Source organism: Melitaea cinxia, chromosome 16, assembly GCF_905220565.1.
Source record: "Melitaea cinxia chromosome 16, ilMelCinx1.1, whole genome shotgun sequence".
In the NCBI taxonomy this organism is placed as follows: Eukaryota; Metazoa; Arthropoda; class Insecta; order Lepidoptera; family Nymphalidae; genus Melitaea; species Melitaea cinxia.
This window is the reverse complement of record NC_059409.1, coordinates 6,837,993-6,976,717: the sequence shown is the minus strand read 5'-3', so window position 1 is coordinate 6,976,717 and position 138,725 is coordinate 6,837,993. Positions and strand designations below refer to the sequence as shown.

General features: G+C 35.1%; 7 protein-coding genes and 1 long non-coding RNA gene across 8 annotated transcripts; 4 read left to right on the top strand and 4 right to left on the bottom strand.

The window, feature by feature from the left end:
* Positions 1-14,481: 14,481 nt before the first annotated feature.
* On the bottom strand, positions 14,482-27,059 carry LOC123660894 (GATOR complex protein NPRL3). Its single transcript, XM_045595916.1, has 11 exons — positions 26,628-27,059; positions 26,337-26,549; positions 21,382-21,476; positions 20,846-21,065; positions 20,383-20,537; positions 19,788-19,919; positions 19,161-19,325; positions 17,619-17,808; positions 16,221-16,893; positions 14,986-15,179; positions 14,482-14,650 (listed from the first exon to the last, which is right to left on the bottom strand). The coding sequence occupies exons 1-11, from the start codon at positions 26,824-26,826 to the stop codon at positions 14,496-14,498; spliced, it is 2,391 nt and encodes a 796-aa protein (XP_045451872.1). The 5' UTR covers positions 26,827-27,059; the 3' UTR covers positions 14,482-14,495.
* Positions 27,060-37,518: 10,459 nt separating this feature from the next.
* On the top strand, positions 37,519-59,635 carry LOC123660853 (Golgi resident protein GCP60). Its single transcript, XM_045595882.1, has 10 exons — positions 37,519-37,739; positions 38,310-38,523; positions 38,771-38,839; positions 38,947-39,051; positions 40,941-41,222; positions 45,782-45,867; positions 46,174-46,362; positions 48,869-48,976; positions 49,207-49,325; positions 59,449-59,635. The coding sequence occupies exons 1-10, from the start codon at positions 37,595-37,597 to the stop codon at positions 59,563-59,565; spliced, it is 1,434 nt and encodes a 477-aa protein (XP_045451838.1). The 5' UTR covers positions 37,519-37,594; the 3' UTR covers positions 59,566-59,635.
* A 9,119-nt stretch (positions 59,636-68,754) lies between these two features.
* LOC123660850 (ATP-binding cassette sub-family B member 10, mitochondrial) lies at positions 68,755-81,470 on the top strand. Its single transcript, XM_045595879.1, has 10 exons — positions 68,755-69,181; positions 69,497-69,703; positions 72,061-72,263; positions 72,859-72,993; positions 74,370-74,516; positions 74,726-74,957; positions 75,310-75,587; positions 76,378-76,461; positions 77,938-78,087; positions 80,640-81,470. The coding sequence occupies exons 1-10, from the start codon at positions 68,821-68,823 to the stop codon at positions 80,937-80,939; spliced, it is 2,097 nt and encodes a 698-aa protein (XP_045451835.1). The 5' UTR covers positions 68,755-68,820; the 3' UTR covers positions 80,940-81,470.
* Positions 81,471-82,401: 931 nt separating this feature from the next.
* On the top strand, positions 82,402-97,184 carry LOC123660851 (probable 4-coumarate--CoA ligase 1). Its single transcript, XM_045595880.1, has 9 exons — positions 82,402-82,729; positions 85,191-85,401; positions 85,702-85,848; positions 86,734-86,934; positions 87,766-87,874; positions 88,058-88,284; positions 89,251-89,429; positions 91,360-91,515; positions 96,721-97,184. Exons 1-9 carry the CDS (start codon positions 82,466-82,468, stop codon positions 97,003-97,005), a joined length of 1,779 nt encoding a protein of 592 aa, XP_045451836.1. The 5' UTR covers positions 82,402-82,465; the 3' UTR covers positions 97,006-97,184.
* On the bottom strand, positions 95,130-96,171 carry LOC123660854. Its single transcript, XR_006744259.1, has 3 exons — positions 95,918-96,171; positions 95,514-95,595; positions 95,130-95,293 (listed from the first exon to the last, which is right to left on the bottom strand). It is a non-coding gene; the product is annotated as an uncharacterized LOC123660854 (long non-coding RNA).
* A 2,593-nt stretch (positions 97,185-99,777) lies between the features above and the next one.
* Positions 99,778-101,344, bottom strand: LOC123660852 (serine/threonine-protein phosphatase 4 regulatory subunit 2-like). The gene has a single exon (XM_045595881.1). It carries the CDS (start codon positions 101,255-101,257, stop codon positions 99,932-99,934), a length of 1,326 nt encoding a protein of 441 aa, XP_045451837.1. The 5' UTR covers positions 101,258-101,344; the 3' UTR covers positions 99,778-99,931.
* A 1,799-nt stretch (positions 101,345-103,143) lies between these two features.
* LOC123660775 (uncharacterized monothiol glutaredoxin ycf64-like) lies at positions 103,144-106,496 on the top strand. Its single transcript, XM_045595809.1, has 2 exons — positions 103,144-103,533; positions 104,775-106,496. Exons 1-2 carry the CDS (start codon positions 103,278-103,280, stop codon positions 104,957-104,959), a joined length of 441 nt encoding a protein of 146 aa, XP_045451765.1. The 5' UTR covers positions 103,144-103,277; the 3' UTR covers positions 104,960-106,496.
* LOC123660774 (alpha-actinin, sarcomeric) lies at positions 106,485-124,841 on the bottom strand. The gene is made up of 18 exons (XM_045595808.1): positions 124,628-124,841; positions 123,269-123,399; positions 122,794-123,028; positions 122,429-122,514; positions 120,857-120,949; positions 120,664-120,767; positions 120,417-120,543; positions 120,011-120,158; positions 119,478-119,628; positions 117,253-117,438; positions 116,717-116,939; positions 115,708-115,896; positions 115,290-115,417; positions 114,776-114,954; positions 114,369-114,491; positions 110,814-110,920; positions 109,611-109,769; positions 106,485-107,422 (listed from the first exon to the last, which is right to left on the bottom strand). The coding sequence occupies exons 1-17, from the start codon at positions 124,740-124,742 to the stop codon at positions 109,611-109,613; spliced, it is 2,484 nt and encodes an 827-aa protein (XP_045451764.1). The 5' UTR covers positions 124,743-124,841; the 3' UTR covers positions 106,485-107,422.
* Positions 124,842-138,725: the final 13,884 nt, after the last annotated feature.

The window sequence follows — 138,725 nt, the reverse complement described above, 5'->3', positions numbered from 1 at the left end:
TGTTCAAACTTTATATATTTATTTAAAAATTAAGGAAAGTGGAGCTGTTCAAATCTGTACTTGAGCAATTATAAATGCAACTTCAGCAGGGTTTTAACACGTTGAGCAATTTAAAATATTGTATACATCAAAAGATACAGAAGTTTGAAAATATTGATAAAAGAATATTTTTCAACGACTTTTTTGATTTGTAATTAAATAATTTGAGGTGAGCAATTTAAAAGGACAACGTAGTCGAATTGAGCTATTGAAAATGTATCGATTAGTATTTTTTTTTTTTTTTTACAAATATCAATATTTTATTTGTTCAAACTATTTATATTTATTTAAAAATTAAGGGAAGTGGATCTGTTCCAAACTATACTTGAGCAATTATAAATGCAACTTGAGCAGTTTTTTAACACTTTGAGCAATTTAAAATATTATATATAATAAAATAATTGATTTTTAATTATATAATTTGAGGTGAGCAATTTAAAAGGACAACGTAGTTGAATTGAGCAATTCAAAATCTATCAATTAGTATTTTTTTTATTACAAAGGGGGTAGGTACAGTAAGTAGCTGACTTGTCAACAAGTATTTTCTTATGCTCTGTGCCTGTCAATCAGTAGTGTCGAACGTCATGGTACGAAATCGGTAAAGCTACGCACTAAGATCGGTATATTTGAATAAAAAATACCATATAGCGGATATGATTAAAAACGATTATGCTTTAAGACCACAGGACTGAAGTAAAACTTCTTTAGCAATAGGCCTGCACAATAGGCTTGCACTTTGTCTTAGATACACGAAACGGCTATAAGAGAAAGAGAGAAAGAAAATAGGCGCTCAAACCTCTCTTGCTGCTTTTGATTCGCCCAATCACACTTTTCATAACACTATCATCACGCATATAACTGCTTACTCCCCAAGTCAAGCGCGCGTATGGCAGTTTTACTTCAAAAAATACAACATAAAATCAATGTTGTTTATTTATAAAAAAAAAAACGAGTGTGCTTTAGATCACACGACTGATCTATCTATCTATCTTCACTAACTTATATCTCCCTCTCTACTTCCTTCATCACACGACTTCGATCACACTTTTCGTAACGCTCTCGTCAAGCATTCACCAGGTAACTATCCCCAAGTCAAGCGTGCCTAAAAAGTTTTACTTCCAACAATAAACTAACACTAAATTACAACAAAGGGATTTAAATATTTTTTAGGCTGCCTATTTATTATAAAATATTTAAAGGGAACATATTCGTAATATATAATATACTAGAAGCCCGGCTTCGCACGGGTATTTAACAAAAATTTCAAAATTAAAAATCATAATACACATAAACTCAGGTTTGTTTTTTGATTTGCGTCAAGTTACTAAAAAAATAAAATTATTGAAAAACGGCTCGTACACGCCCCAGTAACACCTAAATCGCATAAGGCTAGCCGTGCCGCAGCCGTAGGGTGAGCGGCGACCTCGCAACTTTTTTTTAATACTTGCATTTTTAAACTCGTGATATCTTTCAAATGGAATGTTCGAAATGAATAATTTATATAAAGGTATACAAAGCAAGCAAAACAAAGGGGTAAGACAGGGAGATGTAATATCACCGAAACTGTTTGCCACTGCGCTGGAGGATGTCTTTAATACCTTAGATTAGGGGGAACGAGACATTAACGTCAACGGTAAATTCATCTCTCACCTTCGTTTCGCCGACGATATTGTCATCTTTGCGGAGACGTTGAATGAGTTGGGCCAGATGCTGGCCGGCCTAAACGAGTCCTCCCAGCGTGTCGGTATCTGTATGAACTTGGACAAAACGAAAGTTATGTTTAACAACCAAGTCATACCGAGACCGGCATCGGTCGATGGTACCCTTTTCGAAGTTGTTCAGGATTATATTTACCTAGGCCATACTAGGCCGCAACAACTTCGAGAAGGAGGCCGACAGGAGGATTCGGTTGGGCTGGGCAGCGTTTGGCAGGCTTCGAAGAGTCTTCACTTCGAAGATTCCGCAATGCTTGAAGACAAAAGTCTTCGAGCAATGCGTCCTGCCTGTGTTAACATACGGAGCCGAGACGTGGACACTAACGTAGGGACTGGTCCACAAGTTTAAAGTCACTCAACGTGCAATGGAACGAGCTATGCTTGGGGTTTCTCTCAACAAAGATAAGATTAAAAATGAGACTATCCACGAGAGAACGAAAGTAACCAACATAGAGCACAGAATTAGCAAGTTGAAGTGACAGTGGGCTGGTCATCTGTGTCGCAGGACCGATGGCCGTTGGAGTAGATGGGTCCTGGAGTGGAGACCACGTCTTGGCAAACGCAGTGTGGGACGTCTTTCGACCCGTTGGACCGACAATCTACGTAAGATTGCCTGTGTATGCTGGATGAAGATTGCGGAAAACCGGGATGTCTGGCGCGAGCTTGGGAAGGCCTATCCAGCAGTAGACTGCCATAGACTGAAGTGTGATACAAAGCAGTTTTGAATATAAAGTAAATTATTTTGCTAAGGATTAATACCAAGATACAAATAAAGAGCCTTTTCTAGCTTCGGCATTTCAATAAAAATTTTAAAATTTATTTTCGTTAACACCGCTCACTGCACAAGGTTATCTCAGTATGCCCTGAGCTTGCCCATGCACCGTACAACCGCTTTTCGAGGTAGCTTTAAATATGCTGCAACTATGTGTTGAAATAACTTGCCACCACCACTACGTAATTTAACAACCAAATCAAGTTTTAAAAAACTATATAAAAGAACCTTACTTTTAGGGTAACAAGATATTTAAAATTATAGTGTGATCATTGCAAACGTGATAAATTACATACATTCATTATCAATTTAGCAGAATTCGTTGATTTGGTTACCTGTGTTCAGTACTACTGTGTGTCATTGTATTATATAATTGTATGTGTATGTGTTCATGAATATGTGTATTGTCATGTAGGTCATATTTCGTCTTTAATATGTCACATATTATAATTTATTGTTTTCCTTAGTGTATTTATTATATATTATTATAATTATTAACAATTAATATTTGTTTAATCTCAATTTCGCATTATTTTTTTACTATCCTTTTTACTATTGCCGCCAAAATGGGAAAAAAATGGTGGTCCTGAAAACCAGTGTCAGAGCTTTTAGTCCTGAGAATAGCTGAGGTCCCACCTATTATCTTCTTTTATCGTCTATTTTTTATTTATTTTGTTTTTTTATTACTCACATATTGTATTAGACTTAAGACTTTGATTGTAATGCCTGCCTCGGACGTTATATGTACTTAAATACATATATTGTGTGTGTTAGGATCAATGTGTTTTACAAATAAAGTTATTATTATTATTATTAAAATAAAACGACACTTATGGTGGTCGTAGAACATTATTTTATTCTATTATCAATAGTTTTTGCAGCGCACGCCATGAATTGAATATCTTTGGCATTTTTTTATACCTTGGGTTACATTGTTGGCGTTTTAGTAAGGACCCTAATTTTTTTGAAAATATAATATAGCCTATGTCACCCGTTTTTCAAATCGGTTCAGTAGTTTCGGAGCTTATTCAATGCAAACAAACAAACAATCAAATCTTCCCTCTTTGTAATATTAGTAAATAGATTACGGATATTATCTATATAATATAATTTTTGAAAATCGTCAGCGTTTTAGTTTATACCACCACCCAGTCTGACGGACCCTCAGCTTTAGATTTTTTTTTGTTTTGTAATTCCATTTAATGAAGTTTTTCATTACCTTTTCAGCAAATGACAACTTACTAGGCCCTTGAACTACAGGCTTAAAACATAGAGCAACACGGAGGGGAGTAGCCATTGCGTCTGCTATCGAAAAAAAATTTTCTGTCATTTTTTGCGGGGGGAAATTACACACATGCACACTTTATCTAATTCCCACACAAAAATAATCGTCTGTCACTACGAAACTCACACATACTAAATTAAAATCACTCTTACATTTTGCACACACACATAGATACATTCTGTGTCATTACAGTATAATGACACGCCGCAACTACACTGACAAGTTTCTTACAACCATGGTTGTAACAACTGTTGATATCCATTATCGATAAATTCAAGTACTCGGTTAGGGAAATAAGGTTTTTAAAGTGATACAAAGGTAAGATGTTATTATAAAAATAGGCTCAATTTATTATATACTAGAAATCAAACATCTTCATGTAAAATAAACGATTATAAAGAGTAAAGGTTTGATTGTTTGTTTGTTAGCATTGAATAGGCTCCGAAACTACTGGACTGATTCAAAAAATTATTTCACCTTTGAGAAGCTACATAATCCTTAAGCGACATAGGTTATACTATATTTTCAAAAATATTAGGGATCCTTACTAAAACTCCAATAATGTAACCCAAGGGATAAAAAAATAACCTAAAAAATTCCTTACATTGCGTACGCTGCAAAAACTAATGATAATAGAAATATATAATGTAGTAAGACTTTGTACAACACATTATTATCTACAATAATTGTATTTGCTCGCAAACGAAAACAAAACTGACTTCAATTACATCGACAAGTAATACAATATACGTAATATATACGCGTTATCAAAGGTTACTCAAAAAGTTATTATCAGATCTCGATGAAATTTAAACGCGACCACATGATAAACATCAGCTTTCTATTAAATTAAAAATCATCAAAATCGGTCCACCCAGTCAAAAGTTCTGAAGTAACATACATAAAAAAATACAGTCGAATTGAGAACCTCCCCTTTTTGGAAGTCAGTTAAAAAGTGTCGCGACAGCCTATGTCTAACTATTATAATTATGTCACAATACGTTTGGTGCAACGTTGTTGTGCCAAACAATGCCATTCTACAATAAATGATTTAAAGTTAACATACATTTTGAAGAGTTGATGATGTACACGGTGATATCAACGAATCGGGAGTAGGGAGCGTAACACTAATGGCATCATAAGATGATAGCTTGTCATCTGCTAGATTTAATGATTTGTTGGTGACTCTGAAAGGATGGAAATTGTTCATTTTCAAAGTTGATAAATCTAAGCTTCATTTCACTACTATGACTAAGGTGAACCATATCTTGATTACCTTGTACATGAGACAAAAAAAAACTTACGGGACAAAAACAATGTGGCGTTAGTGTTGGTTTGGTGCCCTCGACTAATCCTTCTATTGTTCGCCAACACTTAAAAGTTAGTGGTATTGATATGATCTGAACGAATTACACTATTTTTTGTGAGCGTCCAGGTTAATCTGTTATTACCATTTTTTTCCATGTATCCCTTAAATTTGGATTTTTAGAAAACCTGCCAAATTTTTATATAAACATTATGGTGGAAGTTCACATTAAGGAATTCTAGTAAAATGTGTTAATACTCGTGAGTACTGTATTATATTTAATTTAATGCAATTTTATTATACTTACAACTATGTTTATTAAAAAAAGCTAACAATAAAATATTTTAAATAAATCAAAATCTCAAAAATGTCTGTCTCCTCTTTTGCCTTTGCCATTTTTATCGATAACCATCTACAAACAAACCGGTAACAACACTATCGCTCGGTGACAGTGACTTCTCGGAAATAGACTCCGATCAGTCGCTCGACTGATCCGCATATTGTATGCGGGCGAGCGGCCTGTGTTGGTAAACAAATCGAGTCAACAAGAACGATAATATTTGTAATTTTTAAGTTTAAAAAAGGTTTAAAAGAAGTATACAAGTAATAATGTGATTAAAAAATACTTACGTATGAAAGGTAACGCCATGTTTTAGTAAATTTGACATGGCAGATCTTTTTTTGCAGTAAAAAACAGAACAATTTGGCATTTTTTGAAGGACGTTGATTCAATCGCGCAACTAGATTTAGTCTAGTGATCAGTGCGGCGGCAACTAGTTTTATTGTTTGCATATGGCCATTTGGCCTTATACCTTGACAGAGGGGAACGCCTGTACATGGCTACTCCCCTCCGTGTTGCTCTTTGGCTTAAAATCTTCTTTTAAAATGAATTTTACATTTTCCCGGTTAAAAGCCAAGGCCACGAAAAAATCCTAAAATTTAATTAGAGAATCTGAATTACTATCACTATTTTGTACAGGGATGACACGCCTAAGTCTGATTCTATGCAAGCATGAAGGTCCATAATAGACACTGAATGCACGCTGGCCGCTTTAAAATCGAGCATGTATAGTATTGTATAGTCTTTATATATATACGTAACGTTTTATCAGATAATTTTTTGATAATATGAGCCATATATTCTTGGATTGGTAACATTCGACAAAAAATATGTGTGATAGAATTTCACTACCGTATGTAAATAAAACTTTTATCCTCTAATGATTGGATTTGAGGTTTGTTCTTAGCTTTTTTTTTACCTGAAATACATTGTTATCATTTCAAACATAAACTTTGTGTAGGTACTTGTATAAATATTCAAATATCTAGCATGAAATAATTTATAATGACTTTTTCCATATCCTCGTCCTGCCCAGGCGCTTAATTTTTAACTTGTTAATATGCCCATTGTCATTCCTAAAGGATACTATATTTCTTAGCATTACTGCACAGAACAAGTTTCGATGATTTTTGCAACTTACACGTGAAATATTTTATTTATTATTTTTTTTTTTTCGGATATAAGGGCACTGTGTTTTACTGATTCTTGTAGGAATTAGGTCGTCTTTTGTTCTTTTAAAAGGACATTGGGCAATCCTATTTATGCTATTTGTCAATTTTAGAGAACATTGGGTACATTAAAATAAAACTTCGTAACATACGTATAATCAAACTTTTATTGAATTTAAAAATTCAGTCTTCACAGAGATCCATCATAGGTAGCTTAAATAATCAACTTTAGAATATTGTTCGGTATCATTTGGCACATAAGACGGCTCTAATATATTGAGTGTTTTTGGTTGAAATTGGTGTTCCAACCATACTTTTTTTAAGGGATCTTGACGACGACGTCACACTGACTACTGACCTTCCTCGTTCACGAGAACGACCTGCAGACGATCCACGTACTGCTCTTCCGCGGTCACTTCCCCCTTTTTCAGTCGAATAGTTAGCTCCTTCAGATTTCGAGGAATCGTTGTCGCTTACCGATTGTCTTTCCTGTGCTGGATTATATGCTGGATCTCCACAGTCGTCATCTGAAGGTATGAAGTCACCTATGTTTGAATCCTCGAGTAAACTTTCAATATCAGTGTCCCTCAATTCTATAACAATAACAAGTATTATTAACTAAATGTACCCGATGGGACTTTTAAAGGACATAATATAATTTTACATCCGTCGTTTCATATCCGTCTTTATCTCCTGTAGTGAGCCATGTAGTGGATGTGGCAACGTCGCAATTTACTGTCACTGGAAGGCTCATGCGTAAAATAAAAAATCAGTGGACATGTTCTAGCTCAGTATAGTTTAGTGTTGATAAACAGACTTATACCAATTAGCTGCTTTATTTTTATGGCGCGCACACTTTGAGTATTTAATGCACATGAATGACACCTAACACAATAAATAAGATTTAGATAAAGATCATCATCATTATCAGCAACCTATCAATGGCGCACTACTGAGCGCAGGTCTCCTCTCAGAATAGGGTTATAGGCTATAGTCTATCACGCTGGCCCAATGCGAATTGACGGACTTCACGTACCTTCGAGAACTTAATGGGGAACTCTCATGGGCGCAAGTTTCCTCACGATGTTTTCCTTCATCGTTGAAGCAAGTGTTATTTAATTACATAAACACACTTAGCTTCGAAAAGTCAGAGGTGGATGCTCGAGATCGAACTGCGACCGCCAATAGGAAGCCACAGTCCAAACCACTAGGCTTTTAATGTTTAGATAAAGAAGGTATATTAAAAAACGAAATAAAACTTCTTCAAAAAGCGAATATTCTCTTTATTAATAGTTTCTTATTATGAATAATAAAAGTAGTCAACCTTTAAGCAAAATCAAATCATACTGTTTTTTGAAGTTTCATACAGTGTTGCTATAATAATAAAATGGCAGCTCCCTACAATTAGGGAAGTAAAACCAGAAAGGAGAACACTGACCTTACGAAATCCTGAAAATCAGTATCCACATCAAGGTGGGTACAGAGAAATATGCTATTATATGCATGGTTTGACCATGCTCTTGGATAAGCAATGCAAATGGTTCTGCGCAAAAAATTTGGTAAAATCATCCTTTTAATAATAAATAAATTTATTTGTAAAAAAAAAACATGCTGGTCAAGTTAAAATTATACAAAAAAAATACATAGTGCATAAATTATAACAGGACAAAGTGAACGCAAACGAAAAACAAATAAAAGACAAAATGAAAAGAGATAGAACATAAACTTATTGATTATAAGTTGACAACACACATATTGATTGGGATTTTTGTACATAGCATGGCAATTTTAAATAAAGTGTGAAGGGGATAGAAAACATAACTGGGGTGAATTATCTTGTCTTCACTAAAATGTTTTAGATGCACTCTCCAATGTTTTATATAAGCTTCTTGACTGACACTACGTAAGGTATTTTGTCTATGTAATCCAAAATGGATGCTCTGCCATTGACAACAATCCAACTAATCAGATGCAAGTAAAATTGTAATAAAGAGGCAATCGAGACTAATAGGCGCGAAATTCGAATATGTCATATAAAAATGACACTGGGCAGAAAACGACCTTTCACTTTTGTAAACTTGGGCAGGACGAGGATATTGTAATAATGAAATAGAATTGAATTATACATACAGAAAACATAATAACATATACCGACATAAAATATTTTTTATTGAATAAAAATCAATTAAAGCTTCCTTAATAACTAATATCACACATACAACAAAAGATAATTTGATTCTTAATCTTTAAACATCCAGTTTGGTTTGCCATTATTTAGACCGCAAAAACCTTTATCTTTAGATTAAATCTCAAAATTAAACATTACATATAAATAGTTACAATTGGCTTATTAATTATGAAATAAAATATAATTTAGTTACATACAATTCTTTTGTACCTAAGGTATATATGAAAAAATTAAAGACTAAGTTTCTAACAAACAATTCGAAAACGAAACATCCGGCAGGATAAAGTTTACATATAAAGTGGGTATATTTGTTTTTTGAGACAAATCAAAACAAAAATGTTGTAGCCAATTAGTTGGCAATTATATTGATTTTTTTAAAGACCATAATGATTCAATTTCAAAACTAGGTAAGTCATAGATCACATTGTACAACTGTTTTATCCAATCTGCTACGGCATACACTTTGTTGTAGAATTATTAAAACGCTAAGAATAAATATCGGCACTTATATTGAGAACTTACAGAGCAGAGATCGTTTGACAAATGGTACACGAATGGCGAATATGGTGAAGATATACAGAAACGGTTTATTAGTACAGGCAAAAAAAATTATGATAATTATATAAAAATTAAACTAAAACTCGAGTTTTAATAGTACGGAATGCCAATGGTAGCAATTTGGTCATTATTACCGTAAAAAACGTTAAATTTTGAATGATCAAAAGTGTAGGTTATTATTATTTAAGCAGTTGCAGTCAAATTGTAATGAGTGAATAGTCAATCACTGTACGATTCACCCTAATCAAAAAAAACTTTCGAAATTTGATTATTTGCTGGTTCAGCCCTCAAGATCTGTTCCGGCTAGTTTACATATATTTTTTTAACATTAACTCTTTTTTTATCACGTCGGGACTAGTCATAATGGACATAATATTCTCTAAATTAATTATTTCGTAATTTATATTTACACTGTTTATGTTACTAATATAAGTTTTCTGAATTATAAAAGAGCGATAAACCAATAAATTGTAAGTAACAATTGTTTCTACTCGTCAATTTGAAAGTTACCAGAGCTCAATCTTTATAAGTAAATATAAATTGTCTTTCACAACAGTTTCTTAAAGGAAAACTTTATAGGTTTTTTATTGTTGCCTATTCAAATTACTTTCGTAATTTATTGAAATATTATTGATTATAAGTACACAAGAAAGTAAAAACTAGAAGATCAAATTAATATCGTTGTAACTGCTCGTATTATTAGTTTACATTTGGTACAAAAAAGTATAAACATTAGTGTTTGTTATATGAATCACACTAAGCATTGAAATTTATTAAATTCTCTTATATTAAACTAGCTTCCCGCCCCGGCTTCGCACGGGTATTTAACAAAAATTTCCAATCCCTTTTTAAAATAATAAATAATAATTATATCCTTTCCTTTTCGTTTCGAAATCGCTTGTTTCGCTGTTCAAATCGAACTAACTCTGGCGGATGACACCGGGCTCTTATATATTCAGAGAGCTAGGCTCTAAGATATTCGAGAAAGTTTGAGAATATTTTCTTTCTCACACCTTCTTGAATGTTCTCGACATTATCGTCCGCCGTAACAATAGGTTCTGCAGCTGTAGCATACGTAGTAAAGGCGCGAAATTTAAAAGCTTAAATTTTAAAATGTTTTCAGAACTAATTTGAATAACTAAAATTATGTCGCTTTAACTCCAAAATATAATTTAGCTACTGCTGTATAAATACATAAAATTTATTAACTTTAGTATAGTAATAAATGTAATTCAAGACTTTATTGAAATAGGAATTTTAAATTTCGCGCCATTACTACACATGCTGCAATTGCTCGCAGCGCCTTTCGAAATGCAACCCAAATATGTTCTGAATGAAGTTCAAATACTCGACAACAGATGGCGCTACTACACTTAATTTCCAAGTTGAAGGGTTGGAAAAGCCCTTATATCATTAAAAACACGCCCTTTAGATTAAAGCGGGAACTTTCTTGTTCGAGGGGGGGGATATAGGGCTATGACACTATGTAAGTCCCTTTATCGTGCCGGGACTCCTTTTTAAGTTTTATCGGCACGCACAATTATCAATTTTATCAACTTAGTTTTATTATATATAATGATAATGATAAATTATCCATAAGCACTTGAAAATATAACTTATGATTTCATGTAGCTGACATAATCATAATAAAATTACCACTAAAAGCAAAGCCGCGATCACCAGCCGGGCATCTGCAGCTCCCGATGTCGCGCTTGGAACCCAACCTGCCACATCTATACCACTGCGTAGCCCCGGTGTCGGCGTTCTCAACAGAGGGTGCTATCCTTGATGCCGACAGGGCACCGGGGCAACCCGGAACCCGGACGGTAGAAGAGGTGGCTGCCCTCCAACGCTTTGACGAGGCGTGGACTCTTGTCGACCGACGACAGGCCAAGGGGAAACCTGGCAAGTCGGCGGGACGCGCTGGTGGTACAGGGTCCTTCCAACCAGGAAGCGAACTTAACCCCAAGAGCAAGAGCAAGAGGCAGCGCCAACGTCAAAGAAAGGCCCAAGCCAAAGAACCCAAACCCATGGGTTCCGTCAAGTTTGCGAAGGGGGCGGCAGGTGGCCATGGCAACCAGGCAACCGGTCGCGCCCAACGCGGCAAGGCGCTGGCGAAGGTCAAGGCGGGGGATGGACTCTCAGTCGCCGAGAGGGGATCCCAAAAAGCTGAGGCTAGCGGACGGAACCCATGTCCCCTATGCTGCAGCTGTGCAGTCGGACCTACTGGTTGCGGTAACAACTGTGACCGGTGAGCTCTTGACTGCACGGTCCGCACAAGGGGTACAGGTCCTTCTACAGGAGCGCCTTCTCAAGGACTCCATAGAAGCGACCGATGACGAGCCGGTGAACCCTGTCTTTCAGGGTAAACCGATCTACGCCGACGGGGCTCTGAAACTGTCGTGTGGAAACCACGACACCGTGGGATACCTCACACGCATAGTCTCGGAGCTCACCTTACCCACGAGTGCTAGACTGACGGTCAACCGACAGCGCGACCTCGTCAAGCTGGTCCGCTGCGGCGTTCTGCTGCCAGGTGAACAACCGGACATCTGGAAGGTGGGACGTGCGTTGCGGTTCCAAAACAAGTGGGCAAGGGTGGACAGCTGGGTCCTCCACAAGGTCGATAACACGTTCCTGATCTTTAGCGCCCCTGAGGATGTGGTGCAGACCCTGGTTGAGCGCGAGCGCCGACTCTGCTATTTGCTGGGGGTCAGTGTACGTGAAATTCCAGGGTCCAAAGGGCAATTTCACCGCGCACCTGCCAACGGAGCGTGAAGACCAACTGGAGGGTACAGACGACAGCGTAGGACAGGTGAAGGGAGAAGGGTCAGGAGCAATTCCGGCCATCCCCGAGCCGCCCCCTACGAGGCAGTCGAGCCCCAAACTCCAGAACGAAGAATCGGTGGTCGTGGAAGAGCCGCTTCGGGAGTCGGAGGAAGGGGCTTGCTTAGCTGGCCTGGATAACCTGGCCATAGGGGGGACAGGGACGGAGGAGGCGGAGGAGATGCTGTCTGAAGATGACTCAACCGACTCACCCGTCCTGTAAAGTCCTCCAAGCTAACCTCCACCATAGCATGACAGCAACGGCTCAGATGCGGAAATGGTTGGAGGTTAACACAACAGCCATTGCACTGATCCAAGAGCCGTGGGTCAGAAATGGCATGGTATGCAGATTCCGGACCGCTGGAGGTAAGCTCATTGCACATACGGGCCCGGAAAACACCAGGGCCTGTATTTACATTACTAAGGATATACGGGCGCAAATTTTGACGAGCTTCTGTTCTAGAGATCTCTGCGCCATAAAGCTGCACAGAACGCAAGACCATAGCCTGCCGGAGATGGTAATCGCATCGGCCTACATGCCAGAAGCTGACGCGCCACCGCTGCACGACATGGCACGGCTGATAACATACTGCGAAGAGGCCGGACTACAATTGATTATAGGCACTGACTCTAACGCACATCAGATCCTTTGGGGAAACAACAAACGAAAGAGGTAAGCTCCTAGTTGAATATCTGATGACGACGAATCTACAGATCGTGAATGTGGGCTCTGAACACACATTCGTGAACAGACGTAGTAGCACAATCATCGACCTAACACTAGCCCTACTGAACTTGCCGCCGCTGCATCTGTTTATCCAACAGGAGGCGAAAGCGGCCGCGGTAAGACAGGAAGCTAAACCTATGGAGAAACGTAAAAGTAACACACACAGTTATACTTGGTGAACTGGCGAACAGGGAACCGCTCATCGAAGCGGTTACCGACAGGATACCCAAACAGTAGGTATTCGATAAAAAATACAGAATACAGTTACATAAAGACCCAGGGGAAGGCCTCAACGCCAAAGAGTTGAGAATCTTCACAGACGGGTCGAAAACATCAACAGGTACAGGTTCTGGGGTTTACTCAGAAGACCTGAATATCAACATGTCATCGCCATTGGGAATCCACAACACCGTCTTTCAGGCGGAATGTATGGGAATCATAATGGCAACAACAGCGATCACTTCTAGAGAGGTACAGGGTTTTCCAATCCGTATTCTTTCCGATAGCAGATCGGTCCTGCAAGCCCTACAGAGCGACATTATGACATCGGGGCTAATATACGAGTGCCATCGAGCTCTGACGAAGGTAAGTGAAACAAACACCATTACCCTTCAATGGATAAAGGGCCACAGTGGATCGCGAGGCAACGACGCGGCCGACCGACTCGCGAGGAATGCACCGGAGATGAGGGTCCACGGACCCGAACCCATTCTGCCTCTGCCTTTCGGATGGCTGCGCAGCCAGCTGCGACACAACACCAAGAATATTGGACAAACCTAACTACCTGCAGGCAGACCAAGGAAGCTCTTCCGACGATCAACCCAGGATTGTCCCGCAAACTTCGCAGTTATGGGAGAGCCCAGCTCCGACTACTGGTCGGGGCTTTTACCGGACATGCCTTGCTTAACAAACACTTACACAATTTAGGTGTTACAGACAGCCCCCTATGCAGAGCGTGCATGGAGGCAGAAGAAACGGCCACAGACATCCTGCTGGAATGCGGTAGTGTGGCGAACTACAGGGCACTACACATCGGGACATCGCGGTCGCTCCGAGGCTTCCTCAAGGAGCTAGGATGGCATGAATAAGGCCCCCAGCCAACCACGCAAAATAGGCGCAATGAGACGTCGAGTTGTGGAGAATAGCCCGTGAAGAAACAACAACAACAATATTGAGACAAAATAAATAATTTACCAGACATTTTAATTTTTTATTTGATAGCTAATGCTTTAACAAACTATTGATTGAATTGTAATAGATACAATCTAATATTGAAAGTAAGACTTATTTATTACTATTTTATATACTTAATGTGTATGAATATATTTCGTTATGAAGAGTGCTTTGTGTCAGTAGAAATAATTCTATTTATCGTGGTTGCCTATAAATTTTTTTTTGTGATTAAATCGCTATCGCGCAATTTGTTTTTAATCATAAAGAATCAAATAAATAATAATAATAATAATAACGAAACTTTTTTAATTGAACTAAATATTTATATTTTTGTGAATTAAACTTTTCCCATTGGACATGACATTAAATATATACGACAGAACTAAATTTATATAAGTTAGTTGTATGGATATAGCATAGCAACAGCAGGATCTTCAGTTTCAAATGTAATGAGTACATCTTTGAATTTGTCCAGAAGTTGCATTAGTTGTGATCGAGAAACATTCTCCATGAACATTATTTCTTCGAGATGTTGTTCACCACGGAAGTAGCCTGAAAATAATTACCTATGTAAAGTATTACTACTAATTGAAATGTTTACCAAATACAATCACAAAAATATTAATGGTAATCTTACATATAATAATTTTGCATTGAATATAAATATTGAGTGTTTAGTAGTTCAGTGATTTTGAGAATGAAATTAAATAAACATTTCAACTATCATTATTAGGGTCAGCTCTTAATATGCCGAGATGTTCTACTGAATATTTACGTCGGAACTTCCTAACATAAACACAAACAGGTTTTGAAATATGTTTTGCAAATATGAAAAAAAAAAAATTACAAATATTTTACAAGAAACTGAATTTTTTTTTTAAACTCACCTTTTTTATGTAACTGAGCAAGTAGTAAAAGATCACTAGGGTCTTCGGAGGCGGGTATGGTCGCCAACACTGCTCTCTCTTCAGCGGTGAATGTGTCAAGTAATGACTCAGTGGAGGGGGGATCACTGGGCATTCGACACGCATCTATGGCATCGCAACCCGCAGGCGCTGTCCACACGGTAGGAGATTGGAAACTGAAATTTTGTATGATCAACATCTTTTTTTTTTATACGACTAGGTCGGCAACTGTTACGGCAGTAAAGAATATAGCCAACCCCTCTCTTTCCATGGGTGTGGATAACACAGTTCTACTTTTTTTTTTACCGATGGCGGAATAACCATCCGACTGCTGGCTTTGAAATACACAGGTCGAATACGGGCAGCAGCGTCTTCGGTACGACAAAGCCAACCCTGCGGTCACCAACCCACCTGCCCAGCGTAGTAACTATAGGCAACACACGTGAGTTTACGCCATTTTTGGCGCGCACTTGTGGAGGCCTATGTCCAGTTGTGGACTGCGATAGGCTGAAGTGATGATGGTGATGAGTGATGATAGTGATGATGATGATGATGATGATGATGATGATGATGATGATGATGATGATGATGATGATGATGATGATGATGAGTGATGATGATGATGAGTAATGTTAGACACATGTATCACCAGTAGCATCGCAAGCGCGTTGCGGACCCTACCACCGACCGCCCTAGGAGCTCTGGCCACCTAACTCACCACAGGAACAACACTACTTGAGAACAGTGTTATTTAGCTGTGATCTTCTGCAAGATTGGGATATTTCCCCAGACGGGCTGCTCCAGATTTCGAGAAGCATATGGTTTCCCCATTCATCATCATTATTATTATAATTTTTCCTCTTTCTCTAATTTGGCAGAGTCTATTCGACTTTTAAGCATATTGAGGATAGTATGTTTTCATCCATTTATACATTGATGATAAAGATGAAAGTAACTCATGTCTATTATCCACATTGCAATTAGTGTATTATGTAATGTAAAACTATGACAGGAAATCTGTATTACAAAATCTATGTATGCATAAATTTATGGAATACATTCCAGAGTTGTTATACCAATTTGTCGGTTTCGAAATTAGGCTTTATATAACAAGAAAAATATTTAATTAGCAGTATTAGCATTGTATAATATAACTAGGATTATTTTTTTCAAATATTGATGTTATTAGCTTATTATACTCTATTTTTTTTATTTACCTCATTTCACTCTGAAGCTTAAGATTTAAGGACACTCCATTCGTTTTCTCCATACCGTTTGTTGCGGCATGACCATTTCTAAGTCTCGGCGATACATCCACATCACTTTCAAATTTGTCTTCATCGCTACTTGTGTCTCTATTAATTACGCTATCTGTTTCTTTTAAAGAAATATCCGAAAGCCTTGAAGGTAAGGTTTTTATCTCAGATTTGTCTTTAGCATCTGATAGTCCATTAACATGGCCATTTTCTGCTCCATTGATACCATTGCCATTTAAATTATTCGATATGCCACTGTCTACAGAGTTTCCTTGAACCTTTTTTTGTATACTTTGAGTCTTATTATAGTCACATCCGTTAACTTTTGGTTTTATTAAACCATCTACTACATCAACACCGTCGTCGAAGGAATGATTTGCTGAATCAACTTCGTGAAAATTGTCATACTTTATATGTTCCGATTCAATAACGATAGGCTTTGTGTGTGAAAAGTCTGTCTGATTGAGGTTATTTTGGGTCGGATAATCTTCATCGGAATCTGGAAACGTGTTACTACTTTCTCTAGGTTCAACTGGTTCAGGAACATTTAGTTGCACTTGGTTCAAGGAAGAAAAGGATACGCTGTTCGATTGGTAATTCGAGTCGTGTTTTTCACAGAAATATTCTTTGCCATCTACGAAAAAAACAAAGGTAATTTTTAATCTACTTTAAAAAAAAGTGGGGGTTCTTAATACGATAGTATTTTTATTTATGTGTGTTACCTCGAAACTTTTAATTGGGTCCGATTCGACTGGTACTGATTTCGATGATTCTTCTTTTAATCGAAAGGTGGTGATTATCATGTGGTCTCATTTAAATTTAATCGAGATCTGACAAGTCTTTTCTCGAATTGTATATCCAATAATGAGCATTTAGTTAACTATTTTTCGTCGACCTACGTTATATTATACCTCATAACATTTTACTGGGTGTACCGAGTTTGATAATTCTTAACTTACTCGTACGTAAGCTGGTGCTTGTCTTGTGGTCCCATTTAAATATGATCGAGTTATGATAAGAAGTTTTTGAGTAATCTTTGATAACGCGTATTTACTTAACTAATTTTAGTTACCTACGTAATACTTGTCAATGTTGATCATCGAAAATTAAAGTCGCTTTATTTCATTTGCGAACAGACACAGCTGCACGTAAGCGTGTAGCTGTGTGTGTGTGTGTGCGTGTGTGTATGTGTGTGTGTGCGTGTGTGTGTGTGTGTGTGCGTGTGCGTGTGTGTGTGTGCGTGTGTGCGTGTGTGTGTGTGTGTGTGCGTGTGCGTGTGTGTGTGTGCGTGTGTGTGCGTGTGTGTGCGTGTGTGTGCGTGTGTGTGCGTGTGTGCGTGTGCGTGCAGTGCGCACTCACCGAGCGCGCCGGGGCGCGGCCAATGCGGGCAGTGCGGCGAGTTGAACTGCACGTAGGTGTGCAGCTGCAGCAGCAGCCGGCGCCGCAGCAGCCACGCCACGAGCCGTGCCGGCCGCCCGCCGCAGCGCGCGCCCCACGCTCCTCGCGACACGTACCACAGCGGCGCGGGCAGCGAGAACTCGCTTAGCATCTGATATGAACACTTGTTTTATTGTTTACCTATTGTTATTAGCTATTTATCAGCTTATTTTCACTAAGATTGACAATATATATATACTCGTATATATTTCTCTGATCAGCAAATAGATATAGACAAGAGTATAAGATTTCAAAAATTACTAAATAAGAGGTAATTTACAAAACTAGGCAAATAGACTACGTTATCAAATCGGCGTACGGGCACACCTGATGGTAAGCCAATACCAAAGTCCTTTGCCTATAGACGCCTGCAACACCAGAACCATCGCAGTCACATTGCTGACCCTTTTTTTACGTGGGGAAAATCCTCATGAATGGCCAGCGGGGGTGCACCGGAGAGGTTATGTCAGACTTTTACTGACCAAAAACCACCACGTGTGAGCGTTATCCGCCTGGGTAGGGCGAGATGACAAAGCCTCCGTGCCCCGGCAAAATGGTAGGGTGGCCTCACTCACAACAAGGCCACCCCTCAGACGTGTGAGGTTGTCCAGCCAGCCTAAGTCCCCCGACTATCAGCCAGCGACCTCCCTATTACGAGGGGGGGAGGAGGTGGGCAAACTGTCTCCTCTTTGCCCCCGTACGTCTGCGCCGGAGTGGGTCAGCGGCATTCTAACATAGCATAAATCCTAACCCATCATGTCCCACTTATTATAGTATAATCTTTACCTTTATATACATATGATACTAGGACAAAATGTTAAAATATATTATTATAAGGAAAATAAGTTGTTCTTGTAGATAATATAATATATAGGTCTGTAAAATAATTTTTATGTACAAAAAAAAACTGCATCTCTTATACGCTAGAATAAGAACCGGTCGGTGGTTTAAGAATAAACAGTACATTGGGTGTCAAAAGCCCGTGAATGTATTGACATTTTGTAAACAAAAGGTGTATATATATATATAGGTTCCAATTCTCAGTCAAAGCATGTTATATATTAAGGAGTTAATTATTAAAAGTTCTTCTGATTATCTTAGCAACTTCAAACATGATGCTTTCTAAGGAATTGGTGATGTCAAAAAGTGCATTTGCCATATTTGGACAGTTTCACATATTCCATGAGTAACACATATGTGGTAATTATGATTGAATAGTGATATCTTTATAACCTTTTGTATTTCTAAACTAGCTGTGCTCTGCCATTTCATTCACGTCAATTTGAGGAAAATACATACTAAACTATTATATAGCCTATTGCAGCAGTCCTCGGTAATTATTTTTCAATTTGAAGCAGTACTTCCTGAGATTAAGGTATAACAAACACACAAAGCCTTTTGCTTTATAATATTGTATTTTTAAATATCAAGAAGTAATTATAATAGTAAGTTCTTTTGACTTACCTGTAATAGGCATAAACCAGGAAACTCCTTGGCAAACTCATCAACAAGAGGCGAGTTTATGTGTATATTAGCTCCAGGGGCGACGACGTAAACATTTCCTTCACAAAGCGGATATATGACCGTAGCTTTAGCCCAGTACACTAAATGTCCTGTTAATTGAAAAGCCTGTAAGAAAACTGACCTTATAAGCCACCATCATTTGTAGTACAGTTTCTCATTTTTACAGACACAGCTACAAAGATAAATTTAAAAAATTTACCACGGCTTGATGTCATGTGTTACGTTATAGGAAATAACTACATTAAATAGGTGTATACAATAAAGCAATTTGTAGACTCCTATCTTAGAATGTTAAAAAGAAATAGTTTTATAATAAATATAAATATAGTAAATTAGAAGTTTGTCAGTAAATCAAGTAAAATTTGTAACAATACAATTCTTTTTTTTTTTTTATTATTATTCTTTATTTAGAAAACCAACAGCTTTACAAACAATGTACCTTACAACTATGTAAATGCTATAATAGTATAGCCAATAACAGGTTTCCCTTAGATTACCAAATAACACTGTAACAATCAAACTAACACTGTATCAATCAAACTGTCACAAAATTCTTGTATATTTTACCTGTGTCAGTGTTAAATCTGCTTCAATGGCTAATGTTTGCAAGCTCTTCAAAGGACTATAGAGTTTAATAAGTCTTAAAAGTGCAGGACTTCCATCTAAGGGAATTGATGCCAATAAGTCATTAGGATTTACCTGTAATTATTAAAAATTAAAAGCATTAAAAAAAATATTGTACAGATCAAATATAATATAATAGTTCTGGATCCCGGGTCCATTTTTGCACTTGACTACTATCAAGCTAATTTTCCGTGAGTAGCTTCATTTTGATCCCTATCCCTATTCCTATCCCACAATCAAGTTTTCGTACAGAAAACTGTTGGACGCCTCATCAAAATCAAGTGCAAAGCAAAAAGGGACCCTGATCCTAAACTATGACCAATATATATATATATTTAGTTATATAAATAAGATGTGTATCAATCATTATCACTTGTTTTTCTCACACTAAAAATAAAGTAAACAGAGTCAAGGCCTGTGAATCTTCTTAAAATATAACTTTTTTATTAATTACAAATCCTATATACAATTTGTCATTAAAATAATCTTAATTGCAATAACTTAGTTTGAAAGTTGAAAATAAATTTTATACACTTACCATAAGTAAAATGCCATGATAGGGTCTTAATTTTTGCACACATTTGTCTATTGTCTCTGGTTCTATTATCAGACCTCTGTTGTGGATTTGATGTGCTTTATGTGGGAGACAGAATGATAGAAGAACCCATTTATTTATGCGAACTTGAACAATACCTGAAAAAAAAATTTATAATTTTTCTTTTTACCACTGTTGTAATGACAGCAATGCTGTAATAAAACCAAATGTTGTCTTGTACCAAAAAAATTACAACAAATATTATGATACTAGAAAGTACTATACAAAGAAATGAGTAAGACATACTGTTGTGAAAGTAAATAGCTAGTGTTCAATCTCCACACATAACAAATACTTGTTTAGACCATACAGATTTTTATCATGTAAGTTAAGACTTGAATATAATTATTATATTCACTAGAAACATATTTACATAAATATCTTACTAACATCATCATTGCCTCACCTGTACTACTTAATTCTTCAAATACAGCTTTCATAGATCTGGCCAGCGAGCTTCTCTGTAGTATAAGATGAAAAGCAGATTTAGGTACAGTACTAGCTGTACTGTTATCTGTGCTATGCGTATGTGAACTGACTGAGTGACGAGAATTCTCTTCTTCGTCCTCATTTTCTCCTGAATTGGCTTCACTGTCTAGAGCTGATACTTCATCGTGGGCTGCCAACTGCAAAATTAATTCATAAAGTGTTTTTATGTTGCATGTCCCTTGTTTGAGACGTGTTTTCCAGCATATAATGCAAATTTTTTCCACCTTATTTACTATTTATTATTAAACTAACAGCAACAAAGCAATGCAACAAAAAAAAATTTAAAGAAACTACAAATTTGATTGAAATAGGTGAATTTAACTATGAAATGATTTTTTAAGAAGTTTATAAAAGCTTGTGTGATGAAATGACAATTTTGTACAAAAACTATTTTGTGTGTATTTAATATAATGTAAATATGTATTAATAAAATATAATATAAATATGTATTACCATAATTTTCATTTCTTCTGTCAAATAAGAACACCTTTTCTCTTCATGCCTTAATGCTTTACCCAGTCTTTTGCTCAAGTCATAGTAACATTTAACTGTAAATAATAATACATTGGAATTAGCAAAGTATTTTCGGAATTTTAGTGTTGTTAAAATTAATTTTTTTTTTAAAGTTATTTAAACAAAAACATTAAGAAAGAAAGTAAAAATATGGTTATATATTATAATTTTTTAACATGTTAATAGCCAGTTTGATTTTTTAGTTTTTCTGTTTGGGCCATGGGGGACACCATGTAGTCAATACACAATTGTTCCATCGGTGCCGTGGGGGACATCACATGACCGCGAACTAGAGTCAACTTTAAAAAAATATGACTTAGAAAAATATGTATGTACGAGGGGCGGCTGAAAAGTTCTGAGCTTAGGGCATTAAGAGTCTAGATAAAAATCTAAATAAAATTTATACATACATCGCAACATTATAGACTCCTACCAAACTGCATGTCCCTTATCATTGCCACCGGAGAACAAAGTAACCTGGTGGGGGCCTGAACTGGAAAGACTCAGGAAAAAGGTGAGGCGACTTTTAAACAGAGCAATGAATACATGCGCCGATCTGGACTGGGACAGGTATAAGAAAGCCAAGTCCAGATACAAGAAACGACTAAGGTACAGAAGCACCGACTCGTGGCGCAAATTCTGCAGCAGCGTGGAAACCTGCGAACAGGCCAATAGGGTAAGGAAGGTCTTAGCAAACCAATCCTGCCAGCTGAAGGGCTCCCTAAGAAAGCCTGACAACACCTTCACGAGCACGCCGGAAGAAGCAGAGTGCATCCTGGTTGAGACACATTTCCCAGGGTGCCACATCATGCAGTCGGTGGACTGGCCCGAGGAGGACGTAGCCCCAACAGAGGAGCATTGGGAATATGCACTCAAGGTAGTAAGCCCATCAAAAGTCAGATGGGCTATCAACAGCTTTGACTCCTTCAAATCCCCAGGGTTGGACGGGGTCTTCCCGGCACTTCTAAAGTGGGGAAGTAACCGACTGATCCAGAGGCTTACCACTGTTTTGGCGGCCTGTTTAGCTCACAGCTACGTGCCGAGGCAGTGGAGGGAGGTAAAGGTAATCTTCATCCCCAAACCGGGAAAAAGTGACTACTCTGAACCCAAATCCCACAGACCTATAAGTCTTACATCTTTTCTACTGAAGACTCTGGAAAGGCTGTGCGAACGGGATCTGAGAGAAAACGCCCTAGCTACAGTACGCCTACATCCAAACCAACACGCGTACAGCCAAGGTAAATCAACAGAGTCAGCTCTACATGCAGTGGTCAGTAAAATAGAAGAGGCCATTGAAAACAAGGCTATGTGTCTTGGCACCTTCATCGACATAGAAGGAGCCTTTGACAAGACTAACTTCAACAGCATCTCGTCGGCCCTAGTTAAGCACGGGGTACACCCGATGATGATCGACTGGATAGGTAACATGCTCAGAAAAAGAGTCATCAAACTTACATCAACTGAGGCACAACATGCACTGGTAGCCAGAGGATGTCCACAAGGAGGGGTGCTTTCCCCACTACTGTGGAACCTAGTGGTAAACGACCTTATAACCAGACTGAACCAGCACAACTACTTCACGATCGGGTACGCTGATGATATCGCCATCCTAATCAGCGGCAGAGTCAGCAGTACCGTGTGCAGTGTCACACAGCAGGCGCTACGAATTGTGGAGAGATGGTGCATAGATAACGAACTCACCGTCAATCCTGGAAAGACGGAACAGGTAATGTTCACTAACAAACGGCAATTGGGGAGCTACAAACCCCCTAGACTGTTCGGTACGGAGCTACAGTTCAGCTCGGAGGTAAAGTATCTAGGAATTATTCTAGATAGCAAACTGAACTGGAGCAAGCATCTCAACAGCAAAATTGACAAGGCTACAATAGCCTTCTGGCAGTGCCGCAGAATGATAGGTAAGAAATGGGGTCTATCCCCAAAAGTCACTCTGTGGCTGTACCAGTCCGTCATCAGGCCAATTATCAGCTACGGTGCTGTGGTTTGGTGGCCGAGAACCAGACTAATCACCGGAGAAGCAAAACTACAACGACTTCAAAGGCTAGCTTGCATGGCGACTACGGGCTGCATGAGGACTACTCCGACAGCCGCCCTGGAAACCCTACTGAACCTGCCGCCGCTGCACCTGTTTATCCAACAGGAGGCGGGAGCGGCTGCGGTAAGACTCAGGAAGCTAAACCTTTGGAGGAACGTAAAGGTAGCACATACAGGAATACTTGGCGAACTGGCAAACAGGGAACCGCTCGTCGAAGCGGTTACCGACAGGATACCCAAACAGTACGTATTCGACAAAAGATACAGAATACAATTACACGAAGACCCAGGTGAAGGCCTCAACCCTAGGGAGTTAAGAATCTTCACAGACGGGTCGAAAACATCAACAGGTACAGGTTCTGGGGTCTACTCAGAAGACCTGAATATCCACATCTCATCGCCATTGGGAATCCACAACACCGTCTTCCAGGCGGAATGTATGGGAATCATAATGGCAGCAACAGCGATCAAGTCTAGAGAGGTACAGGGTTTTCCAATCCGTATACTTTCCGACAGCAGATCGGTCCTGCAAGCCCTACAGAGCGACATTATGACATCAGGGCTAATATACGAGTGCCATCGAGCTCTGACGAAGGTAAGTGAAACGAACACCATTACCCTTCAATGGATAAAGGGACACAGTGGATCGCGAGGCAATGACGCGGCCGACCGACTGGCGAGGAATGGATCGGAGATGAGGGTCCACGGACCCGAACCCATTCTGCCTCTGCCATTCGGATGGCTGCGCAGCCAGCTGCGACACAACACCAAGGTAATGCACCAAGAATATTGGACAAACCTAACTACCTGCAGGCAGACCAAGGAAGCTCTTCCGACGATCAACCCAGGATTGTCCCGCAAACTTCGCGGTTATGGAAGAGCCCAGCTCCGACTACTGGTCGGGGCGCTTACGGGACATGCCTTGCTTAACAAGCACTTACACAATCTAGGTGTTACAGACAGCCCCCTGTGCAGAGCGTGCCTGGAGGCAGAGGAAACGGCCTCACATATCCTGCTGGAATGCGGTGGTGTGGCGAACTACAGGGCACTACACCTTGGGACACCGAGGTTGCTCCAGGAAGTCGTCGGCAACGTGAAGGGTCTGCTAGGCTTCCTCAAGGAGCTTGGCTGGCACGAATAGTGCCCACCAGCCGATCACGCAAAAAAGGCGCATCAAGACGTCGAGTTGCGGAAAATAGCCCGTGTACAACAACAACAACAACAACAACATACATACATCGCCAAATCTTCGTCCCCGTAAGTCTTTTTTTAAATTTTTAAATAAAAAATAAGCGCTAGGTGCCAGATCTGGACTGAACTGGAGGGTGATTTATTCATCATCATCGAATCTGGCTTCATCGAAGCCAGTTTCTCGCAAGGCATGCCTCGCAATGCGCGCCGTGTGAGCCGCGCGCGCGTTGTCTTGCAAAAATAAAATTCCTTTGCTGATTTTACCTCTTCTTTTTTCGACAATGGCTTCGCGAACTTTTTTTAAAAGCCCAGCATAATACTCTGCATTCATTGCAGTTTTTTTTGGAAGGTAATCTATGAGCATAACTCCTTCGCAATCCCAAAAAATGGTAGCCATGAGTTTGGAAGCCGATTTTTCCACCTTGAACTTCTTCGGCGGTCTTTCCCCCTTCTCTATCCACTGCATTGACTCTTGTTTTGATTCTGGGTCATATTGTCGGATCTACGTTTCATATCAATCACAATACGAGTGCAAATTTCTTCCAAATTATCCTTGCACAAGTCTAAAAACTCTTCAGAAGTTTCAACGCTTGCTTGTCAAGTGGCGCGAGCATTTTTGGCACCCAACGCGCACTGACTTTATTCATATGCAAATGATTGTGCATAATATCTCCAACTCGTTCCTTACTTAAGCCAAACTCTTCTGCTATCTGCCACAATTTTATTCGGCGATCGTCCAGTACATTTTTTTTTTACTTTTTCGATGTTTTCATCGGTGACTGCAGTGTACGGCCGACCCAAGCGAGGGTTATCTTCCAGAGTCTCTCTGCCTTGTTGGAATAGGCGTGTCCATCGTTTAACCGTGGCTGACGACGGTCCAGATTCTCCGTAAACACTAAGTTTCTTCAAAAATTTCTTTTGCTGTTTTCCCCTTTTTAACGAGGAATTTGATGACGGCGCGATGCTCAAACTTCGTTAAGTGCAGTGATGACTCAGACATGGTGATGTTTACGGTTCAATTACTCAAAGCGTAATGAAGCTAATGACGTGAAACTTCGCTTATATAGTGGGTAGATGTCGTTCAAATAGTGACCCACCGGATAAGTAAATAGTACGACTGCAAGTACCCTAGGCTCAGAACTTTTCAGCCACCCCTCGTAAAGTGTAAGAAAAAATAAGTAAGATCGTTAAGAATGGGTGTGGTAGTAAATAAAAACTTATCATAATTTTTTTGTGAATAAGGACTTTTAAACTGGCCCCATGGACTAAACAACTGAGGACAACTGATGTCCCCCATGGCGTTCAAGATGTTAAACAAATACATTTTCCTTTTTTAATTATTTATCATTTATGAAATGATGCTTTCTTGATGAATGATGAATCTTTGAATTTGATAGTACATGTTTTTAACTAGTACACATATTATATGACTTGTGTAATAAAGATCATAGGCACTTTGTGGATATGGGTTAAATTTCTACTTTCGAGTCTAAGAGTAATATTTATATATGTATTATATACAACAACATTAAGAATAAACATGTTTGTAACAATAGATAAACAAATATAGTTAACATATTAACCATATTTGTTTATTTGAACAAAGATTAGGGTAATATTTGACACATATAATAGTAAATGACTTTTGATACCAATTGAATGGCTTGCAGATGCCTGGAGTGCAAATACAATATTGATAAGGATCATCGCAGCTGTGTCATCTTTATTTGTTCGGTAGGGAAGTAGTGTAGGATGGCCCACAAATCTCACATCATTCACTTTTAGTTCAAACTTCCTATTACAAAGTTCTGCTTTTACAGCAAATAAAGTTGATAACATTTCATCTGTGAAGCCACTTAGTTGTCCTTTAACAATAATTCAAGTCAGATTAATTTTTATAATAGAAAGATATATATTAGTATAAATAAAGTTATGATTCACACCTTTACAGATATTCGATGTTTGTGATTGTGAGTTTTGCAACAGATCTTCAGTGGAACTAATTGCATATGGATTGTGGCGGCCACATTTCTTCTGCTTATTTTCATTTTTGTTCTCAGTCGTGTAGGGATATCTAAATAACAATCTATCACCTTTGCTGTCAGACTTAACAAAAAATATATTCAATGGATTAACCTCCATGACCAAGATTTACGTCAATGGCGAATGTTAAAAGCGATATTACAAAAGATTAGTAAACAATGCAAATACGAAATTAGAACACATTAATACGCTTGAACATGTTTTCAAAAGTTTTAAATTACTACACATGGTTTGTATATATATTGTTTATTATATTAGAAAAAATCTAAGTTAAAGAATTATTTTTCTCACTTGAAAAAATAAAACACTTTTACAATGACCCTTTGAATACACTCTTTATTTTATTATTTACTCTTTGCTCTTTTCACCAGTATATAAGTGTATAATCTATGGCTCTTTTCTATCAAAGAGTATACAACGTTTATATGGTATTTTTTATGACGTAGGTAGATACCTACTCACGTACAGTAAAAACTTATGATAGGTACAATAGGTAGGTACATAATTTGATGTCAAAATCCATGACTTAAAGGGCGCGTTCCACTGAGTGACCACAACGACCGCAAAGCTCTTTATATCGTTCCACCTGTGGTCGTCGTAAGCGATCGATCGACATCATAGATGACGTCATTTTTCACGACCACATCGCGCCCAATTCACTCACAAAATATAGTTGGGTTAGAGTTAGCTTTCATCAAATGACAATTGCGGGAATTCTAAAAAACAACTGTCAATATCAAATTGTGAATGTTATCTCTCATTTGATTCGGCAAAACCGCAACGATAAATTCAGAAATCCATTTTAAATTAAATTTTACTCCAATCTATGTGAAATACTTACTCACAAACCCCAAAGCTGCATGTTTTCATAATGCCTGCATAGTATATTGCGAACTCATAGCTGACACCTGACATTACCTGATATAACATGAATTATTTATTTATTTATAAAATTCACTTAGAAGTACAACGACCGCGGCATTTTTTACGTTAGTGGAACGGCAATTTCAGTGGTCGTAGTCGATAGTGTTGAGGGCCTTTAGTGGAACGTGCCCATTGCATACATTTACATAAAAAACGATGCGGGCGTTGTAGGCAAATTTTTTATATTCCGTCTGATAACAAAAAACAAATAATAAGTTTTTTAGATTTCATTTGATAAAAAATAGACAAGTCCACAGACTACTTTGTCAGTCAGTCAATCAGTTCAGCCTATTGCAGTCTACTGCTGGATAGGCCTCCTCAAGTTCGCGCGAGACATTCCGGTTTTCCGCGATCCTCTCCAGCCTACACCGGCAATCTTACGTAGATCGTCGGTCCAACGGGCCTGAAGACGTCCCACACTGCGTTTGCTAAGGCGCGGTCTCCACTCCAGGACCCGTCTGCTCCAACGGTCATCAGTCCTGTGATATAGATGACTAGCCCACTGCCACTTAAACTTTCTAAATCTGTGGGCTATGGCCTCTTCTTCTTCTGAAAAAATGTCATGAAAAAATCTTGTGAAAGTGATAGCTCATATATCTCAAAAATATCTTGAAAAGAAATAGGTACATATGTAAGTATTCTAAAAAATGAGCCGCGGCCCACTTCGTTGGGCGTTTATTATTATCTTTGTGATGCAATTATGTTGTGTTTTAATTTCGTCGACGTCTGCTACCTGTTTATATCATAGTACTCTGTGTCTGCTACGTAGGGATCTCCGACCGCGCGAGTAGGCCCCGCGGCATCCTACCATATAGATGAAAAAACAATAAAACGGTCATGCGATGCGTATACATGATGCACAGCGTTCAATTGTCCCCCCGCGCAACAGCGGCTTACGAGTTACGGCAGCGCGCGCTTACAACGATGAATAAAATCGTAATAATATCGTGTATTTATTATTTTAAATTACAGAACCAAATAACATACTTTAAAGAACAAATTTTGTAGCACTTAAATAAATAATATGTTGCTTCAACGCCATCTATTAAAAATCGAGAAAACGTCGTCGATAGACTAAAATAAGACTGTTTTCTAATAGCGATAGATGGCGCTAGTTTATTTACCATTTTGATATTATATTTTAATATTTTTCTCAGTTTATTTACCATTTTGATGTTATATTATATTTCTTCTTCTTCTTCTTCCTCTTCTTCTTCCTCTTCTTCTTCTTCTTCTTCTTCCTCTTCTTCTTCCTCTTCTTCTTCTTCTTCTTCTTCTTCCTCTTCTTCTTCTTCTTCCTCCTCTTCTTCTTCTTCTTCCTGTTCTTCTTCTTCTTCATCTTCTTCTTCGTCTTCTTTTTCGTCTTCTTCTTCTTCTTCTTCCTCTTCTTCTTTCTCCTCTTCTTCTTCTTCTTATTCATCATCATCTTCTTCTTCTCCTCCTTCTTCTCCTTCTTCTCATTCTTCTCCTTCTTGTCCTTCTTCTTCTTCTTCTTCACTAATCATCAGGTGAAATAGTCATCAAACGCAAGCCTATCATTGTATAAAAAAAAGACGAGTTTACTTTTCATCCAACACCGGCGACGAGTCCTGAAAGACGATAGTGGCGAAGAGACCGCCGACGAAGCCTCCCTTAGCAGGCGATGAATGGGAGTGCGTAGGAGACACTACTTAGTGCGCCTCCAGTAAAGCCCCTCTGCCAGTGTCGGGCCGGGATGGGAACCCGGTCCATGTAGACACGGTGTCGTCGGGATTGTTCAGCGGTGAGCTGGACAGTCCCCATGGAGGAGAAGTCTGACCTTTTTGCCGAGACCAGCCTGTCTCTGGAGGGATCTTGTTACCTGCAGATCCGGCATCCTCCAATTAAAGCGGCTGAAGGCTCCCCGCAGTGGTTTAATCGGTATTGCACCCCCAAGTGCTGAAGCCGACATATGGTCTAGGACTGCCTTCCGGGCGTCCTGCATATCACCTGTAAATGGGTTCCTCTGCGATACCAAAAAAAAGATTTTCATGTTGAACTTTTTTTTAATACCTGTCCAGTTGCTATCTAGCTAAAATATATGTAGGAATTAGGTCACACTGGTTACTAATAATGTAAGATAACACGAGATAGTTATTAGTTAACGGGGGAGACTAACTTTATTGAACAAATGTAAATTTGAAAGATGGATCGTGACTGTCTTTATAAATGTGTTATCTTAAAATTGTCATCATAAATGTAAGTATTTGTTTCCGTTTCCTGACACGGGTGGCGCCCTTTCTCTTCCTTTCGTTATGTGTCAAGTGCTGGTTGTGTAGAAATTAAAAATCGTATTCTATCAGAAATCTAACCTGACTTTTATTGAAATCCTGCCGAATTCCAATAAACTTCTTAGCACTTGATGGATTCATCGTGTGGGTGCCGGATCTATCGTGTGGCAGAGGGAGAAACTCAAAACAGTTCCTAGGACTTACGACCTAGGTGTAGGTTTAAGGAGGCCCCCTTTGAAATGCGCATCAACGCTCATCTTTACTGCTCGAGTTGCCTGCCCTGCCTAGTCAAATTATAGATCGTAATATAATATGTAACAATTAATTAGTTTGCACAAATTAATATTATTAAACAAATCTTTTTCTATTTATACTAGCTGTGCCCGCGGCTTCGCCCGCGTTGAAATCAGTGTGTCACAAAGTTTTCCCGGCAACTTTCCAGTGAGACTCTCATCAAAATCGGCTTAGCTGTTCCATTAACCTTTCTCTTGAAGCCCTCTCTCCATTGGTAAAACCACATGAAAATCCGTTCAGTAGGTTTCGAGGAAATCGATTACGTACACTTTTGGGGACTTTGTTTTATAATACACTAACCTATTGCCCGCGACTACGTCCGCGTGGTTATGATGATATGCATTACTATTAAGATGTTTAACGCAATTTTTTTTTATTTCAGTCACTTGAAATGCTTATCCACTAAGTAATTTTTTGAAAGGCACAATTTAGTATAATTTAATAGTTATTTTTATAAAACCTCTCTATACACCACATTTTTGGTTTTATTTTCAAGCTGCAGTATAAATAACCTATCAGGCGAACTTATAGCTGTTGTATATGTTTCATTAACTATCAACCCCAATTAAACCCCCTTAGCGGTGGAATATCGCAAAATCCGTCCTTAGTGGACGTCTCCTAACTATAATCTACCTCCCTGCCAAATTTCATCTTTGTCCATCCTGGATGGATGGACCATCCGCCGGTTTTTGAGTTCTCGTGATGACTGAGTCAGTGATCTTTCTTTTTTATATATGTATATATAGATTACGATGCATTACTTACACCTCCTCACCATCTATAGAGCATACATTTTAAATTTCAAGTCTCTTACAAACTTCCAACCCCCGTTTTATCTCCTTAGGGGTCGAATTTCGTAAAATCCGTTCTTAGCGAATGTCTATCCTTATAAGGAGTATATCTGCCGATTTCAAGTTTGTACGCGTTATAGTTTCGGAGATTTCGTGATGAATGACCTTTCGCTTTTATATACAATACAATACAAATACTCTTTATTGTACACTATCAGAGAAAAATTTTACACCGTAAAAGAAAATATAGACATGTATATATATTATAGATTATTAGTATAGTTTAGTATTACTAATTTTTGAAATACTACATAAGTTTATGGTCTTGATAAGTGGTTATCATAGCCTATGAAAGCTTGCAACATTAAGATTACAAGTGCGTTGCCGGCCACAAGAACACATAACAAACACTACTTGAGGTTAATTTATATCTTTTCTTCATCTACAAATTCTCGAACATAAACTCATCAAACACAGTACCGAGGCCGTTTATACATAAAGCATTCGAACATTTACAAGAATTAGAAATAATAATGCCAGTAAAAAACACCGACTCCATATACAATACAGATACAACAACCGGTCGGGTACAGAACGAATATAAGTTATTTACTTTAGCGGTCTAGGTTGAAGATATAAGGGAAGCATTGAAAGGGTATAAGGCTCTGCCGACTGAAATTAATCATTGGTTCAATAATTCTGTTTTGTAAATTTTCTGTTTGATATTCGTGTTTTTTTTTTTTTGAGAGTACATTATCATAAAAGATGAGGGTGTATAGATAAAGATATGAGTGAGTGATAGCAAATAGATAGAGAAAATATGAAGAGTAGATAGAGAATGAAGTGAGAAAGTGGATACAAGGAATACTATTTCGCGAGTTTTTAAGTAATTAACCCATTAACCGGCAACACCGTAATATTACGAGTACATTCATCAAAATGTAAATAATTTTGTTTTTTACCAAAACAGAAAAAGTCGAATGTCGATTTTCAAAAGTGAAATATCGATTCACAAAATTGATATTTGGTCCGAGGAATCGATTCTTCGATTAATCGATTTCAGATCGCCATGCCTACTTCGAAACTGAATTGAGAAATGTCAATTTGCAAATTTTTAAGTTGTTAGGCTGCATGGATTATAGTCGTTTGCCTCTGCCTATTGGGGATAAATTTTAAAACAACATTGTTAAGTTGTCAAGTTTTGATAACACGGAAAAAGAAAAAGCGCGGGAACTTTGAAGTGAAAAGGCGGTCTTTTTTTTTTCAAAAATATTTTATTTATTTTATAATTTATTCACTGGAGTTTTTTATAAATAAATACTTATAAATTAATCAAGAGATGGGGAGAAGTAAGAAAAGGAAAAAGAAGGAGGAAGGTAACGCTGAGGACGACTCGTTGAGCTCCGACTCCGAGTCCATAAAATCTGTTGAGCTAACAGACGCCGAAAGGTATGCCCCGTTTCGGGTAGCCGATTACGTGCGGCACTACCCTGAGAACGGGGGTAATTTTGACTATATTGTATTCCTGGAGAGTACAGAGGCTGACAAGCCAATCGGAACAAGAGACATGATGACACTCGCTAATAGCATAAAAAAATATAATAAAGGCGTGAAACAACTAAAACGCATTAATAAAAGTAAAGTTGGAGTTATCTTTGATAGACCTGCTTTTGCTAACGCGGTCTTAGGCAACAAAAAATATCTTGATGGGTACAAACTTAAAGCTTCCCTTCCGGCTGCCGCTACAGAGGTCACTGGGGTAATTTCTCATGTGCCTATAGAATTATCCAATAAAGAAATATATTCAGCTCTAACTAGCACGAAAAATATTATATCTATACGTAGATTTATGCGACGTGTAAGAGAAAATGGAGAAATAAAATTAATCCCCACAAAAACAATTTCTATAACCTTTTCCTGTCCCAATTTACCAGATAGTGTGGACCTCAACAGCTGGCGGTTCGAAGTACGGCAGTACATCCCGCCAGTAAAGCAGTGTCTAAAGTGTTTAAGATATGGTCATATTGCAAAATTCTGTAAAAATTCACAAAGATGCAGCATTTGTGGCGAAGGTCACAATTTTAAAGATTGTCAGACTCCTTATACTGCAGCCAGTTGCTGTCACTGCTCTGGCAATCACATTGCCATATCCCCTGCATGCCCTGTTAAAAAAGAAAAAATCCAGCTTAACAGAGATAAATTTCAGAAAAAAAGCTTTGTTGATGTTTTAAACAGCTCTCACTTTCCATCATTAAACAAAACTGATCAGTTCTTATCTCTTTTAAATTCCGAAATAATACTCAAATCTATTACAGAAGCTTTAGTAAAACTTATAACACTAAACAAAAATAATGAAATACCTATCTCTTCCCAAAATATTAAAAATGTCCTGCAAGATACATTAAAAAAGGTTACTAATAAATAATTTGTACTTTATGGATACTTTAAATATTGTGCAATGGAATGCTCAGAGTATTCTACACAATCAACATATTTTTAATTATTTCCTTTTGGACAAAAATATTCACATTGCGTTAATTTGTGAGACTTGGTTAAAGCCTTGTCAAAAATTTAAGATACGTCATTACAATGTAATTCGTCTTGATTCAGGAAACACCCACAATGGCGTAGCCATATTAATACATAGCTCTATTTCTTATTCTAAAATTGATACTTTTTATGATGACTCCATTCAAAATGTTGTTGTTCGTATAAAATACTCTAGCAACAAAGAACTTACTATCATAAGCTTTTACAGTCCAACTAATTGCAATCCTGCTTTTTCTAAATCTAAACTAGACAGGTTAATTAAAAGTTTACCAGAACCAATCTTCCTAGCAGGAGATTTTAATGGCCTAAACTCAGCCTGGGGCTGTTCTACTTCTAATTGTCGAGGCAAAGACATTTTAGAGTCTATCAATAACAATAATTTGGTTATACTTAATGACGGAAGTATGACCACTGTTGGTTCGCACATATGGAGACAGAATGCTCTTGACTTAACCATAGTATCACCTTCATTGGCTCTAGAGTGTGACTGGTCAGTACATGACGATCCCTTAGGCAGCTACCACTTTCCTGTAATCACAAAAATTTTACTTAATAACAATCATTACAATGCCACTCCTATTCCCAATAGTAGCTCACTACCCTGCTTCCCTAACCTGAACAACGTTGATTGGAACATTTATAATTTAAATGTCCAACTATTGCTCACTGAATTTTCTCTTGATACACAAGACCCCCTTCATAACTACACAAAATTTACAGATATTTTACACTCAGCACTGTGGAAATCATCTTCTATTTCTAAGCACTCTTTGGTTAATACAGCTTTATCTTCATGCTCTCCTTCTAACTTAAATAAAAAAAAAAAAAAAACTTCTTCCTTGGTGGAATTTCAATTGCACCAAAGCCGTATTAAATAGCAAAAACGCTTATTTGACTTTTAAATCTGATCCCACTGAGGCTAATTACATTAATTTTAAAAGACTACAAGCCACCAAAAAATATATTATCAGAAATGAGAGAAGAAACAGTTGGATAAAACTCTGTGAACAATTTAACAGATCGACTCCTATATCAGTCATTTGGACGTATATGCGAAAATTTAACAAAAGCTATTCTCCACCTTCCCATAACAACTCTGACTATTCTTGGATCTTTGATTTTCTCAAAAAATATACTCCAGATACTGTAGAGCCAGCCTTTAATCTTAATTCTTTCTGCCATATTCTTCCTAATCAAAATTTTATTATAAAATCTTTTACCATTGTCGAATTAAATTCTGCTATTTCATCCAGAAAAGACTCTACACCTGGCCTTGACTACATTTCATATAAAATGCTTAAACACCTGTCTTCTCAATCTAAACTAATTTTATTAAATATCCTGAATCTTCTTTGGGAGCATAATCTTATTCCTATGGATTGGAAGGTTGATTGTTTAGTACCTATCTTAAAACCCAACAAGGACAAGTTTAACTTTGATTCATATAGACCTATAGCATTGACTTCTTGCATGGGAAAAATATTTGAACAACTTTTAAAACAAAGATTGGAACATTTCATAGAGTCTAATCATATTTTACCTTCTAATCAGTTTGGTTTTAGAAGAGGCAGGTCTTCAAGGGAGAGCATTGCTCACTTACATCTTGATATTTATAATGCTATACAATCAAAGCAAGCTCTCGCTGGAGTTTTCTTCGATGTAGTTGGAGCCTTTAATAATGTTAACCATCATATTCTATCCACGGAATTAGCTGCGATTGGTTTACCTGTAAAAGTTATACAATGGATTTTTAATTTTTTGCACAGTAGGAAGGTATTTGTTAAGTATAATAATAGACTTATTGGTCCAAGGCTTTCTCATAAAGGTACATGTCAAGGTAGCATTTTGAGTCCATTCATTTTCACACTTTATATACATAGATTAAACTTAATTCTAGGCTCTCATATATACAATTTACAGTTTGCTGATGATTTGGTAGTCTATTGTTCTAGTAATAATATAACTACCCTAAATCTTAAGTTAAACGAAGCTTTAGTTAAATTAAATTCTTATTTTAATTATCTTGCATTGGACATTAGCTTTGAAAAGTCTAAAGTCATAGTTTTTAATAAAGTAGGGTCTGAAAGAATTAAAATAAACTATAATAATATATCTCTTCTTATCACAAATGAAGTTAAATTTTTAGGTGTTATATTCATGAATAACTTATCATGGAACAAATATGTAGACCACATAGTTGATAGAGCTCTTAAGGCTCTTAATATTTTAAAGTCTCTTGCAAAAACATATTGGGGTTCTGATCCAAAAATCCTTCTTACCCTATATAAATCTCTTGTACGCAGTCATTTTGAATATGGATTTCTATGTTTTTCTGCTAATGACAAGTTGGTTAACAAATTAAATATTATTCAAAATCACAGCCTGAGACTTATCACTGGCGCCATGAAAACAACCCCAATTAATTCGTTACAGGTCGAGTGCAACATTTCCCCTTTACACCTTAGATTTAAATATTTGAAATACTGTTTTTTGCTAAAACTGTTTTCCATTAGTAATCATCCTCTAATTAAAAAGCTTAATTACTTACATAGTAAATATCCTGTAAATGCTCCATTAACTTCTAATAACCCATTTATTCTCTTCGAATATTCATTCATGTTAAATCTAAATAACCAACACAAAATACACAGTTCTAGCAATTGGATGTGTTACGAAAAGGAGTTTGACTGTCTTATTAATCAAATCGATATTATTATTGACCATAAGCTAAAAGAGCGCCAGGAAGTTTACAACCTCATAGCACAATACTCTGATAAGTTCAAACAACTTTACACAGATGGATCAAAAAATGATATAAATGTTTCCATGGCCTATTATGTACCTCATCTGAAGTTTGGCCAAGGCGTCAGATTGAAAAAGGAGATATCAATATTTACAGCTGAAGCTCTAGCAATTACTGCTGCCCTAGAATTCATTAAAAAACAAACTAATCAATATTGGCTGATCATTACTGACAGTATGAGCGTTCTAAAGGCTTTAGATAATTATCAATTCAGTGCTAATACAAACTTCATCATTTTAGAAATAAGACATCTCCTTTATCAACTATCCAGAAGAAACTACAACATCAAATTATTGTGGACACCTTCACATATAGGAGTAAGGGGAAATGAACATGTGGACTTTCTGGCACGTTCAATTGTTGACAGTGACAGCGGCAGCCCTGTTGATGAGAATGTTGCCGTACCATACACTGATCTATTAGTTGCTATTAAATCAAAAATCCTATCTGATTGGCGTGATCTTTGGCGACAAACCTTGTTAAGAAAAGGATCTTGGTATGCTCAGATAAATCAAGATATTGGAAAAAGTCCTTGGTTTACTAAATCGCATCAACATAGAAGCAGAAAATATTATACAATACTATGCCGCTTGAGATTTGGACATTGCAGATTTAATGCACATTTGAATCGTATGCGTATCATCTCATCGCCCGTTTGCCCACATTGCACCAACAACTCTACACAGTCTTTAGATCACATATTTTTTGAATGCTCCGCTTTTAATCTGGAACGCCTCTTATTTATAGCCAACTTGTTATCAACTTCTGGACCAAAAAATGTCCCGCGCAATACACAAGATTTATTGACTAATTTGGATAACTATACTAGTATATTTGAATTTATTTGCAATACTATCAATGATATTTGAAACAGGATCAGGACCTTCACTCATCGGATGTGAAATTTTATTTTGATATTTCAGGCTTCGGCCTATTACAGACTTGGTTTCGACCTCGCCTATCACTTATAGACAAAGAAGAGTAGACGAAAATATGAAATTTCAGACTTGGTTTCGGCCTTACTCTACCAGTCATCGAATCAGAAGAACAATAAAGTTACTTCAGACTTGGCTCCGGCCTTTTGATATATCAGAACGAAACTTACAAATTCAGACTAGGCTGTATGGATTATAGTCCTTTGCCTTTCCCTATTGGGGATAAACTTTAAAACAACAACAACGAATTGTGCCAATGTAAGCCATAAATCAAGATAGAACAAGAAAAATCGAATTTTGCATGTAATTTAAATTAATAGAATGGCAAACAAAAGTGAGGGCAATCAAAAAGTGAACCCAGTTAAAGTTCCACTAGAAACCGATCAGGGTATTCTAGAAAGCGAAGAACGAAAATGGGGACTGCCATTGAGAGAAGTTTATAAACATGGATTATCTTTTTATAAAGGTAAAATTCATACCATCATTACTTATATTACATCATCTATGATTGATATACATACACAAAAAATCATACTCATTTAAAATATGCTTTTAGGTTGTTATGATATTTTTATAGCTTTTATTGGATTTTTAAGTGTTCTCGTCGTGAGTATATACTTTTGATTGATAATACTCGACCACTTAAAATAATTATTATAATCGATACTATGTTACTTAGACGATGTACACAATGTTTCTTAGTTTTAAATTAAAATGACCCTGACTATAAGTGGTATGGTAACGTAGTAGTACTGTATCAACTACAATAGATCATAATTTTATTGCAGTATTGGTCGTAGAGTTTTAATTAAAAGCAATATAAACAATAAAAACTGAGTCTTAAACAAAATAAACCTGATTTTATTATTTACATAAAAAACATTTTTTATAATACAAAAAAGGTGTATTTTATTTCATTAATAATGAAAAAAATTAATACAACTTGTAACATGATGACTGTTAAGTTGATTTCAATTGATAATGAAAAGGTTGGTAATGTTTTAAGATAAAAATATTTTCTTGTAAATATTTTTAGACAAGGAAGGAAAAGCCATTCACCTAAGTTACGAGGATAGGCTAAAGCTTGTTGCTTACACTCAACAAGCTGCTCATGGACCTTTAGACATAAACTCAGCTCCACCACTCGGAGTTCTTGATGTTATTGGAAGAGATAGGAGATCAGCATGGCAGGCCCTCGGTCAAATGTCTCAGATCCAAGCTATGGCTGGATTTATACACACATTAGATAGGTAATAATGATTACTACAGTTTTACTAAAACTAGTATAATTTTAATTTGCAAAATGAAAATTGATGTGCTTTGAGGCATTCTGAAGAAAGTAATTTTTAATATTTGATTTTTTTGTTTTACTTGAGTAAAATTATCCATTTTGTACACACTAAGCTTAAAATTAATAGAAATATATTATCTTAAAAAAAAGATACACGTGTTAAACAATAAAAGATAATTAAAAATAATAGTAATTATTGTTTTCAGATTGTGTCCTATGTTCAAACCATTTTTAGAAGCTATTCAAAAGGACTTAGAAGATAAAAAACAGCAAGAGTAAGTTACTATAATTAATTTATTTATAATAATTTATAGTAATAATCAGTTAATATACTACATGTGCAGAATTTAAAATATAACTAAACTATTTCGTGATTTTATAGACTAAAAAAAGCAGAAGAAGAAAAAGCACACAAAGAATTGCAAAATAGGATAATGATAGAAAAGCAAAAGCAGGAGAGTTTAAAGTTAACGGAAGAGCAACAAGTGTATGTTTTGCTTATATGTATATATTTTCACCATGTATTATGGGTATCACTATAGATAAGGATATTAAATTATACATATTAAAAAATTATTCCAAGTAAAACATTTTGGAAATACTAAAAGACTTCAAATCTTTATTGTTATTACCCTATGGTTATTTGTTGCATCATTTATAAAAAGCACATCTTGAATTTTATTATTAGATCATGATTCAAGCTGTAACATCCCACTGCTGGTTATTACACCTCTTCCTCCATGTAGGAGAAGGAGAAGGATTGGAGCTTAAGAGCCATTTCACAAAAATCGGTAACAATCCGCGAAATTGTAATATTTTGACGTTGTTAATCTCAGTGTTGGATGCAATAATGTAATTTATATTCTTGAAATATAATAGAGCAACCTTTGTTGTAGTCCATAGTCAGATCAGAATTTTGATTTATATTATGTGTATAAAATTATTAACCTTTTCATCAGCCTCCTCCCTGGTTAAACGGTCGCAATGTATACTTTGAAGTCCTACTTTTCAATAACCTCTACGTTGAAACCATTTAAAAAAAATATCATAATATGTGGAATATAATTTTGTTGCCCACTATCGCAGATTTTTATTCCATTTGTATCTCTATTAAACGATAAAAAAAAATTAAAGTTACGAATATTTTCCAAATAAGTACAATTTTAAAAGCGATATTTTTCTTAGAAAACTAAGAAATTTTAACGAACTATCTTCATCAAAGTAAACTTACATCATTAAGGAATACAAAAAAAAATAATTAAAAGATGTAATCATTTTTAATACATTTTATATTAAATAATAAAAAGATAGTATATATTACCACGCATCAAGCCCAGTAAATCAGTCGAGCGCTAGCGCTCTTAGAGGTAAGGTCCACGCCAAATTCTGCGCAGCGGTCTCTTTCGCTCACACGCGCCAAGCGCCTGTTGTTATAGCGGATAAACCGCATTTGATACTTTCGTAATAAAATATAAATAAAATAAACATATTACGAAAATGACTGTAAAATAATATAATGATAATTTCTATAAACAAATGTATAATTTAATTTTCTTTTTTCACATTATCAATACAAATAGGCATTTCAATCTGTTTGTCTTGTTATTTGTTAATTAATATGTTTGTCGGTGTCGATGTCATAAAATGCTATTTTATTCATATCGTAAATATTAGATTCATTCGTAAACTGAAAAAACTAAATCAATTTAAAAAAATTTGTTTCATAAAATTGATTTTTTATTTTTATTTTAAATTTATTGACTGTTGTTATATAACATACTTGAAATTTTTAACAAATAAATTATGTAAAAAACATTTTATACCATAGTTATAATTTTTATTATACATCAGAAAATGATCAAGATGGTCTTTTGGTTGTCACACTATATTTACTAGCACAAAGATCGCGCGGCTCGTACGACTCGCGCGATGCGACCAAATTTACCTAAACTTGCAGAGCGTAAAATTGTGAAATGGCTCTTAATCCACAACGCTGCTCCACTGCAGGTTGACGGATATATTACCTAATCTATCTCTATCAGGTATTTATGATAACAACTGGTACCTATAGCTTAACATGCTCTGAGGCAAGGTAGAGAGACCCACAAGAACAGACATATAAATGGGAAATAAATGTTTGTACAAATACAACTATCCATCTGAGTGGGAATGAAATCTATAAACCGTCAAACACATTTAATTAAAATTTTAATATTTATTTATTTATACTTTATTGTACACCACAACTACATTTTAAACAATAAACACATTTAAAAAATATTTACAGACTGTGAAGTACAATGGGCGGACTTATGGCTATTTAGCAATTTCTTCCAGACAACCCAATATTAATAAATACGATTTAATTAATTGCAGGCAAAGAATAAAAGATGCATTAAATGCACAAACCTACGAGCAGTTCCTTCAATATGCACAAACACAGTTTCCAGGCAACTATGATCAGCAAGCGATCCTTATCAGACAATTGCAGGATCAACATTATCAACAGTATATACAGCAATTAGCCATGGATCAAAGACTTGCTAATTCAAATCTTAATTACAAGGAAGATTCTGATACTGATGATAAAAATGAAAAAGAGAATAGCACAAAAGAACAAAATGTGAATGATAGTGATGAAGGTTTTACTGATAACAAGTAAGTTTTAACTGTTTGTGGTATAAATAATAAGCCATCCCTAAACTTTAATTATAGAATCAAAGTATGCTGATTAGTATGGCTGAATTATTAAGTACTAAGTTAATTAAAAGATTCATACTACAAAAGCAAAACACATAGCAATTAAGGTAACGTACATGTATATATACTAGCTGTGCACGCGACTACGTCTGCGTGTAATTTAACAAAAAAGTTATTGTTTAGTTCATAAAGTTATAAAATAAATAAATCTCTAAAATAAAAGTAGCCTAAGTTATTCCTTACTATATCAGGTATCTTGTCAGTGAAAGTCTCGTCAAAATCGGTCCAGCCGTTTCAGAGATTAGCCGGAACAAACAGACAAAAATTGAAAAAAATGTTATTTTGGTATATGTGCCATATATATGATTCATACGCATTTCCTATCACTCATCATCATCATCATCATCACTTCAGCCTATCGCAGTCCACTGCTGGACATAGGCCTCCCCAAGTTCGCGCCAGACATCCCGGTCTTCCGCAATCCTCATCCAGCCGACACCGGCAATCTTACGTATATCGTCGGTCCAACGGGCCGGAGGACGTCCCACACTGCGTTTGCCAAGACGCGGTCTCCACTCTAGGACCCGTCTACTCCAACGGCCATCGGTCCTGCGACACAAATGACCAGCCCACTGCCACTTCAACTTGCTAATTCTGTAGGCTACGTCGGTTACTTTCGTTCTCTCGCGGATAGTCTCATTTCTAATCCTATCTTTAAGAGAAACCTCAAGCATAGCCCGTTCCATTGCACGTTGAGCGACCCTAAACTTGTGGACCAGTCCCTTCATCAGTGTCCACGTCTCGGCTGCGTATGTTAACACAGGCGGGACGCATTGTTCGAAGACTTTTGTTTTCAAGCATTGCGGAATCTTCGAAGTGAAAACTCGACGAAGCCTGCCAAACGCCGCCCAGCCCAACCGAATCCTCCTATCGGCCTCCCTCTCGAAGTTGTTGCGGCCCCGTTGGATAGTATGGCCTAGGTAAATATCATTCATCATTACAGCCTATACAGTCCACTGCTGGACATAGGCCTCCACAAGTTTACGCCGAAAATAACGTGAACTCATGTGTTTTGCCCATAGTCACCACGCTGGGCTAGCGGGTTGGTGACCGCAGTACTGGCTTTGTCGCACCGAAGACGGTGCTGCCCGTCTTCGGCCTGTGTATTTCAAAGCCAGCAGTTGGATGGTTATCCCGCCATCGGTCGGCTTCTTAAGTTCCAAGGTGGTTGTGGAACCTTGTTATCCCTTAGTCGCCTCTTACGACACCCACGGGAAGAGAGGGGGTGGCTAAATTCTTTAGTGCCGTAGCCACACAGCACAGTAGGTAAATATAATCCTGAACAACTTCGAGAAGTTGGTCGGTATCGGTATGACTTGGTTGTTAAACATGACTTTCGTCTTATCCAAGTTCATATAGAGACCGACACGTCGGGAGGATTCGTTTAGGCCGGCCAGCATTTGGCCTAACTCATCCAGCGTCTCCGCAAAGATGACAATATCGTCGGTGAAACGAAGGTGAGAGATGAATTCACCGTTGACGTTGATGCCTCGTTCCCCCCAATCTAAGGTCTTAAAAACATCCTCTAGCGCAGTGGTAAACAGTTTCGGTGATATTACATCCCCCTGTCTTACCCCGCGCTGGAGGGAAATAGGTCTTGTTCTTTGGTCATTGACATGATCGGTCATCGTCGCCGCGTCGTACATAGATTTCAGTACATCGATATATCGCCAGTCGATATGACATCTCTGCAGAGAGTCCAGGACAGCCCAGGTCTCGACAGAGTCGAAGGCTTTCTCGTAGTCCACAAATGCCATACACAGCGGTTGATTATATTCTTCCGTCTTTTGAATAATCTGCCGAACAGTATGGATGTGGTCCACGGTGCTGTAGCCATTTCGAAACCCAGCCTGCTCCGGTGGTTGGAATTCGTCGAATCTTCTAGCGAGACGATTCGTAACAACCCTCGAAAACAGCTTATAGACGTGGCTCAGAAGTGAGATCGGTCTGTAATTCTTTAACAGAGACTTATCGCCTCTCTTAAAGAACAGCACCACCACACTCCTGGACCACGCCTCCGGCGTGGTACCTCGGTGGATGACGGCGTTAAATAGTCTTGCCAAGGCTTTCAGGACTGGTCGCCCTGCGGCTTTAAGGAGTTCAGTGGTAACTCCGTCATCCCCCGGGGCCCTGCCGTTCTTAAGCTGCCCGAGCGCTGCACCAATCCATCCTCTTCGAAGTCCGGGATACACTCCGAATAATGGCGCAACAATGGTGCCCGTGGATCTTCGGTGTCCCAAGTCGCAGGCTTGCGTGCGCTCAATGAGTAAGCTGTCCATAAAATTTCTCAACCTCTCCTCGGATCTGAGGGCAAGAGCAGACGGTTCTGCCATCCGCTGTTTTTAGCTTCGCAAGAAGGCTTCTCCCCAATGGTCTTTGGAAAACTTTGGACCCCCTATTCTGCTCAATCAGAGTAGCAATCTCTCTCGTATTTGAGCAGCGGAGGTCTCGGCGTACAAGCTTCCGTATCCTTTTGGAAAGAGCCCTCTGTTCTGGCGAAGCAGCCGGCAACTCGCGCCTCTGCCGCATCAGATCCAAGGCTTCGGGAGAAAGTTTGTTCTGCTTCATTGGTTTTGTTGGTGGAAAGTGCCTGCGACCCAGTGTACACACCGTCTTCACCACGTTGTCGGTTATCTCGTCCACGTCGCTAGTAGTTTCCAGCGAATCGAATCGGTTTTGGAGTTCCAACTGAAACTGCTCGGAGCCACATAGTATTTGGGGCAGCGTAGGTCGGAGAGTAGATTTCATCAAGCGGGTCCGCTCCTTTCGGAGACATATATTCAGAGTGCCCCGTACTAGCCGGTGGTCGCTGTCGGTGTTAAACCTGTTAACCACTGAGACATCTCTGAATATATACCTTTTATCCGCTATGATGAAATCTATCTCGTTCCTCATCACAGTATCGGGGTTTTGCCATGTCCACCTCCTTTGGGGCTTCTTCTCAAAAAATGAGTTCATCAAGAAGAGCCCCTCCGATTCGAGGAAGTTGACAAGCGTCTGCCCCCTGTGATTCCTGTGCCCCTAATCCGTGTGGTCCGATGCTCGATCCGTCGCGGCCTTGTACTCCCACTTTAGCGTTGAAGTCTCCCATAACAACGCTGTAGAAGGTCGAAGTAGTGCCATGTATGGCCCTTGTAATATCTTCATACAAGGCTTCGACTTCATCGTCAGAGTGTGCCGAGGTCGGCGCATATACCTGTATCACTTTCAGGGAGTACCTGTCGGTGAGCTTAAGTACAAGGTACGCTACCCGGGTCGACACACTACTGACTTCCACAACGTTGTTAGTGAGAGTCTTGTGGAACAGAAAACCCACGCCACCTTGGGAAAGCCCATCACCTTCACGGAAGTAGAACAAATGCCCGGAGTCCAGGATCATCGTGTCCTCTCCCTCTCTTCGGACTTCAGACAACCCCAGTATGCTCCACTTAATGTGACTAAGTTCTACCTCAAGTTCGGTGAGGTGATGGTCCAACCGTAGCGTGCGTCCATTATACGTTGCCAGGAATATTTTTCTATGGCAGCCTCCCGTACCCCGGTGATTCTTGACACCCTCTACCCCACCGTTACCACGGCCGCTGCCGTAGCCGGGAATGGTGGGGCTGCCGGGAACTGAGGGCCTTATTTTTAAGTTCGAACTCATGGGGGTTTTTGCCCATAGTCACCACGCTGGGCAGGCGGGTTGGTGACCGCAGGGCTGACTTTGTCGCACCGAAGATGCTGCTGCCCGTCCTCGGTCTGTGCATTTGAGAAGCCAGCAGTTGGATGGTTATCCCGCCATCGGTCGGCTTTTCAAGTTCCAAGATGGTAGCGGAACTGTGTTATCCCTTAGTCGCCTCTTACGACACCCACGGGAAGAGAGGGGGTGGCTAAATTCTTTAGTGCCGTAGCCACACAGCAAACAGCATTTCCTAAAAAGTGGTTATTTTAATATTACAAACAGACACTCCAATTTTATTTATTCGTATATATAGTTTCCTTCATGGATACCCTCCAGCGCGGGGACGCCAGAGGGTTATGTCAGACTCCTATTGACTAAAAAATCACCACGTGTGAGCAGTCGTCCGCCTGGGTAGGGCGAGATGGGGTCGCGCTAGCATTCGCCACCTCGCCCCGGCGGTATTCGTATATATACCTAGTCCAGCCATAAGTTCTGTTACAAATGAAAATGCATTTTTTTTAAATGAACCAATATAATATTAGTAAAATTTATACCTACTTATTTATTAACGTCTCAGCAAAAAATAAAAAATATATTCTATTCGAAATGGCCACCTTTAGCTTTTAAACAGGTCTTCAATTCGTGTAAAATTCGTCATTGTATTTACATTCTTCTCGTGACTGTTGGTTACGCGGTATTGCAGTATTACCGACGATATGTAATAATTTAAACATATAAATTGTTCCAGTACTGATTATTTACATAAGTATACAGATGATTTTTTTTTGATTTTTAGATCATTACAGACATCGGAGAAAAATGATATTGAATATATTGAAGAGACACAACAGGAACCAGAAGAAGATGAAGATACAGAAGACGGTTAGTAGAAATTAAATAAATTTTTATATACCTCTGTTTAATATGTATACTTTTCAAACTGCTCAAGTGAAAATGTGAAATTTCAAGATTAAATGAGCCAGTGTTTGAGTTTCTTCTTCAAATATGGATAACAGCTTTTACTAAAAAAAAATTATATTATAACTTGTTTCTTAACTAATATTAATTCATACCAGCAAAATCATAAGTATTTTCCATTGTATGAGATCTTTTGTTGATATTGATATGAATAATCAATCGAGCAGCCATCAGGTCACAAACGTTAATATAATAATGATATGATTGCAGACGGGCTGCCAGGGGTTGATGAGGCTCGGATGTGGACTCGGGAGGATATCACTCAGTTTAAGGAGTCCGCTCGTGCGGGTGGAGGTGTGCTGACTGTAGGCCACGGGGAAGCCGTCACTATACGCGTGCCTACACACCCACTGGCTCACTGTCTCTACTGGGAGTTTGCTACTGACAACTATGATATTGGTGACTATTTTTTTTGCATAAATGTACTTTTTTTTAAGGGTAACTGCGGAACTTCTTCCTGTACCTTTTTTCCTGCAGAATTTACATTTATGATTAGTGGTAGCTTCACTTTTAATCATAGTTAAAATTTTAATTTATAATATGATGATTCGAAGGTACTTTTGGAGCTTATTTGAATAAAGTTATATTTGATTCTATTTTATGTATCATAAAGTATTTTTTTTTCTGTGTATTAAAAACTCATAATGTATGTTTAAGACCATAAATATCATGTGGGCGATTATTGCGTTAAGTGAACAATGAAACTACGTCGTAAATGCCATAATCTTCATTTTAATGATATTCACAAATTTCTTCTTAATCTTGCGACTGCTACCAGCCTCAGGACGTCGCGCCAAACTTTTACATTCTGTAACGATGACTGTCTCTGACATATACTACAAAAATTGGCATAAGCTGATATTTTCTATAAATATTTACCGAGATATATATTGCTGTGTCCTACTTCAATAAAGACTATAATATAATACCATGAGACAGCTCTGCTGTATTAGTGGGGAAAGGTACATTAAAAATAGGTAAAAAAACTTTTTAAGTTAAACGGTTTTATGTTAAACATACATTGCAATGTTTAAGATAAATGTACTAAAAACCAAAAAATAATAAAATAGATACAGTCGTGGGTATTATAAACATATGCATAGACTAGACTAAAATAAAACCGTGGGGCACGTCAATTGTCTACAATCGTTGATTAAAATGTTTGTTTTGTAATGTTACACTATAATTAGGCAGTTGTTCAACCGACAACGATGGACGTGTGATAAGTAGGGCTAGAATGTGGAAACAAGCTAGCAAGCTCGATTATAAGCGAGTTTTAGGGTTTCATAGTGGTGAGCGAGTAGTACTTTTATCATATGTTTTGTCGATTAAAGACAAACTACGAGCAGTGAAACGATTCCTCGCCAGCCAGCAGTGTGAATGTCCAACGATAAACTAGTTGAAACATCTCTTTTATTTACATGGAGTGTATAACTATTGGAATTTCCATGAGCAAGAAAATAGTAAGTAATTTCCTCACCGTCTGCGGGCCAACTGCCTATTTTAACGACGAATTAAACGATTCTTCTATCGCACATTAAGTCGATAATTTGTAGACAATTGACGTGCCCCACGGTTTTATTTTAGTCTAGTCTATGCATATGTTTATAATACCCACGACTGTATCTATTTTATTATTTTTTGGTTTTTAGTACATTTATCTTAAACATTGCAATGTATGTTTAACATAAAACCGTTTAACTTAAAAAGTTTTTTTACCTATTTTTATTTTCTAGTTTTTAGTTTTTATTTCGCATTCTGTTTAATTCATTTAGTGCTTCATTATTGCAAGGCCCATCTTAAATATTGAGGTTGTATAGTGCACTGTATTCTTCTTGTCAAGCCCTTTTATTTGATACCCATATTGGTGGGATTGATAAAAAATTGTTATCAGACATTTGGTAGCGGCGGCCAGCTTAGATTTCAATTTTGCATAGTAAATTGTATTCTACTTGTTGAGACCTTTCATTTGATACCCATGTTGATGGGATTGATAAAACCTAAGTTATCCGCCATTTTGTAGAGGCCGCCATCTTGGATTTTAATTTTATATAGTACATTGATTATACTGGTTGAGCACTTTCATTTGATACCCATATTGATGGGATCGATAAAACCTACGTTATCCGCCATTTTGTAGCGGCCGCCATCTTGTATTTCAATTTTTTATAGTATATTGTATTCTGCTTGTTGAGCCCTTTCATTTGATACCCATAGTGATGGGATTGATAAAACCTACGTTATCCGCCATTTTGTAGCGGCCGCCATCTTGGATTTCAATTTTTTATAGTATATTGTATTCTGCTTGTTGAGCCCTTTCATTTGATACCCATATTGATGGGATTAATAAAACATAAATTATCCGCCATTTTGTAGCGGCGGCCATCTTGAACTTATAATGATAATGAATAAACATAATTGTATTGTCACCAAAATCCAAAGTGTATACAAAATTTCAGATTAATCGGTTGACAGGAAGAGGGTGAAATTTTAATTACTAAATTTGACCCAAGAATAAATAATAAATAAAAAATAAAACAAACGGGGTGAGCTAAATAAAACCGTTTAAAAACCGTCGGTTTGTGTCTGTTAATGCTCTAAGTGTGTGCTTCCTTTTGTACAATGACTTTTTTGATATTTTTATTTATTCTTTTCAATTTATCTGTTCTTGTCTTGTATGTATTCCTACTATGCCCTTAAAGAGTACATTAAATCGAAAGTTATTTAAAATCCCATATGCAAATCTGAGTTTTTAAGTTGATACCTAATTTTGCTATTAATAATGATAAAATTAGAAACTAAACTATAGTGACTTATTATTTACAAATTACCACTATTTTAACTTAAAGTTATAGACAGACTAGTTACAATAAACGTTTAGTTTGTTAACTTTTTTATTTGTTAGGATTTGGAATATTCTTCGAATGGAGCAAATCAATAACAACTGATATAACTATACATGTAGCTGAGAGTGAGGAAGAGGAAGACGCGGATGATGACACTTACGATGAAGGTAATTTTAATCTCTACTTTTAATTATTATTATTTTTTTCTTATAAAATTTAAATAGGGTTTGAGTAAGAATATGCAATGTTGAATCTCTGTTTAAGTATTTATTTATTTATCTTATTGTGTATTTTGAGATATCACTTTCGTATATTTTTAGGACAAAACATTTTTATGTAATTTTATTATGTTATTTTATAGTCTGAACCAATCAAATTTTATTTATTGCTTACATAGAATACACAATGTATGGCAACACAGATCCAGAAGTTGGTGGTGAGAGGCGTGTTCTTCAAAATCAACGGCCGAGGGTCAACCTCGTAGTGCCAATATATAGGCGAGACTGTCACATGGAGGTAATTTAAATACTATTTATCTGTCTTTTTAAATAACTAGCAGCCCGCCCCGGCTTTGCACGGTTATTTAAGAAAAATATTAAAATTAAAAATTATAACATATATACACACACATAAACCCCTGTATTTGCATCAGGACCCATTGAGACAGTTAAGGAAATGAAATACTTAGGTATCATACTAGACCAACGGCTTCGCTGGTACTCCCACTTGAATTTGCTAATTAATCGAACCAGGAAACTCACATGGGTTTTCAAGTCCTTGCAACAGGTTATGTCCAATAAACTTAAGAATAAAATTGACATAGCCCTGGCACAATCAATACTCACCTACTGCATCCCGATTTAGGGAGGCGCCAACAAAACTTATTTTCTTGACCTGGAGAGAGCGCAGAGATCTCTTATTAAAGTTATATACTCTTAACCTTTAAGATTTCCAACTGAATCCCTTTATAGAATTAGTGGTCTTCTTTCAGTGTTTCAGTGAGTTTCAGAAACTCTACGTTCTTAATCTCGTTTTGCACGTGCCACAAATCTCTAACTTCTGTCAAACCAACCAGTCGAAGAAGAAAGGATATAATAGTTCCTTCATGCAAAATTCGTACAGCCTTTGCTAGAAAACAATATATTGTCCAGTCCACTTACGTGTATAACAGAGTCAACAAAATACTTAACATATACGAGGGTGCGTTTTTAAGTTCGCGGAATGAGAGGGTTGGAGTGGGGTGATTAGGCACATTAGGATCGTAACGTGTTTAGTGACTCATAATTAGTATAAATACGTGATTTCATTGTTATTAGACTCGCAGCCAATGCCCCTCTCGTAGGTAACACACCCACTCACAAGACACACACGCACCGCCTTCGCCGGCGAAGACGAGGTCCCCCGCGTTAGGACGGCTCGGATACGCTTAGGCGCATCGACCGTCCACAACTCGCCGCAGCGCTCCGCATAGCGCCTCCTCCATCTCGACGACGACGTTCTAAGCCGAGGTGCGATCTCGCTAGGAGACACCCTTAGGACGAACGTCACCCCCGTGCCCTCCGAAAAGGGCCCACATCTTCCTTCGCGGCCGGTGTCTTCAGTACCCGGCCCCTCTCACCGGCGACGCTGTAAAGGCCAGTAACAGCAATTCGAAAAAAAAAAAGTTTTTAGACTATTAGTCTTTGAGCTATCGCCAACCAAGCAACATAATCAGGAGTGAAAAGTGAAATATGGAAAAAATCGAATATCGTGCCGTTATAAAGTTCCTTACCAAGGAAGGAAAATCAGTTGCGACCATAATGGATGAGATTTCATCGGTTTACGGTGACTCTTGTCCAGGAAAAACCATGGTGTACAAGTGGCACAGTTTGTTTAAAAAAGGAAGGGAATCCCTTGAAGACGACCCGAGGCCGGGCAGGAGCATCGAGGTGACTACGCGAGAACTTATCCAAAAAGTCGAAAAACTTGTACTCAACGATGCTCGACTAAAGAAGAAACAACTCGCAGAAATTTTTAAAATCCTGCACGATCATCTTGGCATGACTAAGGTCAGCGCAAGATGGGTACCGAGAACGCTCACGCCGCCGCAGAAACAACAACGCGTCTCTACGTGTTCACGTGTATTTTTGGACCTCTGCAATGAAGACAAGGATGGTGTATTGAGTCGAATTGTTACTGCAGACGAAACTTGGGTTCATCATTATGAACCTGAGTCGAAACAAGACTCTATGCATGGCATAAAAAGGGCACAGCACCCCCCAAGAAGTTTAAGGTGTCACAGTCAGCTGGGAAACTCATGGCAACGGTCTTTTGGGACTCTGAAGGAATATTATTGATCGATTATAAAGATAAAGGTGTTTCTATAACCGGAGAATACTACGCTTCAATATAAGAGCGATTAAAAGAAGCCATTAAACAGAAAAGACGGTGAAAATTGACGAAAGGTGTGCTGCTTTTGCACGAAAATGCGCCCGTCCACAAGAGCCGCGTTGCGTTGGCTGCCCTGCTTAAAGTGGGCTTCGATATTTTGAACCAGCCCAGACCTGGCCCCGAGTGATTATTACCTCTTTCCAAAAATGAAAAAATAGCTGCGGGGTAAAAAATTTACCACCGATGATGAAGTTAAGGAGGCAGTTTCAGCGTATTATGAGGACAAAGACAAAACATTTTTTTATGAGGGTATACCCCTAATAGATTAATTGAAAGATCTGAAAAATGTGTCCGTCTTGCAGGTGAATATATTGAGAAGGAAAAATAATTTGGTTTTTTTATTTCAACCTCTTACCCTTCATTCCGCGAACATAAAAACGCTCCTTCCTATATACCCTATGCAAAGTTATAAATGCAAAGAAAGATTAACTAGATGGTTGGAATCTCTCACTTTTGTTGAGGTTGAAAACCTTATTTCTAAAATAAGTTTATAATATATTATGTTTTCTTACCCCTGCTATTGGTCACAACTCATACGACATACAATGACCACCAACTTTACTTAAAAATCATAGACACACACACTCAATCACATTTGTATTTATACACACACACGCATGCACGAATCAATGGTAGCTTCATTTTAAAAAATATTAATCACTTAAAAATTTTAATTTGTAATTTGACGATTCGAATTTTGTGTGCATATTGGGTAGGTCTGAGAATCGAACAACATCTATTTTTCATTCCCCTAAATGTTAGGGATAGTCCACCCCTAATTTTTTATAATGTTTAGATAAATTATTTATTTTTTAGTTTATTATGATTTGGCATTGAAAAATACTATAGGATTAGGTCAGGTGGAACTAAGTACAAACACAGTTTTGAATTACTTATTTAATACAATTTGTAACTTTGCTTTTCAATTAACAATTTCGCAAGCGTTCTTCGCCATTAGTGTCCCCACTACTTATAGTTTCTTAACATGGAGTCAAAAACCTACTCTCACTAATAATTATTAATTATTATTTGATCCATAATATTGATCCAAATTATAAGAATAGTAACAATTTTAATAGATACTAATAATGAAGTATTATATATCCATATTATAACTAATATTAAGATAATTAAACAATATCAACAATTAGGTAGTTTATTTCCGGTAAGAACTATTTATTAGAAAATAAAATATAACTTATATACGTTAAAACATCTAGACAAGATTAGACTTTACAAGCAGTAACAATTTTAATAAATACTAATAATAAAATCTTATACTTAACTTATATATACATATTACAATTAACATTCGAATAATTAAACAGTATCAACAATTAGTTATTTCCGGTAAGAACTATTTAGCAGGAAATCAATTTAGTAAAATATAATTTACATAAGTTTAAACATCTAGACAAGGATAAACCTTACAACTCGGCCATCCTGTTTTAAGCGAGTCCCTTCGCTTATGATCACAACAAGAAAAGAAAAAAATATATATATAAAAACATCATGTCTACAATACAAATATATCGTCTCATAATCATCAAGAAGTTCTAACTTCAGAATGCCATATAATAAGCTTTAACATAGTTATATTGTTATTTAATTACAACATTAAATCAATCTTCACATTTTGTTAATTATTCGACGAGCTTAAATTTATTAATTATTTCAATTACATCATAAGGTCATAATGCTACTCATTAACAATAATAACTAAACATTTCCTTAGGTTGCTGAATATATTTATAATACTTATTTAGCTTATCCCTATCTACTTATTGGATTATATTTATTTTTAGTCATACTTATTTTTACTCATCACCGCTTGTACAATCGTTTGGGGATAAATCAGAATCCAAATCTCTATTGAAATTCATCCAAGGTTGAATTTTATCAATTGCAACAATTGATTCATATTCTCTACCTTTTTTACGAGTTAAAGGAGTGTCTTTGATTACAAATCTGTCGTTTGGGAGCATTTTTACTATGCGGTAGGGGCCTTGATATTTTGTACAGAGTTTTTGTGACTTACCGTCATGTGGCACCTGCCTTTCTACACGAACCAAATCGCCCTCACTGTATTGCTCGGGAGCCTTCCTATGTTTGTTATAACGAATACAATCTTTTACCTGTTGCTCTTTTATTTTCTCTCCTGCATCTTTTCTTACTTCCTCCAGGTCTTCCAATGGAATCCTATCAAGAGTTTCATATATAAGTTCTTTCAACTTACCTTCTGCTCTAGTTGTTATATTAAAACCAAAAAGTAATTCTGACGGACTTTTATTAGTAGTCTTGTGTTTAGTTGTGTTAATGCCAATTTGGATGTCAGAGACCCGTTCGTCCCATAACTTGTCATCTCTACCATGGTTGGAAGTAGCCAAAGCCTCTAAAATCGTCCTGTTAAATCTTTCTACCTGGCCGTTGGCTCTAGGGGTAGCTACAGCATTTTTGATGTGCTTAATGCTATAAGTTTCCACGAAATCTTGGAATACTTTACTTGTGAAGCTTGTACCTCTGTCGGTGATAAGACGAGTCGGTACGCCAAAATAAGATATATATTGTTTCATGACTCTTACAGAGGTAACTGACTTAGTATCCTTTACAGGATTGATACAAACATATTTGGTAAATCCATCTACTATAATCAGTAAATAGCAGTTTCCCTTTTTGCTCTTTACAAATGGTCCTAAATGATCTGCATGTAAAGTGTGAAAAGGTGTACTAACCTTTTCTATGGGGTGTAGTTCACCTTCTCGCTTACCGCCAGGCATCTTGTGATGAGCACACTCCAGACAAGATGAGACGTATTTCTTTACAAATCTACGCATCTTTTTAAACCAGTATTTGTCTTTGATACGTTGTAAAGTCCTCTCAAACCCACAATGACCCACATCGTCGTGGTTCATTTTCAAGATCTGCCAGCGGACACCTCGTGGAACTAGCCATTTTAATTCCTCCCCAACAATACGAAATACTTTGTTATTCTTCAGTTTATAGTTTTTATGAATGTCAATAGCTTCTACAGCAGATTGATCGGATAGGATTTCTTTAATCCTTTTTATTTCGTCATCGGCTGACTGGACAGTAGATATCCAGTCATGGTCAACATTTTGTATTTGTAAAACGTCTAATATGTGTTCAGTACTTAGTGGATTACTCACAGGACTCCGGCTGAGTGCGTCTGCGTGCCTCATCTGAACCCCAGGACGATATTCTATGACGCAGTCGTACTCTTGGAGTTGGACCCACCATCGTGCAATGCGTGGAACAAGGTCTCGTTTAGTGAGAGTTGACCTAAGTGCATTGCAGTCGGTCAATATTTTAAATGATATTCCTATTAGATAAACCCTATAGCGGTTTAGTGAAGCGATCACCGCTAATGTCTCGAGTTCATACGAGTGCATTTTTCGTTCATCAATGGTAGTTTTGCGGCTAAAATAGGATATAGGTTGTAATACCTTATTTTCATTGCGTTGCAACAGAATGCCAGCCAAACCATATTTGCAAGCGTCCGTATGTAGTTCTGTTTCGGCTTGTGGATCATAAAGAGCCAATACTGGTCTGCTAACAAGTAATTCCTTTACTTTTGTAAACGCTTGTTCTTGTTCGTCACCCCAAACCCACACTGTATTTTTCTTAAGTAGGTCTGTTAAAGGCGCAGTGATCACAGCATATCCCTTGATGAACCGTCTGAAAAATCCTGAGAGACCAAGGAATTGACGTACCTCATGCTGATTAGAAGGTCTTGGGTACTTTGAAACCGCTTCAATTTTCTTTCTTCCAGGTTTTATACCATTCGAGCTCACTTCAAATCCAAGAAAATCTATGGACTCTAGAAAAAAATGACACTTACTCAATTTCAAAGTTAGCCCTCCCTTTTTGAGTTGCAGCAACACCTCCTCTACTCGTTTCATACCCTCGTCAAAATCTTTGGATGGTATAAGTATGTCATCCATATACACAATTGCATATTTTACTTTAGCTTCCATTAGAACCTTGTTAATTGTTCGTTGGAAAACAGAGGGGGCGTTAACTAGACCAAAAGGCATACGATTGAATTCGTATTGCCCATCAGGCGTCACAAAGGCAGTCTTGGGACGAGATTCTTCGGCTACCGGGATTTGGTAGTAACCGGAGGCTAAATCCAAGGAAGTAAACAAAGTGTTACCCGCAAGTAAGTCTAGTTGATCTTCAACTCGGGGTAACGGATAGTGATGTTTCTTGGTTTTCCTATTCAGGGCCCTGTAGTCTACACACAGTCGCTTATCACCTGTCTTTTTTTGAACCAGGACTATCGGACTTGCATAGGACGACGAAGATTCCCTGACTATGTTATTATCTAACATTTCTTGAACCATGCCCCTTACCATTGTTCTTTCGGCGTGTGACATCCGGTACGGTCGGTAGACTACTGGATCTTGGTTGTCAAGCTCAATTTTCATTTCGTTGACTGACGTATATCCCAAATCGTGTAACCCACTAGAAAAACAATTTTTGTACCTGGCAAGTAAACTCAGTAGTTCTTTTCGTTGTCCTTCATTTAAGCCAGGATTATAATGCACCAGGTCATCCATTTGGCGGTCATGAACTGTTACACTAAAAGAATTCAAAATTTTACCTACTGAAATAGAATCCCTTTCTAAGGACCGCGTTAAAAGTGTACCTGCAGAAATGATCATAGGTTCTGTAGAAATGTTATAAATCAGAACAGCACCGATACCTTCTTTAATCTCATACTGCCCAGGAAACAAATAATATTCCTTACCTTCAGAACCTCTGATTGAGCCACTCACATATACGTAACAACTGGTCTGCATCTCTGTATAAACTTTTAAAGCTCTTAACCCGTTACTTGGAACTTCAGTATCTCTGGCAGCTAACAATGCGACCTTACGTGGTGCCATCCTTTGGAACTTTATCTCATCTGGAGTTTTAATGATTAAGATGTCAGGCTTTTCTGTGAAAGAATGACCTAACAAAACAGGATATGTAAGTACATGATCCTCTACGACGTATAAATCAATCATCTCCTTTAGACCCTGAACTTCTACAGTGCATACAGCAACTCCTATTGGGTATATTAAGCTACCACCAATGCCCCTGAGAACCGGTAAGTCCGGACGCGTGCCAATCTGGAGGTTTAACGATCTAGCATTAGTTACCCTAACAATAGAACACTGGCTCCCAAGATCGATATGGGATAAGGTATCAAAACCGTTTATTTTAATGTTTAATACATACTTGTTTATACCAGCATCTTCGGTAGACAGTTCGGACACTTGTTTTTGTTTCAGATTAGTATCTGGTAATTGGTTTTTTTCAGGATTGATTAACTGCCTGTTGCTAAAACAATTAGCGGTTGTGTGACCAATACGATCGCAAGTTGTGCATTTTATGAGAGGTTTATCACACCTAAAACTAGGATGCCCTAACTCATTACAGTTAAAACATTTTAATTTAGGATTATGTATACTCATACCTGGTTTGGACGAAGCTGCACGATTCGAGTAGCCACTAAATCTCCGATCCTGATCACGACGCGCAGAGTCATGCATATCTTTACCTGGCCCAGTCTTTACTGTTCTAAAATACTCTAGTACCTGTTCAGGTTCCTTGAATCGAGCTGCCTGAGCACCAACCTTCACAGCGCGATCCTCTACTCCATATAAGAGGCAGTCAACTGCCTGTCTACCTTGAATCTTACATCTGTTTAACAAATTAATCTTTGCATAGTAATAATGCTCTAAAGACTCACCATACTTAACCTTTTTGCCTAGCATTTCAGTTAAAAGTTCAGCATAATCTTCTCTACATGGAAATGATTCAATAAGTTTTCTTTTCCACTCTGTCCATGTATGTAATATCGAAGTTAGACCCTGATACCACGTTTTAGCCACCCCAGATAATTTAGGTAATGCGTAATGAATAATTTCATTATCCTCCCAATTGTAAATTTCTGCACATTCTTCAACTTTGGTTATCCATGTCAAAATAGTTTGGTCTTTAAGCAAAGGGTCGAACTCCGGTATCACATTTGTGTTAAAAGTCATTTTAGGTTTATCTGAGCCCTTAATTTTATCTAAAATAGCAATAAACTTATCCATTAACTTAATATTTGAATCTCGCTTAAATGATTGTTTTCGTTTTGGTGATAGAGATCCCTCCGTTGAATCAGAAGAAGTAGAATAGTGACGTCTTTTCCTTAATTGCCTTGATCGCTTAGAACTAACGTTTCGCTTCCAGTTCCGTTTTGTTTCATCACCATTTTCCTCCATTGAAAGCACATGCGACACATCAGGACGCTGTACATTTCCTTCCACATCTGAAATAAAATATCCTTCCAAATTATGTGCCAGACCTTCACCTCGACTGGTCACATCTCCAGAAAACCTCCTCAACCCTTTACCTCGGGTCACCTTTCCTGTAGGCCCCTTACCTCGGGAACCTTCATCCAGTATATTATGTGCCAATCCTCCACCTCGATTGGTCACATCACCATCATCCCTTAACCCTAAACCTCGGGTTTCATTCCTTTTAGGCCCATTACCTCGGGCATCTTCACCAGTGTCTTCCATCTTAGCTGAAACTTAAAGGTCTAAGCTTACTTTGACGAATTTTTAATAAAAAAACAACGCCAATAAATATCACTTGAGTCTAAATGATAAATATTACATGAACACTGATTTTCTAGGAAGCTACATCACCAGATGGGCCCACCAAATTCTCTTTGACGTAGGTACTAGTCAGAATCACAAATGTCAGTAATACCACAAAGCAAATGATATTTCAAACCTTTTGTAATTGCAATATATTTATGCCTCTTATGCTAATAATGTTGTGTAAATTTTACTATTCAAACTTGATTTTATTATTATTATTATAATAAATTTTTAAAGTATTAGTATCTACTAGACAGAACAGAACACTTCTTTAAAACAAAAAAAAAAAAAAACAAAAAGTCATTAAATTTATTTTGGTTCGCTTGCTTTTAATATATATATATATATTTATTATCTTTTTATACTTTATTGTACACCACAATATATATTACAAACAAAGCATGAAGATAAGATAATTACGGACAGTAAAGTACAATGGGCGGGCTTATGGCTACTTAGCCATTTCTTCCAGACAACCCAGACATAAAAAGGAAACTTATTATCACAATATATGTATGATACTTAATCGATGAAGAAACAATAAAAATAACGCGAGGTACTTACGTAGCTTATTTTCAATTTACTTTTTTTTTTAATTATTAATTTTTTTATGAAACGATGAAAAGAAAAAAAAAATTTACTTGTATATTCAAATAAATTTAACAAATCTACTCGTTGTTTCTTTCGTAGGTCGAATAATTATATATTAACTTGAATGTGATACAGTAAAGAAGAACGCCATTTCGGTACTTACATTTTTGTTTTTTTCTCCAAGCTGTGAGCGTGATAAGAAAGCTTTAAGTTTCTTGGCTATCCCACTTCTGACCTATAGGATTAGGTCAGGTGGAACTAAGTACAAACACAGTTTTGAATTACTTATTTAATACAATTTGTAACTTTGCTTTTCAATTAACAATTTCGCAAGCGTTCTTCGCCATTAGTGTCCCCACTACTTATAGTTTCTTAACATGGAGTCAAAAACCTACTCTCACTAATAATTATTAATTATTATTTGATCCATAATATTGATCCAAATTATAAGAATAGTAACAATTTTAATAGATACTAATAATGAAGTATTATATATCCATATTATAACTAATATTAAGATAATTAAACAATATCAACAATTAGGTAGTTTATTTCCGGTAAGAACTATTTATTAGAAAATAAAATATAACTTATATACGTTAAAACATCTAGACAAGATTAGACTTTACAAGCAGTAACAATTTTAATAAATACTAATAATAAAATCTTATACTTAACTTATATATACATATTACAATTAACATTCGAATAATTAAACAGTATCAACAATTAGTTATTTCCGGTAAGAACTATTTAGCAGGAAATCAATTTAGTAAAATATAATTTACATAAGTTTAAACATCTAGACAAGGATAAACCTTACAATACATACGGCCCTAAATTTTCACCTTTTACCACTAACCCCTATTTTTAAATAGCCTTTAGCGGCAAGACAACGTTTGCCGAGTCAGCTAGTCGTTATATAAATTATAATTTATTGTTTTTAATTTCAGGTATATGCAGGCTCTCATAATTACCCCGGTGAAGGCGTATATTTATTGAAATTCGATAACAGCTATAGTCTATGGCGATCTAAAACACTATACTATAAAGTCTATTACACAAAGTAATTCAATATATTGTACTATTATACGAGTATATACTAGAAAATAAAATAAATGGATTAGTAATTTTAACGAATTTTATATAAATTTGTTTATTTCATTTTATTATTTTCTTAAACTAAATAAAGTGTCGTTCATTAAAGTTTATTAAAGTTTTAGTTTGTTAAAATTATTGAATTTGATGAATTTCTAATCCTTTTAGACATGACAAAGTAATGATGTAGGAGTCTGTAACATTTATGAGAAAGAAGTAATAGTATTATTGGTGCATTAGTTACTTATGCTAGTATTGTTTGATTATTGTAATAAAATTCATGGACCTGGTGTTAGCTAGTAAAAATATGATTATTTAATACCTAAACAAGTATTTATTATGTAGTGGTACCTAAACTAAAGGGTAAGTTATAACTTACGCTTTTAAGTTAAATTCTACTAATTCCAGACGGGTTGATATGTTCACATTAATATAAACTATTGTTTTTAATTGTTTAGGTAAATATTAATAAACTCTTGATCAATAACACCTTGGTCTCTAAATATATTATTATTCATTACTTAGAACTCAAAAGGAGTCAAACAGCACCCACTTTTATAAAAATAGTGCCATCTATATTTGAAATGGATGTGTGCCAATATAAAATAATGAAATGCTTATTAAAATGTACTTAATTATCAATATTCTACTTTACTAGGGCACTGCTATTTCTTATTATGGTTTCTTATTTACTAGTGAAATTAAATATTTTCTTTTATTGTGCGTTCGAAATATAAGTTTTATGGTAGGTATGTATTATAATCATCAATCCACGCAAAATAGGCGCACTAAGACGTCGAGTTGCGGAGAATAGCCCGTGGAAAATCAATCAAATATAATCATCAATATACATCGTCAAATCAAGGAAAAAAAATACAATCGAATTGAGAACCTCCTCTTTTTTTGGAAGTCGGTTGAAAACTAGATGTATACAGTATACTGGTGATTTTGACATGTCTAAAGTCTGTTCAACGAAAAGAGATACCAAACGTAAACATTCATCATTTTTTCGTAGCGACGACGGAACAAACAAAATATAGTCATCTCTTTCTATCTTGTTTGTTTGCTATCTTCTGCACGCCTCTCTGCAAGGCCGAACGATATTTTAACTGGCGTTGAAAACATTCGGATCGCGGACGGCCCTTTGATTTTGTATTATTTATTTTTATTTCATTCTGTGTCCTGAAGCGCTCGGGGTGATTTTTATATTTTGATAATTATTATTTAAGAAGTATCAAATCTTATACAAATAATTGTATTAAATTAATTATATTAAATTAAGTACTTATCAAAATATATCGATATTAATTATATTTTGCATTTTAAAAATTTGTGTAAGTAAAAAAAGGTTACAAAACCCTGCATAGTTGAATGACCTCACATTTGGTTTGTTTACATTTGGTATCTCTTCTCGTTGAACAGACTTTAGTTTTTTTTTTGTTAAATTTTAGTAGTAACATATATGTTTTATTAATAAATGGTTATTTTTAGTGTTGTAAACTGCATTTATAATATAATTATTTATTGATGTTTCTGTGAGTAGTACTAAACGATATTTTATGTTGGTAATGATTTATTAGTATTTCTAAGAGAAATATATTAGATTCATATTTATAAAAAGTTGTTTTTTTTTTCTTTTTTGACTTTCCGAAAATATTTCCCTTTTTATTTTACTGGTATTAATTTATTTTAAGTAGGTATAATTTTAGCGAATTGACCGTGTCGGTGCTCTAGCCAATTAAGCTATGGAACGATGTACCCGCTAGAACGGTCGATTTTTGATATGATATTAAAAAAAAAGATATATAATAGAATTATAAGAATTTTCGAATATTTCATTACCACGTCATATTTCACAGACAGTGAGAAATTACCCGTGCTTAGAATGGAATTTTATACAGTCTCGAATCTAAAATCTATGTTGTATTTTTGTATGTAAATAATATGCGGCAATCAGTTCCACTTCATCTGTATCCAAATCTTCATCTTCTAGAAAATAAAATGTAAAAGCACTGCTCTTTTCTTTACCGAAAACATGACTCTTAATCTCTCCAAGAGATCGAATTCTACTGATAGGAACGGCTCAATACAGCTTTGGGCCGCTCAATACTGCTCAGTTCTGTTCTGCTTCGCTTCGATGGAAACATTTGACATTTTTTGTTGCTTTTCCACAATCCACTTCACCCAGTTCCGCCTAAATTAAAACGCACATATGGAAGATATTTGAAACGAAATCAATTTTCTTTCATCTCCTGGAACGCTGATGGTGTGCGCAGTAAGATCTTTGAATTAATTGATTTTTCTCAACATGACGTATCTGTCGATATAATATTATTATGTGAGGCTCGTCTTACTCAATCGATACCATTAACCACGCCGGGATTTACTTGTTACAGATAAGATAAACTACCGAATGGTCGTGGTCAAGGTGTCGCTATTCTAGTCCGAAATAATTTAGAACACTATTGTCGTTATGCTCGCAACTGTTACATTGAAGCTATCGCTATTAACATAAAACTATCAGGAGTTGAACATACCATAGTATCAGTTTACCAGTCGCTTATCTTGCCTTTGCTCCAACATGATCTGGACTTGCTGCTAAATATTGGCTCGCGAGTTGTATTAGCTGGCGATTTCAATGCCAACCATGGACATTGGAATAGTAGCTATACTAACAAGCGCGGACGTGTACTCTTTCGCAGTATGTTCCAAAAAGACTTCATAATTCATGCACCTAATTTACCAACCCAAATTAACTACTCTTCTAGTTTTAGATCAAGTACACCTGATCTTGTTCTAGCCCAAAATGTACACAACGTTAGTGACGTTGTAACCTTGGTTGCTCTTTCTTCCAACCACTACCCTATATACTTCAGTGTTAGGAGTACAAAGGATTGGAAGAAACATATACAGACATTTCGCTATAGAAATGCTGACTGGACTACTTTTCACTCTATTCTTGATGATAATATCAACCTTAATGCTCTCTCTTTTAAATCTCAAGAAGAGATACATATAGCTGTTGAAAATCTACATTCTATTATAATCAAGGCAAGAAATTTATCTGTTCCAACAAAAAAGATACAGGAAGGTGTTTTCAAATTACCTAGTCGTATTAAGAGGTTAATAAGGTTCAAAAATTCTCTCCGTCGTACGGGTAATCTCTTATCACAAGGACCCCTCAAAAAATCTGTTCGCCGTAGTATTCACAGCATACAAAATATTGTTCGATCCTTCATTAAACAACATTCATATAAGGTATGGAACGACAAACTTGCAAGGTAGACAACCCTAGTACCGATATCTGGCGTCTGTCGCGGAGTGGCACTGTTGTCCTGCCTCCTCTCACCCGACCCGATAGTACAATTACTTCAACGACTGCTGATCAGTGTGATACACTTGCACGGGCATTTCTCAACAACCTATGCCTTACTATGAAATGGGATACATCTGATACTGATGAAGAAGTCCAAAATTCTTTATCAGTACTCAGTAAACACCGTATCAACGATATTAGCAAACCTGTTAGGCCATTGGAAATAAAGAAAAATTTAAAAACTTTTAAAAATCGTAAGTCACCAGGTAGTGATGGTATACATAATATGTTGCTTAAAAATCTGTCTCAAAAGTCGATTGTGTTTTTAACTAGAACATTTAACGGCTGCCTTTTCTGGATTATTTCCCTAAGATGTGAAAATCGGCTAAAGTGATCCCTATAAAGAAATCAGGAAAAAACCATAAACTACCGACAAGTTACCGTCCCATTAGTTTGCTACCATCTCTTGCTTACTATTTGAGAAAATAATTTACTATAGAGTCTCAGGAGAATCCAATAACTTGATTATAAATGAACAATTTGGCTTCCGTACTGCTTATTCTACTGTACAGCAACTTGCCAGAGTTTCCGAGCATATATCCCATCATCTTAACTTGGGGCAGTCACCGGGTATGTTTTTCCTCGATATTGAAAAAGCTTTCGACACCGTTTGGCATGAAGGATTGTTACATAAATTAATAAACTTAAATATTTCTTTAAATTTAGTAAAAATTATTGAGTCGTACCTAACGGATCGTTCATTCTTTGTCTGTATTGGTAATTGCGCTTCTTCTCCTCAAATTATTCCGATCGGAGTTCCTCAAGGATCTTTCCTAGGACCTTTCTTGTTTCTCCTTTACCTAAACGATATACCTATTCAACCTAAAACCAGTCTGGCGTGCTTTGTCGACGATACAGCTTCATACACATCTTCAAATGATATTGATTTAATTATTGGGCGTTTACAATTATCCATTGATCGGCTTCATAGCTATTTCTCCAAATGGAGGCTAAAATTAAACGAGGCGAAAACCGAAGCCATTTTATTTACTCGGCAACGAAAGGTCACTAAAAGGACACTGTCAATTGCAGGGCATAATATACCATGGAGTAGTTCGGTTCGTTATCTCGGGATTACTCTGGACAGTAAACATAATTGGTCAAAACATATTTCAAATTTACGTATTAAAGGCGTTCATGCAATTAGCTGCTTAAGCCCGATTTTCAATAGAAATAGTATTCCTTCTCCACTAACCAAACTTAGAATTTACAGCACCCTAATTAGGCCTTGCTTAACCTATGCTTGTCCCATTTGGAGTAGTATATGTATAAGTAACCACCAAATACTTCAAGTCATTCAAAATAAATGTTTAAAATTTTCATTTAAAGCCCCTTACAAAATCAATCTAATAAAATTACATTACAAAATCAATTTTCCGTTACTCCTAAACTTCAGTCTTAAAATTACTCAGAAATTTTACAATAAAATTCAGAATCATAAGAATCCATTAATTTTAAATATATGTAAAACAAAAATATCAGATTTGCCTTATATATCGTTTGCCTCATCACTACCTATTGTTTCCGCCACCCAATAGCAGTAGTTGCTATGAGCACGCGCATGACAAATTGAGCGAGCTTCAAACGTCGTATCGACATCCCCTTAAGTGTCTGTACAGTAAGAGGGAGCGGGCGACGAGGTAGCTCGCATCGCGTAAATCATACTGGTCGATAAGATCGCCTACTATTATGCAGTTACCTGTTTGATATTGTTACGTGTTAGGGTTCGAAGGATTTGGAGAGAAAGATCTGCTGACTCTTTTGGAGACTTTACTTCTATATAGTTCCACAGTAGTTCCTCTAACGCCATCTAGTATTGAGTAGAGAGTTTCATGCTGTCGCTGTCTTTGTGTGGTTTCAATGGTTGCCGCTAGATAGCGCTAGTTCCTTTATGTGTTTGTAACACTACTCCCCTCTTAGAGATGCTCGTCCCGAGCATCGTTGTTACTGCCATGGTAACGCGCCAGACAGTCTATGTGTACCACTTTGAATGTCCCTCTTGGTTGCTTTTGAATCCTGTAAGTCACATCATTCAGTCGGGTAACCACTTTGTATGGGCCGTCCCACTTGGTCTGCAACTTTGGAGACAGTCTGCAACTTGGCGGGTTGGGTTATGCAGCCACACCAGATACCCTTCCTTGAAGCCGCTCGTGTTCGATTTCCAGTCGTATCTAGTTCCTGCCCTGATCAAAATCGATTTTTAGAGGCACACCAAAGCGGCATATCACTTCTTCGACTAACTTAGAAGCGACTGTTGTAGCTTCTTGGTTTGGTATGGCGAACACTTCAGGCCATTTGGTGAAGTAGTCCATGACGACCATAAAATACTTGTTTCCCGATTCCGTTACAGGAAATGGCCCCGCTACGTCAACTGCAATTCGTTCCCACGGTGCACCGACGTTATACAACCGCAGATCCCCACGACTCCTGATCTGTGGTCCTTTTACAGCAGCGCAAGTAGTACATTTGCGACACCAATCCTGTACATTATCTCGACAATGTAACCAGTAGAATCGTTCTCGCACTTTTGTTAACGTCCTCTTGACACCTAGATGACCTCCTGATAAGCCATCATGTATTTCACGGAGAACATCCGGTACTCTCGTTCTTGGGACAATTATCTGAAGGTGGAACTCTCTGCCGTTAGTCTTCTCTCATTTCCGGTAGAGTATTCCGTTTTGAAGTATCAGACTATCCCATTGAGCCCAGTACGCCTTAGTGACAGCGCCAGTGGGTGCAACCTCACTCCAAATTGGTTTTACGTCACCCCGTTTCTTCCATGTGATGATGTGTCGAAGGTCGTCATCTCTTTCTTGAGCTTCCCTCATAGCATCATTCTCCCATATACCCAAAGGACTTGTTCTTGTTAGCTTTAATGTTACTTCATTAGATTCATGCTTAACACAGTGTTTGCAGTCTTCCGAACACGGCCTTCGTGAGAGTGCGTCGGCATTCCCACGCATTTTTCCGCTGCGGTGTTCCGCCTTGAAGTCATACTCCTGATCCCGGGCAGGAGGCGAAGCCCTTTGCTTCTTCAGCTCCTCTATTTGTTCCTCGATCCTTTTCATCCTTGCTATCTGGGTCTTCTTTTGCGGACAGTTGAGCTGAAGATGGCCCCTCTCGCCGCACTTGTAGCACATGACTCCAGAACTTTTCTTCGTAGAAGCCTTAACTACCTTGACTTCCTCAGAGATCTCGCGGATCTTATGGGTCTGCCGTATGTCATGGCGAACAGCCTCGACCTCCAAAGCATGCGCCAATGCTTCCTTTAACGATGTATGGTGACGAAGCCTCACTGCAGCTCTGACCTCCAGGTCTTTGATTCCGTCGACAAATGCTTGAACAATATTCGTGTCTACCATCTTGGTGTCTGCTCCTGGGTGTGCCTTCCTGACGAGTTTCTCAATTTCCAACGCCCATTGTTGTAGTCCTTCTCCTGAGCGTTGGACTCTGTCACGTAGTTGGGCACGGAACACGTGCTCCAGGTGTCGCTCCCCGTATCGGGATTCAAGTGCCTCCATCAAGTCTTGGAACCCGTTTCCTGTATGTGGCAGTGCTTCCAAAACCGACAAAGCTTGCCCTCTGAGCGCAACAGTGAGAGCGGTCAGGCATTGCTCTTCCGTCCATCCGTTGGCAGTAGCAACAGTCTGGAATTGTCGACGATAAGCGTTCCACGAAGTAGTGCCGTCGTATGGAGGCACTTTCACTTTTGCTCCTTGCCCCACTAAGGTAGTTCCACTAGACATCGCAATCTTCATGGTTTCAAGGCGTACTACTTACTCTCTTCTGTAGTTCAGTGAGGCCGATTTTCACATTTTCAAGATCCAATCCTAACCCGGTAACTCGTTCTTCCACTACGTCGACATCTTTTCGAAGCTTAGTCACCGCGTCACTAACATCTTTTACAGCCCAAAGCGTTTTTTCTTGGAGCTCTTTTTGTTGCTCTTGTTATTCTTGCAATTTGAAACGTGTTTGCTCTTGTGATTCTTGCAAAGCACGAATTTCAGCCTTTTGTTGCTCTTGTGATTCTTGCAAAGCACCACGAATTTCAACCCTTTGCTGCTCTTGTGATTCTTGCAAAGCACGAATTTCAGCCCTTTGCAGCTCCATTAATTTAATTAAACTTCCTAATTGAAGAGCCACTTGAGAGTCTGTAGAAGTTACGGTGTCACTGGTGGGCGTGGTAAGGTGTGCGGGCCCGGTGGGCGGAGCTTGCGACAAAGTGGGCGGGACCTGAGCCCGAGTGGGCGGGGCCTGTGTCTGAGTGGGCGGGGCCTGAGCCTGAGTGGGCGGGGCCTGACTCGGAGTGGGCGGGGCCTGACTCGGAGTGGGCGGGGCCTGAGCCCGAGTGGGCGGGGCCTGAGCCCGGATGGGCGGGGCCTGGTGGGCGTGGTCAGTGGGCGTGGCATGATAGGCAGGGTCAGTGGGCGGGGCTTGGTCCACGGTGGGCGGAGCTTGGTCCCCAGTAGGTGTGGCCTCCGCAGCTCGTTGCGCCCTTGTCCTGACGCCCTTGACGTCCTTAAAGTCTTCTCTCGGAGTCAATGGCATCTCCAAATCCCACTTCTGACACCAGTTGTTACGTGTTAGGGTTCGAAGGATTTGGAGAGAAAGACCTGCTGACTCTTTTCAAGACTTTATTCACTAGCACTAGGTTCAAACACTAAGCACTAAGTTCAAACACTAAGCACTCACAATGTCCTCAGTCGTAGCCAATGTCGTAGGTTTCGCTGGTACCACTCTTGATCACTAGTTTTTACTCTTGAAGTCGCCTCGAAGATCGCTCAAACTGAACTGAACTCGTTCGCCTCGCTACGGCTATTTATATCGGCCGAGACGAGGCCCAGACCATTCTGGAAAGTTCGCGCATGTACACGGTTTTCGAGACTATACTTCTATATAGTTCCACAGTTGCTCCTCTAACGCCATCTAGTATTGAGTAGAGAGTTTCATGCGGTCTCTGTCTTTGCGTGGTTTCAATGGTTGCCGCTAGATGGCGCTAGTTTCTTTGTGTGTCCTTAACAGTATTTTATGTTGTTACAAGTAAAACATTTTGTAATATTTGATAGGTGATTGTTAGCCTCATAAAGTGTATGTAACAGTGTTTAAATGTTTGACTTATATTGTTATACATTTATTGTACTATTGTTTCGTTAAATAAATAAAAAAAAATTCTTTCATTGATATATATAGTAAGCAAAGCGACAAATAGAAAAATAATTAAAATAAATAACACGTTACGCATTCAGCATCTAAGGTCCCTTTGTTGGGCATAAGTATCTTTCTCCATCTAGGAGAAGGATTGGAGCTTAACCACCACGCTATGAGTACCAATCGCTATCAGGTTCTTATGATAACAACTGGGACCGACGGCTTAACGTGCTCTCCGAGTCACGGTGGAGAGACCCATAAGGAGAGACATCCAAACCGGAATGAAATAATTGTACAAATACCTACAAATGTCCATCCCGAGCGGGAATCGAACCCACAAACTGCCGGTGTTTTAGGCAACTACTCGCACCACATTAATAATACCAGAGTGGTAGCATAGTGGTAGTAATTAATAACACATTAAAGTACATTAAAACGTTTTCATTATATGAGTGATTGCGACAAAAAAATTGCATACCCTTATTCCTTAAAATCGAATAATCCCTAAAATAAGCAAAGTTCTTGACATATTTGTCATTTGAAGATTGTTTTGAATCAGCACAGAGTAGGTACTATCAGTACCATAAATCAAGTATATATATATCAGTACTTATGATATAAGCTGTAAATCAGTTTCATGTAATGTCACTCGATGACAGATACTTTTTATTTTTTTTTCGATTGAAAGTTTTAAATTAAAACAATGTTACAGAGATATATTTGTAAATATTTAAGTGCAAAATTATATAATAAACAAAATAATATAATATTTAACTTAAGATTTCAAACCTATTCCTGTAAACAATGTGAATTCAGGTCAGATTGTAGTCAAAAAGTCCCTACATTACGAAATACTGAAAGAAGTTTATTGTATAAAAAAGATAAATTCTTTGTAAAATTGAGGTATTCTACCCAAGTGGATGCCCAAAACAAGAATGGGAGTATCGAAACCCTTAAAGATAAAGCGGAAATTACGACCTCAAAGAAAATAAACGTAAAGTTAAAGCCATCAGAACTAAGAAGACTTCTAACTTTGGCAGAGCCTGAAAAATGGACTCTTGCTGGTAAGTTAAACTATTCAAATAAATAAGATAATTTTTTAAAATATAAATGTTGAATAAGTTTAAAAAGATACATACTTATTATAATTATAACTGAAACAATTAAAATTGTCTAATCGTGAATTCAAAATAAAATTTAAATTAAAATTAAAGAGAAAAAAAATCTGTCTGTATTTTTAAAACAATTTATCTTTTTCAACTGTACACAACTCTTCTGTGATATCGAATCTCGACGAATCTTATAACAATAAACTTGGCAGATGAATAAGCAATCTTTCTTCTAGTAATTATTTTTTTTAATTTTGGTTACTTTTTCAGGTGCTATTGGTTTTTTAGTAATATCATCTAGTGTGACAATGGCGGTTCCATTTTCATTGGGCATGGTGTTAGATATTATATACAGCGGTACAAATGATTTAGTGACAGCTAGAGAAAAACTGGACCAATTGTGCTTAATGTTATGTGGGGTTTTTCTTATCGGCGGTCTTTGCAACTTCGGCAGAGTGTACTTGATGTCAATATCTGGTAAAATATGGTACAATTGTCACACAATACATTGATATATTACATACAGATTTGAATTTATGCTAGAAGCTTAAGGCTGTAAAACAATGAAGCGCCTAAAAATATTTATTACTGCATACTTTGAATGAATGCATAGTTAAACATGACCCTGTGTGGTTAATTTTATATATTATTAAAAAAGTTCTCTAAATGACATTCTCAATTGCATATCACTAAAAGATACCTACTGTTGAAAAAGTTATCATATTTATCGCCTTAATTTATATTATCTATACATAATATTTTTGGTTTCCAATCTATATATAACTATCCTTAATAGTGTATAACACAAAAAAAAATTTAGTTTACCATCATGAAAAATAAAATCATCCTAGTGTATAATATGTTATATGTAGATTATTATAATTAAACTAAATTTGTTATTATGTTGTTTTGTATATTAAATTCTATAATTGAATTACATATTTACTATTAAGTATATATTTTTCACACTAAACAACCTTTAGTATGAAGTGTCTGATAATACACCCAACATTAAGATAAACCCTCAGACCACTGCAGACTTCTGTATGATTTATACAAACATGGGCAGAGGGGTTGAATCCATGATCGCTAGCAAATTAGACAGTTCTTTGAACAATGTATCAGCTAACAAGTAGAGCTTGATTTAAAATTGTAAACAACAGTGTAGAGAAGAATATAAACAAAATCGTATGGAAAAATATTAACACTTTTATAAAAAAAACACAAGTTTCTAAACTGGTTTAAATTAAGATATTATTGAAAAATCTATACTAATATTATAAAGCTGAAGAGTTGGTTTGTTTGTTTGCTTGAACTCCCTAATCTCAGGAACTACTGGTCCGATTTTTAAAATTCTTTCATTGTTAGATAGCCCATTCATTGAGGAAGGCTATAGACTATATATCGTCATGCTAAGACCAATAGGATCAGAGCACCAATGAATGAATGTTCCAAAATGTTTCAAATTTTTTTCCTTTTGAGAGCTTCCCCAGCTAGCCCAAAGTAACTATTCCATGCTGACGAAGTTAATAGCAGAAGAAGAAGCTAGTTAGCAGATAACTAATAAAAATTATAAAAAAAATGGTAATTAAGTAATAAAAGACTATAAACAAAATTACTTGAAATTATACGTAACAAATTAAAATTTATATTTATATTATTAAATAATTTAATTATCATTACAATTATTGTACATCCCGTTATAAAAATATTTTTATTTTATATCACAAATAAAAATAAGTCCGGACTCTTCACCATTATCACAATTATTGTTTGGATTCTGTTAATAGTACATTAATGCAACATAATATAAGATATAAAATGAAAAAAGATAACAGGTTGTGAGGTATTATTGTATTAATGCATGTTAAATATTATAAGTAAGAATGTTTACTTTTCTTTTTAAACTGATTATTATCTACTAGCTGTGCCCGCGACTTCTCTCGCGTGGAATTTAACAAAAAAGTTATTGTCCAGTTTTCAGTTATAAAATAAATAAATTTCTAAAATAAAAGTAGCCTAAGTTACTCCTTACTACATCAGCTATCTACCAATGAAAGTCCCGCCAAAATCGGTCCAGCCTCTTTAGAGATAAGCCGGAACAAACAGACAGATAAACAGACAGACAAAAATTGTAAAAAATGTTGTTTTGGTATATGTATCGTGTTTACATCCATATGCGTTTAATAAGAAATGGTTATTTTAATATTACAAACAGCCACTCCAATTTTGTTTGTGTAGATAATAAATTAGTATGAAAATTGTGACTTCATTGCCAATCAAAGTCATCTATCTTGAACATATAAATGTTTATTATTATTATTTATAATCTTTAGAATTCTAAATAGCGTACATACAGTGTGTTGTATACCGTGGCTTGACATTTGGCTGGGCGAGCAAACTGAAAAAAATGTAATACTAAAACCGTAAGAATAATATATAACTGTATAATATGACGTTTGTAAAACTAAAATATTACTAGTAAACTTTTTTAAAGTTATTTATTTAATTTTATACTGTCGACAAAAATAAATAAAGACTAATAATAGTTTGAATTATTATTATTATTTTTTTTTGATTTATTTTATTTTACGGTATTTGTTATTTTCTAAAATACTAAATTTCCTAAATACTTTTATGTACTTAATTAAAAACCAATCAACAAAATTAAAAAAAAATCAAGAACTAGAAAATATATTATATAAAATTAGTTTTTTTTTTCAAATTGTGTTGCTTCTATACTATCCGAAGGAACTTCGTTCCTACCTGGTGTCCCATGACACCACATAATTTTTTTATTTATTCTCAGAATCATAAAAAGAATATGATTTCAGGGCAGAGAATGACACAGGCGCTTCGTAAGCAAGTATTCTCGTCAATTATGCGTCAAGAGACAGCGTGGTTTGGTCGGACGGCGACGGGTGAACTAGTGAATAGATTATCAGCAGATACACAATTAGTTGGACGGAATCTTAGCTCCAATGTTAGTGATGGACTAAGATCTCTGTTCATGGTCGGAGCGGGAACAGGGATGATGGTAAATATTGTTTTATTTTTATTCATCTTATGAAAATTGATAAATACATTTCTTATTTTACATAATAATAAAAATCAGTACGTGGCTCATCATTCCGGTTACGTGAATAAAACCGCCACGGTCGATTTTTACAAATTAAACCTAAACCGAAACTTAGTCTTTATTAAATTAAAAAAAAAAATGAAGTAAACGACTATATATAAATATATAGGTAGTTACTACATTTTTTAATAAATACATATAAAGTTTGATTTAATAGACTTAATAACGGTTTGCCCCATCACTAGCTACTATTATTCCTAATATAACAAGTTTATCTAACAATGTATTATCCTTGTAGCATTGACTTGACTTTTATTTATAATTATTTATTATAAGTTTCCCGTAATCGAGCGAATCGAATTATTAAATTTAAATTATTAAATGCAAATACTTCTTATAATGCTTATTCGACCAAACATCCTGGATGTTTGTTATTTTCAATAATAACGCCATAATTGCATAAACATTTAGAATATTTAGATACTTGAAATGCACATTAATTAATATGTAACAAAGTTGTTTAAAGATTTAGAAATATTCTTTTTTTTTTTAGTTTTATATGTCGCCGTCATTAGCGTTGATAGGGCTGTGCGTAGTACCGCCAGTATCAATGCTGGCAGTCGTATACGGTCGATTTGTTCGGGGCATCACTAGGCAATTACAAGACGCACTAGCTGAAACTACCGAGGTAAATATTTATATTTTTTTATTGTAGATATCTATACATATAACTAAAGACAAAAAAAAATATTTTATGTAATTGTTACTTTCCTATAATATATAATAAAAAGATGACCGCTTTAGTGTGATGGTGCTTGTGCCGTGCGTGTTGGTGGCGCCTAAACACCGACGGTCGCGGGTTCGATCCCCGCTCGGAGTGGGTATTTGTAATTATACAAATATTTATTTCCGGTCTGGTTGTTAGTCCTTGTGGATCTCCCCACTGTGTCTCGTTAAGCTGTTGGTTCCGTTGTTATCATATACGCCTGATAGCGATCATTACTCATAGTAGGGAATATTCCAACCTGCAGTGGAGCAGCATGATGGATTAAGCACAGCAAAGGATATTACAGGCTGAAGTAAATAGACAAGGTTTTTTTAAATAATAAACAAGACACTTTTAAATAATATATCTTCCTTTAATATATTATTTAATTAGTAGTTTATGAAAAAGCTATTGCTTCTATTTTTTTTAAATTATTCTTGGTAAACCGGTGAAATGAAATGTAGTGAAGAATTAATTGAAATTAAATGTAATTATATAATTGTCCAATATTTTTTCCTGATGTTTTACTTCTGGATGGCTAATTTACTTACTAGTCTAGTCTAGATTGCAGCCGTAAGATATTGCAAATTTTAGCATTTAATAATAATTTTTAGTTTTTAGAAAGACATATGCTTTAATTTGCACTTGTGCACTATTAGTCTGCAAGCGTATGGACAATGTACAAGTATGATGATGAATTAGACATTCATTTAAATTTATTCTGATTGAACACAAAGTATAATCAAGTATATCTTTTCTACTCTTGTGTAAATTGGAGAACACCACACACTACAAACACTATACTTCAGCCTATTGCATTCCACTGCTGGACATAGGCCTCTACAAGTTCGCGTCAATAATGGCGTGAACTCATGTGTGTTGCCCATAGTCACCACGCTGTGCAGGCGGGTTGGTGACCGTAGGGTTGGCTTTGTCGCACCGAAAACGCTGCTGCCCGTCTTCGGCCTGTGTATTTCAAAGCCTGCAGTTGGTTGGTTATCCCCCCATCGGCCGACTTTTTAAGTTCCAAGGTGGTAGTCTGTTATCCCTTAGTCGCCGCTTACGACACTGAGATTGGAGAACCTTGATGTAATATTATTTTTAGATAAATAAACCTTGCATTTTTACTTTATAGTATGAAAGAAAATAAAAAATATAATATAGCATGATTGTGCCACTTTTTGCACACATATAACAAACTGAATAATTTGGTCTGTGATCTTTCTTAAGATATACAGTAACTCTTTTAGTTTTCCTCTATATTGCAATTAATTTGGATTACATTTAAATTGTTACAGCTTGCCGAAGAGAAGATTTCGAACATAAAAACTGTGAAAGCATTTAGCAAGGAAAAAAAGGAATGTGAGTCATACGCGCAGAGAATTGAGGCCTTACTCAAATTAGCCTATAAAGAGTCATTAGCTGTTGGCAGCTTTTACGGTTTGGTTAGAATATTATGCATTTTACAGCAATTTTCAATAAACATATTATAAATTTTGTTACTTCTAGAGATTACCTACTCTATAAAAGCTAAGTAAAGGTTTATCAAAAATTTAAAATATTATATTTATATAAATAATATAAAAAATAAAGATATTAATTAACTTTTATATGATTATGTTAACATTATAAAAAATGTATTATCCTTTTGCAGACGGGTTTATCTGGTAATACAATAATAATATTGGTGCTTTACTATGGTGGGGGAATGGTGGCCACAGAACAGATGACTGTTGGAAATCTAACATCTTTTCTATTATATGCAGCTTATGTTGGTATAAGTATCGGTGGATTGAGTAGTTTCTATACCGAATTAAATAAGGGCATGGGAGCTGCTTCAAGGCTTTGGGAAATAATGGATCGTGAACCAAAAATACCAACTTCAGGTGATTGGTGTTCTTGTGTTTTATATAATTTTAAATTTTTTATATAGAAGTTGAGTATGGATTGTAAAAATAATGTTTCTAAATGCTGATCTATGGCATATATAGGACTAAGATCTAATATTAAGTTGTCTTAGTTCGAGAAACTTTTGTAAGTCAATATTTCATGTAGTGCGCGCTTCAAGAGTTAAATTTTAGTTTGTTTTTATGTGAATGAACATGTAAATATTTCAATTTCCTCTTGTACGAAATTTAAAACAATATTTAAAAAAGTTACATATAACAAGATCACGAAAAATGAGCGCCGAGTCATTGAAAAAAAAAGTTAAGGGCAACTTTTTCTATTTGATTTTAGGGGGTCTTAGACCAAAACACAGACCTAAAGGTGAATTAATATTAGAGAATATAAAGTATTCCTACGAAGGAGCACCTTTAATAAAAGGTTTAAGCTTACATTTGCTGCCTGGTAAAAGTGTAGCTTTAGTCGGAAGGTCTGGATGTGGTAAAAGTACAATAGCATCCCTTATATTGAGGTTATATGACCCTGATAGTGGGAAAATCTTGTTAGATGGAGTGGATATAAGGCAATTGGATCCAGTGTGGCTAAGAAGTCACATAGGGTTTGTTAGTCAGGTAACTATTATTATTTTCACCTTTATTATTTTTATCTTTTTTGCTATAAAATTGTAAGAGAAAAAGAGAGAAAAGCTTAGGGTACTCCTAATTTATAATGTTATCGTAAATGACATATTGCATTAGTTCATATTATCCAGATGTTTTCCGGTATAATAAGTAAAAAAAGACTACATTTATTAAACCAACTTTAAAAAGCAAAAAACGATTTAATAGAGATGTAATTTGAAACACATTTTCTTATGCGAACCCACTTCTTTAGTAAAATACTATTATTTATATGTGCTACCTACTGATTGGTGCCAAGTCAAATGTAATACTTGTCTTGACTTCTACTAGAACAAAACAACCCAAGCGCAGTAGGAATTTCATGACAGTAGCTTACCATAATAATTTAAGCTGTTTATAATAATCAGTTTTATTTTGTTTGGGCCCGGCACTGACTTGAAACCTATCAGTAGGTCAGCCATTAAAGAAAAATTACTGAGTCAAACTAAATTAAAAATTTATAGGATCAAATGGCAATCAATGGATCAGAAATTTTTGCGTAATCGTCTATATATATAAATATTTAAAAAAAAATGAGAGCACTTTAGACCATACGACGGAAGTAAAACTTCTTTAGCAACCATAGGTCTGTACTGTGTCTTAGATATAAGTAACGCATTCACCAGCTTTCTCCCCAAGTCAAGCGTGCGTAAAGAAGTTTTACTTCAAAATAACAACTGAATGAATAACCTCCTTTATGTAGCCATTTAAAAGAATATTTATCCAAGTTCCCAATTTTCAGGAACCGGTTCTTTTTAGTGGATCTATAAAAGAAAACATCTTATATGGTGCTAATGATGAGGACCAAATTATGGAAAATGGGAAGGTAAACTTAGAGGAAAATTTTGATATTTGTTTTACTAATTTACATATTTTGATAGTATGAAATACTTACAATAAAACAAGACAATATTAGACAAGAAAGTTCAGGAGGTAATTATCAAAACTAGTCAATTCCACTTTTCCTCGATACCTCCTGTGACAATATTTAAAAGTAAACTCCTTTGTGATATGCTATTTTTAAAATAAGGACAAACTATTTTTGAAGAAAATTCCAACAAGCATGAAGCATGAGAAAAATTGTGTTCATAAATTAATTAATAAATGCTTCACACTCAACGGATCCTCTAGTAGGATTTTCTCCTGTGTCGGGGGTCTGGAAACACACAATACACAAACACAACGCCCAGACCACGACAAACATCTATATACATACATTCATATAATCACGCCTCTTTCCCATAGGGGTAGGCAGAGACCACTTCTTTCCACTTGCTACGATCCTTACACACTTCTTTCGCTTCGTCCACTTCCATTATTCCCTTCATACATGCTTTTCGGTTTAGGGTTCTCTTGGACCTGGCCTTTTTTCAAGACGCCCCTTATTTGGTCTCGGAACGTCCGCCTAGGTCTACCCCTTCCAACTCTTCCATTCACACTCGCCTTATACACTTTTTTCGTCAATCGTTCTTCACTCATTCTCTCGACATGGCCAAACCATCTGAGCATACCTTTCTCAATTTTTGTCACTACATCTTCTTTCAGACCACAACGTTTCCTTATCTCACTATTTCTTATCCTGTCACGCAGTTTAACTCCTACCATACTTTTTAACGCTCTTATCTCAACTGCATTTATTTTGCTTTTATGTTTTTTCTGCCATACCCAACTTTCACTTCCGTACATGAGTGTCGGAACCAACACCCCCCCATGCACAGCCAAACGAGCCTTGTTAGACACCTTCCGACTGCTCATTAAGGAGTGCAAAGCTCCATTCACCCTGTTTCTTGTATGCACTCTTCTTTCAATATCACTCTTCACACTTTCCATCTCTTGTAAACTTTAAACCCAGATACACAAACTCATTCACCTATTCAATTTGTTCATCTCAAATCACGATATTACAGTCTGTCCTTGCCTCATCTTTTTCAAACACCATCACTTTCGTCTTCTTTACATTCATCTTCATTCCCTTTCTAACAAAAGCTCCACTCATAGATGATATCATCATATCAAACATCTATATGATTGATACAAATGTCTGTCGTGAGTGGGAATCGAGCCCGCGACCGCCAGCGTAACAGCCAGTGCTATCATGCTATGACCGCTGTGCTAACGCATCGTCATATAAAGTTTTAAGTTAAAAGATTTTTTATTTAATGAAACAACTTTTTTCGGATTTTATCGCGGTTTATTATTAACTTTTGATTCCCGACGTTTCGGATACTTTACAGTAACCATGGTCACGGGAGGACTGATAGATAAAAGATTTTTTTTTAACGACTCCCGTATTGTTGTATAGGACACGGCGTGGCTAGCGGCGGCCCGAGCGGCCCAGCTACAGGAAGTAGCGGCGGGCTCGCAGGGCTGGCAGCGAGAGGTCGGCGCGCGCGGCTCGCAGCTCAGCGGCGGCCAGAAACAGCGCGTCGCCATCGCTCGCGCCATTGTCAAGGTGACAACCATGAGTGCAAGGTCGCGGCGAGTGGGCGTGGCGGCTCGGCTGGCTGTAGCGGCTGATGTGACGTCACCGCTAGCTTCGACGTTGTGGTTCAGCGAGTCGCCGTCGCACGCATATGATATTTGAACTACATACCTATTAATAATTGTTTTGTTGGCGAACTTTCGCTTTACTAGTGTACCTTTTATTTGAATATTTTATAAATTTTTATACCATAATTTAATTAGAAGTAAAGATAATGTCGAAATTGCAAAATATGTATAATAGCCACCATCACGCGCACATAAACATATCACAAATAGCTTAAGTGAGACATCGGCCTTTATAATAAACTAGCTGACCTGGCGAACTTCGTATCGCCTAACACAAACTTTATCGTATGGTATTAAAGTTCAAATTGACTTTTAAGTATTATCACAAATCTTTTGTATGGGAGTATAGAAAAGTGTTGTTTTTAGACTTTTTCAGGAAATTTAAATTTTTTTTTTTAGAATTTTTCTCTCCGTAAGAACCATCCTCGTACTTCAAGGAATATTTTAAAAAAAGAATTAGCGAAATCGGTCCAACCGTTCTCGAGTTTTGCGCTTAGCAACACATTCAGCGACTCATTTTTGTATTATAGATTTTGACGATGTGTTAGTGCAACGGTCATAATGATCGAACCAGCAAACAACAGTGCGGCAGCTATTAAGGCTGCCATAAGTGCCGTTATTTGTTGTTATTTTTAAATAAGTGTTGTTAATTGAATGAGATGCGGGTGACGTCACTAGTTATTTTCAAAAAGGGTAGAATGAGAGACGTGGGTGACGTCATTAATTAATTCTGGACTAGGGGTAGAGTAAGAAGTAAGAAGAAGGTCAGCGATTCATTCATGTGTGTATTATTTACAAAAACGTCGACACAAAATTTTTATACATTCAATTACGTACGTAGGTACACGTATTTACGTACATTTTATTATACTTTTAAGAAATCTAAACGGATACTTATTTAACATGCTTCGCAATTTTTTTTAATATATATTTCGAAGTATAAACTAAAACAAAAATTTAACACACCCGGGGCTTGAAAAAAAGTAGGACGCAGGGCGAGTATATAACACATTTAAGTACTATTTCTTGATAGTTTGCCTTGTTGAGTAAAATTATTCATTCTCAATAACTAAATATACATATTCAGTGAAGCATACATAATATACGTATATACGCAGAACTCTAGCAAAAATAACAAAATATTTTAATACGTAATGAAACTAAGGAATAATTATTAATTCATTATAATGAAACAACTTTTTTTCGGATTTTATCGCGGTTTGTTAGGTTTTTTACATGCCTGACGTTTCGGATACTTTACAGCAACCAGAAGGCTATTGTAAGGGAGGTTCAAGTGCGATAAAATCCGAAATAAGGTGTTTCATTATAATGGGTGGAATTCGCGTAAACATTCACGTTAAGAAAACAATATAATTATTACTTGTTATTTTTTATTATTATTACAAACTAGAAAAAAAATTCAAAGATAAAATATGCGGACAGTTTTACGATTTGTTCGAGGAGATCAAAGTTTTTATCGGCATCATTATAGTCAGGTCAAGGATTTTAAGAAACGGTGATAAATAGAACCGTGTGGGTTGATACATAATTATCTTAATTACTGTTTGTATATTATTATTTGAACGCCTTAATTGTTCATTAGGATTATTTATCTCGTGTACCAATGTGTCATGTTTTATTTTGACGTGATAACGTCTTATAAATCGATGAACACCGGCTGCACGCACGAAAGTGTTACGTTGCGCCTGAGCCTGAGCGTGCAAGGGAGAGCGCGAAACAAGCGATAGAGAGGCAAGATCGGCGCAAACGTTAGCTTGTAACACATGTCTATCTTCTCGCGCGAAGTCAGAGCAAACTGTTCAAAATAATTCTTTGATACTGATTGGATTCAATTCATAAAAGTATGCAATTTTTTATCAATGTTTCTTTATGACGTTATCAAGTAAAACTATCGTCCGGAAACCGACTTTACAGACAACCAATTTTTTTAAATTGTAATAGAAGCTTTAGAGCACATAGATTAGCCTCCTGACTTTCAAAGGATATTTTTTACCATTTTATTTATAATTAAATTAATTTATTTATAATTTTAATTAATTTAATTTATTTATATATTTTTAAAAATCAAATTTACTGACTTGTAGTTATTTATTTCTTTTTACTTTATGTAAACATATGAAAGCCAGCTTTGTGAAAAAAACTTTTTATTTTCATTTTTTTTTTAAAGAATTTAATGCAAATGGCATCTCAGTTTCTGTTTTCCGGTAGTTAAATTTTTTTATCATAGCCCTTTGAAAAAGATTTCAAATCGGGAGAAAGACTGGTCCTTCTCCAGTGATGATATATTAACCATACGGCACGTGAATTTAATTTACGTCGATATTTTTTTTTATGTTTTAAATAAATATCTAACTAACTCAAAAGAAAATAGATCAAATCTTTTGTTTTTTGTTGTAGTATTCAAACTTGTGAACTGTTTTTTTTCTTTTGCAGAATCCAAAAATCCTCATACTCGACGAAGCTACCTCAGCACTAGATACCTATTCAGAATACTTAGTCGACAAAGCGCTCAAAGAAATAAGTAGAGATAGGACACTTCTAACAATAGCCCATAGACTGAGCACCATACAATCAGCAGATGAAGTAGCAGTTATAGGGGACGGGGTTATTGTAGAAAAAGGAACGTATTCCGAACTGATGGCGAAACCAAACGGTTATTTCAAAGAACTAATAAATCATCAAATGTTCACAAATTCTAAGCCTAAAACTGCAACAAATTCACAAAACAGTTAATACAAAATCTCTTCGATTTTTTTTTTTTGCGTTAGGGCCTTTTATCGGATACACATCGAAATATTTTTGTATGCCAGTATATTTCTGATCATAAATTGTTAATCGAAAATATGCATAGTACATGACAAATTACCGATTTATTTCACGCCTCCAAAGGATAATGTTTATTTTTAAACATAATTTGAAGTCTTTTTGGATACTATTGTAGTAAAAAGAATCGATTAAATAAATATTATGTTGGACGTCAAAATTTTTGATAGCAAAGTGACGAAATAAATAATAACATTTGACAAAATAAGCTGTTTTTTATCATGTCGGGAAAGTATTAACTAAGAAGCTTATTAAATGTAACTGCTGAAAAATTCTTGAATTTTTTTTCAATTAAATATTTTCTTTCTACCATAATAGAATATCTAACTGGCTGGACTTTAACCGGACTGCAATTCTGGACTAAACCCCGACCGATAAAATCGTGAATTTAGTCCACTTATCGAATTTGATATGTTTTATTAAATTTACGATTAAACGCTTTTTATTTATTTTACTTTATTATACGAGCGCTTTATTATTTATTAATTTAACATATTTAATGGACCACCGTGGTTGTAAATTTTATTCATGAATGTACGAAAAAAGGATAATACTAATTTGTAAATTATTAAAGATTTTACGTTTATTGTTGGTTGGTATGTATTTACAATAAATTTATTTCAATGAATGGGATTTACATTCATTTTTTTTTACTTTAAAATGCCATAAAATAATATGTACCTACATGCTGTTATAAAATCAAAGTTCCGGAATATTTTATAGTTAAGAAAAGTTAAATATATATAAACTACTACTACTATAAAGTTCATACTTACCTTTTAATAAACATAATTGCGCAGCTGCAAGTGCACTCAATGATTATCTAAATTAGTTGATAGATTACAATCAGATGCTCTTGAACTTTAGAATTATGAACTAAGACTTTCTTGGAGAAAATATCGCAGTAGATCCCCTTAATATATTTTTAATGTAAATTATTTTGAAGAAATGTTCAAAGTAGATGTACGATAGTTGTATTAAAATTTTTATTGTAAGTAAAGTGTTGACGGGTTATGGAATATTTAAATTTAGTGGAATAAAAATGTTTGTTGTTATTTTCATAATTTTGCTTTTTATTTTCACTTCCCTAAACACCAAATTTCGAGTTTTTACCGTCAATAAAAATATTTAATAAAAAACTTAGTGTTTGATTTACATCGAGTATCAAACATTTTACTAGATTTATAAATACTAGCTTTCCCTGTTATAAAATATTACTAATTAATATTTTTACTTAAGGAAACTAGTTCGCTGTCAAGAAAACGCATAATACTTATTTACAATTCTATCGTATTGTATATGCCATTATTTTTCTTAAGATTATTAAATGGACCTTGCCCTGTGACGATCGTGGCACACGCGCCAAATCACTAGTTAGAAGTTGCGATGAACATTTACGTGCTAACGTTCCACGGGAAATCATTCCAAGCGGAAGTATGTCTCATTTAAAAATTCTACGCGGCAATTTAGCGCGCCAAATTCTAAACAGAATATATCCCAATGAATGTAAAAAAATTAAACCGTCTGAAACTGTTTCTGTTTCTGTTCGAAATTTAAATCGAAACCTAGATACGAAAACTGTGACAGTGTTAGAACAAAATGTGTTAAGTTCGCCGTGGGGTGAAATTACACCTGGGAAGGAAACGCTGACTGAACATGTTTTTAAGGACATTGAATTATGGACAGATTCTCCTTGCGTGGTAAGTGCGATTAAATATTTTTTATAATTGTAAGACATTATTTCTTTCCGTTTTAATATATTATTATTTTTTTCTAGTTAATATGACTCTTTCTAGTTAATATGTTAAAAACGTAGGTAATCAAACTTAAAAAATAATAATGTTCGATAGCATAAAAACACTATAAACATAAACATGTCATAACTTCTATTGGATAGTTGTTTTCATGTTTCGAGTACAAAGTTCAAATTATATCTATAAACACACGCAGTCTCCGGGGATGATAGGAGATTATAAATAGAAACTGAAGGTTGAGGCTACCTGAAGATAGTTTGGCACCAAAATTTAACTTTTCGGTTTTATAAAAAATATAATTAAACATTCATCGTTTGGTAAAAGTTTCATTTCAAATTAATCGTCTTACACAAGATTCGAATTTCTAGTTAACCCGATAGTCTCATGTCTAGTTTTTATCTATATACAAATAAATAAAATTGTAGTGTGTGTTTGTAATATTAAAATAATCGCTCCTTAAGAAATGCATGTGGATGTTTATACGGTACATATAACAAAATAACATTTTTTACTATTTATACGGTAACAAAATAACATTTTTTACAATTTTTGTCTGTCTGTCTCTTTGTTCCGGCTAATCTCTGAAACGGCTGGACCAATTTTAACGGAACTTTTACTTGCAGATAGCTGATATAGTAAGGAGTAACTTAGGCTACTTTTATTTTTGAAATTTATTTTATAACTCTACGAACTGAACAGTAACTTTTTTGTTAAATTTCATGCGGACGAAGTCGTAGGCACGGCTAGTATATATATGAAAATGAATGTTTTGTCTGTATCTCCTTTATAGAATCGTCAACTATGCATTTGATCATGTCATGATCTTCAGCAAAATGTTGTGCATGAGCCCACAAAGGTTTCTGAGTTGGTACGACCCAAAAAATTAAATAAAAAAAAGCATAGTAACGCGCGCAGGATACAGCTTGTATTTTATCATTAATAAAACATTTCACATTATCAATGTCTAGTAGTAAGATGAATATATGTTGTTTATGGTTAATTGTGTAATTAATGATAAGATACAATATAGTGGAACGTGATTGAATCACGGCTTTATAAAGTTTTTCAATTGTGTGCATTGCTTAGTAAAATATGTGCCCAAAAATAGTAGATAATTACATTTTCTTAATTCTTAATCATAATTAAAGATTATATAGACTTTAAAATTTAGGACACAATTTATTCACATTATTTAGTTTCTATTACGAGTACAATATAATATTTTAATAAAATGGAAATGCTTAGTAAACAATATACTTGTATGTAGTTATGTGCATAAAGTTTTATGACCTATAAATAATAGAACCTGGGTGACCTTACGTGACGAGCTTAGCTCGGTATATTTAGTATATCATGTTTTTTTGAAATCATTTTTAAATACGAATTACATATTTATAAAATATGAATAATATTTTTTTTACCGACAATGATAAAAAATATAAAGAAATATAAAAAATCAAAAATAAAAAAAAAATAATTAAAAAATAATAATGATAAAATATAAATAATATTTTTCGATTTTACATACATTATTAAATAAAAAATAACGAGTGCAATTAGAAAAAAAAGAAAAAATAATAATCTATTGAGGATTTGAACCGTGGTCTTTTCGGTTGATCGTGACCGGCCGATTTCCCGCCTGAGCTATTACTACTTCCCAAATATTTGCGAAATTTACCTTCGCACTCTAACGATATTTTTTCATTATCTAAAAACTTAGATGAAATGACATTTTCTAAAAATGAATCCTAGTTAGATTTATTTATCTCCCCCGAAATTCCCTGCATATTAAATTTCATGAAAATCGTAAAATCGTTGGAGCCGTTTCCGAGATTCAGATTCTATATATACTAGCTGGCTCGACAAACGTTGTCTTCCCGCTAAACGTTATTTAAAAATAGGGGTTGGTGGTAGAAGGGTGAACATTTAGGGTTGTCTGTATTTTTCAACGCCAAATTATATTTAAATAAAAAATAAATAATTTATCTAAAAACAAAAAAAAATTGGGGTGGACTACACTTTACATTTAGGGATATGAAAAATAGATGAACAACAACATGAAATTTTGTGTGCATATTGAGTACAATATGCACACAAAATTTCATGAGAATCGGTCAACCCGTTTCGGAGGAGTTTAACTACAAACACCGCGACACGAGAATTTTATATATTAGAAATATATATATTCAACAAGCAATTCTAGTACAAGTATACATAAGAATTGCTCGTTTAAAAGTATAAGATTCGGCGCTCTGGAATCGCTTCAAATTTCAACGATCACGGATCGTACCAAATAAATCAATGTTTGTGAAGGTACCTTACATCGACCATAAATATTTATATATTTAATAATATAGTCGTTTAATTGCTTTCTATTAGTAATGGATAACCTATTATATTTTGATAGACATGTGGGGCAACAGGTCGGTCTTACGATTATGGTATGATGCGTATGATGGTGGAACGCTGCGCTTGCGCCCTCGCCGGCCATTTAAAAATGGCCCCTGGTGAGAGGATTGGTATCATCCTGCCGAACATACCGGAGTTTGTCGTTCTTATACATGGCGCTATGAGGGCTGGCCTAGTTGTTACATTTGCCAATCCATTATACACAACAGGTAAATAAAAATGGGGTTATTCCTTGTTTCAGACAGTCCTATACGAAATTTAGTCAACTAACTACTACATTTTTTATTTATGAAGATAACGATTGATATTTGATGGAATTTTTCTTTATTAAAAAATATGAAATGAATAGTAAAAAATATCAAATGAATAGTTAACACTCGTTTGCTTACCACGCTTTAGATATCTTTAAAATAAATAATTTTACTTTGTTCCTTTGTAAACTAGTAAATCATAAATAACCAGTAGACTAGTACTCTAGTAGGTACATAAAGATATGAATGATGTTTTAGATGAAGTGCGACGTCAATTCTCTGATTGCAATGTGAAGGCAATTGCAACTATAGAAATGTTCATGCCGTTAGCACAGGAAGTTAGCAAGTCACTGACGGGCTACAAGGGCACCATCTGGGTAGGTGGTGATGATGACACTGCTAAAGGTGAATACTCTATGAATTTACAGGCTAATTAGAACGTTCATTTTGACATAAAAATAACGTTTTAGGAGGCTAAGTAGACGTGTCTTAATTTTGCCAACTGCAATCGGTAATTTTTTTTACAACATTTAACGTTTATTTATAATTAGAGCGATAAATAACAGTACCTTCAACAAAATACATAACAATTTAAAAGGTCACGCCAACAAAAACCAACATTCTTTTACTTAAAATAATGTAGAAAATAATGAATTACGTACCTACGAATAAATTTAATTTAAAATGGAAAATTTAATAATTAAGTCTAAATGAATAATATAAATGTCACACATTAGGAATTCTAAACATTTTTGAATATCATATCAAAAATTGACCGCTCCAGCGGGGATCGAACCCGCGTCTCCGGCTGACCGTGTTGGTGCTCCAGCCAACTAAGCTATGGAACGATGTACCCGCTAGATCGAAATTTTTGATATGATGATTTTTATATTCGGTTTAAGTGAACCGTGGCGCCGTCTATAGTGAGTTCTTTACAGAAACCCGTAGCTATTCAAAGTTTCATATTACAATGAAAATCTTTGACAGGAGACGACACCATGCTATTTTTAATATGTACGATTTTATTTTCGTGTTACTCACACATTAGGAATTCTAAACATTTTTGAATATCATATCAAAAATTGACCAGCCATAATAACGTGCTAAACTCATTGTCAGATAAACTATAAAAAATATTTTGAATAAGAATTATGAACTATAGAACACCGCGCTACAACCCTTTGGAGCAGAATAGTGGTGGCAGAGTTATGGTGTTGTGTTCTATACGTCACTGTGACTCGCGGATCATCTAATGTATAAAACAAAATTGTACTTTTTACATTTTTAAAGGCATATATGGTCTCCGATCACTTTTAATGGCTGATCATAAGGCAGATCTTCCAACAGTGGATTGTGAAGATGTGTGTTTGATTCCTTACTCCAGCGGTACAACTGGTCTACCAAAAGGAGTCATGTTGACCCATAGGAATTTAGTATCTAATCTAAAACAAGTTCAAACGCCTAAGATAATGAAATATGAAGGAGAAAAGGGTATGTACGGGACATGTTTATTTATTGTGTTTGTTCTGAAACAAAAAAAAAACTAATTACAATTTACATGGGCAAGTACAGTGACGTAGTGAGTTTAACTAGCGCCCGGGGCACTAAACCTTTTTAGCGCCCTCCCATTAAAAAACCATATAATATGTCGAGCAATTTTTTGTTTTTCGGACTATTTGGCGCCCCTTTGCGAGTAGCGCCCGGGGCATGATGCCCTCCTCCACTACGACACTGGGAAAGTATAGTACAAGACACATTATTAGGGATAACTTAAAAACTATCACCAGATCTCGCTCTAATTTAAATGGGACGACATGACATACTTTAATGGGACACACCAGCTTTCGACTAAATAAGGAATCATCAAATCGGTACACCCAGTAAACGATTATGGAGTAACATATATAAAAGAAACTAAAAAACTGAGGTAGAGCACAGCAGGAATTTCCTGCTCAAAATATGGAGCAGCCCGACTGGGGTAGTACCTCGAGCTTATAGAAGATCACAGCTAAATAATACTCTGGTTTCAAGCAGTGTTGTGTTCCTGTTGGTAAGTAAGGTGGTCTTAGAGCTCCTGGGGGGAATTGGGGATAGGCTCGGCAACGTGCTTGCGATGCCTATGGTGTTTCAAACGTCTATAGGCCACGGTATTCACTTACCATCAGGTGAGCCGTACGCTTGTTTGCCGACCTAGTTATATAAAAAATAATAATAAAATAATGATGTACACTTGAATTAAGAACATCCTACTTTGTTTTAATCACTTAAAATTTGCCTGAAGTTTTGCTTAACACACAGAATTAGATATGTCTCTGTTTGTAGGTAAAGGTGACATTGTTCTGACAGTACCGCCATTTTTCCACATTTATGGATTCAATGCAATTCTAAACTATAATTTACTATTAGGATACCATCTTGTATCCCTACCAAAGTAAGTATTTTTTGTTATTATCAAGACTTACGTTATAAAAACCAAAAATTAAATATATATTATCCAGTCACAAAATCCATTTTGGTATAAAATTTAATATTTTATTAATGTACCTATATACTATCTAGTATTTTACTAACTAAATAACTAAACCTTCTTTCATGAAACTTTCCATCGTTGAAGGTTTACTCCAGAAGACTACGTAAAATGTTTAGTCGAGTACAAACCCACAACGCTGTTTGTGGTACCATCTCTACTGGCCTTCCTAACCACACATCCCATGGTTAAGAAGGAGCATTTGCAAACAGTCGAGAGTGTCATGGTCGGTGCCGCACCTACAACCAACAGTATGTTCGAGAAGTTCTTGCTAAAATGTGAAAAAACTAAGGACCAATTAAAACTGCTTCAAGGTCAGTCTGTGAGATAAAAAATTAACGTATCTACTAGGAAAAAATATTTGTAGATTACACGAGCGTGTTCTCTGTGTTTATCGGAGGTACTAACTTTCTACCACCATTTTTTTTCGTAAATATATCTTTTTTAAATTACTTTCTTAAAAAAAAATCAGTTGGATAATGCTATAGTAAATACTGAGGAAGGCTGTATAAAATTTTAGTACGCGCATAAAACTGCGGAGCATCGCTATATTTTATAATAAAACTAGCTGACTCGGCAAACGTTGTCTTGCCACTAAATGCTATTTAAAAATAGGGGTTTGTGGTAGAAGGATGAAAATTTAGGGTTGTATGTATTTTTTAATGTTGTATCACAAAAAATAAAAAATAAATAATTTATCCAAAAATTAAAAAAGAAATTTGGGGTGGACTACCCTTAACATTTAGGGGGATGAAAAATATATGTTGTTCGATTCTCAGACCCACCCAATATGCACACAAAATTTCAAGAGAATCGGTCAAGCCGTTTCTGAGGAGTTTAACTACAGACACCGCGTCACGAGAATTTTATATATTAGATTTAATAGGTACTCATAATGAACCCAAACTGTAACAACATTAATTGTTACATTTGAAAAAAAAAAACGATGTCTTAGATAAGTAATAATTATAAAGTCAATTAAGTAGGACACAGCAAGGATATAATCCTTCTCAAAATCTGGAGCAACGCGTCTGGGGAAGCACCTTAATCTTACGATGAACATAGCTAAATAACACTGCTCTCTAGTAAATAATAAATAAAGATGAGTAAAGTAGCCAGAGCTCCTGAGGAGGGTCGGAGGTAGGATCGGGAAAGCGCTTGCGATGCTTCTGGCGTCGCAAGGGTTCATCGGCAACGGTGCCCGCTTACCATCAGGCGAGCCGGACGCTTGTTTGCAGACCTATTCGTTTATAAAATAGAAATAAAATTCGTTCTTTCAGGCTACGGCATGACGGAGAGCTCTCCCGTCACCCTGATGACGCCGTACGAGTACCCGCCCGACAAGATCGGCTCCGCGGGCCAGCTGGTGTCGTCCACGCAGGCGCGCGTGCTGGACCTGCGCGGCGGCGAGGCGCTGGGCCCGCAGCGCGCCGGCGAGCTGTGTCTGCGCGGCCCGCAGGTGAGCTGCCCTGCACCCGCCACGACTATGACATATTTCATTCAATTATTCATTTCGCCATAAGATATATACACACTTAACGCCAAAAAGATCTAAATTCTCAAAAATAAAAGTTGAGATAGCAAAAAAATCACACAGTCGCACTTGGCGTCAAAACTATCACTCGTGCTTGTGGGGTAGGCACCCCAGATTACTAAATAGTTACTACCAAGGGCGTCGCCAAGGGGGGGCAGGGAGGGACAGCTGCCCCCCCCTAGTGATTCTAAAAAAGTTGCCAAATATAATGCAACCAAAGTCCTAAGTCTTTGAGTTGATTTGCTTGAAGTTCAAGCCTTGAACAATCATTTCCGTACGTCGAAACTCGAATGAATTCACCAATTCCACTCCTAATATTCCGTACGCTCAACTACGCTCCTCCTGCTCTATATGTATATAGTACTAAGATACTGTTGTTATTACAATCGCTGTAGATGTAAGGCTCGTAGTACAAGTGAAAAGCTTCATGGGCTGTCGACTTTACCTACAATTCATACCTACTTTTCTCATTCATAGAGAATGAGAAAAGTATGAATTGTAGTAGGTAAAGTCAACTTGCCCCCCCCTGCGCCATCGGCTGGCGACGCCCTTGGTTACTACGTAACTCTAACGTCTACTGTAACATTTCGTTGATATAACTCAATTAACTAGTACAATAAACTGTTTATGGGCACATCACTAATGTCATATAAAGACAAAAATAGACTCGTAATCAGTGAAAAAATTACACAAATTTCTTCATTTATTCCGTAGGTGTAGGTTCAAATGCCGTTGGTGGTATTTTATAAACACAATTTTAATAAGAAGCTTGATATACATGATTAATATTATGCGATGTATGTACCCTAGTTATTAAACTGCTGACGTTTGATGTTATTAGTATTCGTATGACACAATACATGGACGATTGCAGCGGTGTTTGATGACTCTGCGATAAATAGACATGCCCTCAAAGAGTATTTCTTGACGTATGTGTGCAAAATATATACCTATGTCGGGGCTTTTTTCCAAAACAATTTAATCGAAATTAAGGCTTGGGTTACATAACACTATTAATAAAACACTGTTATAAAATAAAACTACATTCACATTTATTTATTACAACGAAATATAAAATTATGCATAAATTCAAACAAAACAAATTTACTTCTTAATAATCGACTGAAACAAACTTACTTTAATAGAAAAATCCAATAATTTTTAACATTTATTAATTACTCTTTAAACAAATATGGATAATAATTATTATACTTTAAAGATTTGTAGCATAAATTTTAGACCAGTCTGTAGGTACATATCTAAACTTTGTGCTCGCCACACACTGAATTTTAGCACTTCAAAGTTTCAAACTCACTAATGACTGACTGACTGACTTAAGATCACTGAGAAACATTGAATATCTATATATTAATACGTGAAACAAAAACTTTGTACCCCTTTTTACGAAAATTGAGCGGACGGAGGAGTATGCAATTTCGCACACTTATTTACATTACATCATCTGTCATTATTGATAGGTACCATTGCAGATAGAAAGTGCTCAGTGAGTAACTACAAATATCTAATTACAACTCTACCGCAATATTGTGAGAAGCTTATATAAACATTTTTGAATATCATATCAAAAATTGACCGCTCCAGCGGGATTCGAACCCGCGTCTCCGACTGACCGTGTCGACGCTCTAGCCAATTAAGCTATGGAACGATGTACCCGCTAGAGCGTCTTATATTCTCTTTGTTTTGTCGTAATAAAAAATGCCGAATTTACGTTTTTTTTAAACTAGTTGTTCTGCTTGATATTAATTAATTCAGTAGGTTCCACAAGAATTTGGTATATATTCTCTTTGAAAGTTAGATTAGGCTTTTAGGGTTAATACGAACGTATGTGTTACAGGTCATGAAAGGTTATTGGAATAACGAGAAGGCTACCAAAGAAACTATCGACAGCGAAGGCTGGCTGCACACTGGTGACGTCGCGTATTATGATGATGACCACTACTTCTACATCGTTGACCGCACCAAAGAACTTATCAAAGTCAAGGGCAACCAGGTATCTATCATAAAGATAAAAATAATTTAATTTTATGAACAAAAATATGTAGTTATGTAATATAATATATTTAAAAAAAATCTCATAAAACATGGACAAATGCAGACCAAATTCTCATACAGGGTTATGAGAGTCTATGAGATCTGATTATTATATAGATTATATATATATCTAATATATAAAATTCTCGTGTCACAGTTTTCGTTGCCATACTCCTCCGAAACGGCTTGACCGATTTTGATGAAATATTTTGTGCTTATCCGGTATCTATGAGAATCGGCCAACATCTATTTTTCATCCCCCTAAATGTTAGGGGTAGTCCACCCCTAAATTTTTATTTTTTAGACAAAATTTTTAATTTCTATTTTTTTATGATACAACATTAAAAAATACATACAACCCTAAATTTTCACCCTTCTACCACCAACCCCTATTTCTTAATAGCGTTTAGCGGCAAGACAACGTTTGCCGGGTCAGCTAGTATATATCGCCTCTTTGCTTCAATAACGTGTTATCTTGAAAAATGAAATTTTAGAGGAGAGCGTTTTTCAACTTTCAAAAAATAATTGCGTCGAAACAAAATATTTTTTTACTGTAAATCTACAATGTATTGTAAATTATAACAAATATACTATGTGAAAAATTATCAAAATACTGATAATTTAGAAGTTTAGTAAGAAATTGGCTTTATTTGAAAAAAAGGGGAAAACATGTCACATTGTTCTTGCAAATATACAGTAAGATAAGTGTTACAAACGAAAATGTCACGATTTTGATGATATTACTTCGGTTATTAAACTGAGTTATATAATGAAAAAACATTGTTGAAATAAAAACTTTTAGATTTCAGTACCAATATTTATTTGAAACACTGCGATTTCAAAATACACCTATAAAAATACAATTAGAAGAATTAATAATTTATATCTAAATTGTCTTAGACAAAACAAGAATATAAAATTTTCAAACAAAAATAAATAAACTATTAATTTAATAATAATATGGCACTTAGAGTATAAACTCAGTACAGCTAACTTAACCAACATAAAATCACAATTTTACATTAAATCAGTCTCTTACAATGATCACTTTATCTTAAATTATGTACAACAGTCTTACTTTCGATTTGGCGTAATTAATAAAATCAGTCTATATTTAAAAAAAAACCGCTATTCTCAAAAATTCAGTTGAGGTAGGGCACAGCAGGAGTTTCCTGCTCAAAATATGGAGCAGCCTGACTGGAGTAGTACCTCGACCTTATAGAAGATCACAGTTAAATAATACTGTTTTTAAGCAGTGTTTTATTCCTGGTGATGAGTAAGGTGACCAGAGCTCCTGGGAGGAATTTGGGATAGGGTCGGCAACGCGCTTGCAATGCTTCTGGTGTTGCAGGCGTCTATAGGCTACGGTAATCGCTTACCATCAGGCAAGCCATACGCTTGTTTGTTAACCGTTAACGTGTTGTGTATATATATACAAAAAAGTTACAGACATTCATAAAATGGCCTATGGTATCTGGGGATAAGATTTTTCTCAACCAAATCCATTAGGTCTGCTTTTTTTTTATCAGATATCCCAGGTTTTTGGTTGTATACATTTTTTAATTCCAAATTTGAAGTGACGTTCCTTTTCTTTTTTATAACAATAGCTTTTTTAATTTGTTTATCAGCATATGAATCTTTAAAAAATATAGCTTCAGGATCGCTTTTTTGAACTCGAATCACCTTTAAACCTGATAGTTTGACTGAATCATTATTTTCGTCTTTTAGCAACGAAAAGTTCATTTGATTAGTTAAGTTTTTCCAATCATAGAAATCTGCGAAGCACATTTCATTCACATGGATGGGCTCACTTTTCTTCCGGGCAGCCTTTATGGCACCAAGAAATGCATCTGGTGTATACATGGGTCCAGATCGTAATTGCCGCTTAATTTCTCTCTCAATCTGGGAATGGGCGGAATCGCCCTCATTCTGGGTATGTCCTTTTATTAAATATTTATGACTGACTGAATTAAGATTAGGTATTGTCTTTACTGCGTATAAATACATGCAGATCATAAATTTATTTTTTTGTTGACCCCCACAATTATCCGAATAGAATACAACATCTAGATTTTCGACTGATTCTGAAATTTTGACGAGATATTTGTAAACGCAAGTACCGATTTCGTTTACACCTCTGTGAGCGTTTGACTCATCCCAAATATAGCTTTCAACACTGTTACTCTGAATGTTGTATATAGTTAAATTAAATACATTCAATTTCGACTTGTAATAGAAGACAGAAATGTCCCCTTTGGGACACTGAAAAACTGCTTGGAGGTCGTACACAGCAACGAGAATTTCACCATTCTTTTTATCGTTCTCCTTCTCTGCACGTGAGAGAACTTTTTCATTTTGATGCGTTTCGTAGTTTTCTTTTAATCGTTCTTTCTCTTCATCAGTGCTATTTTTGTAAGCTTCACACACATCACATAAATCTTTTTTAGGAACAAAGAACGATATGTTGTAATCGTGCGTAAATATACGGTAAAACATTAAGTAATTGGCGAAAGGTACATTTTTCGACTTACATTCTGCAACATAGTCTCTATGAAGATCGGTAATGGCTTTGCTGCCATCGATATAATGTCGTTTTGAGTTGGCCCTTATATAATGTGATTCGATTTTCGGTATTGCGTCTATAAATTTTTTTACATCATTCTTTATATTTTCATCGACTTTATATCTATTTAAATGATGTCCCCGCTCATCTTTCATTGAAGAAATGTTGCATTCTTTATTTTTCTTTCTTAAAGCCGTCTCTATTGGTCGGTTATTTATTGCTAAAGTGTTTTTGAAATATAATTTACATACTCTTATCTTTTTTCCGGAAACGGTGAAAAAGAAAGCGTTATTATTTTGGCGAGTTGGTGCCACATTTCCATCTGAATCTATCTTAACATATCGATGTTTTGGGATGACTGTTTCGACATTATTTGCAATAAACGACCACTGTTTTTCAATATCGCCCAAATTCCAAAATTCTTTTAAAAGTAGTTGACGTTGGTCATCTGTAATACTTGAACAACATTTGAATAAGCAGTTTTCCCTGCAAGGCGGTCTCAATTTCCGTTCTGGAATAATTTTTTTTGTTTTTACTGACTGATAAGACTTACCGCTATTTCTCAGCCTCTTCGCTATATTTTTCTTCCAGCTACCTTCAAGTCTTCGCCTTTTTTTTCCTTTTTTGTTTGGGCTACAATCTGGATTTTGTGAGTTTTGTTTAGTGGGGCTAATATTTTCAACAGCTGACGGGTCATGTACAATCGGGACTGCATCGGCTTTTTGTACAAGCCTGTTAATAATCAGTTCGTGTTCTTCTGTAGGTGCACGAATAACAATTTCTTGTAAAACACCATCGTGGTGTCTTTTGTTAACATTACCAACTTCTTCATCAGAATCTGAAGAACTTTGATTAAGACGTCGAGGCTCCACAACTTCGTAGTTTGGGTCTTTAACTGAATCATCACTATCTGTATACAAAATGAATTACGGTTTGAATGTAAATATAATTCGGTAAATTACTATAAAAATTGAAAACACCGATGAAATTTAGGTACCTTCATAAAAAAATGTATTTGTTGAGCTACTCGATGATGATGATGAGTCACTCGAAGAACTACCACTGCTGCTCGTAGAATCACAACGATGACGATTTTTTGCTGCATCATCCACATTTAACTTTGTTTCCTCTGTATTTGACCTTGCATCCCCTAAGCTTAACGTTGTGTCCTTATCTAAAAAAAAAACGTTTAAATATTTAATTTTAATACGACAGAAAAAATATAATCCAAACTTAGTGCCTACATTATAACGCGCGCGGGAGTAGTTAATTGTACGAGTACCTACCACGCGTTAAAAAAAGTAGAAGTAGATAGGTATTTAACTCAGCCATGCGGTGGCGGAGGAGTTTTCCTACTAAGTAGTTTTATAATGGTTCAATTCACAAATAGATACCTGCACTTATCCCTGCAACAGGAATATTTGATTGTTCTGTTGTCAATGCAAGATTAACAAGTCTTTTACATCGCGATTCCATCTGGAAAAATAAGTAGAATTAGTTACTTTGTTTTAGCATTAACAAAGCAATATTTCTGAATATTAGTGGTCAAATTATTATTTTTTTGTTCCATAGCGGAACATCAACAGATAACTATAATTTTATTTTTGTATTAGAAAAAGTTTCATCATCTACAATGTTATATCATAAGATAACACAAAGCAAAATTCTCATTCTTTCAGCAACAGTGTAACATGAGAATTTATAACAATTAACACATCACACATTTTTTTCAACAACACTGTGTTAACCCACAATATCACATTAAAATAAAAAATAATATTATTGAATTAAAACATACCTTTGCAACCAAACAGTGATATCGTCGTAATGTCACGTTTTCGCTGAAATTTGAGAGCACCTTCCACTACAAGTGCGCAGTGACAACTGTTTTGTTTCATTGTAGAAACAAATCTTTGCATAGAAAGAGACAACGTGATATCGCGATCTGACACAGTCACACTGTCTCTTTCTCTCATAAATTCGCCATTACACACCCAAAATATACCACGTTTTTTGGAAAAATAAAATCGGTCACGGCGGTTTCAAATATCAAATAAAAAAAAAATTGAAAATTCCGACTTATCACGTTATTGAAGCAAAGAGGCGATATATAGAATATTACAATGAAACGTCACTCAACCGTCTTGCGCACCGCACCACGTGACCGTTGATGACGCAAACGAAAAGCTATGACATTATCGTACTAATCTCTCACCATTGAAATTGGGCATAGTTTCATGACCTGTATATAACCGACCTGTGTATAAGACCGTGGTTCTAACTATCCACCTATTAATTTTATGTGAAGATCAATGGTAATACAGAAATAAAATGTTATGTTGTTAAATGTTACCCAAATCATTGCAGTATCCATACTGCAATGATTTTGGTAACATAGCTTTTATCGGCAAATGGTGAAGTAAAAATAGAATAATGCCTTTTAACATGTTTTTTGTCAGAATTTATTTAACGCGTCAGCCAGTAATATCTCACTGCTGGGCATAGAGGCCTCTTTCCCCATGTAGGAGAAGGATCAGAGCTTAATCGACCACGCTGCTGCTTAATCAAACCCGCAACAATAATATAATAAATTTTTCTCAGGTATCACCAACTGAAATCGAGAGCGTGATCATGGAGCAGCCAGAAGTAGCAGATGTCGCTGTAGTTGGGATCCCTGACTCACTTGCAGGGGAAGTCCCAAAAGCTTTTGTCGTTTTAAAACCAAACCATAAATTAACGGAAAAGCAAGTTTATGATATTGTTGCTCAAAAACTAACCAAATACAAGCATCTTGAGGGAGGTGTTGCATTTTTAGATGCTATTCCTCGCAACACCGCCGGAAAAATTATGCGCAATGAACTCAAAGTATTAGGTAAAAAGAAATAAATAAAATATCAAGTTTTTAACTAGATAGGTAGTATAATTTTTGTAAATACATAGTAATTTGTATACCAATATTTAATTAGTAATATTTCGGTGTGGTTGTATCTTTTTATAACCTACTGTAAATGACGTAAGATAAATGTGTAGTTGACTGCATAAAAAAATTTGTATGTAAATAGATTTAAAAAAAAAGAATTAGTAAAAATTATTAAAAAAAAAAAAAATAAGAAATATTGAAATAATAAATGGTTTTACAATCTAAATAATTGTTTTAATTTCAAACAATTGTATTGTATTCAAGAGCGGATCCAGCTTTGGCGCTCGGAGAGGGGGGGGGGTCACAATATAGTCGTGATCAAATCACAAGAAGTTGTATTTAAATTTTGATAATAATTGATAACTTTCGTAAGAGGTGCAAAGTTTTTGTTTCACGTAATAATACATAGATTATACTTCATTATTTTTCTGGTGAACTCGTGTATTATTATTAGTGTTTAAATATTTTAGACCAGAACCAGATATGTTTTCCTGGTAAAAATATCTAAATCTGCGTAGTTCTTTTATGCAAAGAATATTTATACCAATAGGTAATAATCTATGTGAGAAATAGCAAGACAAGTAATTTAAAAAAAAAAAAGAAATGTAATAATAGACGATAACTAATATTTAAATAATTGTGTTTGCTCGCAAACGAAAAAAAAACCGACTTCAATTACATCGATAAGTAATACAACGTAGGTCGACGAAAAAATAGTCAAGCAACTACGCGTTATCAAAGATTACTCAAAAAGTAGTTATTAGATCTCAATAAAATTTATATGTGACCACATGATAAACATCGGCTTTCGATTAAATTAAAAATTATCAAAATCGGTACACCCAGTAAAAAGTTATTGCGGATTTTCGAGAGTTTCCCTCGATTTATCTGGGATCCCATCATCAGATCCTGGTTTCCTTATCATGGTACCAAACTAAGGATATCCCCTTTCCAACAAAAAAAGAATTATCAAAATCGGTACATCCAGTAGAAAGTTATGCGGTATAATACAACGTAGGTCGACTAAAAAAGCGTCAAGTAAAAACGCATTATTAGATATAACTCGAAAAGTAGTTGTTAGATCTCAAATAAATTTAAATGGGACCAATTGGCACACACCACCTGTCGATTAAAACAAAATTTGTCGAAATCGGTCTACCCGGTCAAAAGTTCTGATGTAACATACATAAAAAAAAAAAAAAAAAAAAAAAAATACAGTCGAATTGAGAACCTCCTCCTTTTTTGGAAGTCGGTTAAAAAGACTTGGTTGATTGATTTGAAATAGCAATAAATTTTCAAAATTTATTTAACATATTAAGAAAGATTAAAATCATAAAGCATTTTATTGCTTTATTTTGTTCTCCAACATTATTTGTTATAATGCAACTAAAAAATCTAAATTTATTCTATTTTCTATGGAAAGGACTCAAGAAGTCGTTTGAGTAAAATATTTCTTTTTACTTTAATTGTAGCCTGGGTTGACTTTTACTGTGAACTACCAAGAACAGAGCAATTTTCCCCCTTAACGTCTTTATTAATGTTGAGTGTGCATGTACCTACTACTTAATTAGGACCTCCTTAAACGAGTATAAGCATGTTTTTAGTTTCGAGTTACATAAATTTGTCTTCAGTTTATTTTTTGGTTTACACTCTTAGGCCATTTCATATTTCTGTACTTCTAATTTAGAAAGAGTAAAATTGATATTACTAAGTAATAGTAGATTATATTGTGCAATTAAATCTTATTTTGTTACATCCAGTTGTAGTTGATGTTTTTGTAGACTTGTTGGATATGGGTTAAGTAAAATCTTAAAAAAAATATTTATAAACAAATATGAATATTTAATTTTAAAACAGTTTGCTATGTTGAATAATACTGACCAAAAATAAAGAACTTTAGAAGAATTTTATCTGATGCTAGAAATAATTTAATTTTATTCCTTTAATAAGATTTTAATTACATAATGTGTGTTTAGAAACATTTATATTATTTTAAAAGGGATGTTCAAAGAGTAGTTTTAGTGGTAAAGGTAGTTTTGGAATTTACTTCCTACATCAAACTTTATTGGAACGAAGTTCCTTACGGCAGGCTTGACATTTAGCTGGGCGAGCGAACTGAAAAAAATGTGATACTAAAACCGTAAGAATAATATATAACGGAAGTGACGTAATATCAGTCACACGAATGTATAATATGACGTCTGTAAAACTAAAATATTACTAGTAAACTTTTTTAAAATTATTTATGTAATTTTATACTGCCGACAAAAATAAATAAAGCCACATGTTTTTTATTTCACTTAATTTGTTTGAATTATTACTATTATTTTATTTGATTTATTTTATTTTACGGTATTTGTTATTTTCTAAAATACTAAATTTCCTAAATATTTTTATGTACTTAATTAAAAACCAATCAACAAAATTTATAAAAAAAAAAAAAAATAAGAACTAGAAAATATATATAAAATTCAACATTTTTTTTCCAATTGTGTTGCTTCTATACCATCCGAAGGAACTTCGTTCTTACCTGGTGTCCCATGACAACACATAATTTTTTCTTTTTGTTTTCTATAAATCCAAATTACTTTTTTTGTAATATAAATTTATATTAATTACATAGGCAATTAAATCTTAGTTTCTAATACAATGTCATAATAATAACTACCACTAACCATCATTCAAAGACTAAAAAACACAATCAGTCATAACAAGGACATAAATTATTCAAAATAATATTTAGTCCTGGTCTACTAATTATTAAATTGTTGACAAATTACACAACTCACATAAAAAACTGAATCATTAAACACATCCAATTAAACTAAATCCGTCATAATTATCAAAGAATTACAGTAATCAAAGATCACAGAATATTTTTTTATTACATAATTAACTCTCAGTATCAGGGGATGTTTCAGTTTTACACACTTCTTTTTCAATTTCAACAGCAGAGATATTAGAAGCAGAATTAGTAATGCTAATAGTAGTAGTAGGAGTAGTAGTGGTAGTGGTAGTATTAGTATTAGTACTAGTAATAGTAGTAGTATTTGTATCAGTAGTAATAGTAGTAGTATTTGTATCAGTAGTAGTAGTAGTAGTACTAGTATTCGTATCAGTAGTATTTTCTGGCTCTTCAGATTTACTATCAACATCCACAGTTATTTTTGGTAATTCAGATTGGACATCAGAAATGGAATAGTTTTCCGATTCAATCTTACTTAAGGGTACGTCATTTTCTATTGGTGTTTCAGTATTTTCAGATTCAATTTTTTTTGTATCAATGTTTTCTGGACTTTCAATTTTTTCATTTGACTGTGATTCTTCTTGCACATCAATATGTTCATCAGTTTTTGGGGAATTACTATTGCCATCTGTATTGTCACTTGATGAGGAACTCTCTTCGCTTGAAGATAGTTCCGGTGTCTGCTTAAGTTCTTCTGATTTATCAGAGTGGGAGCTGTTTCCTTCTACTGTTATTTGGGTTGTTTCAGGTGGGGCTTGTTCACTCTTCTTTTGAATATTTTCTTGCTTTTCAGCATTCTTTGATATGTTTGTTTGTTCAATAACTTTTTGTTCTGTCATTTCTACATCTTCAACTTTAATTTCAGGAATGACAATACTTTGATTTGGCGTGTCACCCTTCATTTCAATATCCTCTTTTGATTCAGGTGGTTCAGAAGAACTATTGTTATTTTTAGCATCATCACTAGTTGATGCTATTTCTTGGACAGGTTCAGTAGGAGATTGTACACTTTCAACAGTATTTTCAGTAACATTTAATTCAGGAGGAGTAAGAGATTCATATTGAGTAATAACTTTTTCTTGTGTGTCCATAGAAGTTTCTTGCTTAGCTTGTAATCGTGCTTCTATATCATCTACTGAAATATGGGCATCAGATGATCCAGGCTGAGGTTCTGAGCTCTGTTTTGAAGCAGAACTATCTTTCCATGACATATCTTCCATTTCAACATCAACATTGTATTCTGAATTGTTATCTGATCCATTAACAATACGTTCGCCATTTTCTGGTTCTGGCTGACGCTGATGACCTGGCTCTCTTGTGCTTACGACTAAAATATTTTTTTCAATGGCTCTCATAAACTTATCGATTCTGTTATATTGCTTACGAGGGAAAGTAAGAAGTTCACATATTCTTTGAACTGTAAATGGAGCTGAAGTAAACGAGTCAAGTCTCTCCAAGAGACTATTTTTCATGATATCGTAATTGAATGGATCTACATTAGGATATGGAGGAATTTCAATACCTGGCGTGGTTTCGTAGAAATCAGTTATAACGTTAAGTAATTTTTCCTTAAATAAACTCTTCACAAGAGACCACTGGTACACTGGGTCACCGGTACGCGCTACATACGCTAAATAATCATTAAGCTCTTGTGGTATTGTTTTTTGTTTACGTTTTGAAAATTCTTCCAGGAAATGTAATACCTCTTCAGCGTTTTCCATTGTAATAAACGGTAGAAAACTAAAAAAAAACACCTCGACTAATGCCAACAATCTTCAATTGAAAATGTTAAGACTGCAGACAACAAATAACTTTTGTACAGATAATTATCGAAAAAGAAAATGTCTAACAGGTGTTTATGCTACATAATGGATGCGTTCCACTAAACGACCGCAACGATTTCATGCAACGCTATCTATCGTTCCACCTAAGGTTCGTGATCGTCGTGAGCGATCGCTCGACGTCATGAATAACGTCACTGTTCGCAACCAGATCAAACCCACTTTGCCCACAAAATAAAGGAGAGTCAAATTTGGCTTCCATTAAAATGTGGTGGGAATTTTTAAAAAACTACTGTCAACGTTAAATAATGAATGTCATCAGAACTTGTTGAATTTTCCGAGTATATTTCTCATTCGTTCTAATCTATATTGAATTAGGTTTTACTCTAATCCATGCCAAATATTTACTCACAACTCCCACAGCTGCTTGTTTTTATCATGCCACCATATTGCGAGTACATAGCGCTCGAATATGCGTTCCACCTATTAAATTCGCTTACAACGTCCGTGACATTTTTACGTTAGTGGAACGGCAATTTCAGCGGTCATTGTCGATGGCGTTGCGGGCCTTAAGAGGAACGTAGCCAATGTAGAAAACTAAGGACCATAGAGCAACACGGAGGGGAGTACAATAGCCATTGCGTTTGTTACCGATACAAAACTGTCTGTCATTTTTTGGGGGGAAATTACACACATGCACACTTAATCTAATTCCCACACAAAAATAATCGTCTGTCACTACGAAACTCACACATACTAAATTAAAGTCACACTTACATTTTTCACATACACATAGATACATTTTGTGTCATTAAGTAAAAACCAAATAATTGTGTTATATTATTAAAAATCACACTTAAATACTATCTGACTTCTAAGTTCTAACACACTCTAATGAAATCTGTAAAAATAGATTGTGTTAGCAATAGGTAAATAATTGTGTTTGCTCGCAAACGAAAAAAAAAAAACCGACTTCAATTACATCGATAAGTAATACAACGTAGGTCGACGAAAAAATAGTCAAGCAACTACGCGTTATCAAAGATTACTCAAAAAGTAGTAATCAGATCTCGATAAAATTTATATGTGACCACATGATAAACATCAGCTTTCGATTAAATTAAAAATTATCAAAATCGGTACACCCAGTAAAAAGTTATTGCGGATTTTCGAGAGTTTCCCTCGATTTATCTGGGATCCCATCATCAGATCCTGGTTTCCTTATCATGTTACCAAACAAGAGATATCTCATTTCTAACAAAAAAAGAATTATCAAAATCGATACACCCAGTAAAAAGTTATGCGGTACAATACAACGTAGGTCGACGAAAAAAGCGTCAAGTAAAAACGCATTATTAGATATAACTCGAAAAGTAGTTGTTAGATCTCAAATAAATTTAAATGGGACCAATTGACACACACCACCTTTCGTTTAAAAAAAAATTGTCGAAATCGGTCAACCCAGTCAAAAGTTCTGAAGTCACATACATAAAAAAAATACAGTCGAATTGAGAACCTCCTCCTTTTTTGGAAGTCAGTTAAAAAACTGAACATGAACTGAAGCATGGAGCGTTTCTCTATGCTCCATGAACTGAAGTAACACTGACATTTGACATTTAAAATAGTATGAATTAACATTTTACTTGATTTTTCTTCAAATTAAAATAGTTGCAAAAAGTATTATTCTTACGTTCGTTTTAAATACTGCACAATGAATTCGATAATAAGAAGAAGTTTTTATCCAATTTATAATAATACATTTAAGTTATCTCGTCGTTTATTAGCAGATGCAACAATCAATGAAAAAATTGAAAAAATAGTAAAAGAAAATAAAGTAGTCGTTTTTATGAAAGGTGTTCCTGATGCTCCTCGATGTGGATTTAGTAATGCTGTTGTTCAAATTATGAGAATGCATGCCGTACCTTACGAAAGTCACGACGTTTTAGCTGATGAAAAACTGCGACAAGGTTAGTACAGTATTGCGTTTAAGAATTTTGACACCGAACTATTTTTCGATGAGTTACGTCTTATTTTTCTTTTGTGTCAATTTCTAAGGTATATACAAAAATGTAAATTGAGTGTTTTTATGTTTATTTTCATTATTTTCTTTTCTCTATATTATTTTTCGTATTTCTTTACACTTAGTAAATATTGTTGTATATGACCTTAAAGTTAAGATAAAAGTAAAAAATTCTAGGGAAAGAATTGACCTAAGCATGGTAAGTCTGGACTACTTTGTAAAATAATCAAGATGAACTTGTGTCTTTAGTTTATATTATAAAAATATACCATCTATATTATAAAAATATACCATCTATATTATAAAAATATACCATCTTAATAGAGCTACAAAAATTAGAAACCATATATAGAATTTTTTTATAGTGATGGTAGTCTGATCTTACTCCGCTTACTTAAATTTGCAACTTGTTTAAAAATTGGAATAATGTCTTGACAATTTTTGAAAATGTAATACAAGAAGTATGACACTTCTTTTATTTACTCCTTTTTAAAAATTTTAGCTTAAAATATAATTTAATTGTAATTATTCTATTTTAACCACACCTCAAAATATTATTTTATACAGTACTTATTTAAAACTTTGAGAACCAATGTAATGAATAAATATTTAACCAAAAAGCTCAGATGGTTCCAAAATATGTGAAAGATCTCCGACTATAACTATCTAAAACAACTTTAAGTTAAGGGAATCAATGAAATATTAAACAAAATGATTATAAAAACAAAAACATTTTTTTTTAAATAATTGCATAATAATATCCAAAGGTAAATTAAGATTTATTTCAAAATATGCAAAATTAACTTGTTTTATTAAATTGTATGTAGCAGACGCATTATCATATGAAATAGTCTTGTATTCTATGTTATCAACACTAAGAAATATCCCGTATTTCGAAATACATATGAGTTGTACTATATTACCCCATGTATAAACTTAGCTGAACACACCTTATTATTTTTAATTTTATACTTTGTTTGAGTAATTCCATAGAACTCAACTCAACCTAACAACATTATATTAAAACTGAATATTTTTTCACTAAGTTTTAGATGCAATTGTTTATAAAAAATACAATTAATTCATTTTGGCTTAGATATCTACTTCTAAATCTATTTAACTTTATAAATCCTTATCATATTTTGGATGTGAAAAAGATTAAAAAAAAAATATTTTTATTGTTTTTAGGTATTAAAGATTATTCAAATTGGCCAACAATTCCTCAAGTATTTATAAATGGTGAGTTTGTTGGAGGTTGCGACATTATGCTTCAAATGCATCAATCTGGAGAACTAGTAGAAGAGTTAAAAAAAGTCGGAATAAAAAGTGCCCTGTTGACAGCTGAAGAAGCTAAAAAAGAAGAAAGCAAATAGTTCTCTTAACACTAACATATTATTTTAAACTGCAATATTAAATTATCAAATATTAATTATCTTTCAATTTATCTTGTCATATTTAGTATTTTATGTTATTACGAGTAATAGTAAACATTTTGTAAACTTTGATAGGTGATTGTTAGCCTCATAAAGTGTATGTAACAGTGTTTAAATGTTTGACTTATATTGTTATACATTTATTGTACTATTGTTTCGTTAAATAAATAAAAAAAATATCTTTCAATGAGTTAATTATAAACTAAATTAAAAATCAATTCTAATATCAAATATCAATACACTAAGAAGTTTGAATAATGTAATTTTGATAATCTTCTTCTTGATTTATTTACTATGTTTGCTATTACTAGATACAATTTGTGTAATTGTTATGTTAAGTTTATTGTTATATTAACTCCGTAAAATAATAAACATAATTATACATGTTATAAATATAGTAGTACAAAAATTAAGTTCTAACAACTGTTTATTTAATATTGCAGTGTAACCTACTAAAATTAGATCTTTTTCGATAAATGTTGTTTTAACTTATTATGAAAACTATAATTCTGGCTTATAAGACAAGTTTTTAGTGAATACAAAATGTCATTAAACAGCTGATATCTTTAAAAATGGCTTAGACTGGATTGCAAGTCAAAATTATATAGACTATTTGGCTAAAATATGGGCATAAAATTAGATGTATTTTACATAAAATATTAGAGGGATCATAGCTTGATAAAAAATATATGTAAAATATTAGGATACATTAATAAGTCTAGTCAAAAAGCTCTTTGGAACTTCTTGACTTATCAAGCTATTTTTCTAGACCTCATTCCGGCTCAAATGAGCTATGGCTTATATTTTTAGGAGCTTTATCTCTACTTCTCAATTTTTTGAACTTGTTGACGAGACTATAGTGTGCAAATAATCAATACTGATTATAATTATTCATTTTGCTAATAAATTTAACTGAGTTGTGACATTATATTTCTAATTATTTTTTATCTTTGCAGATTCAAGTTTTAATAATTTTTCAATGATATTTACTTTAGGATTTATGAAGACAAATCAGCTCAATGGTCTTCTTTAGCCGGCTAAAGCTAGAAATCTAAGACTGTATATTAAATTTTATATATTATCTGTATGAAGCTTTTAAGTTTATTATTACAATACTGCTGGTTTGTTTTTCTCGACCTTTCGCAAAGAACAATTAATTGTACTTCAAAATCGTCACTTACTCTACTGAGCATATTCAATTGGATTAGTTGAATTGTTAATAGAAATATCTTAAAATGCTGTTTTATCAAATAATATTTACAAGATTTATGATACAACTTTAATTTAGAATGGTTTCAAATTCACAATATTTTTGTTGATGTTGTAATTTTAGTTATTTAGTGTTTTATTTAAAATGAATTAACCAATTTAGATGTAGTAAAAGAAATTTGTGGATAACTAATAAATAGGTAATTAATTTTACCAGTTTTAGAGTGTACACTCTTTTAAAAGTGAAATAAAAGAATTTTCTGTTTAAGAGCTCTTTATTAAATTAGCTGTACATTCGAGTTAGTATACTTTTTGGGCACATAATTCATTCTTAATCTACACACCACTGCTTCCTCATAATATAATTGGTTGGATTAACAACACAGTCATTATTAAAAGACAAAAATATGGCAGATCATTTATTTAGAGTACTCATACCAAAATACTCTTACAAACGATTATCATGTAAAATGATATTCATGATAAATAAATAGATGCAGGCAAGTTATGGCGATCTATGACAATAAATAATTTGTGTGACACTTCCCTGCAACATTTATGAAATTTATACACTTACATAAAGTATAATGTACTTACCATCAAAGTGAAATAATTACTAATGGCAGTAATTTAAAAAATCAAACTTGTATAAATAATGTTTGCTTATAAATAAATAAAATATAACAAAAACATTCTTACAATGTGAATGAGTCTTATTTTGGTGTCACACATTAGTCAAGCCTAACATTAGCACCATCTTTAACTTACAAATAATTATTTTGTGACTTTCCTGATAATTTCATACAAAAGATAAAAATACCTAACTCTAATATATAAATAGTTATAAAACGGATATTTCTTCTGATTTGAGCCAAAAGTAAGGAGAACAACATGGTAGGAAAGTTATAGGCATTTTTGGTTAACATTGCACATTTTTAATACAGAACTGTTTTTATGACTAAAATTTTCACAAAAATTCTTTGCATTAATTTGACCAAGAAAGGGCGAACAATACGAGGGTCAAGTTAAGAAAATAATTTTTGTGTTGCTATAATTTATACCGCGGTTGTTATAATATATTTTCGCCCAAGGTGGTTAGTGCGGCTGGCTTCAGTGTCAAGATCTTCTCTTTTCATGTTGAAGTTACTAACCTTCGTTCAATGGGAACTTTTCAGATGCTGTCCGACGAAAGATCTGTTTTCAAAAAAGAATTATGAAACATGGTAATTTTTAAAAACATTTATACATAATTTTGGCAAGAATATTGATAACAAGGTTGGAAAACACCCAATGGGCGGTTATTTTAATTTCATTTTTTAACCGACTTCCAAAAAAGGAGGAGGTTCTCAATTCGACTGTATTTTTTTTTATGTATGTTACATCAGAACTTTTGACCGGGTAGACCGATTTCGAAAAATTTTGTTTTAATCGAAAGGTCGACCTACGTTGTATTATACCGCATAACTTTCTACTGGATGTACCGATTTTGATAATTCTTTTTTTGGTGGAAAGGGGATATCTCTTGTTTGGTACCATGATAAAGAAACCAGGATCTGATGATGGGATCCCAGACAAATCGAGGGAAACTCTCGAAAATCCGCAATAACTTTTTACTGGGTGTACCGATTTTGATAATTTTTAATTTAATCGAAAGCTGATGTTTATCATGTGGTCACATATAAATTTTATCGAGATCTGATAACTACTTTTTGAGTAATCTTTGATAACGCGTAGTTGCTTGACTATTTTTTCGTCGATCTACGTTGTACCTATTACTTGTCGATGTAATTGAAGTCGGTTTTTTTTTCGTTTGCGAGCAAACACAATTATTTACCTATTGCTAACACAATCTATTTTTACAGATTTCATTAGAGTGTGTTAGAACTTAGAAGTCAGATAGTATTTAAGTGTGATTTTTAATAATATATGAAAATAGTAGGCTGATAAATACAATGACCGAAAGGGTTTTTTCGCCAAGATGTAGTAATCAGTTCCAAATAATTACACGTCGGTGAGCAATGTTAAGTATGTTGTTATAAAGTTATATTATATGCAAATTGCGTTCGATGCAATTATATGATAATGTATGCACCAAGTGTGAACAACGCTGGCAATTCTTAAACATTTTTAATGTAGATATTCCAGGTCAAAACTGAATGCCAATGAAAAATATTGCTATGAGTAATATTTAGTTTTTACCATACCATACTAGGTATGAAAAAACTAAATTTTTGTGACTGTCTAAATTTTCGTAATTATGTAAGGTTGCTTTCGTTAGTAAGATTGTAATTACATTAATTAGCCAATAAAATCCTGGTAATGCTGTTAAAATGTTTCAGTAAGATAAATAAGCAAAAATATTCTTTAAGTGTTCTATGAACTTGTAAAACATAAGATAATAAAAGAGAGCGACACATGTTAGGTTGTTTCAGATGGCAAAGTGACGCTACATTGAGGTAGGACACAGCAGGAAATATCTTGTTCAAAATTTTGAGCAGCCCGACCGGGAAAGTATCTCAATCTTATAGAAGACCACAGACAAGTAATATTGGGGATTCTGGGGGGGCGGGGGGTTGGATGGTCAACGCGCTTGTAATGCTTCTGGTGCAGATATTTATACGCTACGCTGACCGCTTACCATCAGGATTATTATGGTTATTATTATATTATAAAAAAAATGCCGAAAAATACTTACCGACTTCGCCAAAGTATTGATTTTTAATTTTTAAGTTTGTTAGTTTAATTAAGTTTTCCTTTAAAAATTGTTTATTTATTTTGAATAAATGATAGTTATATTAGATACCGCTACCGCTCATGTATAATAGTGCGTGTGCTGTGTCAGCGGCGCCTAAACACCGACGGTCACGGATTCGATTCCCGCTCAGAATGGATATTATATTAGACGGTTTGGTTGTTAGTCCTTCTGGGCCTCCTCACCGTGCCTCGGAGAGCACGTTAAGCCGTCGGTCCCGGTTGTTATCATGTATACCTGATAGCGATCGTTACTCATAGTAAGGATATATCAGCCAACCCACATTGGAGCAGGACATGGGGAAAGAGGTCTATTACAGAAGTGGAATATTACAAACTGAAGCTTTATGTATAGAAAAAAAAAAATGAATATTTAATATATATAAATCTCGTGTCACAATGTTTGTCCGGGCTAATCTCCGAAACTACTGGAGCGATTTTAATGAAATTTGGCACAGATGTGTAACTTTGTCCAACTTGAAAGATAGGCTATAATTTATTTCGATATACACAATTATTATACTCAATAAAAAATTTAGGCGATGCGAAGTTCGCCAGGTCAGCTAGTAGTATAATATATGTTAACAAACGTTAATTCCGCCGATAAAGTGAAACCCGAGCAGTACATTACCTAGAGGTCGGTCTCGCCGTAGAGCGCGGTGGAGAAGGCCATGTAGTCGAGCGCGTGCGGCGGCGCGTTGGGCCCGCGGTAGGGCGGCATGCGCGCCACGCAGTACTCCGCCTGGTCGGGCGGCAGCTCGCGCCGCAGCTCGTCCGCCGTGATGTATGGCTGTGGCACAGGCATATGTCGATATTTATATTGTCGAACATATCGACTGTCCCTACGTACAGTATCGAAACAGAAAATTTTCTATTTTTTTATTGCATGAAAAAACTACTTTTTATGTATATTTTTTTTAAAGAAAAAAGAGAAAATGCTATAAAATACACACAAAATCACATTTTTCATGAGCTTATACTCAATATCGATACTTAACAAATCATTCAGCGTAAAAAATGTAGTGCCTTTTTTCAACTTCGATATTATACGTAGGGACAGTCGATATATGTACATCACTAAACGTACACGGACTTTGATTCTTGCACGGGTCATTCACTAAACAATAGTCAAAAAACAAAGATTTCAAGGTTGTCTCTAGTGACTGCTGTTTAAATGATCTTTAAGAGCCACAATTTACACAATCACAATTTTACGCTCTGCAAGTTTAGGTAAATTTGGTCACATCGCGCGAGTCGTACGAGCCGCACGATCTTTGTGCTAGTAAGTATAGTGTGACAACCAAAAGACCATCTTGATCATTTTCTAATGTATAATAAAAATTAATAACTATGGTATAAAATGTTTTTTACATAATTAATTTCTTAAAAATTTCAAGTATGTTATATAACAACAGCCAATAAATTTAAAATAAAAATAAAAAATCAATTTTATGAAACGAACAATTGAACAATTTGTTCAGATGTAATCCTAATATGAGTGTAAAACATTACACGTAGGTATAATAACCCTGTTGCCCTCGTGTATGCGAGTTTGCGTATAGCTTAGCAGTGTGTCGTAGACATCGTTTTTAATTCAGCGATTCCAAACATTGGTGATTTAAAAAAAAAAAAAAGTATATAATATTATTATTTTTAAATCGTTAGGGCAAGTAAGTGATATAGTGGTGAGTGAGTGATAAAGAATTCGAAGACATCTTGATCATGTTTTCAGAATAGTAGAAGATTACCCTTAGTTTTTTTTAAAAGATAAGTTAAAGTTATTTACTTTAGAAAATATATTTAATGTTTACAATTACTAATTTAAAAGTCATACCTTGTCACCAGCTAAGATCCTAAAGCTGTCGATGACTTGTTCAGCCGTGTCTGTGTCTGTAGATTCCCTCGTCATGAAGTCCAGGAACGCATCGAACGACACGTAGCCTGTATAAAATAACACATGATTAAATATACTTTCACAAAAAAAAATTTACACAATATAAAGTTATTTTGTATTTTATCAGTACTGGCAAGACCTATTTCATCCATTTCTATACGATTATTTCATTAACCTTTTGACCGCCGTAGTCACCTATACTTGACAAGGACTCGCGAGTCCTGTGCGCCAGCGACGTCTATAGGTGACAAAAAACCCGGACCACAAAAATATTAAATAAAATTATTAAAAAAATATTTCTAGTATTTTAATTCAACATTTATGAAAATAGAATATCCCCGCAACATTTGAGTATAAAAAACAAGTCTTTTAGAGCTACACGTACTGAGAAACATTGAAATAAAAACATGCATTTTTATTCCACGTAAATGATATGTCCAGAACGCCGAAGTCGTCTATAGTTGACCGCTAGGGATGTGACGCAAGAGGTATAAATAAATAATAAATAAATAAATATTTACAACATACACACACGGTCATCTGTTCCTAAAGTAAGCAACTTAATGCTTGTGTTATAGGTAACAGCTGACTGGTATAGCTATTTTTTTTTATAAGCATACATATAAATATAAATAAATATATATTATACCCAGACTCGGGGTGGGAATCAAACCCATAACCTCCGGAGCAGAAAGCACCGCTGACCTGTAGTCACTACAAACTGCGCCAACGGGCTAGTCAAAATGGTATAGATGATTTATATATTCTTTATTGCACTTTAAAAAAATCATAATTACAAGTCATTTTTGCAATTAGCTATTCAAAATTCAACTCAAACGTGTTATATTTTCTATAAATAATGTAATATTTGAATAAAACAAAAGGTAAAAAACATAAAACTATCATCAGCTAACATATAAATAGCAAATGAATAAAAAATCAAATCAACTAAAATCAATCAAATCGCCATAATAAATCTGATATCTCAAATCTGGCGCATCTCTAGCGCGTAGTCATTAATCCGTTCTCTACACGCCGTTGTCAAGTATAGACGACACGCTGATGACGTCATAAGCGAATAGCGAGAAAACTAGTGAAGTGCAAGACGAGCGATACCTTAGAACGTCGTCGCATTTTGGAAGGCGTCGATGATTTTAATAATATACAATAAAAAATATATATATTTATTTTCATTTTTTTTATCTAAGGTTAAGAGCGAAATTACGATTTTCTTTCTCATTCTCAAAATCATCTGGCAGCATCAATATCATCTCTAACCCCCATTCTCATAAAAGCTTTTTTCTAAAACCCATGTCGTGTCGTGTGTCGTGAAATATTTGATTTGAAATATTGCTACTTACTCAGTACTGTTTTAGTACTATTTGCTACCTAAGCAAAAAAATATTTAACGCATGTAAATATTTCTTTTAAACTAAGGCTGGCATCGACCGCACCGATTATATTAATTTGCTTCATCGGATCAACTACTGAGTTGGGGAACAATGGAACATGGGGCACTATGGAACAGTGTCGATAAAAATTTGAATTCTAAACTAATTCGTGTGGTAACGCTTCGACCAATTACAGCGCGTAGGGACTCTTGAAAATCCGTAATAACTTTTTACTGGGTGTACTGATTTTGATAATTTTTAATTTTATCGAAAGCTAATATTTATCATGTGGTCACATATAAATTTCACTGAGATCTGATATCTACTTTTTGAGTAATCTTTGATAACGCGTAGTTACTTGACTATTTTTTCGTCGATCTACGTTGTATTCGAGCAAACACAATTATTCTTGTTCAAAAGTTGAGATTTCTTTTCAAAGTACTTTCTTTTTAGTAAAAAAGTTTAAAGAATAGGTAAATCATATTTTTTTTCATTAATTTTAATCATTTGAGACAATTGTGTGGAAAGTTCAAAAAATAACCTAAGTTTTTATAAAACTCGTTTAAAACGTTGGCTTTATGAGGCACTATGGAACGGGGCACAGTGGAATACTGTTCTAATGAACTTTAAATAATAAACTATTATGTAATAAGACAATAATTGTGTTTGCAGGCAAACGAAAAAACTAACTTCAATTATATCGACAAGTAATACAACGTAGGTAGACGAAAAAATAGTCAAGTAAATACGCATTATCAAAGATCAATCAAAAAGTTGTAATCGGGTTTGGATGAAATTTAAATGTGACTACATGATAAACATCGGCTTTCGATTAAATTAAAAATCATCAAAATCGGTGCACCCAGTAAAAGTTATGCAGATTTTCGAGATCTCATTATAAAATCCTGGTTTCCTTAGCATGGTACTATACCGGGGTTATCTCCTTTCCAACAAAAAAAGAATTATCAAAATCGTTTCATAAACGACAAAGTTATCCCCGAACATAAATAAAAAAAATATAAAATATATATCGAATCGGTCGAATTGAGTAACCTCCTCCTTTTTTGAAGTCGGTTAAAAAATTACAAATTTGAATTCGGTTAATTTTTTTCTAAATTACTTTTCATGTATATATCGATTCGATTCGAAATCGATATATAGCCTGCGGCTTCCTTTCGTGCGACACAGCACGTCTCTAAAGAGAGTTTCCTAACCGTAGGTCAGCTGCGCCGTAGTCGTCCAGTCGTGACAATGACGTCATGGCGATAGAAAAGAGTGTTGTGCTTTACTACGATTATTTTTGTAATGTTTGTTTTTTATTTATGTTGTTGTAAGTATATATAACGAGTGCAAGATAACACAAGAAAAATATTAAAAAATAAACCTTCCGAGATTATATAAGTAGTCATTTATTGCATAAAAACCAACAAAAACAAGTCACTGTGTGGTACTCGATAACGACTCTTGGCAGCACTATTTTTTTCGTAGGTATTTTTGTTTATTTTATGCCTTGGCGTACAGGGCACGGGAATGGTTTTGAGGCGTGGCGGTCAAAAGGTTAAGAGATAAGATACCTTTAATTCTACAATTGATTTTAATAATAAATTCTTGTGCCATTCGACAAGTACGATATGTAAAATCTATATACATATAAATAAAAATGAAATGTTTGTCTGATTTCAAAATAACTATTTTTTCAAGTGCATATAGTTATTTATACGATATTAAAACATAAACAAAACGATTTTAATATTTTTGTCTAAGAGGAGGTTGTGGAAATTCGACGAAATCGAGATTTACGCGGGAGAAACCGCGTTTACCGCGCGCGAGTAGGTACCTACCGCCTATATAGAGGTGATATAACCACATATATTTTTCTATTAAATAACGAAAAATTTTGGTAGCAAGAGGTATATAAAACTCCAAAATAAGATAAAAGAAGTTACATGGTAATAAATACTATTTATTCTAAAAAACAATGAGTTTACCTGATAAAACAAAATGTTTTATATAATTCTGGACGATTACTAAATTGTTAAATAAATCAACAAGGTTAAAATTGTGAAGACCAAATGGGCTTAAATATGAGATATATATATTTTACCAGTGTTGTTGGGGTCGACAACGGCCAGGATGCGCTGGAAGTCAAGTTCTCCCTGCCTGTCCTTGCCGATGCTGTAGCCGAGCGATACGAGGCAAGACTTAAGTTCTTCAGGTGCCAAACGACCTATGAATACATTTTACATTTTAATATGACAATTTAACAAGATTTATCGAAATATAGGATTTCGATTGGCAGTCACTTAAAATGATCATATAGATACATGTCTTTGCTAGAACATTAAGTATTAAAGGTTAAACAATGAAAATAATGAAAGGCAAGAAAAGCTAGCAAACATTTTTTTTTTGCTATTTTTCGTCCATAATATTGTATTGCGGTAGTAAAAGCTACCGCGTGTGACTAAAAGTAAACTAAACTTTAAACAAGGTTTAAATTGTGTATAGAGTTACCGGTGCGGTTCTTGTCGAAGTGGTTGAAGGAAGCTCGGAACTCGGTGAGCTGTTCCTGCGTGATTCCCTTGGAGTCGCGCGTGAGGATCTGGTTCTCCACCTCGTTGATGGTGCGGTTGATGGACGTCAGCAGCTGCTCCCAGCCCACGCGGAGCGTCTCCATTGTGTATTGCGAGTATCTGAGGACATTGCATTGTTATATCTGAGGCGTACAGAAATATTGGTATTTATTTTTATGAAACGTTGTTTCCATACGTTTCCAAACGTTGTTTTCCATATGAATGGGACACGATTATTATCTTGGGATACAAAAAATAGGCTACGACCTATTCTCAGATCTATCAAATACATACGAAAAATAATTTTTTGTTTATTAATTATCCGCCAACCCATAAACCCACATTGGAGCAGCCTGGTGGATTAAGCTCTGATCCTTCTCCTACACGGGGAAAAAGGCCTATGCCCAGTAGTGGGATATTAAAGGCTGAAGCGTTATCATTAGAATATATCTAACCTGTTTTCGAAGATCATGCCCTCCTGTACTGCCTGGTGGATGCGCTCGAGCTCTTCGATGTGAGGCTTGTACGCGTACACTCCCGCCTCGTACTCTTTCAGCCTGTGCAGCTGGTCTTCCAGCGAGCCCTGCAAATATATTATTGCTTATAACGACTTACCTTATACTTCAAGCCACCTATTCCAAAGCTTTAATACTTTAAAAATTTCAATTATAAAATATACTGATATTATAAATGTCATTGAATTAGTATTTTAAATACGATCTAAAGCTATCCAACTGGTATTTGGGAATGGATTTCCCAATGGAGCTTAAATTCCAAGTCTGGGAGAAGGAAGAGACTGGCAAATTAATCTTCAAAACCTCTCTATATTAGAACATTTCCACAGCCAGTGACATGAGTACGTCGAGGGATCACCTGCAAGCCCATGCCGATGGCGGTGACGGCGTCCATCTGGCGCTCGATCCAGGGCCCCACGGCGTTGGCTTTCTCCGCGAACTGGCGCCGCAGCGTCTCGTTGTTCTGCTGCTTGCGCAGCTCGGCGGCGAGCGTGCCGTCGCGCTGCGGGACCAGCTGCCGCACGTCCGACCACTTGCGGTTCAGCTCCTGGGGGGGGGGGGGGGGGGTTAAATCATGCCAAAAACTTAAGAACCTTCAAAACTATTTATTACTATTTATTATTTGAAAACTATATATTACTTTTAACTGAGGTAGAGCACAGCAGGAATTTTCTGCTCAAAATATGGAGCAGCCCGACTGGGGTAGTACCTCGACCTTACAGAAGATCCTAGCAAAATAATACTGTTTTCAAGCAGTGCTGTGTTCCTGTTGGTGAGTAAGGTGACCAGAGCTCCTGGGGGGATTGGGGATCGGGTCGGCAACGCGCTTGCGATGCTTCTGGTGTTGCAGGTGTCTATAAGCTACGGTAATCGCTTACCATCAGGTGAGCCGTACGCTTGTTTGCCGACCTTGTGACATAAAAAAAAAAAAAGTCCGGTGGCGCGAGTTGCAGTGAATCTGCTTTCTACTCCGGAGTCTGGGTGTGAGGTCGTATACGTATTTATTAATATGGTCGCCTAATGGTCTACATTCGACCATAATCTATAATGTATTCTCAATTTGACTATATAAACTATAAGTGTGTGAAATCTTATACTTCTCCGTCCGCGCAATTTTCGTAACATGTCACCAAGTATTAGAATTTATTAGTAGTCATAGATGTACTATTCGTTATTTATACTTACTCATTTGTTATTACTAAACTTCGTTTTAAGAACTTAAAATTTAAATTATATGTGTATAATTTACACAGTATCAGAGTAATTAATAAATCTAATTTCATTGATTTCCAAATTTTATTATTAAAATATATCGATTACGACATTAAATCACGTTATACACCTAAAAGAGGGTTATTTGTACTTACGTGTGCAGTAAGCGTAGTGTAGGGGTTTTCCAAGCCACCGGGGATCTGGTGTTGCTTCACGATGGACTCGACCTGGTGTACCAGGTTTACGATGGCTTGATACTCCTTGTCGGCCTCGCCTAGCGTAGCCTTGAAGCGTGCGTGGGCGTCCATGAGACCAGAGATCTCTTCGATGGTGTGCACGATGAACATGTCGACAAGATCTTCGCGAGTACCGTCCAACCTGAATATAGTTTTTACTAGTTAGTTACAAACATCAGTTTAACAGAGAGATGATATTGTTGTCTAGTTATTTAGCTGATTATATTTCGAAAAAATAGACTATTTCCAATAACAATAAACAATTCAGACAAAAGACATTGCAATAATTTAAAAAAAAAAAAACAAAAATACCCGCCATTTGGAAATGTGAGAGAGCTAGAAAGAGATACAAATCTACTTATTCACACTACTGACTTCCAGTTTGACAGGGTGGCACCGCTAGAGCGAGAGAGGAACATATATAGCTATATATAGAGGGCGCGAGAGTCACCGACCAGTTGTTGAAGGGCGCGGCGCGCTTGGCGAACTCGAGGTGCAGCAGGTCGATCTGCTCCAGCACGCGCTCGGCGTCGTCGAGCGCGAGGCGGCGGCGCTGCGTGAGCGCGCCGAGGCGGTCCCACTGCCCGCAGATGCGCTGGCAGCGCGCGTTCACGGCGCCCACCTCGTGGTACTCCAGCGTGCTGCGGACGCCCCACAAATTAACAGGTTTTTATAGTCTACTAGCTGACCCTGCAAGCTTTTTTTTGCCATATATTTCATTTACCTTCTCAATCCCCCCCCCCCATAACTTAGGGGTATGAAAAATAGATGTTGCTCGATTCTCAGAACTACCCGATATGCACACAAAATTTCATATTTTATTAACCATCTTAACCCCCCCCCCTATAACTTGGGGAATGAAAAATAGATGTTGGCCGATTCTCAGACCTACCCGATATGCACACAAAATTTCATAATATTTTATTAACCCTCTTAACTCCCCCCCCCCCCATAACTTAGGGGTATGAAGAATAGATGTTGCTCGATTCTCAGAACTACCCGATATGCACACAAAATTTCATGAGAATCGGTCAAGCCGTTTGGAGGAGTTTAACTACAAACACCGCGACACGAGAATTTTATATATAAGATTATCGTTTAGTTATAACATATGTTAATTTAAATATAAATTTTATTAATGTTTTTATTATGCAATAGAACGTAATTTAATCTATAAGCACGTAAGATAATTAATTTTTTTCATATTATAATGTAACAGGGATTATATATATATATATATATGTAAATAAGGCCTGTTTACATATATAATATGTTTTGAAAACATTTGTAAAGATAATGAACATGAACTATTTATGTTGTGTTAAGTTTGTAAGTCGTTAAGTATAAAATTTTAATGGTCGTTCTAATGTCTGCTTCAATAAATATTATTTTCGAGGTTACCTTTCCGTTACATTTCAATGTTAAAAGTTATACTCATTCTATTCAAAAGAAATATTCAATGTCTATTTATGAAAAAATTAATATAAATAAAAAGTAAACAATTAAACAAATTTATAAAATTGTTTTCTTCTTGTAAATGATAAAAATATGACAAAATAATAACTTCAATTTCCCTTTCATTAACACTGTATGAAAGTAAAATTTATTTCATACTTTATAGTTATTAACAAGTTTGGTTTATTACACACAGATATTTTTTATAGATTTGAGTTTCGAAAGAGTTGTTCTGTGATTTACTCATATTAAATGTTATGGCGGCATAAAATTTAATATGAGTCAGAGGAACTAGAAGCACAGGATAATAAAAGTTATATGACCAACGCCAATATTCGTCACGATTAGAAATCGTCTTTAACCTATTTGCACAGTAACCGGTATTAACAGTTTTTCGATAAAATTAAACCTAATTTTTCAGGTCATTGTAGAATTGAAACGTTTATTTTTATATGGTCGGCCACTTAAGTTGTTTATTGATTTTATTGAATGTGTTTGGCGATGATTTTACGAAAGGTAAACCATTTATAAGGATGTTATTGAAATTAAATTTTTAACCGACTTCATTTGTTAATGTCATTGAGTTGTCACATTGTGTATTTTAAGTTAGACGCCTTATTTTAAATTAGTAAACAGTAACACAGTAACAGGGGTTACAAAGGAGTGGAAGCCCCTTAGCCCCAAATTATTTTCCAAAATAATGGTTATTTTTTTAATAGGTAAAACGCAAAAAAACATATGAAAGGAAAAGTTGTTTACTAGTATTTACTAGTCTGAATTTGAATTTTTTTTCTGAAGGCTATTTGGGGGGGCCCCTATTTTGTGGTGGCCCCGGGTCTGTAGCCCCTCTTGCCCTCCCCTAAATCCGGCCCTGATAGTACGATACTTTTAAAAATGATTTTCTTAAACTATTATTTGATTTTTTTGACGTATGAAGTGAATAACAACGACACGTTAGCGCAACGGTTACATTACTGGCCTATGGCTGTTGCACTGGCATTTGCGTGTTCGATCGCCGCACATGTCATGTCATACATTTGTATTCGCTATACAGACGTTTGCTGATCTTTCTGTGGTCTGGGGGTCTGTGCTTGCGTATATGTTTCTAGACACAGTAGTAAATACTAGACCGCGACAGTAAGTCCAGCTGCGATCATTGCGCTAACACGTCGTCAAAGATTTATTTTACTTATTAATTTATAGTTAAATAAGACCGGTGTCTCACTTGAGCTCCTGAGCGATAGCGGCGATCTGCTCGACGCGGTCCTGGTGCGCGGCGAGGTCGGACTCGAACGCCTCGTGCTTCTTTTTCAGCGCCTTGATGTCGTATAGCTTGCACTGGCGGAAGTCTTGTGACTGCAGCATCTCCTCTTTACCTGCAAATTGTGTAAAGGAGCTAATAGTAATATCGTATGTGCGTTGTAAACAAAAAAAAGTGATTATTTTTGCCTAAATATATTTTATTCCACATCGGGGCATTATTTTAATTTCTGACGAACCTTAAAGGCTATGTAAGATGACACTTTTTTAGATGGTGTTTTATTTACAAAATATCATACAATTTTGAATTTCCTCGATATTTCCAAAACATTGTGGTTTGGAAAACTTTTACTTTGGGAGTTTGATATCCATATACATTAGTTATATGTTTGTGACATAAATGTTGCTACGAGTGACACACTATACTATAAAATCTGCTTTTCACTACTGATTCTCCTGCTCTATAATATTAATATATATTCGATAGTGTTTCATTACCCCTGGTCCAGTCCTCATGGATGTCGGCCTTGTGCTTGAACTTCTGCGCGAGGTACTCGAGACGCTCGAGGCGCATCATCTCGCTCAGAAGCCACTCTTCGAATGCTTTCTCGGCGATTTCCAGACCTTTCCATGCTTGTGCGATGTCCTAATTATGAAAAAAAGTGATTATATGAAAATTAGCACATAAATATTATTGTTGTTTTGGTTTTTTTTTTGTATAACAATAGAAATCGTCAATTCTTAAATAAAATAAAATAAAAATAGGGTAGAAGTTTTTCTTCGGACAGGATCTAAAGGATATTAAGTATATTCGTTTTTTCAAGGTGTACCCTTTTATCGGATAAATTAAGGGTGCTGTTACTTTGAATTTGACTAAGAATGTCAAATAACATTTTCTACTTACAGAGACCATCTTGCCTTCAGTGGGCATATAGGCGGGGCGGTTGCTGAGACGCAGTTTAGTTTGTAAGGTGTTGAAGTTGGTCTCCAGTTTGGCCTTCTGCTCTACACGAGGTGGCTTGTGCTTACGCCTAAGTAATTAAAAAAAACGCATTAATTTATTTAAATTTTAAAGTCCTCACTGTAAATTTTTATTTGCAAAAACTGGTGAGGAATATGATGTATGGGAAGAATTACATTGAATTTGGTACCTATAAGTACGGTAGTCCTCCAGTTTTTTCTGACATCCTGCAAGTGAGTTGTCAGTTTGGCGGCTGTTCAGCCATGGCATGGTGCGTCGAATCCAGTCCAATAGCTAAAAGAGAGATAACAATATTTTTAAGAAACAAGATTATAATATGCAATTGTCTAAATGATTTAATAGATATAATAAATAAGACTTACGTCGCTGGCAAGACGCTCGTACTCTTCCATGAGGCGTTCGTTCTCCTGGTTGACCTTGAGAACTTTGCATATGCGGTTCGCGGCCGTTTCAGCCTGTTTATGGAAATGAACATTTTTGTCATAAATCTGTATTACAAATATCCTGGTTTTTCGAACAATATGTATTGTAAATGTATGTTATGTTATGTAGTGATTATAAATTTGCAAACATTTATTAGATCTAGCCTGTAACATTGCACTGCTATGTTTCCATGTAGAACGATTGGAGCTTAGTCCACCACACTACTCCACTGCAGGTTGGCGGATATATTCTCTACTATGAGTAACGATCGCTATCTGGTATTTATGATAACAACCGAGACCGACATCGTGCCTCGGAGAGCACGTTAAGCTTAATGTACCCTTCGAGGCACGGAGAAGACCTACAAGGATAGACATCCAAACTGGAAAGAAATACTTATTAATTCAAATATCCATCCCGAGCGGGAATCGAACCAGCAAACCGGTGTGTAGGCGTCGACATCACACACGCACCACTCACCAGAGGAGTTGTTGTAATATTCATTAATATTCTGTAATTTAACTAATCAGTATTGGAAATAATAATTTGAAAGCTAATGTGCCATATTTGTTTACTTTTGGTTTCTTTTGTAAAATGATAGCTTAAAGGAACCTTAAAATATTATAAGTGATTATAAAAATCAAATGACACTAAAAAGGGTATGACAAACCTTCTGAGCACCAGAGAAGCAATGGTAGTATGAAGAGACGTAGGTCATGACGGCGCGCTCGTCAGGCATCGCGGTATTCTGCAGATCTAGCAAGCGGCACGCAAGCGACACGGAGTTAGTTCATGCGATGTTTACTCATTATTGTAGATACGGCATACTTAACTTGTATTTACTTCAGAAAAGCTTGTAAATATATTTCTATGAATGAAATACTCGGAGTTCAATGGAGTCCCAGAAATATCAAATAGGACAACACAAAGGCCCCAAGCATTGGTCTATATTTTAAGCTATGGTTTAGTTAAAAACAAAAAGCTAATATAGTGTTATTTTTAAATTACATTACAAATATTATTATCTGCATTGCAAAGGTAACATAGATATGGATTTCACGTCTACAGTAATAATATGGTTTAAAACTTAATATAATTTAGACATTATCAGGGACTATATCAGATTTTATTTTTATATGCAGGGGAGGATGGTTATGGGAGCTTCAAAAATAAATGATTTAAATATTTATGTAGATTGATTCTAAGATATATGAAACAGGTAAACTTACAATAAATTTTATATACATATAAAGCCAATACGGAAAGTTTAAGTTTACCAAGAAGCCTTAAGCACAAAGCGACAGATAGAGATGGTTGCGAAAAACCAGTTGAAACTTGACTATGTCATTATTTATCTAGAACGGCTCCCATTACCAACACGTATCCATTGCTCCCCCACATTGACAACAAAGAATTGCTGATACATTCGGATCATGCTATAAGTGACACACAAAGGCCTGGCGTTAGGGACTCGGGTTTCGAATTCTTTGGCAGCCATTTTATTTTTGTACCTGTTGCGCGCCTTGGAACGCGTGGTAGTAACATGACACATAGGTCATAATGGCGCGTTCGTCCGGCTTGGGTGTGTTTATAAGGTCTGTAATATCCAGCATAATAATCTATAACTATGATTCATTGTTTACATTTTTTATAACGAGTTTTGTAGCTATATATCTTGATTGATCTCATCGGAGGTTCGTAATATAATTACGATGTATTTTTTGTATTTGCATTTTTTCACGGTTCGATTTTTTGAAATAATATTTTGATGTAATCGAATTCTAAACAAAGCTCTATGTGATATTTTAGAAGTAGTAAAATTTACATAATAACAAAAGAAAAACTATTGCTTTCATATGAATTGTAAAATATTTACCGTCGGGATCCAACATGCGGGGGATATCGAGATACTTCTCGGCGACGTCGAATGCGGTGTTCAAGTTTTCGAGTGGATTGTCTTTGGAGAGTTTGCTGTAATCGATCAAGTCGGGCCTGTGTCTGTGGATGAGAGCACAGAAGGCCAAACCGTCCTTGAAGGACAGGTGGAAGTTCTGAACATTTACATTCTTGTAAGGTGCAGTCTTGCGTTGGCACCAGAGAAGTAGACCTTCCTGCAAATTAAATAAAAAAAAATTTTAATATCGGTTGCGATGATGTAATTTTTTTTCTAGTACAGCTACAGATGATTGTGCACAATTTTTATAAACGTTGTATTAAAAATAAATTGAAATGTTGAATACAAAAATAAATTACAAAAATGTTTATAACATTTTTTAGTATTACTGAAGTAAATCTTCACCAATATTCTATCATGCATAACTTTCATCGACTTTAAGAAGTGTTTTTTGTACCTTTGCGGTCATTTCTTCTACCGAGATATCCTGGATGGCGAATCTCAAAATGATGGTCCAGATCATACCAAGCGTCATCTTAAGGTTACCATCAACAATTTCTTCAGCACCGATGGAGACCAATTTCACACCTGAAATACAAATTTAGTTCATTCAATCATCAACATATAGTAATAACTTTTTATGATAATTTTGCTATTTATGATATTATGATTATATTTGATTGTTTACATTAGAAAAGTCTTAAGCCTAAAGCTAGTAGGCTTCCTAAATTCAAGTTAAATAACAGATACTCAGAAAAGGTACGCGTTTCAGATTCGCAGGGGTAAAATTAATAGATATACTCTCTAACAACTCTCAAATAGCAAAGGACTTTTTCTATCATATATGAATAAAACTCAGTAATAAAATTTGACATTCACTTTGTTTATTTTCTATAAGCGTATTTCCTATCCACTCATTAAATATTCTCAACGTCTATCTGGAATAATGCACCTCTCAAACGGCATCATATTCAAAACAGGTTCAGTGATTCCGGATGTTACTTCCCACATAGATAGTAAGATGCTGTGGTCAAAACTCGAACTCTCTTTCTTTCTATATAATATTAGTAGAAGTATATTTGTAGATGTTTTATATGAATATCTGTACATATTCTATCTACATTGATTTCTAAATTTGCTAGCCAATTATAATTAGAATAACACATCATTGCGTAATTTAATAATATAATTATAGTTTCATCGCGATGCCAATCGTCAAAATAAATATTCATCTAAATAGTATCAATAATTATACAGAGACGAAGTGAGCTGAAGACAGGTGCCTTGACCCTAATGTTGCTAAGAATAAACCGCCATTAGTTTGGCTTGCTAAAGATCATTTAAATTCTACGACTAGAGAGTTAATGAAGCAAATTAACGTTTTACAAACTATCTGCTCTACCACTTTCTACATTTTACCAATAAAATTGAATGACAGAGAAAACAATTACATATAAGTGTGTATTGTTTCTCCGCTTGATCGTTTCATTTTATAGTGTCATTTCAGATAAAACTTTCTGGTTGTAAAATATACAATTTACATATTTATACGATAACAATTTGTGTGGCTTCGTGCATAAGTGGATATGTAGGTACTAGTTCACGTGTGCTAGAATAAATTTAATAAGTTATATTCAACCTACTTTACTCTACACCCTTTACTCGAATCGCGGCGAATATGTAACACCCACATAAGTATATAACTGTTTTGAGATATAAAGTCAATTGTAAATTGTAAATTAATACGATTAATGAATGATAATTCAGTTTTAAACATTGATAAGTTACATGAGAATTTAATTAACAAATTATTAACCTTTAGATGCAATAAAGTCGAGTGCTTTGTTGACGTTGGCGATCTTGTGGAAACGCATCTTGCCGCGGTCGGGCTTGGGTAGGGTTTCCCCGGAAATTACTTCAAGCAGCAACATCAGTTTGAGTCCATTGCGGAAGTCGTCTTCGATGTTTTCGATGCCAGTGCCGGCTTTCCTCAGGTGACTGTTGCACCATGCTGTAAAGGTCTGAAAGAAGAAACAAACAACTTTGTTATTGCAAAATTGTTAATAGAATTTATTAGATTGTACTAATAATTTTGTAGGTGTTTTTAAGTGCAATAAAGAATATATATAATTTTATGACGAATGTTAATTGTTTCTGGAGTGCGTACGTAATTAGTTTTTAATTATTACAATGTGAACTGTATACAACTACCCTAAGATCATTTACGTGTATAAAAAATATAGTTATTTATATAATTATTAAAGTGAGATGCTTTAGCGATAATCTATTACATGTAAATATGTATTTTATTCTAGCGTCTTCGGTGCGACAAAGCTAGCCTTGCGGTCACCAACCCGCCTGCCCAGCGTGGTGACAATGGGCAGAACACAAGAGTTCACGCCATTTTTGGCGCCAACTTGTGGAGGCCTATGTCCAGCAGTGGACTCTATTAGGCTAAAATGACGATGAATGATGAAGTATTTTCTTTACTTTCTGTACTCAAAATACAATTCAATACTTTTAATAGTAAATTGCAAACGAATCAAGACTAAATAATTTTTATGACTTGCAACTTGTTTGATATTTAAAGCGTAGTATAGTGTTTCCAAAGCACCTATGTTTAGTTATAAGTAAAATATTAGGAATCCCATTAAACTGCAGCCCTAAGTGCTGTTAATCAATACCTTTAGCTACGGGGAAAGCGAACAAGGGCCCGACCCTTTGTCATCGAAATTTGCGAAACAATATTAGTACTTACACTTACCCTTTAGGTATACATATGATTGTTATTTGTACCTTTTAGTGTTTAGTGTTAGATTCTATAATATTATATTAATATGTTGTATAGAAATCATATGGATGATTTAATATAAAAAGTAATTGTATTACCGTTTACATAGCATAACTAAAATTATGATCACTATATAAAGTACTTTAAACAAATATTAGACGTTTTATGCTGTGTAAGTCTAAGCGTATTACTCGATCCGCACAATTTTTGCGTTGTTAATATGTAATTCGTTAATATGTAATACCAGGTCTGTTAATATGGGTTGTTGAGCTATACTTCAAAGCCGAAATTACGACTGCATATTTATTTACGTAATCGTAACTTACTGTAGCTTATGCTATTGTTACTCTAGTATTTACTAAAATCAACTACATTTTGAGAAAACAGCATTCATAGAAAAAAACACTAAATGGTCGCAGAAGTATAAAATTAATACGTAACAATGATTGGTTATGCACATTAAAGAAATTAATTATTTTTTAGTTCGTTTTTTCAATTAATTATTTGCGGATATGTGATAGCATTGAAATGCCATACGAACTATTTCGTAATCTAGTCATTTCGTCTAAAGTTTCACTGTTGCATGAGGTTTTTCCTGTCAAGTAAAAACGCATTATTAGATATAACTCGAAAAGTAGTTCTTAGATCTCAAATTAATTTAAATGGGACCAAATGACACACACCACCTTTCGATCAAAAGAAAATTTGTCGAAATCGCTCCACCCAGTCAAAAGTTCTGAAGTAACATACATAAAAAAAAATACAGTCGAATTGAGAACCTCCTCCTTTTTTGGAAGTCGGTTAAAATGCAACTAGCCTGAAAAAGTATCTGCCTCCGTTGTACTGTGCCGAGTGCCCGAGCGAAAGAGTAAGTCCGAAACTGCAGATGTGCAGATCGCGCGCTAGCTTTATCTCTCTTACTTCCTTACAGAGGATCCACGAAAGAATTTATTAATCTTAGCGGTCCTAATAAGGATATTGGGCAACTGTTATTGAATTATTGCATTGTCATCGGTCCTTGATACGTGTGCACAGTTTCAAATTAATCAAACTTCTGAAAATTGGTGAAAATTATGCTCAAAGATTCTATTACATACATAAATACATACATACATACGAGTACAACCCAAGTTAATAAAAGCGTGGTAAAAATATATTTAATGAACCATATACATATATACCGATTAAAGACCAACTTACTACTATAGCCAACTTTCTCATATACCTATTTTGAACGATTAAGACATATTACCCACTAAAAAGGTAGTATGCAGTAAAACGTATAGATGACGTAGTTGGTATTATATTAAAAACGAGTTTTAAGTGTTTACTAAAAATTTATTTTTCTCGTGTACGAACGTTTATTAGTCAAGCGCAAATACCGCATGACTCACAGGTTTTATGATAATAACCAATACAAAATTTTTATTTTATACTAAAAAATATATTATAAAGAGGAAAGATTTGATTGTTCTTTTGTTTGCGTTGAATAGTTTCCAAACTACTGAACCGATTTGAAAAAATTTTTCACTGTCAGGAAGCTACACTATCCGTGGGTGACATAGGCTTCATTATATTTTCAAAAGAAAAAAAAAATAAGGAGAAAAATATTTAGAATTTTTTGTTAAATACCCGCGGTGCGGAACCAGGGTGGGAAGTCTGCGAAATTTCATACTCCTGCGTTCTCGCAATTTTTGTAAAAAGGGTACAAAGTTTTTGCTTCACGTATATAGATAGAAGTCTAGCTAGCCCGGCAAACGTTGTTTTGTCATATATGTTCTAAACCCCCTTAACCCCCATTAAATATCATTTTTGTAAAAAGTATGTGAAAAGTTTAAATTAAATGTTATGCTCAACTGGCGGGGATAACTTACTAAGTTATTATTTATCTAGCTGGATGAAAAATTATTAAATTACTAAAATTACTACTAAAAATATGGGTTGGTGATAGAAACGTGAAAATTTAGTATTTGTTTTTAAATGCCACATAATAACTACGCTTCAGCCTGTAAAATCCCACTACTGGGCATTGGCCTCTTTTCCCATGTAGGAGAAGGATCAGAGCTTAATCCACCACGCTGCTCCAATGCGGGTTGGCGGATATATTCCCTACTATGAGTAACGATAGCTGTCAGGTGTACATGATAACAACCGGGACCGACGGCTTAACGTGCTCTCCGAGGCACCGTGGGGAGACTCAAAAGGAGTGCACAAACACCCAGACCATGGCAAACACCTGTATGGTCAATACAAATGTGCGGGGATCGAACCCGCAACCGCCAGCGCAACAGGTGACGCCGCGTTGGCGCACGGTTACAGCTATGGATTGCCACATAATAAATAAAAATATAAAAATAAAAAAATTTTGTCCAAAAAATATTTAAAAAATTTAGGTATAGACAACCCTTAATCATTTAGGGTTATGAAAAATAGATGTTGGCCGATTCTCAGACCTATCCTATATGCACACAATTTTTCGTAAAAATCGTTCCAACCGTTTCGGAGGAGTATTTTAACTAACATTGTGACACGAGAATGTTATATATAAGATTAAGAAGAATCAACTAAATACAATATAATATAACGAGATAAGACTGCGAGAAAATCAATAATAGACTTTTATTAAATTTAGTCAGACATAATTTAAATCAAAATCTAAAAATACTTTGTTCAAATAGGCTTTAAAAGCACTTTTTAATTATTATTTCACAAAAAATTTGATATATACTATACATGCATACACATAATATTTTGTAAATTGCAATTTTAGTTACACATGTTGCATAAAAACTGACGCTACCTTCGTCTAATAATAACTTTAATATTATTTAACACTGAATAACAGGAAAAGTTTTTTAAATCACAAATTTTTATATCTGTCATTTATTAAAGGAAAATAAACAAACCACTATTTAACTATTGTAACGATTCTTTTTTGTTAAATTTATTGTAATTTACATTTCACTGTGTGGCTACAGTAGTCAAGAATATAGCCACCCCTTCTCTTCCCGTGGGTGTCGTAAGAGGCAACTACTACCTTGGAACTTAAAAAGCCGACCGATGGCGGGATAGCCATCCAACTGCTGGCTTTGAAATATAAAGGCCGAAGACGGGCAGCAGCGTCTTCGGTGCGACAAAGCCAGCCCTGCGATCACCAACCCGCCTGCCCAGCGTGGTGACTATGGGCAAAACACATGAGTTAACGGCGTGAACTTGTGGAGGCTATGTTCAGCAGTGGACTGTGATAGGCTGAGATGATGATGATGATGATGATGATGATGATGATGATGATGATGATGATGATGACAACAATGATGATGATGACATATGCGTTTTTAGCAGATCTCAATGACAGACTCATCAATACTCATGTCAGATTCATCATAAATATATGATTTTAATTCTTAAAGATTTAAAAATTTATTTTTGCTGAAAAAATAATAGAAAGGTTAAGGTTATTATCGTGTCTTTTTGTATCTTCGAAGCGACAACAAATATTGAACCTTTCCAAACAAAACTAATGCAGCAATCACGAATTTGGCCTCGTTAGTTTTGCATTGAGCAACAACGAAAGTTGCAATATTGAAAATAGCTCACAAATGAGCTACATTGTGATAGTTACACACTGTTACTGCTATTGCGCCAAACGTCAAATACAAGATGGACAAGGTATCATAGTTTAATATCGGCTTACTATTATAACGACAAACTTCGTCATCATTTTTTTTATTTACTTTTCATAATTTAGTTTTTGACAATAAGCTCTGAATGTAATCTCGAATATTCATTACTGTATGCTAAATGGACAATTTTTAATTTGACTTATTTCGATATTCTTAGTAACTTAAGGAAACCTCTAAAAAAGTAGGCAATTATCTAGATACCGATGTTTACTTTATTAATTTTGTATTTGTTTTTGTACTACTTGTTGGTGTTGACTTATGAATAAATAAATAAACACGTATTTTTGTATGTAGATATACATATATGGCAGTTTCATTCCATTAAGTAGTCGTATGTTAGAATTTTGAAATAACCAATTAACGATCAAACTTATTAGCAGTATTTAATTACAAGATGACTTTTGCACTTCGATATTTCTTGCGCGTTTTTGATTACTTGCTACAGTCTTAAGTTATAGTGTTTAGTTTTATTTTTTATAACTTTTATCAATGCACAGGTTTATTAACGTCAAAATATTTATGATTCATCTGATATCTATACTAATATTATAAAGCTGAAGAGTTTGTTTGTTTGTTTGAAAGCGCTAATCTCAGGAACTATTGGTCCAATTTGAAAAAATTATTTCAGTGTTAGATAGCCCATTTATCGTGTGAAACCGCGGGGTACAGCTAGTATTACATAATTAGCGTAAAGAACCAAACCTTTCTGTTTATTATAGATAGATGAATAAAAAATTTATTAACATTTCAGCATTGCTATACCTATGTATTACAGATATGTGAAAAGTAAAGTAGGCTTACTAAGGAGAAGGTAACGGATCTTAATCCTCAATGCCGTAGTACTGTTTGCAGCATGCATTTCTTATAATCGGAGTTTTCCGCTATAAATTATGGTTGCCTTGCCAGGCATTTTTACATCTTCGTGCAAGAAAAATAATTTAGATATACTGATTGACTTTTGATTTTGGAGGTATCGATTCATAAATTTTTAGATGCCGAGAATTTAAAATAAACGTCGACTTTTGAAAAAAAAAAAGGTTTGTACCTTACTTTTTCTGTTTAATTTTATTTTTATCCACCTCTTTTACGAATTTTGAAGTAGGTATAACGACAAAAGTTAACTATTATTTGATCAGAAATAAAATTCTAGTCATATTGAAATAATTTATAGATGCAACGAAGTTAAAATACGCGTGAAATTTGCAGCTGCAGGTACGAGCAGGTGAAACTTTATAGAAGCTACAACAATATTATTGTGCACATAGTCTTGTTTTCATACTGGACTTAGTAAACGGCGCACCTATGAAATACAAATGATTGGTTTCAAGGCCGCATCTGATAAATAGCCCTATACAGTTTATTCAGCAACTGGCTCGCACACTATCGGTATTGAGTCTGACAATTAGAACGTTTTTTCACTAACGTTAACATGAAACGATAACGAGACGAATATATACGATCACGGAAGTCAGTGATAATAAAATAAATTGATTTATCACCCAGTTCACCGTTCATGGACATAACACAATAACAGACATGAAACGGTAAAGGAAAATCGGGAATGAGGACAAAGGATACAGAAGAGTGATAAAGTCAGTCAAGTGCATATTTAGTATCTGTAATTTTTATTATACAGTAATAAAACGTTTTTATCACTTAAAATTTTAAGCTTCAAACATTTTGGGATTATACATAATAGCAAATAAATATGTCCTAATGCGTTGTAATCCATTAATTGAGACTGAACTGCAATCTTCCTCACTTACTTATGTAAATGCAGATGAATAGACTGAAGAACCTTTATAATAGAAATAAAGAGCACATTATTTATTGATTAATTGATTTGAGCACTGAATCTTTTATCAAGTTCAGTAGATTTCTATTTGAAATAAAAGTGACCAAACTGCATTCTGACAACATATTATTTATTATGAATCATCATTGAAACCCGCTTCTTGGCGCTGGGCGGAGGGTTAATAATACCTGTCATTAAGTATGACATATTATTATACAATATGTAGTATACCACCCGTGTCATCAGATTAACGGTCTAGGTAACGGTGACGTTTTTAAATGCATAAGGTTATTGCTAAATGTTATTCGTGACATTAACATAAATCTCCGAAAGTTTTATAGGGTCATAACTTAGTAAAGATTGCGTTTTATTATTTAGGACGATGATGGGTTTATTTGCTTTATTTACGGTACAGCATTTTGCTATTACGAGCATAATGCGAGGGAATTATCTAATGTTAATTTCGTCCTATATTTTGGAAAATTGTAGTTTTTAAATTAACTAGCTGGCCTGGCAAAACTCGTACTGCCTTATTTTTTTTGTAAATATTATATTTATGTATATCGAAATCAAATATAGCTTATCTTTCAAGTTGGATTAAACTGCACACGGTGTGCAAATTTGATTAAAATCGGTTAAGTAGTTTAAGAGTCCATTGCGGACAAACAACGTGATACGTAATTTATACGAGTATATATGAAGATATACAGGTATTATATCTATTATTATATTTAGTCATCGTTTGAAGTATTTATTTATTTAAAATTTACAAATTTATTACATTTCTTTCCATTATACTAATACCAAATAAATTACTATACAAATAACAAAACACGAGTTGGTTGTTACCAAGCAGTAAAATTCTTGTTTTACGGAATTTATTATAAGAATAAAACTAAATCAACCTTCAAGGACTAAAACTTATTTAGGCGGAATAGTGATCATAAAACTTAAGAAATATCTAAATGAAAGATTCAATTTGAAGCAATCTTTTTTCAAAACTATAAAAATGACAAACTGTCGTAGAAATATTTAGGTGGGGTCGGTTTGAAATCGTCCCCGAGACAAAACATACTCGACCTAGAATTTCAAAATAATCCCGCATCACCTTGCGACTCTCACGGCCAGAGTGAAACTAAAATAAAGTGCAGGTGTAGAGGTGCTATTTAGATTAGTACCAGTACGTTTCGACGCTCCGTGGACATTTCAACACCTCTAAACTACGAATGTATTCTGGTTTAGAACGTCATTATTTAAAAGACAATCGTCGTTAGACTATTGTTGTTTCTTAGGTATTATAAAATGCTCGTTTAGAGTTGGCCTTGCCACGCTTTTAATAACAGTTACTTGTTATTATTATATTATTTTCTAGGTTCTATAACAATCTCTTTATCTAAATATCTTTTTTCTTGAAACAGGCATATTAAATATTCTATATATTTGCTTTAGATATCATTCCAAGTGACATAAAAAATGAATTATATTATTATGACTAAAATGAACTAAATGTTAGCGATCGCATCGTAATCCCAAGTCGTACGTTAGTGAATTATTCGATGTGTCAAATTATTTGGCTTGTATCATTATCCGATATAAATGACCTTTATTTATTTCAGATACAGAACCATTTGTCTAAATTTTGATTTATGTGGAATTTATATCTATTACAAAGACGAAAGTATATGAGTTATCGAAGCTACTTTAGAGTAAAGTGCAACATATTTTACCTACTTTTATTATTCGTACTAGTGGTCGCCCAGTGGTTGATTTATTCGACCATAATTAATTTAAATTATTAGTTTGAACATTATTAAGGTTCTGCTGTTATGTGGACTGTACTTCTATAATAATAAACAAAAGAGTCTTTATGCGTGTTGTCAAATACATAGTAGTGTGTGTAATGTTTTTTATTGATTGAATGTACTTTTATAAATCATTTAAAAAAACAGCATTCTGGAACTCTTTTCTATATAAACTATAGGTGTGCGAAATTTCATACTCCTCCATCCTCGCAATTTCCGTAAAAAGGGTACAAAATTATTGCTTTACGTATAAATATATAGATTTCTGAAATTGACGCTTTTTAAATGTAAAATTGTTGAAGATGGAACTTATGTAATAAGCAATATTAATTTTGCTATATTTTGGAAGTTCTTAAAGAAATATATTTATTTACTTAAAAACGTTTATTATCTACAGTAATGCCTTACTAAGAAGGTATTTAGCGCAAGTTTTCTGTTACTTCAAATTGGTAATATGTAAAGAGTATAATAAAGAGTTTGATATTTGTATTAATTACCCATGTGTTATTACTGATAAAAATATGGCGTGTGTTTACCTTTACTACCTACACATTATAACTTTTTAACTTAGGTACATTTTTCTTTATTCAATATTCAAATATATTTGATATAAATTAGTTTCATTATAACGTTCATTAGTGATGCGATGGATCCGTGAATAAGATTATGCTAACAGTAATTATGTAAAATAATTTAATTAAAATTTAGTTTGTAAGATGAGGTTAAGGTACCTGTAGGAAAAAGTGGGCGATGCGATGTAATCGATGAAAGCGTCTGTGCGAGAAATAACATGTTTAGAAAGCCACGAAAATTCATATTTTGATGCCACAATTAATTGCAAGCTATAAATATCCAGTTTCGATTGACGAGAATTTGAGAAGTAGGTACGTACATTGAATATTTATTAAGAGAAAAAAAGATTTACGAGGCGCATACATTTTTATATCCGGCTTCTACGGATTAGCTTATACATTATACATTGTACATTTTAGACCGCTGTTTTCTAAAAAAAAAAAAAATATTTTTACTAGTTACGATGTAAATAAAAGTAAATTTAACCCTAAGCGGCAACTAACAGTTTTGAAGTGACTACTACATATATATTAATGATGCTCAATAGCATTAAGGAATGCCATTGTGGCTTTTGCGTATGACGTGGTTCACATTCGCCTCGGTTGTAGAAACATCATGGATTATTTAAAAAAAATGTGTTTATTCGTGCAAAATAATGATAGCAACGTATTATATGAAATATTCTTTTTAGCTTCACTTGTCATCAATGTATCTCATTTTCGTTAATTACTCATTGATTGACATGGACTAATTCTAATGTATGTAATATCGAAGTTAAAATGACAAGACAATCGGTGATTATATTGATTGATCACTACAAACAGCGGATGATAGTCTTAAAGTCGTCCTGTTTGTGATATTCTGAAAGGAAATGTAATCTGTCTGGGGGACAAGTACTCGAAGTTTTTATTAATAAATGAGACTAACTATTTTTTGATTTATAAAGAAATATAAAATTATAAGTAGTATATATATGTACCTATATACAGACAAGTGATTTATGTGTAGTTATTTAATATTGTAAAACAAATATCGTTCTAAACAAGAAATAAGAAAGAATAGATTAAAAACAATACTTAATACGTATCTACTAAAGTATCAGTTTAATATCCGATAAGCAGTATTAATATAATTATTTAATGGTGTCTTTGTAAAGTTTGTTTACGTTGATTTTCAGCTGTATTTGTACAATTGAAACCTTATTTAAGTTTGTCTAATATTATTAATAATTTATATACCTATGTTCTAGTTTGCGTTCAGAATGCTAATCAACAAGTGACACACCTGCGAAGGTGTTCCGTTTGGTTTAACGCCAATTTCGTATCGTTTTGATAAACAATGAACATACCGTTAACCGGCATACTTTGTAGTAAATAAACTTCGTAACGAGGGGGAGACTAGAACAAGGCAGGTGTCTCAAACTGAGAGAATAAAGGATCAATGACCGATAAAAGATTTGTTTTAAGACAAACTCAATTTAGATGAATGAATTTCACTTTAACTATTTTTGATTCCTATGTTTATTTTGTGTGTTTTATTGTATTATGTGTGTAAGATATTTCCTGCTGTGTCCTACCTCAACAAAATGTACTATTCGTGAATACGTAAAAATTGTAATAAAATCTGACTGTAGGTACAAAGTGTGAAAGATAATAATAACAAAATTTTCTCGTAGTATACCTGTTAGTCCTGTGTATGTGTCTGTGTCCAATAAAGGTGTGGTATATACCTGAAATAAACAAAGTAAAAATAAAAAAATTAAATATTTATAAACGGTCTGCTACAAATGTATTACATAGATTCAATCTAGACGTATATGGGCTGAGGTTAATGGGACGATTTGCTACCGTTGAAGCACGCGGCAGATTGATCACATACATACTCGTACGCGGCGTCATTTGCAGTATTTGGAGTTGTCCGTTATTATACCTAAACGTAATGTTATCTAACAGTTATATTTTAAAACAAGATGTCCTTCGGTGTTCCATGTATATCGATATCTGTCTGCTGTTCGTACGATGTTGGTTCTGTTTCAGAGTTTACTGGTTATTGATAAAGAATCGTTTTCAAACACATTTTTCCTGTTTATAGCACAATATATAATATTGAAACTTATGTGAATAAAACTGTATAAATGCAATCATGAAAATATGGAAGAAATATCCCAACTTCAATACATAAACATATTTCATAATTTTATTGTAATAGCTTGAACGTTGTATTAAAATATCAATATATGACATGCCAGAGTCCTAAAACCACTTGGATACAAGACGAAAAATATAAGTATATAATAAGATGGTAATAATTTCTAGTCTGGATGCGTAAATCCGCCATCCGAGATATTTTCATCCAACGGTGGTTATTATTAAAACATCCGGAATGTAAGATCCAGAAAAATCATGTATAATGTGTTAACAACATATTCCAAGTTGTTAAAATTGGAGTAAGTTGTTAACTATCAAATAAAATTTAAATTACTTGCTTGTATTAAAAGCACCTAAGGCACTCCATTAATTACGTGAGCTATAAGGTGAGATTTTGTGAGAATTGACTAGACCCACCCCTCCTCTTACGTGAGATTGACGCTAAAAATATTTAAAATTTTTAATTTTAGCGGGCGAAATAAACACTCAATTTTTTTTTCAATATCTATTTTTTATATTTTTTGAAGTTGAGGTGAGATTTTCAAATATCCTCCCTCGGTTTAAATGAGATTTGGTGAGATTTCATTGGCCCCTCCCCTCACTCTGAGCTCACGTAATTAATGGATGTCCCCTGATAGAATATTAAACAATTTATAAGACTTTTCAACTCATTACTGATCCAGAGCAACGATTACTCACACATTTTTTAAATGCTGGTAATAAACCTACTTCCGTGCCAACTAGTTCGCTGTCAAACTAAAAATAAAGTCCGTCTATGATCAGATCTTTCACAAGCGGTCAGAAATGGAATATGGGTAAATATTTGCTTAAATAAATACTGATGTAATACCGAAGCATCGTGTTTATCAATCTTTATTGAATCATTGGAAACGAATTGATGTCGATAGGCTTTGATTAATATATTTTGTATAAATCATAAAAATATTTAGCATATCTTTAAAAACAGGGAAAGTTGGCGCATTTGAATAATATTTTACTATTTCCGGTTTTAATTTTCATCGACAAGAAAGCTGCACAAAATAACTTTATAACGATAAAAAGGTTTAAAATCGAAGAAGTGATACCATAACATGGAATTGCTCTTAATGGCATACTCATACACGCGCATGCGAAGTGTTCTTAGGTGTTAAAGCACGGTTTACTACTTGTAATGCGAAGTTAGTAAGTCAATTTAGTTTTTACACAAAAAAATATTTCAAAATGTGCATAAAAATTACGACTCTTATGTAATTCTTGTCAAAGTATTAATCATAATTGTACCTAAAGTTAGCAAAAACAACGAAGTCTCGTCGAAGATTTATTCGTAGAGTTATTTTTTTTAACAGATTAACATATTTCTTTAAATAATCACTTACTGCAAAACGGTAAGCGTTAACCTTCTGCGTATAAAAGTATTATAGTGTGTAGTTTTCATTAATTTGTTGTTAGAAACAGAAGTTAAAAGAGAACGTTTCAGCAAAAATTTTGTACCGACATTTTTTCAAAGATTTAATACTGTTACGGATACTGTTGTTACGGGCGTTATAGTATTATTTCCTAAAACTAACAAAGTTATATTTAGTGCGTTTATCTACCCAAAAATTTATTGTCAAAACAATCATAACGATTACAATTAAAAGCCACAAGTCATCGACCTACGAGTACATCGCTTTAGGTATAGCTCAGATAGCGAATTATTTAACGCCACTAGTAAATGTTGCTAAAATAGTGGCTTAAGTAAAAAGGTTAAATCGTTTTTTATTAGCTCTAATAGATACACCATTAGATTGTGCAAATAAGAGAAGTTCATTTCTCTATCTAGTTGACATTGGCGAAACTTTTTCACTATTGGAAGCCATCAAAGGTGAACGAGAAGTTCATTGATTGTGCTGGGATTAAATAAAAAAGTATTTGTAAAGCTTATATTTTTTTGAAAAAACTAAACCATTGTGAAGTTAATACATTATATATATTTAAGTTCTCACTTGAAGTAAGCACGCTTTAAGTGCATTGTTTTCGCGTATTGTAAACTGAGTCGTGTGAAGTCATTGGGAAAAGCCAGCCCAGTGTATATTTCACTCAGCAATCTAATTTCACTTTCACGACGCTATAAGTATTATTAACTATTGATTAATTTTAAAAGAAATACGTGAAAGTTATATTGAAAAAAATATCGATATTTTTTATTTTTTCCATATAAGATTCCGTCGTATTAAATTTTATGTATTTTGAAGACTTTTTAGTTACTCAAATAGAATCTGAAACTCTTTCTTAATTAATAAAAATAATTTTAGTAACAAAAAAGAGTAGGTAATGTTGGGAAACAAAATTATTGTATCGAATGTCGATGGTTTACTTATCGGCTAGATCTTAATAAAATTACCATAGAGATGAGAGGTCAAATGTCCGTTCCGGTTGAAAGGTAACAATGATAATTTATAATCTAGTAATCGTTGTGGTTCAATAATCCGAATAATATCTACCTATCATGGTCCACAAAAACTTTGTTGAAAGATAATTTAATTCAACTTAACTTTAAACAAAACTACTTAATTAATATTGTTCTTTTATCACATACGCAAGTCATATCATATAAACTTTAGTATTAGTAGTTATGAACGATTTTATTAAATTGTAGGTATTCTGAGAAGAACAACAACATTTACATTTTAAGAATTAGGTAATCTTGGTTAAGATTAAGTTCGTCATATTGTTAAGATAATATGGTCGTTAGTCAAATTAGGTATAAAAAACCTTTACAGGTCGAGTTTGGTAAAGCAGCTTGCAACGTACAAATACAGTGTGACATTGAAATAAAACAAAAGAGTATTGCCCGTTAGACAAAGCAATAATTAATGCGATAGCTATGTTGGGTTAAGTTTCGTCATACATTATCGTTTAAAAGGATGTCGTGGAACTTGGGGAGTTCATTTTTTCTTAAAATACTCTTTAACACTAAATGATAAATACATGTGTGTAATGTGTTGTTCTTTGGTGTTTATATCTTAATACCTTAATAAATTACAAAGGTTATTCGGTATTGGTTCTTGCTTTGCTAATTAATGAAAATTTAAACACGGTGCAGAGTAAACAACAGAATTATTGGCCAAAAAGCCAAACGCC

What these genes read in the sequence shown, in the direction of transcription:
- LOC123660775 (XM_045595809.1), top strand. Translation starts at nt 103,278, where the DNA reads ATGAATTCGATAATAAGAAGAAGTTTTTATCCAATTTATAATAATACA. An exon ending in TGATGAAAAACTGCGACAAG is followed by an intron (nt 103,534 to 104,774) that starts GTTAGTACAGTA and finishes TATTGTTTTTAG; the next exon opens with GTATTAAAGATTATTCAAAT.
- LOC123660853 (XM_045595882.1), top strand. Translation starts at nt 37,595, where the DNA reads ATGGCAAACAAAAGTGAGGGCAATCAAAAAGTGAACCCAGTTAAAGTT. An exon ending in AGATGAAGATACAGAAGACG is followed by an intron (nt 45,868 to 46,173) that starts GTTAGTAGAAAT and finishes ATATGATTGCAG; the next exon opens with ACGGGCTGCCAGGGGTTGAT. An exon ending in TACTGACAACTATGATATTG is followed by an intron (nt 46,363 to 48,868) that starts GTGACTATTTTT and finishes TTTATTTGTTAG; the next exon opens with GATTTGGAATATTCTTCGAA.
- LOC123660774 (XM_045595808.1), bottom strand. Translation starts at nt 124,742, where the DNA reads ATGTTGCTGCTTGAAGTAATTTCCGGGGAAACCCTACCCAAGCCCGAC. An exon ending in CGACTTTATTGCATCTAAAG is followed by an intron (nt 123,400 to 124,627) that starts GTTAATAATTTG and finishes TTTGTATTTCAG; the next exon opens with GTGTGAAATTGGTCTCCATC. An exon ending in CTTCGACAAGAACCGCACCG is followed by an intron (nt 114,492 to 114,775) that starts GTAACTCTATAC and finishes ATGTATTCATAG; the next exon opens with GTCGTTTGGCACCTGAAGAA.
- LOC123660850 (XM_045595879.1), top strand. Translation starts at nt 68,821, where the DNA reads ATGTTACAGAGATATATTTGTAAATATTTAAGTGCAAAATTATATAAT. An exon ending in GTACTTGATGTCAATATCTG is followed by an intron (nt 69,704 to 72,060) that starts GTAAAATATGGT and finishes ATATGATTTCAG; the next exon opens with GGCAGAGAATGACACAGGCG. An exon ending in CACTAGCTGAAACTACCGAG is followed by an intron (nt 72,994 to 74,369) that starts GTAAATATTTAT and finishes AAATTGTTACAG; the next exon opens with CTTGCCGAAGAGAAGATTTC.
- LOC123660852 (XM_045595881.1), bottom strand. Translation starts at nt 101,257, where the DNA reads ATGAAAAATAGTCTCTTGGAGAGACTTGACTCGTTTACTTCAGCTCCA.
- LOC123660851 (XM_045595880.1), top strand. Translation starts at nt 82,466, where the DNA reads ATGTCTCATTTAAAAATTCTACGCGGCAATTTAGCGCGCCAAATTCTA. An exon ending in GGACAGATTCTCCTTGCGTG is followed by an intron (nt 82,730 to 85,190) that starts GTAAGTGCGATT and finishes ATATTTTGATAG; the next exon opens with ACATGTGGGGCAACAGGTCG. An exon ending in GAAATATGAAGGAGAAAAGG is followed by an intron (nt 86,935 to 87,765) that starts GTATGTACGGGA and finishes CTCTGTTTGTAG; the next exon opens with GTAAAGGTGACATTGTTCTG.
- LOC123660894 (XM_045595916.1), bottom strand. Translation starts at nt 26,826, where the DNA reads ATGGAGGTTAATCCATTGAATATATTTTTTGTTAAGTCTGACAGCAAA. An exon ending in AACATCGAATATCTGTAAAG is followed by an intron (nt 26,550 to 26,627) that starts GTGTGAATCATA and finishes TTATTGTTAAAG; the next exon opens with GACAACTAAGTGGCTTCACA. An exon ending in GCCGCGCCCCGGCGCGCTCG is followed by an intron (nt 16,894 to 17,618) that starts GTGAGTGCGCAC and finishes TTTTTTTCGTAG; the next exon opens with ATGGCAAAGAATATTTCTGT.